General features: G+C 42.6%; 1 protein-coding gene and 1 long non-coding RNA gene across 3 annotated transcripts; both read right to left on the bottom strand.

Moving 5' to 3' along the window:
• Positions 1-21257: 21257 nt before the first annotated feature.
• LOC135508037 (sodium/potassium/calcium exchanger 4-like) lies at positions 21258-93530 on the bottom strand. 2 transcript variants are annotated; one of them, XM_064927936.1, is made up of 17 exons: positions 92759-93530; positions 87361-87474; positions 33974-34050; positions 33212-33286; positions 32968-33052; positions 32574-32677; positions 30178-30252; positions 29285-29310; positions 29092-29145; positions 28700-28851; positions 26973-27142; positions 26217-26373; positions 25880-26046; positions 25472-25586; positions 25172-25284; positions 24972-25037; positions 21258-24822 (listed from the first exon to the last, which is right to left on the bottom strand). In XM_064927936.1, exons 1-17 carry the CDS (start codon positions 92919-92921, stop codon positions 24670-24672), a joined length of 1866 nt encoding a protein of 621 aa, XP_064784008.1. In that variant the 5' UTR covers positions 92922-93530; the 3' UTR covers positions 21258-24669. The 2 variants fall into 2 exon arrangements, with proteins under 2 accessions (XP_064784008.1, XP_064784009.1); XM_064927937.1 differs by having other exon boundaries at positions 28760-28851.
• Positions 41374-43029, bottom strand: LOC135508038 (uncharacterized). The gene is made up of 2 exons (XR_010450744.1): positions 41958-43029; positions 41374-41710 (listed from the first exon to the last, which is right to left on the bottom strand). It is a non-coding gene; the product is annotated as an uncharacterized LOC135508038 (long non-coding RNA).
• Positions 93531-104425: the final 10895 nt, after the last annotated feature.

Below are 104425 nucleotides of genomic sequence, written 5' to 3'. Positions count from 1 at the left end.
GAAGGATGCTTTGTTGCGAAATAGGAAGCCAATTCTAGTATTCTAAGTCAGAGCCGTCCAGAGTAGTGATGTTGGACAGGCGGGCAGGTGCAGGCAGCGATCAGTTGAAGAGCATGCATTTAGTTTTACTTGTATTTAAGAGCAATTGGAGGCCACGGAAGGAGAGTTGTATGGCATTGAAGCTTGCCTGGATGGTTGTTAACACAGTGTCCAAAGAAGGGCCAGAAGTATACAGAATGTTGTCATCTGTGTAGAGGTGGATCAGAGACTCACCAGCAGCAAGAGCGACATCAGTGATGTATACAGAGAAGAGAGTCGTCCAAGAATTGAACCCTGTGTCACCCCCATAGAGACTGCCAGAGGTCCGAACAGCAGACCCTCTCGATTTGACACACTGAACTCTATCAGAGAAGTAGTTGGTGAACCAGGCGAGGCAATCACTTGAGAAACCAAGGTTGTCGAGTCTGCCGATGAGGATGTGGTGACTGACAGAGTCGAAAGCCTTGGCCAGATCAATGAATACGGCTGCACAGTAATGTTTCTTATCGATGGCGGTTAAGATATCGTTTAGGACCTTGAGCGTGGCTGAGGTGCACCCATGACCAGCTCTGAAACCAGATTGCATAGCAGAGAAGGTATGGTGAGATTCGAAATGGTCGGTAATCTGTTTGTTGACTTGGCTTTCGAAGACCTTTGAAAGGCAGGGTAGGATAGATATAGGTCTGTAGCAGTTTGGGTCAAGAGTGTCCCCCCCTTTGAAGAGGGGGATGACCGCAGCTGCTTTCCAATCTTTGGGAATCTCAGACGACATGAAAGAGAGGTTGAACAGGCTAGTAATAGGGGTGGCAACAATTTCGGCAGATAATTTTAGAAAGAAAGGGTCCAAATTGTCTAGCCCGGCTGATTTGTAGGGGTCCAGATTTTGCAGCTCTTTCAGAACATCAGCTGACTGGATTTGGGAGAAGGAGAAATGGGGAAGGCTTGGGCGAGTTGCTGTGGGGGGTGCATTGCTGTTGACCGGGGTAGGAGTAGCCAGGTGGAAAGCATGGCCAGCCGTAGAAAAAATGCTTATTGAAATTCTCAATTATAGTGGATGTATCAGTGGTGACAGTGTTGCCTATCTTCAGTGCAGTGGGCAGCTGGGAGGAGGTGTTCTTATTCTCCATGGACTTTACAGTGTCCCAGAACTTTTTTGAGTTAGTGTTGCAGGAAGCAAATTTCTGCTTGAAAAAGCTAGCCTTGGCTTTTCTAACTGCCTGTGTATAATGGTTTCTAGCTTCCCTGAACAGCTGCATATCACAGGGGCTGTTCGATGCTAATGCAGAACGCCATAGGATGTTTTTGTGTTGGTTAAGGGCAGTCAGGTCTGGGGAGAACCAAGGGCTATATCTGTTCCTGGTTCTAAATTTCTTGAATGGGGCATGCTTATTTAAGATGGTTAGGAAGGCATTTAAAAAAAATAACCAGGCATCCTCTACTGACGGGATGAGATCAATATCCTTCCAGGATACCCCGGCCAGGTCGATTAGAAAGGCCTGCTCGCTGAAGTGTTTCAGGGAGCGTTTGACAGTGATGAGTGGAGGTCGTTTGACCGCTGACCCATTACGGATGCAGGCAATGAGGCAGTGATCGCTGAGATCTTGGTTGAAGACAGCAGAGGTGTATTTAGAGGGCAAGTTGGTTAGGTTGATATCTATGAGGGTGCCTGTGTTTAAGGCTTTGGGGAGGTACCTGGTAGGTTCATTGATAATTTGTGTGAGATTGAGGGCATCAAGCTTAGATTGTAGGATGGCTGGGGTGTTAAGCATGTTCCAGTTTAGGTCGCCTAGCAGCACGAGCTCTGAAGATAGATGGGGGGCAATCAGTTCATATACAGTGCCTTGCGAAAGTATTCGGCCCCCTTGAACTTTGCGACCTTTTGCCACATTTCAGGCTTCAAACATAAAGATATAAAACTGTATTTTTTTGTGAAGAATCAACAACAAGTGGGACACAATCATGAAGTGGAACGACATTTATTGGATATTTCAAACTTTTTTAACAAATCAAAAACTGAAAAATTGGGTGTGCAAAATTATTCAGCCCCTTTACTTTCAGTGCAGCAAACTCTCTCCAGAAGTTCAGTGAGGATCTCTCTGTGTGTAATCAATCCACCTGTGTGTAATCAAGTCTCCGTATAAATGCACCTGCACTGTGATAGTCTCAGAGGTCCGTTAAAAGCGCAGAGAGCATCATGAAGAACAAGGAACACACCAGGCAGGTCCGAGATACTGTTGTGAAGAAGTTTAAAGCCGGATTTGGATACAAAAAGATTTCCCAAGCTTTAAACATCCCAAGGAGCACTGTGCACGCGATAACATTGAAATGGAAGGAGTATCAGACCACTGCAAATCTACCAAGACCTGGCCGTCCCTCTAAACTTTCAGCTCATACAAGAAGAAGACTGATCAGAGATGCAGCCAATAGGCCCATGATCACTCTGGATGAACTGCAGAGATCTACAGCTGAGGTGGGAGACTCTGTCCATAGGACAACAATCAGTCGTATATTGCACAAATCTGGCCTTTATGGAAGAGTGGCAAGAAGAAAGCCATTTCTTAAAGATATCCATAAAAAGTGTTGTTTAAAGTTTGCCACAAGCCACCTGGGAGACACACCAAACATGTGGAAGAAGGTGCTCTGGTAAGATGAAACCAAAATCGAACTTTTTGGCAACTATGCAAAACGTTATGTTTGGCGTAAAAACAACACAGCTCATCACCCTGAACACACCATACCCACTGTCAAACATGGTGGTGGCAGCATCATGGTTTGGGCCTGCTTTTCTTCAGCAGGGACAGGGAAGATGGTTAAAATTGATGGGAAGATGGATGGAGCCAAATACAGGACCATTCTGGAAGAAAACCTGATGGAGTCTGCAAAAGACCTGAGACTGGGATGGAGATTTGTCTTCCAACAAGACAATGATCCAAAACATAAAGCAAAATCTACAATGGAATGGTTCAAAAATAAACATATCCAGGTGTTAGAATGGCCAAGTCAAAGTCCAGACCTGAATCCAATCGAGAATCTGTGGAAAGAACTGAAAACTGCTGTTCACAAATGCTCTCCATCCAACCTCACTAAGCTCGAGCTGTTTTGCAAGGAGGAGTGGGAAAAAATGTCAGTCTCTCGATGTGCAAAACTGATAGACATACCCCAAGCGACTTACAGCTGTAAGTAAGCGCAGCAAAAGGTGGCGCTACAAAGTATTAACTTAAGGGGGCTGAATAATTTTGCACGCCCAATTTTTCAGTTTTTGATTTGTTAAAAAAGTTTGAAATATCCAATAAATGTCGTTCCACTTCATGATTGTGTCCCACTTGTTGTTGATTCTTCACAAAAAAATACAGTTTTATATATTTATGTTTGAAGCCTGAAATGTGGCAAAAGGTCGCAAAGTTCAAGGGGGCCGAATACTTTCTCAAGGCACTGTATGGTGTCCAGAGCACAGCTGGGGGCAATGGTAAGAGACTTGTTTTTAGAGAGGTGGATTTTTAAAAGTAGAAGTTCAAATTGTTTGGGTACAGACCTGGATATTAAGGACAGAACTCTGCAGGCTATCTTTGCAGTAGATTGCAACACCGCCCCCTTTGGCAGTTCTATCTTGTCTGAAAATGTTGTAGTTTGGGATGAAAATTTCTGAATTTTTGGTGGTCTTCCTAAGCCAGGATTCAGACACAGCTAGAACATCCGGGTTGGCAGAGTGTGCTAAGCAGTGAATAAAACAAACTTAGGGAGGAGGCTTCTCATGTTAACATGCATGAAACCAAGGCTATTACGGTTACAGAAGTCATCAAAAGAGAGTGCCTGGGGAATAGGAGTGGAGCTAGTCACTGCAGGGCCTGGATTCACCTCTACATCACCAGAGGAACAGAGGAGGAGTAGGATAAGGGTATGGCTAAAAGCAATAAGAATTGGTCGTCTAGAACGTCTGGAACAGAGAGTAAAAGGAGGTTTCTGGGGGAAATAAAATAGCTTCAAGGTATAATGTACAGACAAAGGTATGGTAGGATGTGAATACAGTGGAGGTAAACCTAGGTATTGAGTGATGAAGAGAGAGATATTGTCTCTAGAAACATCTTTGAAACCAGGAGATGTCATTGCATGTGTGGGTGGTGGAACTAATAGGTTGGATAAGGTATAGTGAGCAGGACTAGAGGCTCTACAGTGAAATAAGCCAATAAACACTAACCAAAACAGCAATGGACAAGGCATATTGACATTAAGGAGAGGCATGCTTAGTCGAGTGATCAAAAGGGTCCAGTGAGTAGTGAGGTTGGTTGGGGCCACGGCGATTCAGACAGCTAGCCGGGCCATCGGCAGCAAGCTAGCATAGGATGGAGGTCTGTTTTTAGCCACCTCGTGCGCCTCCGTTGGCAGGATTAGTGGGGTTCCGTGTGGTAGAGGGGATCAATCCAATTTGCAAAAAAAACCCCAATAGATATAGTTATAGAGGCCCAAGAAGAAAAACAAATTGTCCGATAGCTGTCTTATCGGCTGCTATCTGAATAGACCTAACGATTAGCGGACCGCAGATGGGCGTTCAGGTAACGTTGCGACGGAGGAGCCAGCCGGATAACTCCCTCGAGTAGACAACGTCGGTAGTCCAGTTGTGAAGGCCCGGTGGGGCTCCGCGTTGCAAGCAAAACGGGTCCGGATAGGTGATTGTAGCCCAGGAGTGACCAATGGAACTCTTCAGCTGGCTAGCTCCGGAACAATTGATGTTTGCTCCGGAATCGACGTAAGCTGATAGTCACACGGATAGCAGCTAGCTAGCTGTGAGATCCAGGTATAAATGTCAAGAGCTAGCGGTTGAAATCCGGGGACATGGAGAGAAAAATAGGTCCGGTATGTTCCGATCCGAGCCGCGCCATACAAAACTGGCGATAGATTTTCGAGCTAAAGGATAGCTGATGACCACAAACTGTGGTTAGCTGAATACTAACAATTAGCCAGTAAAGAAGCTAACTAGCTTCTGATTAGCTTCCTGTTAGCTTCTGATTAGCTTCTGGTTAGCTTCAGGCTAGCTTCTATGGAGGATTACAGATTTGAGGTAAATAATACTTTCTTTTTAAAAAAATATAAATTGGTGAGGCGGGTTGCAGGAGAGTGTTTTGAAGATGAGTTTATGGAAAATAAAAATATATATATATAAAAATGTATGCGAGGAAAGTTGTAAATATATATATACGGGACACGACAAGACGAGGACAAAGACGTCTGACTGCTATGCCATCTTGGAGCAAAAAATTGACAAGCCTCCCCCTTTTTCCTCCAAGCATAACGATGGTCATTATGGCCAAACAGTTCTATTTTGTTTCATCAGACCAGAGGACATTTCTCCAAAAAGTATGTTCTTTGTCCACATGTGCATTTGCAAACCATAGTCTGTCTTTTTGGTTTTGGATATCTTTTGATTTTCCCATGATGTCAAGCAAAGAGGCACTGAGTTTGATTGTAGGCCTTGAAATACATACACAAGTACACCTCCAATTGACTCAAATTATGTAAATTAGCCTATCAGAAGCTTCTAAAGCCATGGAATAATTTTCTGGAATTTTCCAAGCTGTTTAAAGGCACAGTCAACTTAGTGTATGTAATCTTCTGACCCACTGGAATTGTGATACAGTGAATTATAAGTGAATTAATCCCTCTGTAAACAATTGTTGTAAAAATGACTTGTGTCATGCACAAAGTAGATGTCCTATCCAACTTGCCAAAACTATAGTTTGTTAAAACAATACATTTGTGGAGTTGTTGAAAAATGAGTCTTAATAACTCCAACCTAAGTGTTTGTAAACTTCCGACTTCAACTGTATATGATGAATTACAGAAGAGGGTTTTAGGACAAGTGTTTTGCACACTGACTCATAGCTAAGAAATATTACCAAGGCAGCGTTTCTGGTTTGAAACGCATGTACACATTCACATACACACACTCCCCTTTCTGTTGTTTTTTTTTTATCTATAAGAAGAGTGGTAGTGGCAGGAGCAGAGCTCAGTCGGCAGCTTGCCACAAAGGCAGTTAACTGTCCCTCAGAGCACTCTGCCTTCTATGTGTCTGCTCTGTGTGTGTGTGTGTGTGTGTGTGTGTGTGTGTGTGTGTGTGTGTGTGTGTGTGTGTGTGTGTGTGTGTGTCCTTGTGTGTTTGTCTGCCAATTGTGCATGCCTGATTCTTTATTTGGTCCTACTAACTGAAGATGAGACATGAAATGTCCGTTGGGAGTTCTTAAGATTTGGAGAATTTGATTCGCTTTTCGAATGTAAGAAAACATATTGAGGCAGGTCTTCGCTCTAACCCCCCCCCCCCTTCGTACCACACTTCAGTCTGTGGTTAGAAACTGAATCTACCAGGAGGCTGATGCAACAGTGTTCTCTGACCTCAAGTCTCAATATTACCATAGTACAAGTAAAACCAAAATCGGGATTGGGATGTTAAATGTCTATCACAAACTAAAACCAGTTTGTATTTTGTTATATTCACGTGCCTTGTTTATTCTAGATTAGATCACAGAGCTACATAAACAACTTGATTTATGGCATTTTCCATATCAGGCTTTAGCTTCAATCATGGGATAATGGTTTATAATCTATTACATTTCTAATAAACACGCATTCGGGAGGAAAATTGAGAGCAATCAAATGCATAGCTGCAGCCAACTGCACCTTCTCACAACATGTACATCAACCACATATCTCAGTTCTTGGTTTGATCCAAGCATGACAGTCTACAGTGCATTCTAAAAGTATTCAGACCCCTTCACTTTTTCCACATTTTGTTACGTTACAGCCTTATTCTAAAATTAATTCAATTTTTTTCCTCTCATCAATCTGCACACAATACCCTGTAATGACAAAGCAAAAACATCCTCTCAAGCTCTTTCAGGTGGGATGGGGAGCATCACTGCACAGGTGTTTTCAGGTCTCTCCAGAGATGTTCAATCGTGTTCAAGTTCGGGCTCTGGCTAGGCCACTCAAGGACATTCAACGACTTGTCTCGAAGCCAGTCCCTACGTTGTCCTGGATGTGTGCTTAGGGTCGTTGTCCTGCTGGAAGGTGAACTTTTGCCCCAGTCTGAGGTCCTGAGTGCTCTGGAGCAGGTTTTCATCAAGGATGTCTCGAAGCTCTACTGACAATTCCTTCGACCTCATGGCTTGGTTTTTGCTCTGACATGCATTGTCAACTGTGGGACCTTATATAGACAGGTGTGTGCCTTTCCAAATCATGACCAATCAATTGATCGATGGAAACAGGATGGAAACAGGATGCACCTGAGCTCAATTTTGAGTCTCATATCAAAGGGTCTGAATACTTATGTAAATATGGTATTTCTGTTTATTTTTAATACATTTGCAGAAATAAGAAAAAAACTTTTTTTGCTTTGTCATTATGGGGTATCGTGTGTAGATGTGATGAGGATTGTTTAATTTATTTAATACATTTTAGAATTTTGTTCTGCTTTAATGTAACAAAATGTGGAAAAAGTGAAGTGGTCTGAATACTTTCCTAATGCACTGTATATAGAGCTCAATCCTTAAAGAGCGACTGCCACTAAAAAGCAACTTCTGGTTTTGAAAATGGCCTATGTGGCATCGATATGAGCCAGAAGCATTTATTCTAGTGTCAAAATTGACTACAAAGTGTAAAAAGTATAATTTTGGTCATAAAGTCAGTCTCATCCAAAACCTGAGATTTGCAAGATGATAGGACAATGAAAGGCACCGTAGCAGTTTTCAATGGGTTGGGTTTCAAATGTTTAATCGTGCTCACATCCTGTCTGTGCCTCCCTATAGTATCCTGTCTTACTGTAACAGTGGAGGGCCTCAGCTCTGGCCCCATGCCTAAGATCTGCATGTGGTGAAGCATAGACATACACATAAAACTAGTGTAGTCTAGGGCTGGGGCCTAGACATTCTTACCTTTGCTACATTCCTGGCCCAGGCCTTTGTGGAGGTACCTACAGTAGCGCTAGTGGATGGGACCGAGACTGAGGATGTACAGTGCACAGGCCACACTGCAGCCTCCCCAGTTAGACACTTCTACAACACAGAGAGAGACCGGGGTAAAGAGGATGAGTAGGATGAGATTCAAAACACAATTTACTACAATGTTTCTCACAGTCTCCCTCATACACTCTTTTAGTAATGCGATCTCATGATCAAATTCGATTTTCGAAGATGACAAAACACAAATGGTAATAGGCTGGGACCATGAGGTAATTAAACCTGCTTCTGTCTTTGCTGTGAGAGTAAACCAATATCCAGCTCAAGTTTCAGGAACCAGCTTTGAGATCTCTTTCTGTTATGAAAAGCGCTATACAAGTAAAATTATTATTATTATTATTATTAAGTGTCATGTGTAATGAATTCATTGGAAATCTCACTGTGTGTACGGAGGACAGGGTGTCAGGACAGCGGCAGTGTGGGGTCACAGATATGGTCAGGGGTCACATAATGATCAAACAGTGTAGAGGACACAACACACATATGGAAACTACTTCTGCTCTGGTCTCAATTAATCATGGTGAGAGGATGTCTGACTCACTGCTTCAGCGAGCAACACACTTCCTGGCTATATGGAATGCAGTTAGTAATACACAACCCTTGCGTAAAACCTGAGTCAACCACCCTTCTGCCTGTAAGGGGCACTGGAGAATGTGAGCGCTCCAATCTGCTCATAGGAAATCTAAAAGCGGTATCTAATAATATAATATAGTAATCATGTAAGAATGGATCGCTAAAGGCGACTTCACATGTAAATACATGTTTAAATGAATACATTCATCCCCAACCTGCTGTGAAGGTGAAGTCAGCAGCCATGTTATCAGGCTCCCGTTGGGCATGTGTTCCCTCACTGCCTCCTTCAACTTGCCCACGTCCACCTCGTTCCCTCCATCGTTCCCCTCGTTCCCTCCATCGCCTATCCCTGTTCTCTCTCTCTCACACACACACACACACACACACACACTTAAGTCTATATATTGAGACAGGCATATTCTCGTAAAGATCTGTGTGCATACTTGGTGGACCTGTCGGTAACTGAATACCGGACTCCGTAACTGTAACGGTTCTCGTCTGTCGAAGGAGAAGCGGACCAAAATGCAGCGTGGTGGTTATTCATGTTCTTTAATGAAATGAACTAGACATGAAATAACTAACAATACAAAAACGACAAACGGAATGTGGAAACCTCTACAGCCTATCTGGTGACAACAAACACAGAGACAGGAACAATCACCCACGAAATACTCAAAGAATATGGCTGCCTAAATATGGTTCCCAATCAGAGACAACGATAAACACCTGCCTCTGATTGAGAACCACTCCAGACAGCCATAGACTATGCTAGATACCCCCACTAAGCCACACACCCAATACCGAACAAAACCCCAAGACAAAACACACCACAATAAACCCATGTCACACCCTTGCCTGACCAAATAAATAAAGACAAACACAATATACTTCAACCAGGGCGTGACAGACCCCCCACCCCCCCACCCCTAAGGTGCGGACTCCCGGACGCACACCAAAACCATAGGGGAGGGTCTGGGTGGGCGTCTGTCCATGGTGGCGGCTCCGGCGCAGGACGTGGACCCCACTCTATCAATGTCCGTGGACCCCACTCTATCAATGTCTTAGTCCCTCCTCCTCGCGTCCTTGGATAGTCCACCCTCGTCGCCGACCATGGCCTAGTAGTCCTCACCCAGAACCCCTCTGGACTGAGGGGCAGCTCGGGACTGAGGGGCAGCTCGGGACTGAGGGGCAGCTCGGGACTGAGGGGAAGCTCGGGACTGAGGGGAAGCTCGGGACTGAGGGGAAGCTCAGTACTGATGGGAAGCTCAGCACTGAGGGGAAGCTCAGTACTGATGGGAAGCTCAGCACTGAAGGGAAGCTCAGCACTGAGAGGAAGCCCAGCACTGAGAGGAAGCCCAGCACTGAGAGGAAGCTCAGGCAGGTAGTTGGATCCGGCAGATCCTGGCTGGCTGGCGGTTCTGGCAGATCCTGGCTGACTGGCGGATCTGGAAGATCCTGGCTAACTGGCAGATCTGGAAGAGTCTGGCTGACTGGCGGATCTGGAAGAGTCTGGTTGAGTGGCAGATCTGGAAGAGTCTGGCTGACTGGCGGATCCTGGCTGACTGGCAGATCTGGAAGAGTCTGGCTGACTGGCGGATCTGGAAGAGTCTGGCTGACTGGTAGATCTGGAAGAGTCTGGCTGACTGGCGGATCTGGAAGAGTCTGGCTGACTGGCGGATCCTGGCAGACTGACAGCTCTGGCTGCTCCATGCTGACTGGCAGCTCTAGCTGCTCCATGCTGACTGGCGGCTCTGGCTGCTCCATGCTGACTGGCGGCTCTGGCTGCTCCATGCTGACTGGCGGCTCTGGCTGCTCCATGCTGACTGGCGGCTCTGGCTGCTCCATGCAGACTGGCAGCTCTGGCGGCTTCTTGCAGACTGGCAGCTCTGGCGGCTTTTTGCAGACTGGCAGCTCTGGCTGCTCCATGCAGACTGGCAGCTCTGGCAGCTCCTTGCAGACTGGCAGCTCCTTGCAGACTGGCAGCTCTGGCTGCTCCATGCAGACTGACAGCTCTGGCTGCTCCATGCAGACTGGCAGCTCTGGTTGTTCCATGAAGACTGACAGCCCTGGCTGCTCCATGCAGACTGACAGCTCTGGCTGCTCCATGCAGGCTGGCAGCTCTGGCTGCTCCATGCAGGCTGGCAGCTCTGGCTGCTCCATGCAGGCTGGCAGTTCTGGCTGCGCTAAACAGGCAGGAGAATCTGGCAGCGCTGTAGAGGCGGAAGGCTCTGGCAGCGCTAAATAGGCGGGAGACTCCAGCAGCGCAGGAGAGGAGGAGGGCTCTGGCTGCGCTGAACAGGCGGGAGACTCCGGCAGTGCAGGAGAGGAGGAAGGTTCCGGCAACGCTGGAGAGGCGAGGCGGACTGTAGGCCTGATGCGTGGTGTTGGCACTGGTGGTACTGGGCCGAGGACACGCACAGGAAGCCTGGTGCGGGGAGCTGCCACCGGAGGGCTGGTGTGTCGAGGTGGTACAGGGTAGACCGGACCATGCAGGCGCACTGGAGCTCTTGAGCACCGAGCCTGCCCAACCTTACCTGGTTGAATACTCCCGGTCGCTCTGCCAGTGCGGCGAGGTGGAATAGCCTGCACTGGGCTATGTAGGCGAACCGGGGACACCATGCGCAAGGCTGGTGCCATGTAAGCCGGCCCAAGGAGACGCACTGGGGACCAGATGCGTAGAGCCGGCTTCATGACATTTGTCTCAACGCTAAATCTAGCCCGGCCGATACGCGGAGCTGGAATATACCGCACCGGGCTATGCACCCGCACTGGAGACACTGTGCGCACCACAGCATAACATGGTGCCTTCCCGGTCTCTCTAGCCCCCCGGTAACCACAGGAAGTTGGCGTAGGTCTCCTACCTAGCGTCGCCATACTCCCTGTGAGCCGCCCCCAAGACATTTTTGGGGCTGACTCCCGGGCTTCCTTGCCAACCATGTTCCCTCATAACGCCGGCTCCTCTCTCCGGCTGCCTCTGCTCTCCTAAGTGCCTCCACCTGTTCCCATGGGAGGCGATCTCTTCCAGCCAGTATTTCCTCCCATGTGTAGCAACCCTTGCCATCCAAAACATCCTCCCATGTCCATTCCTCATTTTGTTGCTCCTGCTGCCGCTGTTGCTGTTGCCTGTTACCACGCCACTTGGTCCTGTTGTGGTGGGTGATTCTGTAACGGTTCTCGTCTGTCGAAGGAGAAGCGGACCAAAATGCAGCGTGGTGGTTATTCATGTTCTTTAATGAAATGAACTAGACATGAAATAACTAACAATACAAAAACGACAAACGGAACGTGGAAACCTATACAGCCTATCTGGTGACAACAAACACAGAGACAGGAACAATCACCCACGAAATACTCAAAGAATATGGCTGCCTAAATATGGTTCCCAATCAGAGACAACGATAAACACCTGCCTCTGATTGAGAACCGCTCCAGACAGCCATAGACTATGCTAGATACCCCCACAAAGCCACACACCCAATACCTAACAAAACCCCAAGACAAAACACACCACAATAAACCCATGTCACACCCTGGCCTGACCAAATAAATAAAGACAAACACAATATACTTCGACCAGGGCATGACAATAACATCTGTGCTGATGCCCTGGATGGTGCTGGTTGTGGTGAATAGGTCATATAGGCTCCACCAGGTGCTTGATGTTCACTCCTTTCATGCAGAATTTCCCATTGATGCTCTGCCACTGCGTTCTATCGCCACCAAGTGGACAAACCTGAGCATAAAAGACTAAATTGACCCTCATGAATAGGACAGCGTGAGAGGTTGGCTGATATGGGTTTGGGTTTATTAAGAATGTGTGTGTGTGTGTTGAAAGCTGAGCTTCTTAGGGTCTCCATCATGACACAGGCAGTGCTGTGTCTGGGCTGTTGCCTTGGTAACTGAGCAGTGGTACGACTGTCTTTATCTTACCTTGTAACACACAGGTCAGACTTTAGAGGTCAGCCAAACATACTGTTTCCATTGTTTCTACAACTTGATTGGAGTCCACCTGTGGTAAATTCAATTGATTGGACATGATTCTGGAAAGGCACACACCTGTTTATATAAGGTCCCACAGTTGACTGTGCATGTCAGAGCAAAAACCAAGCCATGAGGTCGAAGGAATTGTCAGTAGAGATTCGAGACAGGATTGTGTCGAGGCACAGATCTGGAGAAGGGTACCAAAACGTTTCTGCAGCATTAAAGGTCCCCAAGAACACAGTGGCCTCCATCATTCATTAATAGAAGAAGTTTGGAACCACCAAGACTATTTCATAGAAATGGCCGCCCAGACAAACTGAGCAGTCGGGGAGAAAGGCCTTGGTCAGGGAAGTGACCAAGAACCCGATAGTCACTCTGACAGAACTAGAGTTCCTCTTTGGAGATGGGAGAACCTTCCAGAAGGACAACCATCTCAGCAGCACTCCAACAATCAGGCCTTTATGGTAGAGGGACCAGACAGAAGCCACTCCTCAGTAAAAGGTACATGACAGCCTGCTTGGAGTTTGCCAAAAGGCACCTAAAGATTCTCAGACCATGAGAAACAAAGTTCTCTGGTCAGATGAAACCAAGATTTAACTCTTTGGCCTGAATGCCAAGCGTCACATCTGGAGGAAACCTGGCACCATCAGCATCATGCTGTGGGGATGTTATTCAGCGGCAGGGACTGGCAGACTAGACAGGATTGAGGGAAAGATGAACGGAGCAAAGTACAGAGTGATCCTTGTTGAAATCCTGCTCCAGAGTGCTCAGCACCTCAGACTGGGGTGAAGGTTCACCTTCCAACGGGACAATAACCCTAAGCACACAGCCAAGACAACGCAGGAGTGACTTCTGGACAAGTCTCTGAATGTCCTTGAGTGGCCCAGCCAGAGCCCGGACTTGAACCTGATCGAACATCTCTGGAGAAACCTGAAAGTTGCTTTGCAGCGATGCTCCCCATCCAACCTGACAGAGCTTGAGAGGATCTGCAGAGAAGAATGGGAGAATCTCCCAATTACAGGTGTGCCAAGCTTGTAGCATCATAACCAATAAGACTCAAGGCTGTAATCACAGCCAAAGGTGCTTCAACAAAGGGTGAAGGGTCTGAATGCTTTTGTAAATGTGATATTTCCTTTTTTATTATTATTTGTAATACATTTGCAAAAATGTCCAAACCTGTTTTGCTTTGTCATTATGGGGTATTGTGTATAGATTGATGAGGGAAAAAAAATATTTCATCCATTGTAGAATAAGGCAGTAACAAAATGTGGAAAAAGTCAAAGGGTCTGAATACTTTCCAAATGCACTGGAAATATATATATACAGTGCCTTGCGAAAGTATTCAGCCCCCTTGAACTTTGCGACCTTTTGCCACATTTCAGGCTTTAAACATAAAGATATAAAACTGTATTTTTTTGTGAAGAATCAACAACAAGTGGGACACAATCATGAAGTGGAACGACATTTATTGGATATTTCAAACTTTTTTAAGAAATCAAAAACTTAAAAATTGGGCGTGCAAAATTATTCAGCCCACTTAAGTTAATACTTTGTAGCGCCACCTTTTGCTGCGATTACAGCTGTAAGTCGCTTGGGGTATGTCTCTATCAGTTTTGCACATTGAGAGACTGAATTTTTTTCCCATTCCTCCTTGCAAAACAGCTCGAGCTCAGTGAGGTTGGATGGAGAGCATTTGTGAACAGCAGTTTTCAGTTCTTTCCACAGATTCTCGATTGGATTCAGGTCTGGACTTTGACTTGGCCATTCTAACACCCGGATATGTTTATTTTTGAACCATTCCATTGTAGATTTTGCTTTATGTTTTGGATCATTGTCTTGTTGGAAGACAAATCTCCGTCCCAGTCTCAGGTCTTTTGCAGACTCCATCAGGTTTTCTTCCAGAATGGTCCTGTATTTGGCTCCATCCATCTTCCCATCAATTTTAACCATCTTCCCTGTCCCTGCTGAAGAAAAGCAGGCCCAAACCATGATGCTGCCACCACCATGTTTGACAGTGGATCAGTGATCATGGGCCTCTTGGCTGCATCTCTGATCAGTCTTCTCCTTGTATGAGCTGAAAGTTTAGAGGGACGGCCAGGTCTTGGTAGATTTCCAGTGGTCTGATACTCCTTCCATTTCAATATTATCGCTTGCACAGTGCTCCTTGGGATGTTTAAAGCTTGGGAAATCTTTTTGTATCCCAAATCCGGCTTTAAACCTCTTCACAACAGTATCTCGGACCTGCCTGGTGTGTTCTTTGTTAGGGTTAGGGTTAGTTCTTCATGATGCTCTCTGCGCTTTTAACGGACCTCTGAGACTATCACAGTGCAGGTGCATTTATACGGAGACTTGATTACACACAGGTGGATTGTATTTATCATCATTAGTCATTTAGGTCAACATTGGATCGTTCAGAGATCCTCACTGAACTTCTGGAGAGAGTTTGCTGCACTGAAAGTAAAGGGGCTAAATAATTTTGCACACCCAATTTTTCAGTTTTTGATTTGTTAAATTTTTTAGAAATATCCAATAAATGTCGTTCCACTTCATGATTGTGTCCCACTTGTTGTTGATTCTTCACAAAAAAATACAGTTTTATATCTTTATGTTTGAAGCCTGAAATGTGGCAAAAGGTCGCAAAGTTCAAGGGGGCCGAATACTTTCGCAAGGCACTGTATATATCTACACACAAAAGTATGTGGACACCCCTTCTTAGTGGATTGGGCTATTTAAGCCATATCCATTGCTGACAGGTATATACAATTTAGCACACAGCCATGCAATCTCCATAGACAAACATTGTGAAGTGGAAATGTCTATGAGCAACAACGGCTCAGCCGCGAAGTGGTACGTCACACAAGCTCACAGAACGGGACTGCCGAGTGCTGAAGTGTGTATCGTGTATAAATTGTCGGCCCTAGGTTGCAACACTCACTACCGAGTTCCAAACTGCCTCTGGAACCAATGTCAGTAAAGAAACTGTTCCTCAGGAGCACGCAGGCCTAAGTTCACCATGTGCAATGCCAGGTGATGGCTGGAGTGGTGTAAAGCCCGCCGCATTGGACTCTGGAGCAGCGGAAACAGCAACAATTCACCCTGGACAAGCAGTGTACGGATGGATACCCCTCTACCCTTGAAGCTACAGCCCAAGCTGACCATGTCCTGTAGCTGACCGCTGTAGGACATCAGGCTGGACACGCTGGATACCAGCAGGCTGTCCTCAAACACACACAGTACTGGGGACATAGAAATGCTTTTGATATTGTACTCGTTTTGTAAAGCAACTTTCGGGTCCCTGGAAGACAGACAGACAGACAGACAGAGTGCTCGGAATACTCTGGAGAGGCTGTTTGAATGCTATTACCGTTGATCAAACAGAAACAGCTCTCTCCTTGCCTACTGAATATCAATTGGAAACTCAGTGGAAAATACCCTTACCTAGTTTCCTTTCCTGAGAACATGGACTGGAGCCTAAATTCCCACAATGCAGCCTTGATTTATTTAAAGTCTCTGCACACAGTGAAACAACAACAGTACTTTTATTCCAGTGTGAAATGTCGGAAAACAAAGGGGGAGGAGGGTAGAGTTAGTGATTACAAAACATATTTTAAACGCAGGGTCATGTCCTGGAAATCACTACATGAATACAAGACAGATTATCCTCATGTTAAATCTGCATGGTCACTCAGAGCATTTATTTTGTCTGGCCTGAAACTGCTACAGTATATTCTAAGCAAAGGCTGTTGTTCAATAATTGACCATGTTACATACTCCAACCAGGGAATATTTTAAGGGATGCACATTTAAGTAAATGTCTGCACATACAAGAACCCTACATGGGTAGTCAAGTGATTGTTTCAATACATAAAAATCACCATCCAAGTTACATAACACTGTCTGGAGTTATCACATGACTTTGATTGTTTTTTAGTCTCAAAACTACATTTGACTCGTCTATATTGTGTATTTATTTTTTTATCTGTTTTTTACGTTGTTGTATCATTGTGTAGTGACACATAAATACATTTTCCTAACTATAACTCTGTTTGCTCTTTGTACGGTGCATGTTATTGTGGTATTTCTATTGTGATGCTTGTCGGATTAGGTGTTTCAGGCAGTACCTGATGTCTTCTTCTGTAGCGAGAGGTGGACAGCCCCACTCCCCAGGGTGACTCCTGTACAGCAGGAGCAGAGGGCTTGAGTTGGCATTTCAGAACGCCTCAGACATCCGATAGGCCCTTATGGAGCATCACCACATTGGCCTGCTGGTAGCCTGTCAACCAGACGCATGGAAACAGACGAGTCAGATTAGTCACTGAATTGTATTGTTTTTATTCAATAAAGTTGATTTTTAACATGTGCCTCTATAAAGATAGAGAAAAAGTGATTCATTAAATGTTTGAGCTCCTAACATGCACCAGGTTGCATTCAATAATTAACCATTGTATTAAAACACTAACTGCACGTAATCCATTATACTGCACAGTAGGTCTAGTGAACAACTTGTTACTTTCTTATCCTTTGTTGCCATGCTAAATGTAAAATTTCACTCTGACAATACAGCTGGTTGAAAATAGAGGAGAACTGTCATTGGCTGAAAATACCATTGTCTTTTGCCTGTTTTGTCATTGATTGGATTAGACAGATTTACAGTACCAGTCAAAAGTTTGGACACCTACCCATTCAAGAGTTTTTCTTTATTTTTTTTTACTATTTTCTACATTGTAGAATAATAGTGAAGACATCAAAAATATGAAATAACACATGAAATCATGTAGTAACCAAAAAGTGTTCAACAAATTTTATATTTTATATTCTTCAAAATAGCCACCCTTTGCCTTGATGACAGATTTTTCAACTCTTGGCATTCTCTCAACCAGCTTCACCTGGAATGCTTTTACAACAGTCTTGAGTTCCCACATATGCTGAGCACTTGCTGCTTTTCCTTCACACTGTGGTCCAACTCATCCCAAACCATCTCAATTCGGTTGAGGTTAGGTGATTGTGGAGGGCAGGTCATCTGATGCAGCACTCCATCACTCTCCTTCTTGGTCAAATAGCCCTTACATTGCCTGGAGGTGTGTTGAAACATTGTCCTGTTGAAAAACAAATGATAGTCCCACTAAGCGTAAACCAGATGGCATGGAGTATTGCTGCAGAATGCTTTGGTAGCCATGCTGGTTAAGTGTGCCTTGAATTCTAAATAAAACATTGAAAGTGTCACCAGCAAAGAACCCCCACACCATCACACCTCCTTATCCATGCTTCACGGTAGAAATCACACATGCAGAGATCACCCATTCACCTACTCTGTGTCTCACAAAGACACGGCGGTTGGAACCAAAAATCTCAAATTTGGACTCATCAGACCAAATGGACAGATTTCCACCGGTCTAATGTCCATTGCAAGTCTCTTCTTATTATTGGTGTCGTTTAGTAGTGGTTTCTTTGCAGTAATTCGACCATGAAGACCTGATTCATGCAGTCTCCTCTGAACAGTTGAGATGTTTCTGTTACTTGAACTCTGTGAAGCATTTATTTGGGCTGCAATATCTTAGGTTGCTAACTCTAATGAACATATCCTCTGCAGCAGAGGTAACTCTGGGTCTCCCTTTCCTGTGGTCAGCCAGTTTCATCATAATGCTTGATGGTTTTTGCGGCTGCACTTGAAGAAACTTTCAAAGTTCTTGAAATGTTCCGTATTGACTGACCTTCATGTCATAAAGTAATGATGGACTGTCGTTTCTCTTTGCTTTTTTGAGCTGTTCTTTCCAAAATATGAACTTGGTCTTTTACGAAAAAGGGCTGTCTACCACGTCTACCTTGTCACAACACAACTGATTGGCTCAAATGCATTAAGAAGGAAAGAAATTCCACAATTAACTTTTAGCAATTGCATTCCAGGTGACTACCTCATGAAGCTGGTTAAGAGAATGCCAAGAGTGTGCAAAGCTGTCATCAAGGCAAAGGGTGGCTACTCTGAAGAACCTCAAGTATAAAATATATTTTGATTCGTTTTTTTTGGTTACTAGATTATTTCATATGTGTTATTTCATAATTATTCTACAATGTAGAAAATAGTAAAAATAAAGAAAACCCCTGTAATGATTAGGTGTGTCCAAACCTTTGACTGGTACTGTAGGTGATCATCATATGAAGCTCTATGTCTCTGTTGTGTAACTAAGATGAAAGTGGAAGTGGTGTTACCTGGATGTCTTACCTGAGCACATTCTAGTGGTGGTGGCATAACACAAACTTGTCTTTGCACTGAATACAGTCTGAGTTGGTGAGTGACCTTGTTATTTCAGGTGTGAAACATGCTCACACCTGAAATGAGAGGTAGACAACAATCATATACACTGAGTAACTCTACCTACTGTGCATGTACAGTTCAAGTCGGAAGTTTACATACACCTTAGCCAAATACATTTAAACTCAGGTTTTCACAATTCCTGACATTTAATCCTAGTAACAATTCCATGTCTTAGGTCAGTTAGGATCACCAATTTATTTTAGAATGTGAAATGTCAGAATAATAGTAGAGCGAATGATTTATTTCAGCTTTAATTTCTTTCATCACATTCCCAGTGGGTCAGAAGTTTACATACACTCAATTAGTATTTGATAGCATTGCCTTTAAATTGTTTAACTTGGGTCAAACGTTTCGGGTAGCCTTCCACAAGCTTCCCACAATAACTTGGGTGTATTTTGGCCCATTCCTCCTGGCAGAGCTGATGTAACTGAGTCAGGTTTGTAGGCCTCCTTGCTCGCACACACTTTTTCATTTCTGCCCACAAATCTTCTATGTGTTTGAGGTCAGGGCTTTGTGATGGCCACTCCAATACCTTGACTTTGTTGTCCTAAAGCCATTTTGCCATAACTTTGAAAGTATGCTTGGGGTCATTGTCCATTTGGAAGAACCATTTGCGATCAAGCTTTAATTTTCTGACTGATGTCCTGAGATGTTGTTTCAATATATTTACATAATTGCCCTCCTCATGACGCCATCTATTTTGGGAAGTGCACCAGACCCTCCAGCAGCAAAGCACCCCCCCCCCCCCCCGCCACAGAACATGATGCTGCCAACCCTGTGCTTCACGGTTGGGATGGTGTTCTTCGGCTTGCAAGCCTCCTCCTTTTTCCTCCAAACATAACGATGGTCATTATGGCCAAACAGTTCTATTTTTGTTTCATCAGACCAGAGGACATTTCTCCAAAAAGTACGATCTTTGTCCCCATGTGCAGTTGCAAACCGTAGTCTGGCTTTTTTTATAGAGGTTTTGGAGCAGTGTCTTCTTCCTTGCTGAGAGGCCTTTCATGTTATGTTGATATAGGACTCGTTTTACTGTGGATATAGATTATTTTGTACCTGTTTCCTACAGCATCTTCACAAGGTCCTTTGCTGTTGTTCTGGGATTGATTTGCACTTTTCTCACCAAAGTGCGTTCTTCTCTAGGAGACAGAATGCGTCTCCTTCCTGAGTGGTATGACGGCTATGTGGTCCTATGGTGTTTGTAATTGCACACTATTGTTTGTACAGATGAACGTGGTACCTTCAGGCGTTTGGAAATTGCCCCCAAGGATGAACCAGACTTGTGGAGGTCCACAATTTCTTTCCTGAGGTCTTGGCTGACTTCTTTTGATTTTCCCATGACTTCAAGCAAAGAGGCACTGGAAAATACATCCACAGGTACACCTCCAATTGACTCAAATGATGTCAATTAGCCTATCAGAAGCTTCTAACACCATGACATCATTTTCTGGAATTTTCCAAGCTGTTTAAAGGCACAGTCAACTTAGTGTATGTAAACTTCTGACCCACTGGAATTTTGATACAGTGAATTATAAGTGAAATAATCTGTCTGTAAACAATTGTTGGAAAAATTACTTGTCATGCATAAAGTAGACATCCTAACCGACTTGCTAAAACTAGTTTCTTAACAAGACATTTGTGGAGTTGTTGAAACACTTTAATGACTTGGAGTCATTAAAACTTGTTTATCTAAACTACAGACTTCAGCTGTTATTACCCTGGATTTCTGATGCTATGTATTGGCCAATGAGAGGCTTTGAAGCCACCGGTCGGCCATATTGGCCCTCAGAAGAAGCAGTCCTCCGCAGGAATGAATGGAATTCTACAGTATTTCAATTAAATGTTTCAAGGACAGAAGGACATGCATGTATTTAAGTATGTTTTTGTTGTATTGGGAATAGCATACTTCCTAAAAAAATATACTTTAAGGAAAACATTTAAAAAACGTATTTGCATATTTAGCTCGCATAATATAATTGAAAAGTATGCATAAAGGTGTCTGTTATAGAATAAACGTGGCAAAAAAATGTAGACATTAATTTATTTATTATTGACAATGGTTGGGGAGTGCAAAGATGGAGGCGCAGTGGCTTCAAAACAGTGCCCCATCAGTCATCTAATCTGCGAATGAATCATTGTCACTTACCTTTGATGTTTTATATTTGGGTTTTCTTTTTGTGAGAATAAAGACAATTACTGGATCAGAAATCTCACCACAGATTTTCTAAACCATCTTTGACCTCACAGTGGAGTCAGTTCCATAACAATACAATACCATTCAAGCCGTCAACCATAAAATAAGTGTGCATTACGGGATCAAAGAAATACATTTAGAGAGAACCATAGGCATTTATGAACAGTATTATTTAATGTGTCCACCATATGATTCTTTAGATAATCATGATTCATATAACAATATACAGAATTATTTTAAAATATTTTGATGATTATTGCTTTACAGTAAAATGCATTGGTTGGATACATCCACTTATAGCAAGACAAATACATTCAAGTTACACACCAATGTCTTAAATTTAAGTTGTTTTCTTAATAACTCCATACCAAAAGGTCTTTATCGATTTGGATGAATGACCTTATGACCCTTCGCTCACAGTGAACCAGGTCACATTTACTCAAGAGGTTGTACATAATTGTGTATGTAACAACAGAAACAAAGAGTGTGTGTGTGAGTGTGTGTGAGTGCAATGAACAAGTGAATGTATGTGTGTGTTGTGTTCATGCATGCTCTGCAGTGCAGTCAAGTTTGTGGTCACTTCCACTCAAGTTCTCTTTGACAAAGGTAAACAACAGCAGTGGGTATCTAGTGAGATATGACACTGTATGCATACAGAGCTATAATCAACATCAGTATAGTGCAGTGCAGTGTTTACTGACAACATGGATCTGACCATACAGGAGAGCCTCATCCCCACCTAGTGATAATACATTTTGAAACTTAAAAGATATCGACTATTCCATTCATTTCAAAATGTATTGTTAAAATTACACAATACACATCCCTTAGTTAATATGTAATAACAACAACTAAAACCCATGGCAAAAACAAAATGATTTTGCCATGACATGAATAGAATAACGTTTTAGGAATGGAATAAATGAAGTGAGATTTAAAAGTGAAAGATATGGCCACTTTCTCCAAGACTACTTTTCAAAATGTCCTTGGAGTTCAGAAGAGTTGCACAAGACAAATACAGGTGTAGAGCTCCCATCCCGGCATGGCGCTTGCAACGCCAGGATAGTGGGTCCGATTCCCGGGACCACCCATATGTAAAGTGTATGCATGCATGACTAAGTCGCTTTGAATAAAAGCATCTGCTAAATAGCATATTTTATTATATATTACATAACACAACAGGGTTGAGTTCATTTGTTATTGCACCAGAAACTACCACAGAGAGTGTGTGTGTGTGGGCGTGCGTGCGTGCGTGCGTGCGTGCGTAAGCATTTGTGAGTATGGAGTAAACATTTGACAAGTGCATGTGTGTTTGTGTGTGCATAAGTGTTTGCTTGTACTTGTATCGTATGAATGCCTTCAGCATCTTCAATAAAACAATTTTTAATGCATAATATGCTGTATCATCCTTGCCTGGTCCTCTTTTTATTGAGATTGCATACATGTGTTTATATTATATATACCACACACTGCATCCAATGTCTGCTTTTCAACACAGAAAACAGTGACAACACTTTTCAACACCGATACACCACCAACACCCTACACACTCACGACTGACACCGATACAGACTCCACCCTCTGTTCCCACAGCAACCTCTGAACTGGGTCGTGTTCGTTAGGCACCAAACAGAAGAAAACGGACTGAAACAGGGAGCAACTACTTAAGACTTGTCCTATAAGAAATGTTCCTTTTAGTTTCAAAACGTTTTCCTTTGTGTGCCCTGATGAACACAACCCATAACGAGGTCAAGAAGTCAGTCAAATGGGCAGAGGGCGACTCGACTCGTAGCTGCCAATATTTGGAGGTCGACGGATGGACGAACAGGGTGATGATCCTATCCCATCCCACTAAGCTTCTGCTCTGGGGAGCAATAAATAAACACTGCCTCGCGTCCCATCATGCATTTAGAGAAGACATAATCACAGAGAAAGAGAGGCAGGAGGAGGCGAAGGAGGAGAAGGATGATTTGGGGCAGGGTAAGGGGGAGAGAAGGAAGCAGTTTAAAATATCTACGCAGGAACTGCATCCCACCTTGCCCGACTGGCAGAAGAAAAGAAGCACTGGGATCACAACGAGAGGACCTCAGCTTGTGCATGTCGGGTCATATTTACATAAACACACACACACACACAACATAAATACGTTTGCCATTGTGCAGCACAGATCCCCATCCATGGTCCCGGTCATGGTCGTATCCTTCCTGGTTTGTGTCACAATAATACTCCCTCCCATAGCAACCACAGCCAGTGGCATAGGGATCCACTCTGTTTAGACCACTGGGGGGCAGCAGCAGCTCTTCAGCCCTCTGAGACAGACAGACTGGTGCACAGGGAGGAGAGGGAACTGAACAGAGTACAAGACTTGGCCTTGTTAGGAGCTGAAGATATCAAATACACAATGCATTTTTTTCTTTTTAAACAAATCAACACGACTCAGGCGTACGAGCCTGGCACTGGATCCTCCAACAGTATGCCAAAATAAATCCATGCTTTTCCTCAGCCAAAGGGCCCAAGTCCTGTTCCCCGTACACTCAAGCCATCTGTAAAATCCTCATCCACCAAGCATCAAGGGGGACACAGTCTCCCAAGAGGTTTTCTCCTCTCCACAGTGGAGCTGAATACTAATAGACACTCCCCCTCCCTTTCTTGCAATCTCTCACCTACTTCCACTCACACTCAAATACGGAACATGGCGTGTCAGTCTTGTCTTGGTCAGCAGTTTCTTGCAGTTGGAGAGAGTCCAGAAACAGAAGAAGCACAGGTTCTCCCCTGGACTCTCCACTCACTGCCAGAGAGAAAGAGGATGCTGCCTTCTCCCTTTCTCTCCTTACTGCACCACACAAAGGAGGAACTAGAACGTTGAACCGTAAAAATATAATATATTATATGCCATATATATATATACTCTAATTATTTTCACACGAAACATCTAAAGTGCAATATGTTCATGAAATGTATGTTCGTTTTCCTTCCAAAGAAAGACGATAATAGAATAAATCAAAATGGCAATAAATGAAGAATTCATAAATATACAGAGAGGGCTGCTTGGGTCCTCCCAGACCGGATGAGATACAAACAGACGAGGAAGGTAGTGTCATGGTGGTCCAGGGATATATTGTAGAGAGGTTAGGAGGGTTTCAAGCAGGTGGGTTCTGTTTAGAGGTGAGCTGTGTTTCTTTCCTTCTGATGGTGATATGCGCTCTGCAGGGAAAGACAGAATAGCCATCTGTTCCTCTGAGTTAGTAAGGAGAATCCATACGGTTCTGTTCGTATCTCCTCCTCTAATTGACAGCACAAAAGCATGTGTAGGTAGTGTTGTTTGGGGGGACAGAGGATATTGTGAATGAATGTAAAGATCTAGGGAACTGTACATTATGGATAGATAGTGAAGGAATGTAAAAGGGGTATAGTCTGGAATGGGGAAGGAGTGTGTAAAATAAGTGTATGTGGAAATGTAAAATTATAGAAATGATTGTGTTCGTTAGGGATTAAGTTTAGATCCAGAGGGCTGTTTGAGTCTATAACTCAGCAGGGACTTCCGTACTGGTCCAGTGGCCGTCCTACAGCTGCTCCAGACACATGGGCAGATTGACGAAGGTGAAGACGTTGTACTCGATCATGATGGAGAAACACAGGAATATGACGTACATCACCAGCACGTACACACCCAGCTTCAGGTCCAACTTCCAATGATTCACATGGATCCCCAGAACCTGCAGGGCACAGAGGGAGAGAGTAAACAGTGTCAGAGACAGAGATCATGGGAGAGGGAGAAGAAGGGACAGAGAGAGACACACACAGAGAGAGAGAGAGTGGGAGAGAGTACAAAGTTCAAAACGGAGAAACATCTAATTTAACTCACTGTCAGAAACACAGAGCCAAGAAGCAGCACCACAGAGTAGAGCAGCCCCCTGCTGTTGATCGTCACCTATATATATATATATATATATAGAGAGAGAGAGAGTGAGAGAGAGGGAGAGATAAATAGAGATAAATCATCTGAGGTCTAGATCGGGATCAAGAGGCATGAGGGCAAACAGTTCCTGGATGTGCTTCCTTTACCTCAGAGCCATAGTCCACAGCCATGGTCTGTATCGCCCAGGGGAGCCCCAGGCCCACCAAGATATCAAAGACATTACTACCAATGGTGTTGGAAACCGCCATATCCCCAAGACCTAGAGAGAGATCGAGATTAAGATATTAAGGTATGGAAAATCCTGTACAGGCCATAAAGTATACTGTACACTGGTACTGTACTCAACAATGTGAAGGAGAGAGAGAGAGAGAGAGAGAGAGAGAGAGAGAGAGAGAGAGAGAGAGAGAGAGAGAGAGAGAGAGAGGGAGGGGTGAGTGGTACTGTACCTTGACGAGCAACAATAAGGCTGGCGATACAGTCAGGGACACTGGTGCCAGCTGCCAGGAAGGTGATGCCCATAATCACATCAGGGATGCCCAGAGTGTAGCCAATTATGGTGACCTGCGCACACAGTCACACATTTAACAGATTATACAGAAATATTCCAAATAGCATGCAAAACGCATGGTAGCATAGTTCGTAGTATATCCAGCACAGCTTGCTACTAGAGGAGACTAGAGGAGAGAGCTTCCCTACCAGATTGGTTATCGTGGAGTCTCGTCACTGACCATTTCTATAAAGTTGGGACTTTTCAACTCCGATTGCGAAAACAATCAAATTGCTCAGTGTTTCTTTGCGTCTCCCACAAAACGACAGTGACACGTAAGCTCTAAAGAATCTCCAACGTGTCTCACCATCCAGACCATGAAGTAGGAGAAGACAGCAATCCACACGGTGGAGAGGAAGAAGGAGAGCATGAAGAAGCGTTCCCAGCGAGGCTTGGCACAGTTTGGCACAGTGAAGTAGAGCAGCAACAAGATGGGCCAGGAGATCAGCCACTTCACCTTCTCCATGCAGCCCCCTAGTGGAGGGAATAAGAAATAGCAGCTCATGTTCCTTGCAAACATTGAAGTACGGTTAAGGGGCTTAGCGTTCAGTTTGAGTAGGGTGTGAAAGTAGTTTATTGGTGTACCAGCCAATGTAATGGAACCCATTACACCCATACATGCATGCATGCACGCATACACCTACCAGGGATGGTGAAGGGTGAGTTCAGGGCTTCTCCCTCCTCTTCCTCTGCAGTCTTGTCCTCTGGTACGGTGCCGTTCTCCAAGGTCTCAGGTTTACCATCAGTGATCACCATGGTTTCGTTGTCCACACCGTTAGACGCCTGCACCAGCCTCTGTTGCTACTCACGCACGCAAACACACGCACACACACGCACACACACACTCAGTGGTAATAGCAACATCACATATCTGATTTAGTGATTTAGTGGCCCACATGCTATTTAATGGGCTATCTCTTGTAACGTTTGATGAATATCCCCCAGGATATTTTGACCAATAGAGACACATACAGTGATCATATGATGTGGCAAGTATGACTGAAGCATGCAGGCCACCTATCAAAACTTAAGTGGGCTAGTTATCACTCTAAACTGTACTTCTCTCTAGTAGGCCTAGCTTTCTACAACAGTAAATCATTCTAAACTGTACTTCTCTCTAGTAGGCCTAGCATTTCCACAAAAGCATATCGTCTTACACTGTAATTTCTCTCTAATCTCCGATTGGCCAAACATTCTACACTTCTAAGCAAATCACTTTAACTGAGCTCCTCTCCAATTGGCCTGGCTTCTATATAATGTAAAAAGTCACTTAAAATAACTTTAACCCCTTCTGTAACAACTACATGTTTGGGTTCTGTGTCAAAGCTCCTCAGCCTGACCCACCTGACTGACCCTGTACCCTCTGACCCCTAACCCTTGACCCCAGTGACCTCTCCCACCTCATTGATGATGAGGCGGCTGGCCATGCGGAGGCGTGTCTTGGGGCCAAAATGGTTGGTGATCATGATGCGCAGGCCGGCGTCTGGGAAACTGTAGTTAGGAGGGCTGGAGTTGATCATCTCATCCACCATCACCACAGAGCCACGACTGTACATCTTAGTGGGCTTCACTGGAGACACAGAGATGGTGAGACAGCATAGAAGGATGCATAATGTACCTTTGGACTAACTCTACACACCAAGCACCAGAAGAAGAAACTGCAGCAGAAGAAAAAAAAGAAGAAGAAGAAGCTGCAGAAGAAGAAAAATAAGAAGAAGCTGCAGAAGAAGAAAAAGAAGAAGAAGATGCTGCAGAAGAAGAAAATGAAGAAAAAGAAGAAGCTGTAGAAGAAGAAAAAGAAGAAGCAGCAGAAGAAGCATTACACAACCACAAGGTAGGTACCCACATTGGCACACATGCCTAATACACCCACATGCCAAACCAGCAAACTCCCTCTCTCTCATTCACACCCACACATGAAAACACACAAATGCACGGACGCGCATACACACACAAACACAGACACACTCACATACCAGCCCGAAGGATACCGTATGTCAGGAGGTACAAATAAAGTGGTGGCGTGACAGCAGCCGAGTGAGCCCCAATGGGCCCAGTTCAAGGCCCATTGAAGACGTTGTCAGATGGGATCACACCTTCAGTGTGTGTGTGTGTGTGTGTGTGTGTGTGTGTGTGTGCGTGACAAACAATAAAACCTCACAAATCACCACCCCCAAGGTGCAGGGGAGTGAGCCAACTGCCAGGACACAGTTTTTCTTTCAATATACACACACACTTGTATAGTAGAGACGCACACTCACACAGACGCAAGCACACACAGGGACACACACACATCATACACACAGGCACGCAGACATACAAATGCCTGCGTAGCTACGCACCAACACCAACTCGCACACGCTTACACATACACGTACATCAGTGTAGGCTGGTGGGAAGAGCTATAGGAGGACGGGCTCATTGTAATGGCTGGAATGGAATGAATGGAACGGTAACAAACACTTGACAGGTATGGAAACCACATGTTTGACTCATTTCCATTGATTCCATTCCAGCCATTACAATGAGCCCGTCCTCCTATAGCTCCTCCCACCAGCCTCCACTGATGTACATGTTGTGACTGGAATAATTGACTGTACTTGACACAGTAGAAGAGGGCGAGACACAGAACTGCAGAGCACACCACGTCACTACACAGCACAGCAGCATATGTCACCAGCTCACAGACCAGGTCACAGCAGGCAGGTAGGTTTAGTAAGGCTAAACAGACAGGCTTTGCTACAGTAGCGACAGGGTTGCCACACGGCAGCACCACTTCAGCTTGAGTCTACTAGACAGGAGAGGAGAACTCTGAAATATAGCACAGCCTCTATCACTGAGAGAAGATCAGCCACGTGGACAAAGACACAAAGTCTAAACTGGAGTAAAAGAGAAGATATCAGAGCTGTGAGTTTACAAAGAGGAATGAAGATAGTGGAGGAGATAGTGGACAGGACTGTTGACAATGTTAAACCAGATTGGAAGAGCCAGGAGTAGAAGCTCAGAGTAGTTTCTAGGTTTGCCAGGGCAGCCAGATACAGTAGAGTAGTTGTTCTGCTAGAAGGCCAGTCAGAGTGGCAGAGGGTTGGCTGAGAGGTGACCATAAAGCCTGTCTGGTTACCTTTACCTGGAGAGAGTAACGGCTTGGACGGATCATCCCATATGTAACTGTCATAACAAGCATTACCATCCTCCAGCTCGCTGCTGATCACTGTGTTACCATTGGCCAAGCTCTTGTCTTCCTTCCTTGTGAAAAAGTTCTGGATGCTGGTGTTAAATCTGATGCGAGAAAAGGTTTACATCGTCAGTTGAGAGTTGAGAGTTTATACACAGTACATTATACTCAACTTATGCTATATACTATGTATGTGGATTGTTCTATTTGTAGTGTGTGCACAGGTGTGTGTGTGTGTGTTTGTGTTTGTGTTTGTGTGTGTGTGTGTGTGTGTGTGTGTGTGTGTGTGTGTGTGTGTGTGTGTGTGTGTGAGGCGGGAAGGAACAGGTCCCAGTGGAACTCACTTCATGATCAGAATGTACCCAAAGTACATCAGTACTAGCACTAAGCTCTCCCACCTGCAGAAACAGACAGAGAAGAGTCAGAATGTCTGCAGGCGCGCACACACACACACACACACACACCCACCTACCCACCCACACATACACACACAAACCTTCTGCTGAGACACAAGGAAACACACATCAGGGTACTCACCACACTATCTTCTCATCGTAAATGACCTAAGAAAATGAAACAGGGAAAAAATTCTTACACTAACATCCATACTTTCAAGGGGAAAGAGCATCAACTTTACTTTTCTTCGAAAGAAACTCAAACTTAGAAAAACTTGTCGTTGAAATGCATCAAGGGTGCAGTTACTGTCACAGACAGATGGCTATGAGATAGTAGCACAAAGAACAGTTCCTATACTGTTCACATTAAAAGCAATGACAGTATGAAGTGCTGTTTAGAGTTTCTAAAGAGTCTCTCTCTCTCTCTCTCTCTCTCTCTCTCTCTCTCTCTCTCTCTCTCTCTCTCTCTCTCTCTCTCTCTCTCTCTCTCTCTCTCAGAGCAGAGGAATGTTCTGTCTATCGGCCCGCTGGGTCTCTGTCTCTCAGTGAGCCCAGTGGGCTAGGCAGTAAATGAAGGTTAAAAGGCCACCAGAGGCTCTCTGAATGGCCTCATTTGGTAAAGTATGATAGTGTGAAAGGGTATGCCGTGTATTCAATACAGAGGTCGTATTTATGAAGTGTCTCAGAGTAGGAGCTCTGACGTAGGATCAGTTATGCCAATTAGATCACAATGAATAGGATTACATGGGTATATGGGACCTGATCCTTGATCAGCACTCCAAACTGAGATGCTCCCCAGTTCCCATTATTACAGAGAACCCCAGGCACACACACACACACACACACACACACACACACACACACACACACACACACACACACACACACACACACACACACACACACACACACACACACAAAAGCAGCTGCCGGAACAATCTCCTCCCCACAACCCTCCATGAGCTCAGTGGCGTAGACAGTCTGAATGGTCTCATTATGTAAAGTAGACTGGGGGTGAGATGATCAGTTACTCACTGCAATCAATGCCAACACAGACAGGGTGTAGTAGAGCGAGTCACGGAACACTGCAAACTTAGTCAGGTATACTACCTGGAGGAGAGAGAGAACGAGACAAAGGGAACAGAGAAGGAAAGAGAGTGAGAGCGAAAGAAAGAGCGAGAGAGAGGGAAGAGTGTCACGGATCCCTCCGGAACTTTCATTACACACACCTGTCCCATATTCCCACTGATTAGTATTTGTATAAGTGTGCCCTTTGGTTTCCATTGGGCTTTCGATTATTGTTACATTATCCGTTGGTGCATGTGAGTACCTGTGCTGTGTGTTTTGGCTTTCGTGCTGTTGTGGATTGCGCAGATGATTACAGGTCTCGTCCCGTGTGATAATCATTGTGCGAGTGAGTTCTTTATTCGAAGTACTACTCGCTCTTTTGTTTTGGCTTTCTACCCTGTTTTGTTACATGTTTGTTTGATCATTTACACACCACGCCGTAATTTGGGCTTAATCCCTCATACCAACGTGACACAGGGTTGTGTTCCTCGCCAGAAACTTGTGAAGAACAAAGTAAAGGAAGATATTTTGTTTGACGGAATTTTATAATTTGATTAATTATTGTGCAAATTCTTCTTAGGGACACATTTTTTCATTCCATTTAAAAAAATAATATTTGCATACAATGATGACAGCCTGGCAAGCGGTGTTGTTAATTTGTTTGGCACAAATAGGCCTTGAGGCCTTGTATATTTTTTTATTTTAATAAAGAAAATTCAATTAAGAATTATGACTTGGCCAACTTTTAATTTCCTTAATAAGAGAAAAACTAGAAAAATCAAGATATATATATCGTGAATCGTCCAAACCTCTGTATGTAGATATTACTTTTAGGCCATATCGCCCAGCCCTAGTTAGAACTCATGTATATTAGTTAATATACCTCACCAAACTACATAAATATATGTTAGGGTCCATTATCGGCTACCTGGACTTTGAATTGAGGCCAAAAAGCAATGTTTAAAAAAAAATACATTTTTGTAACATAGCTAATTTTGAATTTGTGGCTGTGGAAACTAGTGACAAGTAGTGACAACTAGTGACAGGGTTGTGCTCGCTTGTCCCTTTTCAAAAGCAGTTGAGAGTCTTTTAGGCTGCAGGCAGCACTTTAAATGCAACCAGACCTGTAAAGGCTTTTTGCTGCACAGCAGTTATCAGACAAAACACAGCTTAAAAACATGATGATATAATCCTGGCAGTTGATGTTGTTTTTGGCAACAACAAAAAAAGATCATGTGGGCATCTGCTGGTGCACAAAAGGAAGCTAAACTAAATGTGTGTAATACAGTAGGTGGGTCATTCCACTAAAAGAGGGCCTTTTGCATCCCTTTGATATTTTAAGTGGAAAATGTGCACCAATATTGCATTTTAAAAGTCTGATATATTAAATGAAGTGCCCTTTAATATAGACCACATGGATTACTCAATAAATCTTTCATTTTAAAAATAAAAATATATATGAATAAAGGCTGGCTAAAGTGCCGACATTTTGACATGTCCCTCCGTCAACCCTGTGTCACTTCCAGAAGATTTTAACCCACTTAATCCCCAAATTTCACTATCATTGTAAAGCCTTAGTTATGTTGTTGATTTGATGCGATTAGTGATTCATTTACATTTGAACGGAACTCTTGTTTCACGATGGTAAAACTATTCCTTTTAAAATATATTTTTTTTAAAGAAACATTCAACATCCAATAGTAAAATCGTAGAGTAAAAGCAGATATATTGGTTCTACTCCTTTTGGCCACTTTCTGGTGTTTTGTGGCAGAAAACTGAGTGGGTCGAGTAAAACACATCAACACTGTTACCCATAGATACAAAGGCTAGAAATGTTTTAACAATAAAATAATTGTGAAGCAAGCATTCAATTCCCCATCCCTTTTGTACACAACAAGCTTCCATTCCACTTATCAAAAGTGGATTCATTGCTGATTTAAGAAGAAATTGTCAACCCTGTTACTGTCAACCTTCTTGTTACCTTATTTGGCACTTGACAGGTAATAACTATAGTCAATTTGTTATTTAACCTCTTGAGATGTGAAAACATGTTTTTTTAATGAAGTTGAACATGTGCTCTTTATGACAGTGTTACAATTAGGTGAAATCCCAAACAAATTTGACCAAGTTACACTTTCCAAAATGCACCTAATTAGTGGAACAACCCATGCCTGTATACATCTAATACTGAATGAGTTATTTGAGGCATAAAATAGCCCCATTGACACAATGGTCCCATTCTGGCAGTGTGCAACAATAGACTGAGGCACATGGGGGTCACACACGCACGCACACGCGCACACACACACACGCACACACCTGTCCAGCGAAGATTCCACACACACACACGCACACGCACACACCTGTCCAGCGAAGATTCCGCACACACCGATGATGCATAGAATGTTGAACACCGCTGAGCCCACTATGGTTCCAACACCCACGTCTCCATGAGTGATGAAGACACCTTCAGGAAAGAAGGAGAAAGAGAGAAGGGGAGGAGGGAGAGAGAGAGGGAGAGAGAGGGAAAGACAGAGAAGGAGAGATTAAGAGAGTGGTGAAGAGAGAGGCAGTTATCTCCCAAATGTGATCACCTCTTAACAACATTGATCTGAAACCTATATACCAACATAGTGCATTGAACATACAGTCTACATACTACTGACTGTATTTCACCTACTTGTAGGTGGGCATGTTTGCACTTGTACAGTATGTACTGTAAGTGTGCTAGTGTGAGAGAGTATGAGCCCATCTCACCTATAATTGAAGCGAACAGCTCTGGTGCTGAACTGCCAGCAGCCATGAAAGTAGCTCCTGCCACATCTTCACTTAGGTCCAGTTTCTGACAGACACACCGAGAGAGGAAGCACAATCTCACACTGAAGCCTCATGCATCAAATATTGACACACAAACACATCACATCGACACGTCAATAACGTAGGGAGAGGATGGAGGTTGATGGCCTAGAGGAGATTGCTATTGGGAGCTCAATTCACCCACCTCACAGATCTTCTCCAATGACGTCACAAAATAGTCATCACAGACGATGGCCAAGGCCAGAAACATGTAGAGGGCCTGAGAGAGCGAGAGAGAAAGAGAGATAGATAGGGGGGTAGACAGAGGTAGTACAAGAAAAAATAGAGATGAGAGAGAGAGAAGAGTGGAGAGGGTTAAAGAGGAAATTGTGCTGTGCACAGTGAACACTCTACTATACAACATCACAGAGTTAGAATAGACACAATTAAATCAGCAACTGTACACACATCCTGCTTTCTCTATCCTGCCCTCAGAAAGTTGTCTTTCCCCCTCCCAAAGAAAAAGAAGAGTCAACTGAGGCTGCATGTTTGATGTGTCTTTTGTTGTGTAAGGAAGCGACGACAGGCTCTGCCCAGAGGGCGCTGGGGCTGGGTACAAACCAACCATGTTGTTCACAGCACTTCCCAGGACATCACCGGACAGGAAGATAACAGGTCACAAACAATGACACAGACCATTAAAAAAAAAGGTCCATCACAGAGCCGCACCACTTCTATCCCAGATGAAGACGACAGGACTGAAGATAACATAATGCCTAGTAGTGCCTACGGACCAGTACATCCCAGCAGGGTCATCTTTTTGTAAAGATATGTGCGCACGGATGGACACATATGTAAGCTAGAAACATGCACGCATATATGCACATACACACACAGTCAACAACACATGCCTGATTTACTGAACCACATGGTGTTAAACACACACACACACACATCAATCTCCTACCGCAAATATGTGCAGCAGGACAGCTCCTCTGGTGCGCTGGTAGGTGGTGAAGACATCCTCAGGGAACTCATTGATGGCTGAAAGAAAACAAAGACATCTCCGAAGTCATGGGTTGGTCTTACGACACCACAAATAGCGAAACAATAAATAAATACTGAATAAATAACTTGGGCATAAAATGGATCTGAAAAACAACAACAACAAGCAATCAACTTAATGTAAAAAAATGTAGGGCTATTTTGTCTGCAACAGTTCTGAATCAGGCATTTTGAGACTTTATAGAGTTATCCAACAATATTTGTGCTTTGATCACACTCAATGTCCTGCCTCAAAGAGCGAGAAGAGTCTGAAGGTCCTGCCTCTTTGAATCACACATTAGGAATGTGACCAAAATAGCTTTTTCCCACCTGAGGAACAATGCCAAGGTACGGCCATTTCTCTCTCAGGCTGATACAGAGAGACTCATCAATGCTTTTATTACAAGCAGGCTTGACTACTGTAATGCTCTCCTGTCTGGTCCACCCAAGAAAGCCATTGGTCAAACATACAGAATGCTGCAGCACGGGTATTGACCAAGACCAGACGGAGAGAACACATTACACCGGTTTTAAGTGTCTGCACTGGCTTGCCTGTGAGTTTTAGAATACATTTTAAGATTATTTTACAATCCATGTTTATGCACCCCAATACATGTCAGACATGCTTTTTAGTTACGTAACCAGTAGGTCCCTCAGGTCCTCTGGCACAGGCCTTTTAACTATCCCAACGTTTAGGACCAAGGAGAGAGACAGCCTTTAGTTACTATGCCCCCATCCTCTGGAATAGCCTACCAGAGAACCCAACGGGCATGATACGCTAGCACATGATGCCGTTTTATGAAAATTGTGATTTAGCAAGCTAGCTTTATGCTTTATGGGTGTTGTGGCATGAGTATGAAATTGTAATTCTGGTTGTTTAATGTTTTAGGGACTCCTGAAACAACCAGCAAACCAGGCTGTCGTCTTGTAAAACAGTGGAGGTAAAGAATCTAGCTAAAACATTTACTGCATATTGAATGCACAATTTTGTAAGCTTGCCTTGCTGATATTTGCCATGCAATGGTGATAGATGAAATAACGTACCTAGCTATGTTCTTGCTTATTGTGCAGTGGATGATAAAAATACCTGTATGCCCATGGATGTGTAGCTATCGAGCCGGTCTGTGTATCGACCCAAACGTTTAGTATACATATTAGTTCACAACATAGCTATCATAGCCAGTTGTATCAACTTCAAAACAGTCTGAATGACATTAATGTCCATGGATTGAGTAGAATATAATATAACTTTGTGCCAAGGATGCAAGTCGTAACCATGTAGTTATTACCATGCATGAGATCCCCACATTGTAGCATGTACATTTAATATATTCACTGATCACGTACTCTACCTTGGCAAATAAAGGTGCAGTTCAGGTGTGAATTTCTTGGACATATCCAGTACCAGGAGTATCACATTCCAGTCTTTGTATGATGCTGTGTCTGCACGTGAACTCAGCAAAAAAAGAAACGTCCTCTCACTGTCAACTGCGTTTATTTTCAGCAAACTTAACATGTGTAAATATTTGTATGAACATAACCAATTCAACAACTGAGACATAAACTGAACAAGTTCGACAGACATGTATCCCTGAACAAAGGGGGGGGGGGTCAAAAATCAAAAGTAACAGTCAGTATCCGGTGTGGCCACCAGCTGCATCAAGTTTTGCAGTGCATCTCCTCCTCATGGACTGCACCAGATTTGCCAGTTCTTGCTGTGAGATGTTACCCCACTCTTCCACCAAGGCACCGGCAAGTTCTCTGAAATTTCCTCCGATCCAACAGGTCCCAGACGTGCTCAATGGGTTTCAGATCCGGGCTCTGTGCTGGCCATGGCAGAACACCTACATTCTTGTCCTGCATGAAATCACACACAGAATGAGCAGTATGGCTGGTGGCATTGTCATTAGAGGTCGACCGATTAATCGGAATGGCCAATTATTTAGGGCCGATTTCAAGTTTCCATAACAATCGGAAATCGGTGTTACACTGGCAATACTAAAGTGCCTATAAGAACATCCAATAGTCAAAGGTATATGAAATACAAATCGTATAGAGAGAAATTGTCCTATAATTCCTACAACCTAAAACTTCTTACCTGGGAATATTGAAGACTCATGTTAAAAGGAGCCACCAGCTTTCATATGTTCTCATGTTCTGAGCAAGGAACTTAAACGTTAGCTTTTTTACATGGCACATATTGCATTTTTACTTTCTTCTCCAACACTTTGTTTTTGCATTATTTAAACCAAATTGAACATGTTTCATTTTATTTGAGGCTAAATTGATATTATTGAGTTTGAGTTTATTTTTATTTTTACAGGGACAGTGCACATTAATCAACTTTTCAGTAAAAGTGCCGGTTTTATCCAGCCGGCTAATTTTCAACCGCAGTCCCTGTGCAGGTTATTAAAAACAATTACAATATAGACAATAGCAACATAGAACAAGCAAGACATAGCAACATAGGACAAGCAAGACATAGCATACAGACAGAGCAACATAGGACACGCAAGACGTAGCATACAGACAGAGCAACATAGAACAAAAAGCAGCAAGACAAAATTCTTAAAAGCAACAAAGTGTTTCCACACCTCACAAGCTACAGACAACAGACAACATGGAAAGCGGCAACACACAGCTAGGGACCATGTTCACAAATCTGATTGACCTTTAGCCATGTCTTCAAGCATTTTGTGAATGTGTGATATGTGGTGCAGTTATGTGTGTCTGATGGCAGTGTATTCCAGACATGGGAAGCTCTCACAGAGAATGCAGATTTACTAAAGGTGCTTTTCCTTAGGGGAACTATACAGTCACCTCTCATGGCAGACCTTGTGGATCTGCTGCCATATGTCTGGGTTTTCTGTTTAACAAAAATATTGAGTGGAGGGGGAGCCAGGCCATTAAAGATCTTGAATACAAGACATGCGTCGGTGTATTGCACAAGATTTTCCCAACTCAAGAGCTCATGCTTTCTAAGGATGTGACAATGATGATGGCTATTGGGCTTCCTATCAAGCACTTTGAGAGCCTGTTTGTAGACAGACTGAATAGGTTTTAATGTTGTACAGCAAGCTTGGGCCCAACTAATCAAGCAGTATGTTAAGTGGGGGAGTATCATAGAGTTGAAGTACAGTTTTGCTACCTCTGTAGTCAAACAATTTCGTATATATCGGAAATTAGCTAGGTTGAATTTAGTTATTTGAATTACCTTTTTCACATGCTTTTTAAAAGAGAGGTTGGAATCAAGTATGATGCCAAGGTACTTAAAATCGGATACCATCTGGAGCTTCTCCCCTGACACATAGACATCTGGCTCAGTAGCATCTGTTGCCCTCTTTGTGAAGAACATGCAAACAGTTTTTTTTCACATTGAGATGCAAACACGAGTCACTGAGCCACTTTGTAACCTGGACCATTACAGTAGTAAGTTCTTGTGCAGCTTGTTGTTTGCTCTTTGCATGCACATATATCACTGTATCATCTGCATACATTTGAACTTCAGACCCAGTACAGACAGAAGGCAGATCATTAATGTACAGGCTGAACAGGAGGGGCCCCAGTATTGACCCTTGGGGCACGCCCACATCATAGCTACGAGTGGGCGACAGCTCATTGCTCACTCTGACACACTGAGTTCTGCCTTCAAGGTATGATTTCATCCATCTCAAGGCATCAGGGGAAAAGTTGAACTTGGACAATTTTGTGATGAGAATCTCATGGTTAACAGTATCAAAAGCCTTCCTTAGGTCCAGAAACCTAAGATGTATTCTATTAAGTTAAAATACGTGTTCATTCAGTATTGTTGTAATTGTCATTATTACAAATAAAAAATTTAAAAAACGGCCGATTAATCGGTATCAGCTCTTTTTGGTCCTCCAATAATCGGTATCTGTATCGGCGTTGAAAAATCAGAATCGGTCGACCTCTAATTGTCATGCTGGACGGTCATGTCAGGATGAGCCTGCAGAAAGGGTACCACATGAGGGAGGAGGATGTCTTCCCTGTAATGCACAGCGTTGAGATTGCCTGCAATGACAACAAGCTCAGTCTGATGATGCGGTGACACACCACCCCAGACCATGACGGACCCTCCACCTCCAAATCGATCCCGCTTCAGAGTACAGGCTTCGGTGTAACGCTCATTGCTTCGACGATAAACGTGAATCCTGCCATCACCCCTGGTGAGACAAAACCCCAACTCGTCAGTGAAGAGCACTTTTTGCCGGTCCTGTCTGGTCCAGTGACGGTGGGTTTGTGCCGATAGGCAATGTTGTTGCTGGTGATGTCTGGTGAGGACCTGCCTTTACAACATGGCCTACAAGCCCTCAGTCCAGCCTCTCTCAGCCTATTGCGGACAGTCTGAGCACTGATGGAGGGATTATGCATTCCTGGTGTAACTCGGGCAGTTGTTGTTGCCATCCTGTACCTGTCCGCAAGGTGTGATGGTCGGATGTACCGAACTTGTGCAGGTGTTGTTACACGTGGTCTGCCACTGCGAGGATGATCAGCTGTCCGTCCTGACTCCCTGTAGTGCTGTATTAGGCGTCTCACAGTACAGACATTGCAATTTATTGCCCTGGCCACATCTGCAGTCCTCATGCCTCCTTGCAGCATGCCTAAGGCACGTTCACGCAGATGAGCAGGGCCCTGGGCATCTGTTTTTTGGTGTTTTTCAGAGTCAGTAGAAAGGCCTCTTTAGTGCCCTAACTTTTCATAACTGTGACCTTAATTGCCTACTGTCTGTAAGCTGTTAGTGTCTTAACGACAGGTGAATGTTCACTGATTGTTTATGGTTCATTGAAGAAGCATGGGAAACAGTGTTTAAACCCTTTACAATGAAGATCTGTGAGGTTATTTGGATTTTTACGAATTATCTTTGAAAGACGGGGTCCTGAAAAAGGGACGTTTCTTTTTTGCTGAGTTTATGTAATACAATTATACACTTCAACAGTGTTTACCAATCTTGGTCCTGGGACATCAATGGTTAAACATTGAAACTAATAGACTAGAAACAGGATTTAACTAGTTAAAGGCTGATTTGTAATTCATATATACAGAAATATAATTTAAAAAAACAGTACACTACACTTCCTACGCATCTGTCACATCCTGACCTTAGTTCCTTTTGTATGTTTCTATTTTAGGTTGGTCAGGGCGTGAGTTGGGGTGGGCATTCTATGTTTTTGTTCTATGTTTGGTATTTCTATGTGTTTAGCCTGGTATGGTTCCCAATCAGAGGCAGCTGTCAATTGTTGTCTCTGATTGAGAACCATACTTAGGTAGCCTGTTTTCCCACTCTTGTTTGTGGGTGGTTAATTTCTGTTTAGTGTCTGTTCACCTGGCAGAACCTTTTCGTTTTCTCTTCGTTGTTATTTTGTGTAGTGTTCAGTTTTTCAATTAAAATATGATGAACACTTACCAAAGTGCATATTGGTCAGATCCTTCTTACTCTTCCTCAGATGAAGAGGAGATTCGTTACAGCGTCATGCAAAAACTCTAAAACCGGTTCATCTCAAGGACTGCTTCGATAACGTGGATTCCGCATTGCGTCCAACAACAACATTGAAAAAATACGCTGATTTGGTGAGTGAGTTCATTAGAAAGTGCATCGGCGATGTCGTACCCACAGCAACTATTAAAACATTCCCAAACCAGAAACCGTGGATTGATGGCAGCATTCGCGTGAAACTGAAGGCGCGAACCACTGCTTTTAACCAGGGCAAGGTGACCGGAAACATGACCGAATACAAACAGTGTAGCTATTCCCTCCGCAAGGCAATTAAACAAGCTAAGCGTCAGTCTAGAGACAAAGTAGAGTTGCAATTCAACGGCTCAGACACACGAGGTATGTGGCAGGGTCTACAGTCAATCACGGATTACAAAAAGAAAACCAGCCCCGTCGCGGACCAGCATGTGTTCTTCCCAGACAGACTAAATAACGTCTTTGCTCGCTTTGAGGACAATACAGTGCCACTGACATGGCCCGCTACCAAAACCTGCGGACTCTTCTTCACTGCAGCCAACGTGAGTAAAACATTTAAACGTGTTAACCCTCACAAGGCTGCAGGCCCAGACGGCATCCCCAGCCGCGTCCTCAGAGCATGCGCAGACCAGCTGGCTGGTGTGTTTACGGACATATTCAATCAATCCTTATCCCAGTCTACTGTTCCTACATGGTGGTAGGCTTGATTACCAACAACGACGAGACGGCCTACAGGGAGGAGGTGAGGCCCCTCGGAGTGTGGTGTCAGGAAAATAACCTCACACTCAACATCAACAAAACAAAGGAGATGATCGTGGACTTCAGGACACAGTAGAGGGAGCACCCCCCTATCCACATCGACGGGACAGTAGTGGAGCGGGTAGTAAGCTAAGTTCCTCGGCGTACACATCACGGACAAACTGAATTGGTCCACCCACACAAACAGCATTGTGAAGAAGGCGCAGCAGCGCCTCTTCAACCTCAGGAGGCTGAAGAAATTTGGCTTGTCACCAAAAGCCCTCACAAACTTCTACAGATGCACAATCGAGAGCATCCTGTCGGGCTGTACCACCGCCTGGTACGGCAACTGCTCCGCCCACAACCGTAAGGCTCTCCAGAGGGTAGTGAGGTCTGCACAACGCATCACCGGGGGCAAACTACCTGCCCTCCAGGACACCTACACCACCCGATGTCACAGGAAGGCCATAAAGATCAAAGGACAACAACCACCTGATCCACTGCCTGTTCACCCCGCTATCATCCAGAAGGCGAGGTCAGTACAGGTGCATCAAAGCAGGGACCGAGAGACTGAAAAACAGCTTCTATCTCAAGGCCATCATACAGTTAAACAGCCACCACTAACATTGAGTGGCTGCTGCCAACATACTGACTCAACTCCAGCTCACTTTAATAATAGAAATTGATGGGAAAAAATGTATCACTTTGAACACTGCCACTTAATATAATATTTACATACCCTACATTACTCATCTCATATGTCTATACTGTACTCGATACCATCTACTGCATCTTGCATATGCCGTTCTGTACCATCACTCATTCATATATCTTTATGTACATATTCTTTATCCCTTTACACTTGTCTGTATAAGGTAGTAGTTGTGGAATTGTTAGGTTAGATTACTCGTTGGTTATTCCTGCATTGTCGGAACTAGAAGCACAAGCATTTCACTACACTCGCATTAACATCTGTTAACCATGTGCATGTGACAAATACAATTTGATTTGATATCTAATGCCCTTCATCTGCATTGATCTGATAAACAGGATAGGTGTAGTATTTTATCAAATGAGAGACTTCATTTCATCCAGTAGAGAATGTGAAACACTTTATTGAAAGCAGTTCATTATCCAAGTGTTATAAAATACAAGCATTATAAATACTATAATTGTAATACTATAAATACAAGTTCAATCTGTACTTCAATGCACATCTGTTGTGCATTATAAAAACAGAGGAAGAAAGAGGAGGTGGCGAGAGGTGTAAAAGACAAAGGGAAAGAGGTAAGAATATAGGAGCAGGGAAGGCAGCATATGATTAATGAATCACAGTGCAACCCAAATATTCTCTCACTTCATCACAATTACATAATAGTGTCTCTAGTCGGCCCGAAGGTTATCTTAAAAGTGGGTGAGGTGGCAATGATGGAACTGGGGGTTGGCATCCACATCAAAACATATCCGCAGACGAGAGACAGATGGAGAGAGATATAGCATGTTTATGCCTTGTGTTAGAATGTTTTATTCTAACATTGTTAGTCAGCATAATAATCAGGAGGTGAAATGCAAAACTGACCTTGGATCATTAACTCTGGGACTACTGCATCTCTATCTGTATTTCAATGTAAAGCTTCTCTTTAATAATACTTTGTGTTGACCTGACCAAGTGCCATCTCACCTCTGATCATCCTGTGGCCTCTATGTAGCCAGTTCAGATGCGGGATAGGTTCACCGACACTGCTGATATGACCTAGAGGATTTATAGAGAAGAGGAGAAGGGGATGTAGTGAAGGAGATAGACTTATTGAGAAAATAAGGTAGTTAACGGGACAGTGTTCAAAAGGAAACTGTGTGTGTGGCCTCATCTGGTGTCCATGCCACACTAAGTGGCTGCAGAGCACTTTATGCTGAAAAACATCAACGGACACACAAGGACAAACAATATAGCGTAGTTATAGAAATAATGAAGTGTCTTACTATTCTCCATGGGTGGCCCTCTTGCCTAAGGTGGAAGGAGCCACAGTTATACACCTGAGCCTGCTTACTGCACAGCACAGCACAATCAATCAATCAGATTGATACATGAGTGTGTAGGTGTGGGTTATAGGGTGTCTAATTGTTCTACATGTTTTCAATATGGGTGATTTAAAATAGCCAGTTTTTTTTTTACAGACATCACACCCTTACCCAAGAAGCAGAAATAAAAGGGAGAGAAACTGGGAATTGAATAACTGCAGTTGACATAGCTAAGTAAATGGAAGAATACTCTTATTGCAATGTGAATGGCTCTTAAAATAGCCTTTGGTTGTGCATAGTGTAGTCTATGGTGTTGCCAGGGAACAGCACCCTCTTTGAAGAAGTAGGAGGTGAAGATCACCAGCACACAGATTGCCTCTTGCTGCGTTGTTGGACCCCATCCTTGAAACATCCTGCAGAGCAGCAGACTTCTCCTCGTGGCGGCGAGCTGCAGATCCACTCCTGGTCCTCGTGTCCATCCTCATGAAGTTATGCAGGACACAGGTAGCCTTCACACACCTGAATTCCTCCAGGAGGCAGTCCCAGATAGCCCTGGTCACCCAACCTTGCAATGCTCTACATGCTAAATGACTTAAATGTAATGTAATGTTAATTGTAGGCAATCGCTTTGAAGGAATCTCCAGTTACAAGGTATCTGTAGGAATATGGAAGATAAAATTGGATTGATAGATGCATGGGCACACACGTGCATGTGTAGGATCATATCAACAGCGGGATCATATCAAGGATAGCATAACAAATGAATACATAAACAACGCTTGAAGCTTGATGACGAGTCCCCAGGACCAGGACTGAGAACCACTGCTCTTCATTGGGATCTCTTCATATGTAGACAGGCTTTCAGAGCTCTCTTTATCTGTGGACAGAAAGCCCCAAGAAACAGACTTCATTATAGTCTAATTACACCGCAGTGAATATTATGTTACTATTACCTCCATCCTCACCTCTAGGGACAGGAACTACACAAAAGTACCTGCCCTATCCAGAATAGCCTAATCTCTCACTGACAGTTGGGGCTGCTATCCTTTCACCCTCCTCCATGGCTGTTAGCTAGCTAGCTAGCTAGCTACCTACAAATGCATTTGGAGTTCGTTTTTTAGTGATAAATACACCAAGATAGCTAGCTAATATGAAGTTAGGTAGATGGTTATATTTCATTCACTTAGCTAGCTATCTATACAGTATGTGAAGTTGGCTAGATAGCTAGCTGGCCAACTAGTTAGCTCATTTAGCAGCTCATTTGAGTTAGCCTGCACTGTAGCTAGTTAGCTAATAATACATAGGTTATTTTACATTTTCAAAATGTATCTACTTACTTGAATAGGTTCTCCCAGCCATGTGGACAATTGGAAACAGGGCATCAAAGTTTGTTTGTCACCAGAACGTTTTAGAGGATATTACTATTGAACTATGTACCCATTTAATAACCAGACCTTCATACAAACTTGCTATGCTGAATTCTTGACGAACAATCGAACATGCTGCCATATGCTGCCAGCACGCCCACACCAACAAGCGAGTCACAATGGGCAGCCTAAGTGGCACGTGGAAATTTCCTGCATCTAGTGTACATTCACCATAAAGGGGGCCGAAACTGTGGACATATTTAAAAGGGATCTTAAAACACACCTTTTTAGCTCTGCTATTCCTTTTTAGTATTTAAGTTTTTATTGTTATTCTTTTGTTTTTTATCCTCTGTTTGTTGTGTAGTAAATATTTCAGTTTTTATTTGTATTGTTTTTTATGCATGTTTATTTTCCTGTGAAATACATTGTGTTTCAGCAATGGCTGAAATGTGCTATATCAATAAAGCTTGATTGTATTTGATTTGACAGGGTGAACTTGAGTCTTAACCTGCATCAAAGAGTTTAGGTAAGTCTCAGTCTCAGTATTCCAGCTCCCAGAGAAGGCTGGAATAGCTCGAGCTTTGTGGGTGAGTCCGACTCCTGCCTCTCGAGCTGTGTGGGTGAGTCTGACTCCTGCCTTTACAGCTGTGTGGGTGAGACTGACTCCTGCCTCTAGAGCTGTGTGGGTGGGTCTCAGTCCTGCCTCTCGAGCTGTGTGAGTGACTCTGACTCGTGCCTCTAGAGCTGTGTGGGCGAGTCAGACTCCTGCCTGTAAATCTGTGTGGGTGAGTCTGACTCCTGCCTGTAGATCTGTGTGGGTGAGAGCCATGCTACACCACAGGGTGATCTCCCTCAGGAGCGGTGAGCTGTACTAGGTTAGGCTCTGTTGCCCAAACGGCCCATCTGTTCCTTGATCGGATCAGTGGCCTCTTCGGCCCCCAGTCTCCTGAGACACAGAGACCCAGCGAGTTCCATGTGTGTCTCTGCAACCTCTCCAACCAATGACGTCATTACCTTTGTCACCATTCTCTCTCTCTCTCTCTCTCTCTCTCTCTCTCTCTCTCTCTCCACATCATCCATAACTGGCATCTCTCTCTCTTCATCTCTCTCTCCCTCTCCATATCATTCATAACTGGCATCTCTTTCTGGTGGGTTGGACAGAAGCCCACTAGACACAAGATGCCCACCAGGGATACAGAAGGGATACATACAGTATGTGTGTACTCCCAACTCCAATCAAACCACACACACAATGTACAAATACACAGCTAATGGACAGACCTCATCTTCAAAATAATCTAGGCCGATCAAAATAGTAGCAAATGAATATATCTGTAATTAGCAAGTCATACATAACACTTCAAATCGAATGCTGCAATTCAAAATATTATACTGTACTGACTGAAAATACACTACAGTATATGTATTACAGTATATTAATTGTTCATTCTTGACTAATGTACATTATTATCAACAGTACAGTAGTATACTCTAGCATCAGATTCCATTGCAGCCGTAGCGGCAGCAGTAGCAGCCTCCCTCACAGAGGCATATATCAAATGGTGGGGACACTGTCACCTTGATCACATTTCCAGCAGGCCCTCAGCAGCCGATACCTTTCCACACCCTCCACCATAACAGAGGACAGGCCTCAAGGTCACAGAGAGGAAGGGAAGAGAAGATGGGAAGAGAGGAAGGGAAGGAGAGCATCTCTGTGAGCTAGAAGCTAGCTATCGTACAGCGTAGCGTCATCAGCAGCACACTGCTCCAGTCCACAGAGCGCTCACACAGCATTTTACTGTCACACCACTAGCACTGTCTGATAGCCTCACTGTGATTCAACCTGACAACTTATGCCATTTGGAGTCTTCTTTTTGATAGAGTGTGTTCTGAATTGTTATATAAACTAGAGAGAGTTCAGCTGTTTGGATTTCCCATATCGACTACAGCGTATAAATAAACAGATTCAGGTTGATAAATGTATTGAGAGTAGTTAGTAAATTAAGCGTTTGTATCATAGCCTAATGCTTTGCGATCTGCCTTGTTTTTTAAAAAGTTGTAAAAACATTTTTTTTTAATTCTCACCAATTTCGTAGTATCCAATTGTTAGTAGTTACTATTTTGTCTCATCGCTACAACTCCCGTACGGGCTCGGGAGAGACGAAGGTCGAAAGACATGCGTCCTCCGAAACACAACCCAACCAAGCCCAGCGCGCATCCAACCCGGAAGCCAGCTGCACCAATGTGTCGGAGGAAACACTGTGCACCTGGCAACCTGGTTGGCGTGCACTGCGCCCGGCCCGCCACAGGTGTCGCTAGTACGTCATGAGACAAGGATATCCCCACCGGCCAAAACCTCCCTAACCCGGACGATGCTAGGCCAATTGTGAGTCGCTCCATGGACCTCCCGGTCGCGGCCGGCTGCGACAGAGCCTGGGCGGTAACCCAGAGTCTCTGGTGGCACAGCTAGCACTGCGATGCAGTGCCCTCGACCACTGCGCTACCCGGGGGCCCCTGCCTTGTTTTTTTAACCTAAACATAGAGTAGCAGTCAAAAGTTTGGACAATGTCACGGATCCCCGCGGTACTGCTGCTCATTCCGTTCACCCGCTCCGGAGGTCTACATCACCGGCCTTCTAGGTGTCACTGAACTGGATCATCACCACCAAACCACCAAATTTTAAAAACCTCTTAGGTATTCCTGCGCCGGTCTCCCATCCTTATGCAATGTGACAAACACACCTGCTCATTAAAGGGTTTTTCTTTATTCTTACTATTTTCTACATTGTAGAATAATAGTGAAGACATCAAAACTATGAAATAACACATGGAATCATGTAGTAACCAAAAAAGTGTTAAACATATCAAAATATATTTTATACTTTAGATTCTTCAAAGTAGCCACCCTTTGCCTTGCTTTGCACACTCTTTTCATTCTCTCAACCAGCTTCATGAGGTAGTCACCTCCCAGCTGAAAAAATGTGAAAACCACTGCCCTAATTATGGAAGTGCCTACCTGTGTGCTTTGTGGGACAACTATGCTACCAGCTACTGTTTCTGTGTGTGTGAGACTCTTCCGAAGGAGGCCTTGGGAATGCATCTCCCACACGTCCATTGGCCTGCTGTGTGCGTACAGAACGAAAATATGGACTCGGGGTTCTGTGACTTTAACAACGCTGTCACCAAGCAGTTCACCCTGAAGGACAGATGAATGGACTAAGGTAGGCCTAAATGCATGTTCCTTTGCAATTTGCAGGTTAGGCTTATGTTGAATGAAATGAGAATAAACATCCCTTTGATGCATTTGATTTATCAAGCTGGAATACATTTTTTTTTTACATTTTGAACTGCATTTTTCAGTCATTTCAATTGTTGATATCAACATTTTGTTAGAAGCTTTTTTATCATATACTGTATGTGTGTGTAATAATGTCACATAATAATATTATTATGTGTGTGTTTGCGTGTGCCACGTACGGTGCATTGGAAGAATTCTAAATCCATTGTGAAAGACTATGGAGTTTTCTTTGCAAACTATTTGGATCAAATAATGCCCATATTGGTATTTTAGTGCCACCTATTGGTTGTTACTGTGGATGCTACATCGGTCTAAGCTGAGCTGAGTTGAGTCGTGTGTCATTTTGTCAGATGATATGAAATATGCCACCATTGTAGGCTATCGCTTGTGTATCTTGGCTACATTGGTATTTACATTTGGTGAAAATTAGTTTTCAATTTCAGTTAATAGCCTATGCCACTCTCGTTGTTGAAGCTATCTGTTGTATGGTGAACTTAGGCTTTATCAAGGTTTATTTGTGAGTAAATCTGGCTTCGATAATTGCCAGTGCCTACCCAGCCACTGAGCTCACAGCACGTCAATGGCCCTGACCTCCAGGGTGACCCCATTGATTTTGTTAGTCACTCTAATTCAGATATCATATGAACATGACATAAGTCATAGCAAAATGTGTAGAACGGTAGGAAATTAGCTTTAAAACTGCACATTTTTCTCTTCACACCACTGGCAAGAAGGGGCGCACTAACATATTTTGTCTGTGAGGTGGGGGTGCCCCCAAACCAAATCTTGCTTAAAGCCCCAAAAGGCTAGAGGCTCTTCTGCCTCTCTTTAGCACTCCCATTACCAGGATCCTCCAGGATGCTCCTGCCTCCATCTGACAGGTGCTCCATTAAAAGAAACCCAACCAGCAGTGATCAATAATTGAAAACAACACCATTACTCTCTCTGTTGTACACAACAGCCAGCCAGCACATTCAGCTAGTTAGTGTCTTACAACAACAAATGTAAAAAGACAAACATACAATCAAGAAGTTAGGTTAGGACACAGTCGTGTGTGTGTGTGTGTGTGTGTGTGTGTGTGTGTGTGTGTGTGTGTGTGTGTGTGTGTGTGTGTGTGTGTGTGTGTGTGTGTGTGTGTGTGTGTGTGTGTGTGTGTGTGTGTGAGCACATGTGCAGATACAGTCACATCCAAAAGTATTGGCACCCTTGATAAAGGTTAGCAAAAAATACTTCATAAAATAAATAAGATCATAGCACCCGGTTCCAATCCAAGTATCAATGCCTTTTAGCAAACTCCAGACATTTACATTTGTTGGTTACTCTCAATCAAGGCTTTTTTATAGCAACATTTACAAACAACCTATTGGCATGGAGGTGGCGTCTAATTGTGGATATGGACCCTTGGTGACCCCAATATACGACCAAGTTCTGTAATTCTCCAACTGTGGCCCTTGGACTTTTCTTGGCCTTTCAAACCACCTTTCTGACTGTAGGTGTTGACAAAATACATTTGCATCCTTTACCAGGCAAGTTTGTCACTGTTCCAGTGGGTTTAACCCCTTTAGGTGACCGAGCTAGAGCGGTGTTTGTCACTGTTCCAGTGGGTTTAACCCCTTTAGGTGACCGAGCTAGAGCGGTGTTTGTCAGACCATAACACATCCCTAAATCGGTCTTCTCACAAAATCATCTGTAGCATCCGAACAGTTTATTATGACCCCTCTATTGAAGGATGAGCCTCTCAGAAACAGTGGTGTTTTCCGTTTTGATCTACAACCCCAACAAGTGTCTTGAGACTTGTCTGAAGTCTGTACAGCCAATCTGCCAACTTCTGTCTGTAGCGTCCGAACAGTTTGGGCTACACACTAATATGAAGTGAGACTCTCACGAACATGTACAGAACCAGTCAAAAGTTTGGACACACCTACACGTTCAAGGGTTTTTCTTCCCCTTATGTATTTGAGCCAATCAATTATGTTGTGACAAGGTAGGGGTGGTATACAGAAGATAGCCCTATTTGGTAAACATCCAAGTCCATATTATGGCAAGAGCAGCACAAATAAGCGAAGCGATATGACAGTCAATCATTACTTTAAGACATGAAAGTCAGTCAATCTGGAAAATTTCAAGAACTTTCAAAGTTTCTTCAACTGCAGTCACAAAAAACATGAAGCGCTATGATGAAACTGGCTCTCATGAGGACCGCCACAGGAATGGAAGCACCAGAGTTACCTCTGCTGCAAAGGATAAGTTCATTCGAGTTAACTGCACCTCAGATTGCACCCCAAATAAATGCTTCACAGAGTTAAAGTAACAGCCACTTCTCAACATCAACTGTTCAGAGGAGACTGCGTGAATCAGGCCTTCATGGTTGAATTGCTGCAAAGAAACCACTACTAAAAAGGACACCAATAATAAGAAGAGACTTGATTGGGCCAAGAAACACGAGCGGTGGACCAGTGGAAATCTGTCCTTTGGTCTGGTGAGTCCAAATGTGACATTTTCGTGTTACAACTGCTTTCTTTGTGAGATGCAGAGTAGGTGAACGGATGATCTCCGCAATCTTATCCTTTGACTGGTTCTGTACATGTTCGTGAGAGTCTCACACATATTAGTGTGTAGCCCAAACCTGTGATCTTTACACCAGCAAAAACAAAATAGTTTGCACAACACAACAAGGAAATTACTCAACCATAAATAAATAGGTTATTAGTAGGTTAAAATGTACTTGTCACAGACAAACGACTTGACATGCTGCCATCTTGGATTGATTCACTTTGAAGAATCTAAAATCTAAAATATATTTGAATTTGTTTAACACCTTTTTGTTTTGTTCTATGCCCACAGGCCTCACAAGACCAGTCTGAGGGTTCCCTGGTACCAGTTGAAAAAAAATCATGCAAGTATATAAGGAGACTGTTTAGTTCCAAAAATATTATTGCCTTAATAGTGGTAAGTGGTGTATATACAGTGCCTTGCGAAAGTATTCGGCCCCCTTGAACTTTGCGACCTTTTGCCACATTTCAGGCTTCAAACATATAAAACTGTATTTTTTTGTGAAGAATCAACAACAAGTGGGACACAATCATGAAGTGGAACGACATTTATTGGATATTTCAAACTTTTTTAACAAATCAAAAACTGAAAAATTGGGCGTGCAAAATTATTCAGCCCCCTTAAGTTAATACTTTGTAGCGCCACCTTTTGCTGCGATTACAGCTGTAAGTCGCTTGGGGTCTCTATCAGTTTTGCACATCGAGAGACTGAAATTTTTCCCCATTCCTCCTTGCAAAACAGCTCGAGTTTAGTGAGGTTGGATGGAGAGCATTTGTGAACAGCAGTTTTCAGTTCTTTCCACAGATTCTCGATTGGAATCAGGTCTGGACTTTGACTTGGCCATTCTAACACTGGATATGTTTATTTTTGAACCATACCATTGTAGATTTTGCTTTATGTTTTGGATCATTGTCTTGTTGGAAGACAAATCTCTGTCGCAGTCTCAGGTCTTTTGCAGACTCCATCAGGTTTTCTTCCAGAATGGTCGTGTATTTGGCTCCATCCATCTTCCCATCAATTTTAACCATCTTCCCTGTCCCTGCTGAAGAAAAGCAGGCCCAAACCATGATGCTGCCACCAGCATGTTTGACAGTGGGGATGGTGTGGTCAGGGTGATGAGCTGTGTTGCTTTTACGCCAAACATAACGTTTTGCATTGTTGCCAAAAAGTTCAATTTTGGTTTCATCTGACCAAAGCACCTTCTTCCACATGTTTGGTGTGTCTCCCAGGTGGCTTGTGGCAAACTTTAAACGACACTTTTTATGGATATCTTTAAGAAATGGCTTTCTTCTTGCCACTCTTCCATAAAGGCCAGATTTGTGCAATATATGACTGATTGTTGTCCTATGGACAGAGTCTCCCACCTCAGCTGTAGATCTCTGCAGTTCATCCAGAGTGATCATGGGCCTCTTGGCTGCATCTCTGATCAGTCTTCTCCTTGTATGAGCTGAAAGTTTAGACGGACGGCCAGGTCTTGGTAGATTTGCAGTGGTCTGATACTCCTTCCATTTCAATATTATCGCTTGCACAGTGCTCCTTGGGATGTTTAAAGCTTGGGAAATCTTTTTGTATCCAAATCCGGCTTTAAACTTCTTCACAACAGTATCTCGGACCTGCATGGTGTGTTCCTTGTTCTTCATGATGCTCTCTGCGCTTTTAACGGACCTCTGAGACTATCACAGTGCAGGTGCATTTATACGGAGACTTGATTACACACAGGTGGATTGTATTTATCATCATTAGTCATTTAGGTCAACATTGGATCATTCAGAGATCCTCACTGAACTTCTGGAGAGAGTTTGCTGCACTGAAAGTAAAGGGGCTGAATAATTTTGCACGCCCAATTTTTCAGTTTTTGATTTGTTAAAAAAGTTTGAAATATCCAATAAATGTCGTTCCACTTCATGATTGTGTTCCACTTGTTGTTGATTCTTCACAAAAAAATACAGTTTTATATCTTTATGTTTGAAGCCTGAAATGTGGCAAAAGGTCGCAAAGTTCAAGGGGGCCAAATACTTTCGCAAGGCACTGTATATTTACAGCTACTGTAGCTACTGTATGTTTTTCCACCCATTGGCTGATTTATGAAGGTCAAAGGACATTTATCTCTTTTTATTTGTGAGTTCTGAATGACAATGGATTTTACATGTTGGCCTCATTTTTATACCCCAAGTGAAACAGGAAGCCATGGAAAGTCACAATACAGTTCCTTAAGCTGAGCGGGATAGTCGAATTGTAATGTAGATTTAACATTTTTTTTATTAGTCATCTTTATGGGTGGCAATCATTTTGGAGGTTACTGTACGTGTGTGTCTCTGAGTGCTATGTGTCTGTGTGTTTGGAAGATGAGTAATCAGACTCAGACATCTCTGAGTGTACTGAATCAACTTCCCCCAATAGCCCTGGACATAATAATTTTTTCATTTAAGCAAACAGCTGTCGCTAGCCACCAGCAGAGTCATGGAAATGACCCTTTGGGTAAAGTTGATTGTAGCTAAATGTCCCTCTCATTTCTATAACAAATAACTAGGCAGAGAGAGGGGGAGAGAGAGAGGACTGAAGCCTGACAGCAAGCAAGCGTAATTACTGTCCCGATTCAGCATGCACACCCAAAATTATGAGCATATCACACGATAATATCATGGCCGCACTGACTGTGAAATCATGAGTCAGTGAGCGACACCCAGTGAGCGACAGCCATGGCTGGCACACATGCACACAGGCAGGCATGCAAACACACACGCAAATATCTTTGTATTTACATTTTACTCATTGCTGTACATATTTTAGTCTATTTGTTATTGTATTGTTGGCATTTATCTTTATTGTTCAGGTTGTTTGTTACATTCCAATTGTAGGTTTTTGTATTCAAGTTATAGACGTTTCTAATAGAATTTTCTATTAGTTAATGACGTTAGCTAGCTAACGTTATAGTTAGCAAGCTTGCATTTTTTGGGTCACACCTCATTTGGATAGTCCGATAGTCCATCTGTAGATCAACTATCTGTTGATAAGCAACTGCTTGCTAAGGTTATGGTTAGGGTTAGGTTTAGAGTTAGGGTAAGGGTTTAGGCTAGGGCTGGAGTCAGGTTTAGAGTTAGGAAAAGGGTTAAGGGTAGGGTTTTTAGCTAAACAAGTTAATCAGCTTTCTGCTTACCAGCTCGAGGGATGGTATATTGTTTTGCTCCAGGCTACAACTATATCTCTTCAGCGGGAAGGTGCTTGTTTTATTGGTTCCCAAACTATGTTGTCCATGAGGAGTCTTTAGGTCCGTCTGATAAGGTGAGCTATGTTAGTTCAGTTTGCTAGATAGCTAGCTAGCATGGCATCTCCCTCCTCTTTGTCCCCTTTACAACTAACCAAACAATTTGGGGAAGCCAAAGATATAACTTACTAACTCACTGGTAGATCATCTCAGCCAGTCCCTGGCTGTCAATTTCCCGTAGCTTTGGTTATGTCAAAGCCATGTGACCTGAGGTGCAGTTTTATTTTCTACATGTCAGAACATCGTTAGCGTTTTACTTATTTTGATTACATAAATGCTTCAAAATTTACAAAAAGTGATGTTAACTAAGATGAGCTCATAGAACAAAACTTGTTAGATCTCCTAAGCCTGTGTTTACCACATACCCCCTCCACAACCCCCATTCATTTCCCCATAGGCTTTGGCCAACAAGCCATGGTGGAGTTTGGCTTGGTTAGTGCCTACAAAAATACTCCATTACTATTGCTCTCTAAAGGACTGCTAATACTTTGTGTATAGGCCTAGTAGGTAGAGTACAGTGGTAGATTTAGGACAACAACCAAATGGCTTACAACCATTTCCTCCTTATCCCCCTATTGTAATGTTTTTTGGTTTTGTAGTGTTCTCAGGTAGCACTCACTAACTCTTTCAGCTGTTCACTCACAAGGGTTTCAAGTATTTTCACCAGGGGTGACAGCTTTGAGATTGGCCTATAATTATTTAAAATAGTTGGATCTCCGCCTTTTAAAAGTGGTAGAACAAATGCTGATTTCCAGATCTTTGGAATTTCATTACATTCCAGGGTTAGATTGAACAAATATGTAAGTGGTTCAGCTATCAAATCAGCTGCCAGATTTAAAAAGCAGGGATCCAGAAGATCAGGACCTGCAGGCGTTTTCTGATCTAAGGATTTCAGGGCTTTATGTACCACCTGCACTGAGAATGGCAAAAAGCTAAAAGTTTGACCAGCTCTCACTGATTCAACCACACAGGGTTGGTTAACCCTGGTTAACCCTACCAGATTATACAAAGTGCTCATAGAAACAATTCAGCATTTCAGTTTTGTCATATACAGCAACAAAGTCCTTCAATACACATGGCGGTAATTCGTTAACATCACTGTTTCCAGACATAGACTTAATAGCCTTCCACAACTTTCTAGGGTCATTCAGGTTATCAGTGGTAACAGACATAAAATATTCAGACTTGGCCTTCCTGAGAAGAAAAGAACATTTGTTTTGTAAATGCCTAAAAAGAAGCCAATCAGCATCAGAACATGACTTCCTTGCTTTAGCCCAGGCTAGATTACGTTCTTGAATAATACAAGACAGCTCAGAAGAAAACCATGGATTATCTTGCCCTTTAACCCTGAACCTGCGCAATGGGGCATGTTTGTTTACTATTTGGAAAAAAACATCACTAAAGAATTTCCAGGCAATTTCCACATCAGGGATAAGATCAATCTTGCTCCAGTCAAAATAAAACAAATCTTGAAAGAAAGAAAGAAAGCCTGCTCATTAAAACACTTCAAATTTATCTTACGAATATAACGTGGGTTTGTCTTAGGAACCTTAGTATTTCTAACAGCATCAAAAGCACAATGGTTACTTAAATCGTTACAAAAAACATCAACCGCAGAATATTTATGTGGAACATTTGTCAATATCAAATCAATCAGGATGGATTTATCTGGTCATTTGAGATTTGGGCGAGCGGGTGAGTTAATCAACTGGGTAAGATTCATAGAATTACAAAACATTTTTAAATCATCAAACACCGGCTTTAACCAACACCAGTTGAGATCACCAATCAAGATCCACAACCCCCATTCATTTCCCCATAGGCTTTGGCCAACAAGCCTTGGTGGAGTTAGGCTTGGTTAGTGCCTACAAAAATACTCCATTACTATTGCTCTCTAAAGGACTGCTACTACTTTGTGTATAGGCCTAGTAGGTCAAGTACAGTGGTAGATTTAGGACAACAACCAAATGGCTTACAACCATTTCCTCCTTGTCCCCCTACTGTCATGTTTGTTGGTTTTGTAGTGTTCTCAGGTAGCACTCCCTCATCTCAGCTAGATAAGCTCAACATCCTAAAAATAACTCCCTGGCTGACTCTGCTCGGGCACCTGACTGCAATGCTTATGCAAGAAACTACTACTAACAACGTGTCTTGTTTTTCTCGTCCTTCCTCCCCTCTCTCTCTCCCCTCCATCCATTTTTCTTTCGCATTCTCTCACTCACTCACTCCCTCCCCCCTTCCTCGCTCTCCCTCTAAATCAGAGTAATAATGACTGAATCCAGAGCGCTCTCTTCCTTAAGGAAGCTAGAGGTATTTCAGAGGCGTATTCTACTCTGTCTGAACACTACAAACACAAAGAGGAGAAGAAAGGAAAGTGGATTGTTATGATTGCACTATGAGCGACAGTGTCTCTCTGAACTAAACAATTCTAATGAGAGAACCATATTTTGCTACATAATTTCATTTTGAAGACCAAGATAAACGTTTGTTTGGAATATCAAAGCCTGTTGAAATACATTACATTTATTATTTCCCAAAATTTAAATTGGTCTAAATATGACTCCTGGTGCGTAATGATGGTTGGAAATTCAAGCTGAAGGATGAAAGTGATGTTGGTGCTTTACTGAAAAGGATGATGCTGTTTTTGTATTGAGAATGCATCGTAATTATATAACTGCTTTGTATCTTTTTAATGGCATAGTAAATCATTAATGAAAATACATCTAATTATCTCAGATGAGAAGCTCATAATTAACTCAAAGCTCATAATTAGTTGCGTTGTACCTCGGATATGGCTTTGTCTTGAAGATAGCTGTAGTGTAGGCTACTAACGTGGAGATAGTGTATATTGTTGACAGTCTAAGGACACTAGTACTTTGTTCGGTTCTCCACCCTCCTTTCATATTGTTTGGGTTTATTGAAAGGAAATTAAATGAAGGCAAGACAGATTGAGTGGATATCGGGTGTAGAGTGGGGTGGTGGGAATGAGACCAATCACAGACACACAGCACATTTAACATTTTAACCAACAACCATGCAACATCTCCTTTTGGCCTTTTGCTCCAGACAGACCAGCTTTGCACAGTACCACTGGGCACTTCTCAACACCACTCCAGAAGTGACATCACAGTGATAATTAATTACCAGTGTTATTTCTAACAGGGTCAAAGTCCATTACATTCACCTTTGAACTCACACACCAAGAACAGCCGGTAAGTACATTATGGCACAGCTACTGTACTTTATGAGGTTTATTTGACATTTCATGTGCAATCCCTGGGTCATCTTAAGCCACTCTAATCAAAACAACAAAAAACTGGCCATGGTAAAACCCAGAGCCATAGGTGACTCGTTTCAGGAAACTAGGCGTATGTCGTGCGTCAATACTTCACAGGAGCACCGTTTGAACTTGCATATTTGGGCAGAAATGCCTTTTGGAACATATGAACTTTCATGTGCCTTAATAACAAACTTGTATGCCATCCATCTGTAAATACTAGTAAAATTGTTAAATTATGAGCCTAGTTGGTTTAGGCATGGAAAAATACAGGAATCTTCCCGCTAGCCATGATTGGCTGAGATAATGTGTGGGCTGGACATGCCGAGAGATGAGTTCAGATTTGTCTGATTTGTCTGTTCAGATTTGTCAGATTTGTCTGTTCAGATTTGTCTGCCATGTTTGTCATGCCATGCTTCTGTCTATAATATGAGCTGGTCAGTATGCGTAATCCTTTATAACTCTGCTTTTTTGAAAGATATCACGTAGTAGAACTGCATAAGTGTTGCTCTCAACTTTCTGGAGGACCGAGTTTTGAAATCAGTGGAATTAGAGTTTGATAGCTAAGGAGATTCTGGTGTTTGATTGAAAATATCCAGACTGAGTCGAGAAGAGAACACACAGAAGTCTGTGGTATAAAACACCTGTCTCCAGATTACATCTTCAAACTAAGGGCAACCATGGCATCCGTGACAGAGAAGGAGAAGCGTCCATCAATGTATATGGGTAAGAGAGTCTAGCTAGCTACATTTTCAGATATTAGACGTCTCTAATTTTGTCAGAAAGTTGTTTTCATTTCAAGTTAAAGTTTACTGTTAGCTAGCTAGCTAACATAACATGTATGATCTGTGAGGTAATATTATTCATATTTGGATTGCTTGTTATTGAACCAGTTTGGTTAGCTACCTACAGATACATTCAGGGTAGTAACATTATGGATTGGGATTATGGTTCATTGGTTAGCTAGCTAACATTACATGTCTAAACAACTATTTCAATAGAATGTTTATGATGTCACTGCGACAACTGTTGATAGACGTAGTTGGTAAATTCACTCTGGCTATCTACTCCGTTTTCAGAGCACTCTCGTCTGTGCCAGAGTGCAGAATATCTGACGAATCTACGAACACTCAATACCCATTGAATATGGCCGGTGTCAGTAAACATTGGCAAAAGAAATGTAACTAAATTGTTGCTAGCAGCATAGTTGCAGTCACCAACGCTCTGGATAACATAAAAACAGCCTAACCAGCGCTGCTAGGGCGAGTAAAATGGTCAGATTGAGCTGTTCTCTCATTTGTGTCTGGAAGAAGCTAGCAGGCTAGGTAAAATTAGCCAGTTGGCTTGGGTGCTTGACTGCTGTTAGGTCAGAATGCTCGGATCAACCCTACTATTCGGCCAGAGCGTCCAGTGTGCTCTCCGAACTCTCCGAGAGCGAAACGCTTTGAATTTACAAACACTCTGGCACTCCAGATTCAATTCGTAGTTTAAACCAGCCTTTAGTCTTGAAATCTTTGGTTGTTTAGTACATATCCTCACATGTGAATCCTTAAAGAGATGGGTGGGGCTAAAGTTTAAAAGGGTGTGAACGATGCTGAATGGGTGTAGACAAAGAGCTCTCCAGTAGGCACCAAAACATTGAAGGGCCATTTTCTCAAAAGTGAGGTTACAAGTTTATCAACTTTCAAAGCAGAATTACTTTCCCATTGTTCTTCAACTGTAGTGAATAATACACCATTTTTTAAGTTCTGAGTCTCTACTTTTATTCAATGTAAAAAAACACAAAAACAATTGCAACATAGGACCAGATCGAGTCGGTCGGTCTCATATACTGTATTCATGCCCAGTGCCATCACGAGTTGTGGCAGCGAAAGATTCAGTAGGTTACTGGCACTACACGACAGGCTACGAGTCTACTGTAGCTCTGTTGGAGTAACTTTTTTGGATAACTTTGACATGTTCTGGAAACAGAAGATGCTGTAGAGAGAGGATGGGGTCCATCCAAATAATGTTGGTGCATGGACCCTGTCCGAATATTTCAAGGCTGAGACTAGGCTGAGACTAGGGCTGGGCGATATGATCAAAATCTCATATCCCGATATAGGTTATTTCATATCCCGCTAACGATACATATCACAATATAGCACAATTTCTGTAAATTCAATGAATAAATAGTCTATATACAATGACCACATGTAAAGGTCTATTTCTTACATTTTGAATTATAAAAAAAAATAGAAAGGTACTTACTCATATTTGATTATTTCTCCTTTTATTTAGAACCTTGGTGCAAATTATCAATTAACAAAATATTAATATATAAATCTAAAAAGGTAAATAGAAAACACTTCAACTAGAGTTGCAAACAAAATAAATATAGGCCTAATATATATATATACAGTGGGGCAAAAAAGTATTTAGTCAGCCACCAATTGTGCAAGTTCTCCCACTTAAAAAGATGAGAGAGGCCTATCATTTTCATCATATGCACACTTCTCCTATGACAGACAAAACTAGAAAAAAAATCCAGAAAATCACATTGTAGGATTTTTAATGAACTTATTTGCAAATTATGGTGTAAAATAAGTATTTGGTCACCTACAAACAAGCAAGATTCCTGGCTCTCACAGACCTGTAACTTCTTCTTTAAGAGGCTCCTCTGTCCTCCACTCGTTACCTGTAATAATGGCACTGGTTTGAACTTGTTATCAGTATAAAAGACACCTGTCCACAACCTCAAACAGTCATACTCCAAACTTTGGCCAAGACCAAAGAGCTGTCAAAGGACACCAGAAACAAAATTGTAGACCTGCACCAGGCTGGGAAGACTGAATCTGCAATAGGTAAGCAGCTTGGTTTGAAGAAATCAACTGTGGGAGCAAATATTAGGAAATGGAAGACATACAAGACCACTGATAATCTTCCTCAATCTGGGACTCCACGCAAGATCTCACCCCGTGGGGTCAAAATGATCACAAGAACGGTGAGCAAAAATCTCAGAACCACACGGAGAGACCTAGTGAATGACCTGCAGAGAGCTGGGACCAAAGTAACAAAGCCTACCATCAGTAACACACCACGCCGCCAGGGACTCAAATCCTGCAGTGCCAGACGTGTCCCCCTGCTTAAGCCAGTACATGTCCAGGCCTGTCTGAAGTTTGTTAGAGAGTATTTGGATGATCCAGAAGAAGATTGGGAGAATGGCATATGGTCAGATGAAACCAAAATATAACTTTTTGGTAAAAACTCAACTCGTCGTGTTTGGAGGACAAAAAATTCTGAGTTGCATCCAATGAACACCATACCTACTGTGACGCATGGGGGTGGACACATCATGCTTTGGGGCTGTTTTTCTGCAAAGAGACCAGGACGACTGATCCGTGTAAAGGAAAGAATGAATGGGGCCATGTATCGTGAGATTTTGAGTGAAAACCTCCTTCTATCAGCAAGGGCATTGAAGATGAAACGTGGCTGGGTCTTTCAGCATGACAATGATCCCAAACACACCACCAGGGCAACGAAGGAGTGGCTTCGTAAGAAGCATTTCAAGGTCCTGGAGTGGCCTAGCCATCTCCAGATCTCAACCCCATAGAAAATCTTTGGAGGGAGTTGAAAGTCCGTGTTGCCCAGCAACAGCCCCAAAACATCACTGCTCTAGAGGAGATCTGCATGGGGAAATGTGCCAAAATACCAGCAACAGTGTGTGAAAACCTTGTGAAGACTTACAGAAAACGTTTAACCTCTGTCATTGCCAACAAAGGGTATATAACAAAGTACTGAGATAAACTTTTGTTATTGACCAAATACTTATTTTCCACCATAATTTGCAAATACATTCATTAAAAATCCTACAATGTGATTTTCTGGATTTTTTTCTCTCTCATTTTCTCTGTCATAGTTGAGGTGTACCTATGATGAAAATTACAGGCCTCTCATCTTTTTAAGTGGGAGAACTTGCACAATTGGTGGCTGACTAAATACTTTTTTCCCCACTGTATATATTTATTCATTTTTTCAGGGCTTGCCTGTTTTGCATTTTATTTTGGCATTAATACGTGTCACATATCAATTTGCATTTGGTACCATGGGTCGAGTGTTAGTACCAACTCATGAAACCCTAATTTCTGGACCGTGTAAATTGGGGCCATGTCTTTGCAGATGTAAGTTGTAATGGCAGCTGTTATCTCCCTCCATCTTCGTGATTCTGCACCATATGGTGTGCCACGGGCAAAAGCCTCTTGCAACGTCTGAGTCGGGTTTGTTTTGAGCACTCGACTGTACTTTCTTGGGTCTCATCCATAGACTCTCTCCGTACTGTTTCACATGACTCTTGCGTAGGTGGTAAAAGAGGTTAGTGGTGATTGAGCCTGTTGTCGGGACCAGCCTGTGGCATATTTTGCAGAGGATGTTTTTCTGGTCCGTGTCAGACTTTTCATACCGAAACCCCGTCCATGCGACCGAAGTAGCCCCTCTTTTAGGTACGTGCTTCATGTCTCTATGCTCTGTGTCACGTTCACTCTACTCCATGTTTGTTTGTGTTGCAAATTTCCTTCCACACGGAACGCAAAGCGTCGTCCAATTGACCAAAAAATATTGCCGTAAAGAGTGATTTGCGACAACGAAATAAACAATAGAGCATAATATGAAGCGATAGACGTTTTCTATCTTCACATGATACATATCGTCATATCGCCCAGCCCTAGCTGAGACATTGATTTATCAGTACCCCAAGTCCCGCTCATGTAATCCCAACCATACATTATCAGCATTATCATCATACTGCAGCCCCGCAACAAGTAACCATCATTGACTCTTGTTTTAACCCACTTCCTCGCTCGAGGCACTGGCCCAATGGTACAGTTGTAGACAATCTTGTATCTATATCAATTCAGGCCATCCCTATGGTATTTCCAAGTAAGGGGTTACCAACTGAGCATAGTATGCTTGTATTAGAGACTCAGTCTAATCTGAAATCCATCAGCTGCGGCACTGGACTGATTGATGTTAATGCCAGATTTTTGATTTAGAAAATGTATATTATTGAAATTGTTCTCAAACCTATTAACATTCTAGCAATATCTGAAACTTGGTTAAATAAGACTGTGACGATACTGATGTGCCTCTGTCTGGGTATAATGTTTATAAATCTGATAGAGATGACAGAGGTAGGGGTGTCACCTTCCCCATGTGCTCTTGATAAGGTGTCTGACTTGCTATCTAAGTATGCTAAATCTGAAGTATTAATAATGGCCGATTTTAATCTGAATTAGATGACACCAGTGTCAGACAGGCTGAAAGATATTTGTACTGAGCTAAATTTGACCCAGCTGATAACCAAGCCCACATGGCCAAATCCAAAAGATCCAGTGAAATCAACCCTAATTGATATTATTCTGATACACCAGACAAAATAATGCTGCCAGTAGTTTTCACTCTGGATATTAGTGACCATTGCCCAATTTTCTGTATTAGAGATGTGAACTTGCATAAATCTAATCCCTGTGTCTTCACTAAGAGGAATGATCTTCATTTGAGTGACCATGAACATATCTTAGCTATTCCAGAAACCAAATTACATTTCAGCTATTTTGCAAATGTCTTCAATACTATCACAGATAAACATGCCCCCCCTTCAAAAAAACAGAGTTAAAAATAGATCTAACGCTTGGTTCACTCCTGATTTATCTGAAGTTATACACACGAGCGATGTTGCTTGGGCAAAGGCCAGAAAAACAGACTTTTAGGCAATACTGATTAGAAAGGCCATGGCTCAGTACTATGTAAACACTGTCTGATTATAAGGGGAATCCAGCTATGTTCTGGAAAACTGTCAAATCTCTGATTGGTAGTACCTCCCCTTCTCTGCCCCAACAAATTGACTTAGCATTGTTGTCCGTAATGAGGCCAGAGTCTATCATTGGTGCATTTAATTGCCATTTTATTTCAGCTGGCTATATCTTTGAAATAATGAATATGCCTACTCTCTATGAGATTGGGATTAATGAGCATAGGGAAAATTTGCATAATGATTTGGAAAATGGTAGTTGAGGATTTTCTTTTCTGCATTTTACAGAAAAATAAGTCCTTGATGCCTTGCTACTGTAGCTATAGACATTAGAAGTCCACAGGGGCCGGAAAGCTGGATCTGGCTCTGCTTAAATGCGCAGCGCACCTCATCGCTGGCTCAATATTCCAAAAGTACAGTATGGAAGGCTGCTTATGTGCTGTGCTCCATATGGGTGGGGACACTAGTGTTCTTGATAATTATCTTGTCGAGCTAAGATTCTTGAATCTTTGGTAAATGTATAACTTTGTTCCTTTTTATCTGAGAATTGTATTTTGAATGTATTCGGTGTTTAGACCAGGACACAGTAATATTACTGCAACAACATTATTTCTAAATAATATTGTGAATGCTTTTGATGCTAAAATAAATTGTGCTGCCTTGCTTGTAGACTTGTCAATGGCTTTTGACAAAGTTGGACATTCTATTTTATTGAGTAAGTTGTCCTCAAAAGGCCTGGTCACGGACGCCTGTATGTGGTTTCAGAACTATCGCAATAATAGAACTCAGGCTACTGTGTGTCACGTCTACTCCCGCTCCCCATCACTACCATGATTACTTCCCCTTTATCTAGCACTCCCTAGCATCACTCTTCAGGCAGTATTGGTTCCGTTTTCATCTCCAGACGCTTCTCGTTTTGTAACGCACCATGTTTGTAATTATTAAACTCAAACACCTGCTTCCTGACTCCCTGGTTCTTAGTTACAGACTACTGTTTCAGAAATTATGGAAGCAGCAGATGATTACACTAACTTCCAGACGGTCGAGGAACAGGGTCATCTACTCCAAAAACACCACAACCAGCTAACAGAGGGCCTCCTACCATGGGTTGTGAGCCAGTCCCCCAGCCAGTCCCCCATGAGCCAGTCCCCCATGGGTCGTGAGCCAGTCACAGTGAGCCAGTCCCCCAGCCGTCCGCCCAGGTCAGCGATGCCCGACTTTCCCTTCCGGAGAAGTATGACAGGACTCCATTGAAATGCCATGGCTTTCTACTCCAGTGCTGCCTCTATTTCACCTATCAGAAGGGAGACCCCCCCCCCCACCGAGAGGTTCAAGGTTGCCACAGTCATTTTCCTGCTGACCGGACGGGCGTTGGAGTTGGCTACGGCCATCTGGGAGAGAGGAGAGGATCTGTTGGGTTCCTATGAGAGGTTTATGGCTCTGTTCAGCGCCGGCTTCTACCATCCTCCAGAGGACAGAGAGGGAGGTGAGTGACTTTTTCAACTCCAGCAGGGTGGCCAGACCGCTGCAGTGTACGCCCTCACCTTTTGGGCTGTGGCAGCCTCCAGCGGATGGAATGAGCTGGCGCTCCGCACTCTATTCCGCAGTGGACTGCGCAATGCGGTCTAGACGAAGTTGGCATGTTGAAATGACAACCTATTCATGGACGCTCTCATCTCGATGGCCATCAATCTGGATTACCTTATCCGGGAGAGTCGGTGTCCACCTCGCCACTCGCCTCCCTCCTTTGGCTGTCCTGAGGCAGAGCCTGAACCCATGGAGGTGGGGGCCACGCACCTCTCCGTGGCTTAGCGCCGTCGCTGGAGACAGCCGGGGCTTTGTCCCTAGTGCGGTCAGGAGGGCACCAGCTTCAGCGGTGCACGATGCCGCCTAACCCGGGGTCCATTAGAACAGAGGAGCGGCTCCGTGAACTTCCGTCTCCTAGGGTAGGCGTGAGTATTCCATAATCACTTTCCGCAAAACCCTTTCTAGTGTAGTGTCAATTTCACTGGCTGGCTGTTCCTCATCTGTTGCCTCTACAGCTCTAGTGGACTCCAGTGCCACTGGGAACTTCATCGACCAGGCCCTTGCCTCCTCCCTGAACATAACTTCATAGCCACTCTCCTTTTCCTGTCCAAGCACTGGCAATGCGACCATTGGGATCTCACGTCACAGCACCCCTCACCGTGGGACCCAAGCATCAAGAAAGCCTTCTCTTCATCAACACCCCACCCATACACACAGTCATCCTCAGCCACTTGTGGCTCTAACTCCATAACCCCATCATTTCATGGTCAAAGGTGAGATTCACCGCCTGGGGAACAGGATGCCGGACGACCTGCTTTCCCAAACCCTGTGGTTCCACATCAATGGAGGGTCCTGTGAGTGTCCTCTAGCCCATCAAGTGGTCCTCCCGTATCGTTGGCCCCGTGTTTTAGGATGTAGATGTGGACATCAGCCAGGCTTTGGAGAGGGAACCCGCTTCTGCCACCTGCCCTCCAGAGCGCGTCTTCATCCCCAAGAGGGTAAGACATTGGCTGTTGACCTGGGCACACACATCCCTTGCTGCTGGACACCCAGGTATCTCCCGCACCATCCAATCCCTCTCCGATAAATACCGGTGGCCCACCTTGGCGCAGGACGTCGCCCACTATGTCAACTCATGTTCGGTGTATATATTCAATTCAAATCTCCCCTGCACGCTCCAGCAGGTAAACTACTTCCCCTTCCCGTGCCTCAGTATCATTGGTCACATCTGCCCATAGACTTTGTAATGGATCTCCCCCTTTCTGATGGTTTTACCACCATTCTGGTTGTTGACAGATTCTCAAAATCTTGCCGTTTTATCCCTCTCTCTGGTCTCCCTACTGCTCTCCTGGTCGCTGAGGCACTACTCCAGCAGGTCTTCCAGCACTATGGCCTTCCGGAGGACATCGTTTATGACTGTGGTCCCCAATTCTTGTCACGGGTCTGGAAAGCCTTTATGGAGAAGCTGGAGGCCAAGGTCGGCCTCACATCCGGGTACCGGCCTCAGTCTAACAGGCGGGTGGATGGGACCAACCAGGAGCTGAGGAGGTTCCTAAAGAGTCACTGCCAGGACCCGCCTGGGGAGTGGGCCCGGTTCCTTCCCTCAGTGAATATACCCAGAACTTACTTTGTCAGTCTATCCACCGGGCTGATTCCCATCCAGTGCATCCTGGGATATCAGCCGGCCCTGGCTCTGTGGACTCTGAGCCAGACTGAGGCCCCTGCAGTTGATCAATGGTTCCGAAGTGTGGAATGCCACACACGTGGGGCTCCTGTGCGCCACCCGCCATCAAAGGATCAGGCGGACCACCACCATCCTGGTGACCACATCTGGCTTTCCACCAGGAACCTCTCGCTCTGTCTGCCCTGCAGGAAGCTGAGCCCCGCAGCTGGAGCCGAGAGTTGGGGGGAGGGGTTACTGTCACCTCAACTCCCGCTAAGACACTCGGCGTTGCCGGTTTACTAACCACAGGTCCTGGCAACCAATCATGACGCACACCCTCGTTATGCAAACATGCGCCTCATCATGAGGCACACTTGGACCTCATGACTACCCTGATTACTTCACCTTTATCTAGCACCCCCTAGCATCACTCTTTAGGCAGTATTGGCTGTTTTCATGTCCAGACACTTCTCTTGTTTTGTAACACTCCATGTTCATTATTATTTTTTATTTTTTATAATATGTTTATTATTTTACAATTTAAAAAACAAATAAAAAAGACAGCAATACTAACAATGACATTCATTGTACTGTTGAATGGGATGGCCAATTTAGAGGACAAAACAAAACTTAACTCACACATACACAAAAAAAAAAATCCTATTAGGTGGTACATGTATATGAAGACAGAATATAGTCATTACAAGCAGTGTAGTTAAGTCAAAAATAAATATTGAGTGGAGTACAGCACAGAGTAGCAGCAGATTGTCAACCCAGTTATGAAGCGGGACTAGACCATTTATCCAGTATTGGCTGCCATATTTTGTAAAACATTGGACTTCTATTGGAGGTATTGTATCGAATCATTTCCATATGTATTACATTCCCTAAATCCCGTAACCACATTTCAAAGGTAGGTAGTCTCCAGTTTCCAAAATTGCAATATGAGCCTTTTGGCTAAGAGAGTACAAAGAGAGACAGCTTTCCCTTCGTGTTATTCCTATCAACTGTACCAAACAGAGCGGTCAATGGGTCTGGGTCTAGAACTCTATCAAAGGCTCTAGATAAGTAATCAAAAATGAGAGCCCAGTAAACATGTCCAGAATAAGTGGGTCAACGTCCCCTCATCCTGCTTGCACCTCTCACACAGTGGTGAGGTGTCCGGGAATATTTTATATTATATATATATAATATTTTATTACTTTTGAGTAATGTAACCTGTGTATCACCTTAAATGGGGGCGGCAGGGTAGCCTAGTGGTTAGAGCATTGGACTCGTAACCAAAAGGTTGCAAGTTCAAATCCCCCAGCTGACAAGGTACAAATCTGCCGTTTTACTAGGCAAGTCAGTTAAGAACAAATTCTTATTTTCAATGACGGCCTAGGAACAGTGGGTTAACTGCCTGTTCAGGGGCAGAACGACAGATTTGTAAATGGGAACAGTGGGTTAACTGCCTGTTCAGGGGCAGAACGACAGGTACAAATCTGTCGTTCTGCCCCTGAACAGGCAGTTAACCCACTGTTCCTAGGCCGTCATTGAAAATAAGAATTTGTTCTTAACTGACTTGCCTAGCAAAATAAAGGTAAAAAACTGTACAAGGTTGTGTCTGGCATTCACTGAACTGTGGTTTATATTCCTGAGAGCTTCTACCCAGTCCTCATCTGAGATTTCTGACCCAAGTTCTTGCTCCCAAGCCCTTTTAATGGTGTCTGTGGATACCTCTATGTGGGTCTGTAGCACATCATACAGTCTAGAGACCGACCCTTTTGAATGGGGTTTGACAAGGATCAAGCTATCTAATGTAGGACTATTTGGCTTCATGCCATACTGTGGGATATGTGTCCTTACGAAATTCCTGATTTGGAGGTATCTGAAAAAAATGTGTTGTTGGCATGTTGAACTTTCCCTGTAATTGTTGAAATGAAGCTAACTGACCATCTATGTATAGATTACCAATTGTTGTGAGCCCCTTCTCCCTCCACTGTGAAAACACCACATCATCCAATGCGGGGTGGAAAGCATGATTCAGGCAAATCGGGCTGTCAATGTATACAGTGGGTATGTTAAGAAAATACCTCATCTGTTTCCAGATCCTAAGCGTATGACAAATGACTGGGTTAGAGTCATAAGTGGATTTTTTCACATATGATGGGCTATTAACAAGTGCAGGGAGTGAGGAACGTTGACAGGAGGCCTGCTCAATCAAAAGCCATGCAGGCATATCCTTCTGTCTCATCGCAGGTAAGCTTTCCCTCCAGAAAGACACAATGTTCAGATTAGCAGCCCAATAATACAGTTTAAAGTGAGGAAGGACAAAGCCCCCCTCTATTTTGTACTTGCATAAATGCTTCTTTGAAATTCTGGCTGCCTTGTTATCCCATAAAAATGGAGTTACTATTGAATCCAGTTTCTTAAAATAGCTTTGTGGTATGAAATTGGGTAGACATTGGAAGAGGTAAAGAAACCTGGGTAGGACAACCATCTTAATAGTGTTTATACAAACAACTTAAGGAGGGGAGGTAGAGTTTTCCAAAAATCTCTATTTTGTTTAAGCTGATATATTTTCATGTCCCAATTCGCTTTCAATAGCTGATCAAGGTCTCTTGTCACTACAATGCCAAGGCTTGTGAACTTGTCCATCACTGTTCTAAACAGGGTAGATTGCAGAAATTGCATATCCACAGGCTGTGATATTGGCATCAACTCACTTTTTTGCCAGTTTATCTTGTAGCCAGAGAAGGAGCCAAATGTATTTATCAAGTTAAGTAAGGGTGGAATAGAAGTTTTAGGCTTGGACAAAAACAAAAGAACATCGTCTGCATATAGGGAAATTTTGTGCTGTGTGTCCTTTATTTTAACATAAGCTATATCGGCACATAACCGAATGCGAGTAGCAAGGGGTTCCATGGCTATAGCGAAGAGAGCAGGTGAAATAGGGCACCCCTGTCGGCACCCCTTGAACAAGCGGAATGACTGCGACATTTCTTGATTGGTTACCACGGACGCCATTGGGTGTGCATAAATAATTCTTATCCAATTAATAAATTTCTTTCCGAACCCGAAGTGCTTCAGAACCGACATCATATACTTCCACTCAATCCGATCAAACACCTTCTCTGCATCAAGAGCTATTACCACTGCCTCAACCTTATGATCGTGATACATTACGTTGAAAAGTCGTCTCAAATTGTAGTGTATATGTCGGCCCGGGATAAAACCTGTCTGGTCAGGGTGTATGATGTCGGAAATTTATGTTTTCAATCGGTTTGCCAATATCTTTGTCAACACCTTGTTTTCTATGGGGAGTAACGACACGGGGCGATAAGATGACATCTCCATGGAATCTCTATCTTTTTTCAAGATCAGTGCTATTGTAGCCTCATACAGTGTTTGCGGGAGTTTGGTATTTTCTTTGGGTTGTTTAAACATTCGCAACATAAGTGGAGATAGACTGGCGCAGTACTTCTTATAGAATTCTAATTACATATCCATCGGGCCCAGGGGCCTTGCTGTTTGGAAATTGTGCTATCACTGTGTTAATTTCCTCTAAAGTTATCCCTGCATCGAGTGCAGAAGCTGCCCCCATGTCTAGTTTAGGAAGTTCACATTCAGCGAGAAAGCGTTCCATAGTTTGTGGATCAGTAGCATCACATTTTGATTGGTATAGCTCTGAGTAAAACTGCGCAAACATTTATTAATATCCTGCGGATCTGTTACTATTTTACCCTTCTTGTCTTTTATTTTGTGAATAGCTCTAGATGCCTGTACATGCCTTAGCTGTCTTGCTAATAATTTATGTGGTTTGTCACCCAGTTCAAAATAACTTTCTTTGCGTTCTAGCAAGTAAAGAGCCCACCCGTTTCGAAAGGATGGTATTGTATTCATATTTTAACTTTGTGATCTTCTCAAGAACTGTATACAAGGAATTCGTCCTAAAAACATTCTCCTGTTCCCCGAACTCTCTTTCAATTTCTCTTAGCCTAGTATTGGCGCGTTTCTTCCTCTCTGATGTATAAGAAATAATGTAACCTCTTATAGCAGCCTTTAGATATTCCCAAAGGGTGGAGTCGTCAACATCCCCCGTGTCGTTAGTTCCGAGGAAAAAGGCAATCTGCTCCTTCAAATACTGACAAAAAGCCTCATCTTTCAGCAGGTATGCGTCTAAGCGCCACGGTCGCCGACCTGTCAACATATTGTCGAGTTTCAGCACCATGGACACAGGAGAGTGGTCCGTAATTAGAATAGGGTGATAGGTAACCGACTCATCTGCTGAAATTAGTTTGGAGTCCAACAAAAAATAGTCAATTCTGGAATATGATTTATGAACTGACGAAAAGAAAGAGTAATCCCTGTCTGTTGGGTGCGTCAGTCTCCAAATATCGACAATGTTAAGGTTTGTCATCAATGTATTTAGACAGACACTGGCATTTGATTGTTGAAGTGACCTTGATAGCTGTTTATCTAAAAGAGGATCTAACGTACAGTTAAAGTCCCCTCCAACAATAACACTTATATCCGAGATATTTGGTATGTCCTTAAATACCCTTTGAAAAAATAATGGATCATCGAAGTTGGGTCCATATAAATTGACCAAGGTTACTGGTTTCGAATTCAGTGTACCAGCCACAATAATATGCCATTATAATATACCATTAGGATCTGAAATCGAGGATGAGTAAACAAACTAAATGTTTTTCCTTATCAGGATTGCTACCCCTCTCGCTTTTACATCAAAGTTAGACTGGTATATCTGACCGATCCAGCCGACTCATAGCTTGGCCTGAGCGGAGCGTTTAATATGATTTTCTTGAAGAAACACTATGTCAGCACCCAGTGATTTAAGATGAGAAAAAACCTTAGCTCGTTTCACCACATGCCCTAAGCCATTACAGTTCCTGCTGACTATCTTTATTCCACCTGGTCTACTCTGTGCTCTGTCACTATGTGGCATTTCTTATTTTAGAGCAAATTGTTGCTGTCATACAAAACTCAGAAGAAAACGTCCCGCCGTGCGGGAGCTTGTCTTGCCACCTGTACTAATAATAAACGTGAACATAAAACACATACACCATCCCCCCTCCCGTCCCTTAACTGAGTGACTTCCCCAAACGAAGCACTCCTTGGCTAACACACAAACCTTAGGGTGTCTAGACATACAGCTTGAACTAAATCGTTGTCTATAAATGCTCCGCATATACGCTAATATTAAATAACACTTAACACTTAACTCTCACATTAGGGGGTGAGTGGTGCTAAAACATGATATGCCAAACAATGCTATATTAGCCACAACATCTCACCAATCATAAGTCCCAAATTCTGATCTTCTAACTAAAAAGACATAGGCCGGAAATCCAAACACATTCCTGGCCTGTATTTGGTCATTTAGCCGGCTGACACAGCCGTTCTGTATCCTCAGCCAGGGAGCTTGCTTGTCAAGAACCGATCGGCCTCTTTTGGGTTGTCAAACGTACGTGTTGATCCTTCGACTGTCACCTTCAACCGGGCTGGGAAGAGGAATCCATATCGGATGTTGGCCGCCCTGCATTTGTTGCGTACCTCATCATACTCTTTCCGTTGGTTCCTCACCTCCAAGGTAAGATCTGGGTAGAAAGACACCCTGGCTCCGTTGAAGTTAAGGGGGAACTTTTGACTAGCCAGCTTGAGGATGAGGCCCCTGGTCTGGGGATAGTGCAGCCGTACAGTGAATGGCCTTGGTAGCCCGCACTTGGCCGGCTTCGTTGCCTGAGATCTGTGTGCACGGTCGATCAGGATGGCCGTTTTGAAGTGTTCACTCCCCAGCAATGCCTGTATCAGCTCCGAGACAAATTCAGTGGGTTTCCCTTTCTCAGTGTCCTCCTGGATGCCACATATTCGGATGTTCTGGCGTCTTGAATGCGACTCGAGCATTTCCAGTCGGGCATTCAGGGTTTTGTTGTCATTTTTGAATGTTGCACACTGTTTCTCTATGTCCTGTAGCCTGGCCTCGTGATCGACTGTCGTCTGCTCAACCTCATGCACCCTTCTCTGAGTTGCCTTCACAGTTTCAGCCAAAGTCCCAATACTCTTTGAGATATCAACCAACCTTGTGTCCACCTTCTTGCTTAGTGAGTTTATGGCAGCCAATATGTCACTTTGCGTAGGCTCTGTGGGGAACTCTTGGAAGCTAGCCTCTTCAGCTAACTCCTCGTGGGTTGGCGACGTTGAAATTGGTTTGTTGTCTATCTCATTCAAATGATCTTGTTTAGCGCTCCCTTTTTTGGTGCCTTTTCCTTTTGTCATATTTGTTTGAAGATATAGGTCGTGAGAGGTTAAGATAAATACTAATTTGTTTCAAAATGGAGCGGAGCTCTAGCAAAGCACGTCTACTGAATAGCACGCTCTCTAGCGCCCCATGTTCATTATTATTAAACTCACAATATGCACCTGCTTCCTGACTCCCTGCATCTTCGTTACATTGTGACAGAGGGGGTACCCCAGGGTTAGAGGTGAAATTGTAATATACAGAAAATGTGTATGCGGATGATACAGTATTGTACTCTGTTGCACCACCTGTAAACCAAGCCTTTTCACATTTGCAGTCTGATTTCCAAGTATGACTGAAGTCCCTCCTGGATCTTAAGTTAGTACTTAATGCAAACAAAACAAAATACATGCTTTTTTAAGGTCCCATAACTTAGATTTAAGTGGCCTTGAAATTACTAGCCTGAACGGAACACAAATTGAACGAGTTGCCTCTTGGTAACTATCTTGGTATCTGGCTAGATGATAAATTGGCATTTAAAACACACGTTACTGAGCTGGTTAAGAAATTGAAGATCAAAATGTGATTAGTTACAGAAATAGAGCATATCTTTTGACAATAGAAAATAAATTGTCCAGGCTACTTTTAGGTCTTTTTCAGATCATGGGGATATAATCTACATGCATGCAGCAGCTTCCACACTTAAACCTCTAGATCATTTTTGAACTCACCATTGTATCAAAAGGTGAGTTTGGCCTCTCCATACGTAAGAGTGTAGTATTCCCTTTTGTTTATTTACAAAGCACTCCTGCAGAAACTTCAGATGTATTTACTATATATGTATAGTCACTTTAACTCTATCTACATGTACATACTACCTCAATTAAAAACCTCAAAGTACCTCATACTACCTCCCTCACTAGCTTTAAGCACCAGCTGTCAGAGCAGCTCACAGATTACTGCACCTGTACATAGCCCATCTATAATTTAGCCCAAACAACTACCTCTCCCCCTACTGTATTTATTTATTTTGCTCGTTTGTACCCCATTATTTCTATCTCTACTTTGCACTTTCTTACCTTGCACTTTCTTCCATTGTAAATCTACCATTCCAGTGTTTTACTTGCTACATTTGATTCACTTCGCCACCAAGGCCATTTTTTTTGTTGCCTTTACCTCCCTTATCTCACCTCATTTGCTCACATTGTATATAGACTTATTTTTCTACCGTATTATTGACTGTATGTTTGTTTTACTCCATGTGTAACTCTGTGTTGTTGTATGTGTCGAACTGCTTTGCTTTATCTTGGCCAGGTCACAATTGTAAATGAGAACTTATTCTCAACTTGCCTACCTGGTTAAATAAAGGTGAAATAAATAAATAACATTTTAAAAATTACCTTGACTAACCGGTGCCCCTGCACATTGACTCTGTACCGGCACCCCCTGTACATAGCCTCGCTATTGTTATTTTACTGCTGCTATTTAATTATTTGTTACTTTTATTTTAGATTTTTTACTTAACACGTATTTTTCTTAAAGCTGAATTGTTGGTTAAGGGCTTGTAAGTAAGCATTTCACTGTAAGGTCTACACCAAATTTTGAAATTAGTATTTTTCCATATATTGACACGTGTTTTAATCAAATCAGCTATATTCACTGAGCTTGTCTGATGCTTTAAGGACACGGCTTGACTAGATAATTAGGAAACACAAATGACTAGAGGGAGTCCTACCATAATTGATTTGATTGTTCTAGGCCGGGCTCAGACTTGCCGCTCTATGTTAAAAAAAAGAAAGACAGCGAGTGACTGTGACTAGCACCCGTTGTCTGTCTCTCCTCCCTGCTGCATCGACACCACAGAACATCAAACATCATTTCTGCCTGGATTTCTGCCTGAAATCCCTCATTTGTTTAGGAAAAACATTCACTATTCCCTCAACCCTTGCTCTCTTTACGTGACACGTGTATGCATTGCATAAACGTGACCAAAGACCTATTTGCACGGGACTAGTTTTATTACAGAACGTTGGTTATGTAATTATTACTCCAGAATGGCCATTATTCCAGAGGACGATTCGGAGGGGATTAGTTTTTTCAAACGGCACCCTGTAATTCTCTCCTTTTTCCCAATAAATTGACAGTTATGACAAAAGCCTGAAGTTTTCTATTCTATGTGTGAAGACACAGTATTTCAACATGTCCACATGATAGGGCCACACTGATAACTCAAGCTTGGTTCCAAACTTTCTAAACCATACCAAACCATATTTCCTATAGTGTCGCCATAATATTTGAACTGAGGAAGTGTGATCATAAATCATTAGGATATTTTTGCGATCCGCATTACGTCCTAAATGCCACCCAGCCTTCAGATATGACCTAAACAGTGCAATTGCAGTTGATATGCATTTTAAGGCTACGGATGAGAAAGTTAACTTAGAATTTCCAAACGTTTAGATAAGTTGTATGCTGCTGCTGTCGCTCTGTACTTTGCTCCGTCCATCTTTGCCTCGATCCTAACTAGTCTCCAAGAGAACCTTGTTTCTCATGTTCTGAGAGTCTTTATGTGCCTTTTGACAAACTCAAAGCGGGCTGTCATGTGCCTTTTACTGAGGAGTGGCTTCCGTCTGGTCACTCTACCATTAAGACCTAATTGGTGGAGTGCTTGCTGCGGAGATGGTTGACCTTCTGGAAGGTTCTCCCATCTAGAGAGGTACTCTAGAGCTCCGTCAGTGACCATTGGTTTCTTAGTCCCCTCTCTGACCAAGGCCTTCTCCCCCGATTGCTTAGTTTGGCTGGGAGGCCATCTCGAGGAAGAGTCTTGGTGGTTCCAAACTTCTTCCACTTAAGAATGATGGAGGCCACTGTGTTCTTGGGGACCTTCAATGATACAGACATTTTTTGGTACCCTTCCCCAGATCTGTGCCTCGACACAATACTGTCTCAGAGGTCTACGGACAATTCCTTCAACCTCATGACTTGGTTTTTTCTCTGACATGCACCGTCAACTGTGGGACCTTATATAGACAGGTGTGTGCCTTTCCAAATCATGTCCAATCAATTGAAATGACCACAGGTGGACTCCAATCAAGTTGTAGAAATATCTCAAGGATGATCAATGGAATGCATCTGAGCTCAATTTCGAGTCTCATAGTAAAGGGTCTGAATACTTATGTAAATTTGGAAAACCTGTTTTCACTTTGTCATTATTGTATGATTTTAAAAAACAAACATTTCATCCATTTTAGAATAAGGCTGTAACGTCAAGGGATCTGAATACTTTCCGAAGGCACTGTACATATGAGACGAGTAAAGCAGTATGTAAACATTATTAAAGTGACTAGTGCTCCATTAATAAAGTGGCCAGTGATTCCATGTCTATGTATATAGGGCAGCAGCCTCTAAGGTGCAGGTTTGAGTCACCGAGTGGTAGCCGGCTAGTGATGCTGTTTACCAGTCTGATGGCCTTGAGATAGAAGTTGTTTCAGTCTCTTGGTCCCAGCTTTGATGCACTTGTACTGACCTCGCTTTCTGCATGATAGCGGGGTGAACAGACCGTGGCTTGGGTGGTTGATGTCTTTGATAATATTTTAGGCCTTACTGTGACATTTGGGTGCTGTAGATGTCCGGGAGGGCAGGCAGTGTGTCCCCGGTGATGCTTGGGGAGCCCTGCGGTTGCGGATGGTGCAGTTACCGTACCAGGCGGTGATACAGCCCGACAGGATGCTCTCATTAGTGCATCTGTAAAAGTTTGTAAGGGTCTAGGGGCAAAGCGGAATTTCTTCAGCCTCCTGAGGTTGAAGAAGCACTGTTGCGCCTTCTTCACCACATTGTCTGTGTGGGTGGATCATTTTCAGATTGTTAGTGATGTGTATGCCGAGGAACTTGAAGCTTTCACCTTCTCCACTTTGGTCCCATAGACGTGGATAGGGGCATGCTCCCTCTGCTGTTTCCTGAAGTCCACAATCAGCTCCTTTAGTTTGTTGAGGGAGAGGCTCTGGCTCTAACCAGAATAGAAAGAGGAGTGGGAGACCCTGGTGCACAACTGAGCAAGAGGACAAGTACATTAGTGTCTAGTTTGAGAAACGGACGTCTCACAAGTCCTCAACTGGCAGCTTCATTAAATAGTACCTGCAAAACACCCGTCTCAACATCAACAGTGGAAAGGCGGCTCCGGGATGCTGGCCTTCCAGGCAGAGTTGCAAAGAAAAAGCCATATCTCAGACTGGCCAATAAAAATAAAAGATTAAGATGGGCAAAAGAACACAGACAATGGACAGAGGAACTCTGCCTAGAAGGCCAGAATCCCGGTGTCGCCTCTTCACTGTTGACATTGAGACTGGTGTTTTGCGGGTACTATTTAATGAAGCTGTCAGTTGAGGACTTGTGAGGTCATTTGCAACATTAACAATGTCTACACTGCATTTCTGATCAAATCGATGTTATTTTAATGGACAAAAAATGTGCGTTTCTTTCAAAAACAAGGAAATGACCCCAAACTTTTGAACGGTAGTGTATGTCTGAGCCTTTGAATTGGGACTCCACTTTGTCTTTGTACTGATGTTTTGCCTGTGTGATTGCCATACGGAAGGCATAGCTGGACTGTTTGTACTCGTCCATGTTCCCAATCACCTCGCCGTAGATAACTGCAGTGGTTTGCGCTTTCAGCTTTGCGTGAACGTCTGGCGCCCGCTTCGCAGTCATTGTTGTTTTCATTACTAATAATAACTTTGGAAATGTGTGAGTTTCTATCAATGTGCTTTATTACGTTAGTATGTCGTGTTATGTTGTTTCTACTGTAGCTCACTGTATGTATGGAGCATAATATATTTGTGTTTATTCCTTATAACCGCGGACACGTGAGGTAAAGTTACTAATTTCATAACCTTTATGGTGTTGTATTCAATCGTGCTTCTGTAGCTAGCTACATTCTTGAATTTGACCACCAGAGGGGATCTTTGAGAAGCATTTGATAGTATTCCGTATTGGCATTACCAGAGAATTTAAAACCTTTTTTGTAATAACATAGTATATTTTTTATTTTAGCTTTATTTTACTAGGCAAGTCAGTTAAGAACAAATACTTATTTTCAATGACAGCCTAGGAACAGTGGGTTAACTGCCTGTTCAGGGGCAGAACAACATATTTGTACCTTGCAACCTTTCGGTTACTAGTCCAACGCTCTAACCACTAGGCTACCATGCCGCCCCACCAATATGGGATTGATTTTAAGAAATTTGGCTTAATTAATTTTAGTATTTTTTATCATTATTTTCTTAACAAAATGTGTTCAGTTGTTTATTGGGCTACTGTGCAGTCTACAATACATACTGTTGTAAACATGGGAAAGTGCCTAATTCCTTACATAAGGGAGAGCAGGCCATGTCTGCTCCTTGTAAATAGGAATTTGTTCTTAACTGATTCCATGTGTTATTTCATAATTGTGAAGTCTTCGCTATTATCCTACAATGTAGAAAATAGTACAAATATAGAAAAATCCTGGAATGAGTAGGTGTGTTCAAACTTTTGACTGGTTCTTGCTGGAACGAAAAATGACGGTCGGCAGTACAGTACTGGGCTATTTACGAGGAAGGAGTAGGCTGTCCTTGTAAATAAGAATTTGTTCTTAACTGACTTGCCTAGTTAAATAAAGGTTACACTAAGAGCATAACATTTCTGCACCCTAATTTTCGAATTCTTGTCTAACCAATACCCAAATGGAGATGAAGTGAAATATAAACTTGTGCATTTGAATGTCCTTTTTTCTCATTATTTTATTTTATTAACCTCACTAGGGTAGGGGGCATTCTTTTCACCTCCGGATGAAAAGCGTTCCCAAAGTAAACTGCCTGTTACTCAGGCCCAGAAGCTAGGATATGCATTTAGATAACATAGATAGATAACACTCTAAAGTTACCAAAACTGTTAAAATAATGTATGTGGCTATAACAGAACTGATATGGCAGGCGAAAACCTGAGAAAAATCCATCCAGGAAGTGGGATTTATTTATGTTTGTAGTTTTCCATTGACTGCCTTTACAGTATCCAATGACTTAGGACTCAGATTGCACTTCCTATGGCTTCCACTAGATGTCAACAGTCATTAGAAATTGTTTCAGGCTTTTATTCTGAAAAATGAGAGAGTAAGACCACCCTGAATGAGTGGACCCTGCAGTGTCCCAGAGCTATTTGCTGCGCACGACCGAGAGCGCGCCTTTCTTGTTTTTCTTTTATATTGATGAAGCTATTGTCCAGTTTAAATATGATTGATTATTGTGAATAAAAACAACCCGAGGATTGATTATAAACATTGTTTGACATGTTTCTACGAACTTTACTGATACTTTTGGGATTTCTTTGCTTTGTTTAAAAAGTAACGATATTTGGAGATTTCGTTTTCATTTAACCTAGAGTGAGTGAGAAAAAGGCCATTCTTGAACATGGGGTGAGACATTGTAAATAAAGCCAGTCATTTAGAATTATTTAGCAGACATTACTTGCTTATATTCAGTCAACACATATCTTAAGAATATCAAGGAATATTTAAACATTTTGTTTCTCCATGCTTGTCTCAGAGCAGCGCTTAATGGTGCTGAAATAGACAGCCACAGCAGGAAGCCTATGTATTCTGTGCCCACTTGTGGAATCTCTCTTCGGTTACACATCCTTGGAATAGCAGAACAGCATAACGGTCCGGGCGGCCCTTGCTGTGCCTGGTGAGCAGTTGGTCAAGTTCTGTTGTCAGAAGAGGAATGGAAATGTCAGGGTGAACCCGAAAACCTGACGAACCCGCCACATATGTTGACTCTGCCTGTCAGAGGTGGAGTTCTAGAGCTCACAGGTGTGGCTGGAATGGATATATATATATATATTTTTTTTTTTTACATTCTCAGAACATTAACCATGTGTGTTCGCTTGTTTTGTACTGTTCTGTAGTTTCGACCCAAAGATTCGTCTGACAAACAAAAAACTTTGCATCCTGCAGGCCCAGGCGAGTCAACCTTGCCCCTTGAGCAATTTAATCAAAATTGCTATGGAAAAAAAGGAAGAAGATCAAGAAGATTAAGGAAAGCATAAAGAAGTTGATGAAGAAATACTGTTTTGAGTTAGAAATGTAACACTTGAGAGTACTTAAGCATCGAATACATTGCAAGTTGAGGGATTTTCACAACAGTAGCCGGGCTATAAAAAGTCTATTGTCCTGCTAATAGGAAACATTTGCATGACGGGCTACATTCTTTATTGTAACCACAATGTCACACATAATTTGTATCTACCTTTCCAAGAGGAGCGAGGAGTACCTTGAATAAATAACACACGCGCACAATGATCATCACATGGGACGAGACCCGTAATAATCTGTGCAATCCACAAGGGCACGGAAGCCCAAAACACACAGCACAGGTACTCACACACAACTGACAATGTAACAATAATCGACAAGACCATGGAAACCAAAGGGCACATAAATTCTATCAGTGAGAATAAGGGACAGGTGTGCTTGATGAAAGTTCCGGAGGGATCCGTGACACTCGCACATCTGAGCTATCTTTTTTGCAGGTGCATGGCAACACCTGGGTAAGATGAGAAAAAAGAAGAAGGAATCCGCACACTGCTCTTGATTGTATCACTGATCTTTAATAAGCTTTACGTATCGGCCTCCCTCAGAGCTTTTGGGAGTTTTGCTAACCCTTATGTAGACCTCTCCACACCCACATCTGTTCCACGCATCGAAAAGGGTTGGAGGCGAAGGAAAAACAAATAAGTGCTACCAAATGTAACAATATGCATTAATGCATAAATATTCAAATAGTGAGTACATAAAACAACAATGGGGACATCGACCTACCAAGCAAGTTTTCATAAATCATTGGGTCCAGTGTAAGAAAAACTTCAGAGTAATCTGAAATAGGAGCATAATTCATGTTCAAATTTACAACATAACATACATAGGAATTTCATCATTAAAGCCTTTAGGAAATCATGTCTGGAGGGTGAAAATCCCAAAACATTGTCTTTTACTCAAGAGTATTATTAATATCACCTCCCCTGTCTGATATCTTACTTTTCTCTATTCCACAAAATCTAAAGGTAGAAATGTCATGTTTTAGATCATTAAAATGTACTGCGACTGGATAATCCCTGTCCTTTCTCCTAATTGAACGTTATGTTCACTGATTCTCTGTTTGAGATAATGAGAGGTTTTACCCACATAGCACAGCCCACATGGACATTTAATAATGTAGATAACATGGGTAGTGGAGCACGTAATAATGTCATTTATTTGGAACCGTTTTCCTGCATGTGGCAGAAATATTCAAACACATCATATTGTTGCATTGTGCGCAGCCTCTGCATTTATAGCTACCATTTGGAATAGGGCGTAAAAGAGCCTGGCTGATTTTCTTTTGTGGCTGGCAGTTGCCATGGACAAATTTGTTGTGTAAATAAAACATGCCAGTGTTTCTTGACCACATCTCCCACTTTCCGCAAGTTCAAAGTATATGTGGTTGTGAACATCACAGAATGTTCTTTAGCTTTAGTGGGTCTTTTTTGTAGCAGTTTGTCTCGTGTTTCCCCCAATGCCAAATGAAGAGCTTCATCCACACATTGTGGAGAATAGCCTCTCCCTAGAAACCTATTGCGCATCTCCACTGCTTTTACTAGATAGTCCTGAAAGGATTTGTTGCAAGTTGGGGGGGGAGGTTCACACCTAGCTCAAGTTGGGTAGGGGAGGGGGAGTCACACCTAGCGCGGCAATGCGACAATTCTTTAGTAAAGGTTGAATAGTTTATTGTTCAGCTAATAGCCCATCCTGCTATGCTTGTGAAAACGAATAATAATACTTTTTCCCCTTTCCACGTTCAAGATTCCAATTGATAAAGGGTTTTTAGCCACAATCGGCCCCAACTCCAATTTGGGCACAGTCAATAGCGTGATGGACTTTGGGCAAGAATGTTGAGGGTTTGAAACCTGCTCCCTGCTTGCTATAATGTATGAGTTTGATACACCTGCTATTGGATATGGCTGGAAAAAAACTTGCTAAATAGCGATTTTCGTAAATTAACTTTATGACCAAAAAATGTGCACAATCTTTTGTCTCTACATTAACTAAGATATTCCTCTCAATTATAATTTTTTTGCTTGACTCGTTATGACGTTATAACTACATACATATGCTTCCTTGTAATGCTTCCCTGAAGTCACCAGGGACGGGTGGCCCGCGTCAAATTTGTCATTGGAACCACTCGATATGATTGGTCATATAAAAACCTTGGGACCAAAATGTATAATGAGTGCTCTAGCTCCCCCTTGTGGTGGTCTGAAGCAATGAAGCCGTGACGCTGGGTACCTCTAAGTCCCGCGATGAAGCTTGCAACTTTTAAAGGAGGAACCACTGTAGCTCTGTAAAACAATGCTTATCGCCTCAGAGAAGTATTAGCTTGTGTTGTCTTTTGAAGCTACCCTGGCCTTATGACAACCTAAGGCATTGCCATAGGCACAGAGGTCTAAGGGAATGCATCTCAGTGCTAGAGGCGTCACTACAGACACCTTGGTTCCAATCCAGGCTGTATCACAACTGGCTGTGATTGGGAGTCCCATAGGGCGGCACACAATTGGCCTGCCTTTTTGTGTAGGCCGTCATTGTAAATAATAATAGTGCTTAAGCATATGATACTCCCCAAAGCATGGTGAAATACATAGAGGTGTATCACAAGCTAAACACATCTATTTTGTCAACTTCCTCTGCTTACTTCTCCTGGTGCCAGACAGGCAGAGTTTACAGTGCCCCCGTGTGTGACTACCTTGAGCAGTAGATTGAGGGACTTTGCAGAGAAAATGCCGTGCAGTGAGGCGTAAGGGACTGTCTGCAGCAGGACGACACCCAGTGGATGGGCGCAGAGGGGTGTGGTGCTCCTCCAGCAGCTCTCTAATGAGGTTCTCTCTGTACTTTTGGTAGGTCATTACTTTACCTATGAGGGAGTGGGGAGGATGAGGGAAGGGAGAGGATGATGAGGCAGTGGGTCGAAGGGTGAGATATCGTCACTATAATTGTATAATGGAACTGTATGTGATTTGTATGTGAACTGTACGTCCAGTTACAAAAATAACTTGTTCAGTAATCATCTCACCTGTTAGTTGGCGGTGAACTATGTGGCCATCGAGGGCAACAGTGTCGATCAGATGTACATATTGTCAGGATTTGGCCAGGGTTGTTCCGGTTTTTGGTCACTAGATGCCCCCATTGTGCTTTTTGACCTTTTGCTTTCCCTTGATCCCCATTATTATTTGCACCTGTGCCTCGTTTTCCCTGATTGTATTTAAACCCTTAGTTTCCCTCAGTTCTTTGCTCTGTGTTTGTATGTTAGCACCCAGCCCTAGTATTCTGTGAACTCTTGTTGATCCCGGTGGACGCTCTTGTGGAATTCTGTTTTTTTGTTCTTGTTTATTTATTTTTGAGTATCTTTTGAGGCTTTTTATGCTATACCTACCACCTTGTGGATTTATCTTTTTGTCTTGGAGGATTACCTTGTGGATTACCTTGTTCTTGTGGAATTCCTTTTGAGGTTGTGGAGTTACATGTTTTCCTGAAGGACTTCACTTTTTACTTTATTAAATACACCGTCTCAAGTACTGCTGTGTCTGCCTCATCTTCTGGCTTCTGCCGACTATTCGTGGCTCAGTTGGTTAAGTGACTGTTTCTCACTCCGGAGACCCGGGTTCGTAACCGGGTCCTGACACATATATCTTCTTATACCACTTGGTCGTTTTCCGAGTACATTCTACAAAGCTGTTTATCATGTCTGCCTTATCCACTGCCCCCATTTTGAGGTTATAGTCAAGCACACAGTCTGGTTTGATCTTTCTCTCTCCCGTCAGGTGGTCCACCTACCCTGTGGCCGACCTGGTTACTCTATGGACAGGACATGGACGTCTCGTTTGTCATGCCACTTTACTGCCAACCGTTACCTGTTCTCCTGGAACTCCACCTCCCCCCTCTGCATCTTCCTGCCTCTGAATGCCGGCATCCCCTTCCTGTTCGACCTGACTGTGCCACAGGCCCCTGTGCTGTTGGAGAGCAGATGCTGGAAGAGTGTGGGACTGCTGTACGAATTGTCCACGTACAAGGCGTGTCCCTTGCCGAGATGAGGAGCCAGCATGGTCATCACCCAGACCTGGACACCCCAAGCCCCTCATAATGTTGGATGTCAGTGGTGGACCCTGTGTAAACTATAATGTCCTGGACAAATCCTGTCTTCACGTCGCACATGACAAAGAACCAACCTTTCCATAACATCAACGCATAGTTCCTTGTATGGCACAAAGACCCGACCAAATACTGATGTAAGGCTGGTAAGAACATTTCTTATTTTGTATAACGGGTTATTTAGGTTGCAGTTGCATTGTTGACAAAATGCATCACAGCAGAACTAGGAAGCGGTCTTAGGAAAAGAGGTTGGCAAAGAAGGGAGTTGCAAACATAGGATCTGTGCTCCAGTATTCTCTTTGGGAGGTCTTCTTTACTATTCCCATAAGAAGGACATTCACCAGGAAGGTATACATTTCACTAATTGTGGTTGTCACCCATTTAGCGAGTTCCCCCCCCCCCCCCCCCCCACTCCTGGCTCTCTCTTCTCCTGTAGCTCCAAGGCATAGTGATTGATCTCCTACTATGTCTCCCACCAGCTCCTCTGTCAGAAACAACTTGAAGCACTCTGCCTCAGATGGAAATGGCAAGGGGATTTGCACTCCAGACTGGGACTTATCAAAGCAAACAGCAGGGCCAGGAGGGGTGGTGGCCTTCCACTGTCGGTCTGCCTCATTCACCACCAGCATCTTCAAAGGGACCTCCAGTGGACAAGGGATCCTCAGATTCAGGGTTCTCAATGGCTACAAGGTTAGGGGGCAGCTCCTCACTGTCACTGTCAGAATCCGATTCCTGACTTTCATACTCAGACTCATAGTCAGAATGTAAAAGAAATCTCCAGAATTTCCGCATTTGTGAGTTGTCTCCTTCTGAAAGACATTGCTATTGCTACAGCTTATCTCACTAGCTACATACATAAACAACAACACTGAATGGCTCAGAGTGTGAGTGAGAGGTTACGTAATTGACTGCCGGCACGCGCCTCATAGAAAATGTTTTGTGTGGTAATTATTTATATATTTACTGCTTTGTTCACATGTTTTTAAGTACTGGTGACAAAACATGCATTCCGATTCTTGCATAGATTTTAATGGGCACATATTATGTGTGTAAAATACTTTTTAGAAGGTTGTACTGATTATGATGCGCTAAGCTAATTCCAGCTATGTGTGGAGTCGTGTTTGCTGACATACAATGTATACCGGGTTTCATGTAATCGTCTGTCGGACCAAAGATGTTATATCAAAATGAGGTGAGTAAGGGTTCACCCATTTTTCAGGAACTTCCAGAAGTGAATGGTGGGATGTGAACGATTTGTAGGCGACACACCCCCTTCAACATGCATACTATAAACTAGAGGTCGACCGATTATGATTTTTCTATACCAATACCGATTATTGGAGGACCAAAAAAAGCCGATTCCGATTAATCAGCCAATTTTTACATATATATTTGTAATAATGACAATTACAACAATACTGAATGAACATTTTAACTTAATATATAATACATCAATAAAATCTATTTAGTCTCAAATAAATAATGAAACATGTTCAATTTGGTTTAAATAATGCAAAAACAAAGTGTTGGAGAAGAAAGTAAAAGTGCAATATGTGCCATGTAAAAAAGCTAACGTTTAAGTTAGAACATATGAATGCTGGTGGTTCCTTTTAACATGAGTCTTCAATATTCTCAGGTAAGAAGTTTTAGGTTGTAGTTATTATAGGACTATTTCTCTCTATACCATTTGTATTTCATATACCTTTTGACTATTGGATGTTCTAACAGGTACATTAGTATTGTCAACCTAATCTCGGGAGTTGATAGGCTTGAAGTTATAACAGCGCAATGCTTGAAGCACATTGAAGAGCTACTGGCAAAAGCACGAAAGTGCTGTTTGAATGAATGCTTACGAGCCTACAGCTGCCTACCACCGCTCAGTCAGACTGCTCTATCAAATCATAGGCTTAATTATAATGTAATAACACACAAATACGAGACTAAGGTCATTAATATGGTCAAATCCGGAAACTATCATGTGATAGTGATAGTACGCTACAGGGACCACTGTAGAACTGTAGAATGATCACACCGATGTGTTGGTATGTGTGAAAACGTTAAAGTCCCAAGCTACAATAAATGCTCCATCAGGATATGCTGTTTCTAGATTGCACAAAGTCCAGTGTAGTTCCTTGAGAGCCGTCGGCTTGAGGGGGAAAATACACGGCCATGACAATAACATGACCTGACGATAACCGATGACCGAAGATAATTATTTATCTTATTTGGGTTTACAGTATATGATAGTCTGTGATGCTTCCCCTCCTTCTTACTGTAGCAAGGGAATTATTTGATGTTGATTCGAAATTAGGACAATTAATGTTTAGCAGTTCCCTCAAGACTCATACTGCACATTATGACCACCTAGTTATTGTAATTAAATATTTACTAAGTGTGGCATTTGAATTACATTAAGAAGGTTGAAGAAGATATTTTTCATATCTACTAGAGTCATCACAGTATATACAGTAGACTACAGTAGTAGAAGAATAACGTATTGGACGGAGACGCTATCAGTCAAAACCACTCAAAAACCCAAGAGGGATTTCACACACTTCTAACAGTCTCCAAACTAGCACTGTGATAGCTACAATGACCTCTAGTTGACCTTCAGCTCAGTCAGCTGCCTTCAGCTCCATCTCTCTTTCTCCCTCTATCTGTCTCTCCCTTCATCTTTCTCCCTTCCACACTCGCTATCTCCCCCTTTCTCTCTCTCTCTCCATCTCTCCCTTTATTCTTTCATTCTCCTCTCTCTTTGCCTCCCCGCCCTCATGCTGTACGGTACACTACAGATCTCACCACCACACTGGCACATACCATAGACATACACACCAGTCCATGTGTCACACACACTCAGATTTGCTGAGAGCTATCAGTGGAGAAGCTCTTTGCTGGGTCCTGACAAGGCCACACAGTTCACTGCTGATCCAGACTGTCTGACAGCTGCGTGTGTGTGCGTGTGAGCGTGCGCGTGTGCGTGCGTTACTCTCACAAAGACTCTGCTTGTCAGCACTAAAGTCGAGAGGAGTTGGGGCCAACTATGAGTGAGGCAAGGTTGAACTATGGGATGGGGGAAAACTGTGGACATAAGAGGGAAAGCTAGGAGGGAGGGCACACTGTGACAGCAGTGCAAACTACTGCAGTATGGGGCATTCTGAATGTATCTGCTTCATCAACTGAACTGGCCAGATGTGTTTTACTCTATTCTGAATCCATCCACTATTTCCAGGAGTTCACTCAGCAGTCAGGGCTTAGGTGCTCTGCCTTGATGTTTTCAATTCCTCTGCTGCGTAACCATATGGGCGGCGGGTAGCCTAGTGGTTAGAGCGTTGGGCAAGTAACCAAAAGGTTGCTAGATCAAATCCTCAAGCAGGTAAAAATCTTGTCATTCTTCTCCTGAACAAGGTAGTTAACCCACTGTTCCTAGGCTGTCATTGTAAATAACAATTTGTTCTTAATTAACTGACTTGCCTAGTTAAATAAAGGTAAAGTAAAAAAAAATGTGTTCCCTGCTGTTCAAAACACAATGTGTATGTCAACAGGCTAAGCAGTGGGAACAGATTTGAGCAGCTAAAATACAACTTGCTTTTTCGGTTAATGATGACTGGAAGGATTAAGAAGCATGTTATCCCATTTGAACATCAGCCTTCCAAATAAACAGAGAAATACAATGTATGTGTTGTCTGTGGGTTTTGGGATCCTCTAAGGTGTGTGGTTGTCCCTGCTATTGTGAGAAGCAGTCGGTCAGTCGATACTGTACATCAGTTCACCACTGTATCAAGGTGTAAAAATAGCACATCCACTTCTATTAATAGACAGCACATCCAAGGTACTATCAGGAAGCTGACTATCAGCACCATTCTGGGGGCTGTACTGATGCTGAAGGTTGTGTATAGAATCAATATCAACACATAAGTGTGTCAACAACAAAAAACTATGATAAATCAATACCACCCCCCCCAAAGAAACCATCAGTAGAACCCTCTTCACTCAGTAGAACCCTCTTCACTCAGTAGAACCCTCTTCACTTCAAAATAGGAAAGATTTCATGATGCCACAGTCAGTGCTGCCATGATATTATTATTTGTTATGCTCATAATTTTGGGTTTGCATGCTGTCAGGTTTCAGTTCTCTGTTCTCTTTCTCTCTCTCTCTCTCTCTCTCTCTCTCTCTCTCTCTCTCTCTCTCTCTCGCTCTCTCTCTCTCTCGCTCTCTCTCGCCCACATAGTGGACCTTTACAGTTCGTTCCTGTGCCTCCAACACCAACTCATCTCATTCGTCATCCAGCTGGAGGCTGCACCCACCCACCTGGACACCAAGGTTGCCCTCATTTGCAAATCTCATCTGCAGAAATTACAGTAGGAAAAACTGCTGCTCTTACGAAGAACAAATATAATAACGAGAGAGCTAGTAGATATAGTGAAACATCCAAGGCAACCAATCCCTTCCCATCTCACCCCAGCTGTTCTGTCTCTGACTGACTCAGAGCATGTGTAGGCTGTAGGAAGCATGTAGGCTGTGCCATTGTATAACACACTGTGAACAGCTTTCCTATTACGTCTTCCCAAGCTTCAGGAGCTGGCTGGCTGGACAGGTTCAGGGAAAAGTGCTGCACATAGGTTTAGGGTACATGTTTAGGATTCACTACCTACATAGCTCTGTGCAGGTACTGTATAATGGGTACAACATGTCTCTAGGCCTGATTAGGGTACAATACAACCCTACCTGGCTCTGTGCAGGTTTAGGGTGGAGGGTTAGGTTACAGGTATAAGGTACCGGTTATAGGGTACACTACCTACAGTACCTAGCTATGTGTAGGTTTAAGGTGGGGTTAGGGTACAGGTTTAGGGTACATGTTTAGGATTCACTACCTACCTGGCTCTGTGCAGTTCTTATCCAGTGTGTCATTGTCTCCGTCCACAGCCATCAGCCTGCGTCCCAGATGGTTTGTTGTGTCAACCAGCCCCTGCTCCAGGACCAAACCATGTCCTATGTTCGAGTTAGAAAAGAGTTAGGAACATTTATTTAAGTGTCACTCCACAATGATACAATAATACAAAATACAGATTTTCTTTCAACCACATTGTGGACGGCTCAAATTGAGTTTTAAGGCACTAAAAACAATAATGGTCAAACACGGAGTAGCCCCCCCCCCAACGTGGCATGGACTCCGCAAGGTGTCAAAAGCGTTCCACAGGGACACTTGCGTCTGTAGTCTTGCCCATTTACTCTCTGAATGGCACGCATACACAATCCATGTTTCAATTGTCTCAAGGCGAAAAAACATCCTTCTTTAACCTGTCTCCTCTGCTTCATCTTCACTGATTTGAAGTGGATTTAACAAGTGACATCAGTAAGGGTTCATAGCTTTCACCTGGATTCACCTGGTCAACCTATGTCACGGAAAGAGCAGGTGTTCTTGATGTTTTGTACACTCAGTGTATAACACATTACGTCATCTGTACACATGTACGTATAAACAAAAACGTTAAAAAAGTACAGTGGATAAAAGGACAATTAGACACTTAAATAGAAACGTCTCAGTTGGAGGATAAGATGGCAGGCTTTGGCGGAGGCATTTACATTTTTGTTACCTGATAGAATTCCACATAATTTATTATTTTCATCAGACCATTAACATTTTGATTTTGGTTGGACAGCTGACAAAAAAGATCATCCCTGATTTAGTTGTAGAACCCACATGTAAAGCACTGCATGAGCTTCAGTTTCAACGGAACCATCTTTACAAAATGTACATACACATTTATCTAGGGGAATATTTGTGTATCGTCTCAATAGCAAGAGGGACCACTCCTAGGGCTGTTGCTGTGAATGTATTGCCGCCACTCCGGCATTCACTCCACATCAAATTGTATATTGCTTGGATAAAACAGTACATCAGGAAAGAAACAGGCAGTGAACATACATTGAAACACTGGGCTTTGCATCTCAAATCCTTATATAGCGAACTACTTTTGACCAGGGCCGATAGTGCACTACTTTTGACCAGGGCCGATAGTGCACTACTTTTGACCAGGGCTGATAGTGCACTACTTTTGACCAGGGCCGATAGTGCACTACTTTTGACCAGGGCCATATCGGATATAGCTGCCATTTGTCTTTGCATGTGGTGACTCTGTCACAGAAATACAAGGTCCAATGTTGATTAAACCAACAAGCTGTAAAAGCGGCGGCCGGATATTCAGCACCATTGAAGCAAGACAGTGATGGAATCGAAATTTGGAAGTTCAGCACCACATGAGAGTGGACAGCGACCGTCTCAGGTGCAGCCACTCTCCACTGGGAGAAGCCTTGGAAATGAATCTCGGTCTGACCAGGAAGTCAAAAGCCTGGAATGTAGTTAGGACTAACCAATGCTATATGGGTGGCAGTCTATAATATTTATTTTATTGTGGTGTATCAGACCTATCAACATGTATATAGATGGATGTGACTGAATATAATGCGACTCATTTGCAAGTCAAAAAAAAGCCTGATTATAACAGACCAGACAGTGCTATCTCCAGCCCTAACAGTTGCTCGTCTGTGGTGACGTATTTCACATCCTTTTACGTGTGATATCATGTTTGTTATAACCCCTTAAGCTCCTTGTTATTCTAATACAATTAGGGAACTCTGCGACATGTTTTATCCAAAGAGATGATGTTCAAATTGATAATGCCATGTTAAAAGTTTTTTTCAAAAGCTTTGGTGCCATTTTCACAAGTATATGGTGAATTTTCACAAGGCAGTTGTTTCAAACCTCTTAAGTACATTTTCAATTGACTAAGTATAACACACAATTCACTTTTTCACCACACTTAGTGTTTTATCTAAAAAGACATGTTTCACATTGCAATACATGTTCATATAAAGTAATTGCTTTTCACAATCCAATACTCACATGACTTTTGATATGATTGTCTTCTCATTTGTTAAAATACATTTTACTATTACGTAATCCGACTGCAGTTATTCGATAATCACTTAACCGTTTGGTAAACCTGTAGATTTGAAACGGGTTTGTCTACAACAGATTTTGAGAACTAGGCCCTAATGTATGTTTGTAAAGTATAAACTTATAAAGTATGACATATACTGTAATGTACTATTATGATGATAACTATTTAGATTTACTTCACAGTATTTTTGAAAGATTTGGATCAGATATGTACTGTGTGAAACAAATGCGTCCCCTACACAGTAAACATGTATCCAAAATGATGTTCCTTTTTGATGGGGGAGGTTCACACTGCTTTACGAACATTACATTTGCCAATGCAGTACTGTAATATATCCAAAGTGACAGTGTGTGTATGGACAGTGTGTCCATTCATCTTGGTATGTGACCCCAGTGCGAATCAAACCCTCAACTCTGGTGTTGCTTGTGCCAGCTCTTACTACCTGAGCTACACAGGACCACGGCAATACAATACTGTCGAATACAATACATGACTACAATACAGGTCGAAGGTGTACCATTGCCATCTCCATGAGCATGCCACCTTCCTTCAGGCCATGAATGAGGCATGTAATGACATCAATCCAGATCTACTTTACGTCAGGCTTGAATTCACCGTTCCAAAAGGTTTTTCACTAGGTGCATGAACAATGAGGATATTTACTACGATGTCAATGAGAACCAATAGTCAAATGTTCAAGACAGGCTTGATGCAAACTTGTGCCTGCTAAACATCATTTTTCTTGAATGAATTGAATGTTTCATTTGATTACAGTACACCTATGTTGTAATGATATCTCGTTAATACATTTTTGTTTTTGCATCAATGATTGTGAAAGATGACTTCAATGATTACAGCTTTGATCACACATGGGATAGAAATGATGGAAATGACATTTTCTGTAAATGTTGCTGAGAATTGTAAGGGTATTGCCTCATGTGAAAACAGTGTAATGTGCTGTAATTTACAGTAATGTAACATATTACATTCAAAGGACAATTTTGAAACATGTATCTTGCATTGCTATTGGATTAACTGGTTGTTAAAATATCATTCTGTTAAAAAAAACTATGTTCTCATGGTATTTCACAGTAAACGTATATTTGTGATCAATGATTGTGTGGTGAAAGATGTCTCCAAACAACACGAATGCACAACAAAAGGTTTTGAATGTCAGCCTTGTTGCATTACAAGTGTTACCAGTTTGGAGTTTTGAGAATTCATCAGATACTTGTGAAAATAGCACCAAAGCGATTGAAAAAAAAAGAGTGGTATGTTCAAACAGACAACAGACTACATAGGCATCTTTAATGCCATGATATAAACAGGTCTTATGATACAGAGAGCTGAGCCCTAAGGCAAGGGGGTAAACTGAAATGGTAGCCTAGGGGAGAATTTACCAAACAGCCCTGGGACTTATTGTGTGTGTGTGTGTGTGTGTGTGTGTGTGTGTGTGTGTGTGTGTGTGTGTGTGTGTGTGTGTGTGTGTGTGTGTGTGTGTGTGTGTGTGTGTGTGTGTGTGTGTGGAGAAAGTTACAGAGATTAACATATTTCAGGACTCAGAAGTCCAGTGTATGTGTGTGTAGAGAAAGTTACAGAGATTAACATATTTCAGGACTCAGAAGTCCAGTGTATGTGTGTGTAGAGAAAGTTACAGAGATTAACATATTTCAGGACTCAGAAGTCCAGTGTATGTGTGTGTAGAGAAAGTTACAGAGATTAACATATTTCAGGACTCAGAAGTCCAGTGTATGTGTGTAGAGAAAATGACAGAGATTAATATATTTCAGTCGACTGTATGTGTGTGGTTCATTAAAGCTCCACATACCAGTTGTGAACTAATCTGGTCTGGAGAAGTGAGGGATAATTCATATCAAAGGCAAGCCAGCATCAAATATGAACAGTTTCACAAATACATGCCCTCATACTTTTTGTGCAGTCTGGAGTTGCCAGGTGCTAATTGCCAGTTTATATTGGGAGGTAGAAAACTATTTATTTGGCTTGTCCTGTAATAAATTGCTGATTCAAACCCCAGTCTTGACCGTTCCCCTCTCCCCCTATCTTTCAATTGTGTACGTAATTTTGTAACATTGATGTAACAACTTCCTCAGGGATCAAGACCAACAGAGTATCAACAGTGTAACACTTTGACAGCTGAGTGACCTCTCCTGAAACAGTAATTCAATGACTGGTCATAGTTCATATATGTTGTGTCCTGATGCATAAATGTATAGATTTAGGTTTAATGGGTCATTTTTGTTCAGCTCTTACACGTAATTTATGGCAACAAATTGGTAAACGTACAGTCCTGTTCTGTACAAAAAATGAACGGGTTTTGTGATAATAACGTATGCTGTTGTTCTCTGTCTCTCCAGTCTTCAGAGAGAGATGTAGTACAGTTCAATTAATACAGCGAGGTCATTTTTTTGGGCTGTACTGGTTGAAACCGACGTGGTTGTCCACAAATCCACGCAGCCGGCGCGCAACACTCTCTACCTCCAGCGCCCCCCAACAACTCCCCTAGGCCACCGCGACAGAGACAGCAACATGTCCAAGAAATCAATAGAAAACGAAAACAAACATGTTTTGGGCGTCTTAAAGAAGTGGATATTTGGTGTAAATCATGAGTGATTGAAAATGACCTGTGACTCATATTATATTCCAGAACATATTGCCTACGTTTTGCATAGGCCTATACTGCGGCACATACCGTAAACTTCATGCACGAACATACGAAACACCAACACACACACGCGCATACACGCACACATACCCTGCGATTACCTATCCACGTGAGTCAGCCAGGCCATATATACGCTAGAGCCTATACGTCCCTTATTTGTCTGCCTATATCTGAGTTTTCCAGATGCAGGTGGAGTAAACAAATTCTCCAAACAGAATATACATGTGTGCTGCCTGCCTGCCTGGCCAGTTGAAATCCTGAGCGCTGTAATCTCGTTCCGCCTACATCTTTTTTATTTTTTTGAGAATGTAAGAAAACACGCACGCCACAAATACCAATCTCTATCCCGAACCATGTGTATTATTACAGCGTCCCACTATGCCGAGTTTCTAGTGGATTGATCAGAGGCGGGCAAGAAGACCTTCACATACATAATTTTAAACAGCAGTGTCATATATTTATTAGTTACGAGATATTTGTTGTACACCAACGAGGTGAATGTCAAATGTGCACAATCACAGCATTGAATTCATTTTTAGTTCCACATAATCCCGTAATTATATACGCGTTACTCCCCGGGCAACCCTGGGATGCCTCGGCTCTCCGTCTCTTCTCGTAGCCTACTCACCTGTTTTTGTGAGCAGGGCGGACATGCACCACGTCAAAGATAAAATACTGCAGATAAAACAGACTTGAACGAAAAGCATCTGTCTCCTCTTGCGAACTTTGAAGATTTGAGCTATGACGCTCTTTTTCGACATGGTGCAGTTCTGCTCAGGTAACGGCTCCATGGCTGTACAGTATGCGGGGACAGCGGGCAACGTGCTCGTCCTCCTCCCTCTCCCTGCAGATAGTGACCCACTCAGCGCCGTGCCGCAGATTGTTCGGACAGCAGGAATCGCCCGAGTATCGTTTCACACAACGAAGGGTCAGGATGCCGTCCCTGTTTCAAATGACGGCAGGGCAGATCCTCGACAGAGGCAGCAGAACGAACAGCTCGCATGTGTCTCTGAAAGCCGCTTGTGAGAATTGTGTCCTGGCGAAAATGCTGTTGTAGTTTAATTTTAAAAAATGAGGCTACACAATCTGCAAATGTTCTATTATTATAGAATGTAGGCCTAAGAAGGCTAAAACATATGTGTTTATTATGAAAAAAAAACAATTTGTCAAGCAGCCTAAAGCTCTGTGCCAGTTGGCATCTTCAAAAGCCACCGAAAGCACCTTTATGTGTCCAGTGTGTCACAATAAGGTAGATTTAGTGGCGTTGAAAATAGGTCATTCTCCGAAATTGTTCCATTTGCTTGATATTTTCTCCCACTCCCAAAAATACTCGGGGGCGAAAACATTTTCTGCAAAAAATATTAGCTAATCTCACACTTTCATCCCACCACAGAGCGCACTCCCCCACATGCAGCTGCAACTTCTACATGTGAGTGATGCTTGACACGTGACACACGGCAGCGAACGACCTCTCTCCCCCATGGTACCACCATGCTGGCTGCCTGCCTGTACGGTGCTTTCGGGAAGTATTCAGACCCCTTCCCCATTTCCACATTTTGTTACGTTACAGCCTTATTCTAAAAACGATTTAAAAAAATGTATTTCATGAGTCTACACACAATACTCCATGACAAAGCGAAAACAGGTTTTTGTAAATGTATTATAAAAAATAACAATAATACCTTATTTACATAAGCATTCAGACCCTTTGCTATGAGAATCCAAATTGAGCTCAGGTGCATCCTGTTTCCATTGATCATCCTTGAGATGTTTCTACAACTTGATTGGAGTCCACCTGTGGTAAATTCAATTGATTGGACATGATTTGGAAAGGCACACACCTGTCTATACAATGTTCCACAGTGGACAGTGCATGTCAGAGCAAAAACCAAGCCTTGAGGTCAAAGGAATTGTCTGTAGAGCTCCGAGACAGGATTGTGTCGAGGCACAGATCTGGGGAAGGGTACCAAAGCATTTCTGCAGCATTGAAGGTCCCCAAGATCACGGTGGCCTCCATTATTTTAAAATGGAAGAAGTTTGAAACCACCAAGACTCTTCATAGAGCTGGATACCCGGCCAAACTGACCAATCAGGGGAGAAGGGCCTTGGTCAGAGGGGTGACCAGGAACCTGATGATCACTCTGACAGAGCTTCCAGAAGGACAACCATCTCTGCAGCACTTCACCAATCAGGCCTTTATGGTAGAGTGGCCAGATGGAAGCCACTCCTCAGTAAAAGGCGCATGACAGCCTGCTTGGAGTTTCCCAAAAGGCAAACAAGAACAAGAAACAAGATTCTCTGGTCTGATGAAACCAAAATTTAACTCTTGACCTGAATGCCAAGCGTCATGTCTGGAGGAAACCTGGCACCATCCCTACAGGGAAGCATGGTGGTGGCAGCATCATGCTGTGGGGATGTTTTTTCAGGGACTGGGAGAATAGTCAGGATCGAGGGAAAGAGGAACGGAGCAAAGTACAGAGAGATCCCTGATGAAAATCTGCTCCATAGCGCTCAGGACCTCAGACTGATGCGAAGGTTCACCTTCCAACAGGGCAACAACCCTAAGCACACAGCTAAGGCAACGCAGGAGTGGCTTACGGACAAGTCTCTGAATATCCTTGAGTGGCCTAGCCAGAGCCCGGACTTGAACCTGATCCAACATCTCTGGAGAGACCTGAAAATAGTTGTGCAGCAATGCTCCCCATCCAACCTGCTAGAGCTTGAGAGGATCTGCAGAAAATAATGGGAGAAACTCCCCAAATACAGGTGTGCCAAGCTTGTAGCGTCATACCCAAGATGTCTGGAAAGCTGTAATCGATGCCAAAGGTGCTTCAAGAGTACTGAGGAAAAGTTCTGACTACTTTTGTAAATGTGATATTGAAGTATTTTTAATTGGACAAAAATTATTTAAAAAACAGTTTTTGCTTTGTCATTATGAGGTATTGTGTGTAGATTGATGAGTGGAAAAAATAATTTAATACATTTTAGAATATGGCTGTAAGGCTAATAAAAGTAGTTTCCGAATGCACGGTATCTACTAGTCTACTCTATCCATCCATTCTACCTGGTGCGGAACATAAGTGCCGAGAGGCGCGTAAATTAGTAGGCTGACAAATTAGTAGGCCGACATGTAAGTTAGTAGGCCAACATTAATTCATGTTCAATGAATCACGTTTGTGTTTCCTAGTGTTACAGTGCCTTGCGAAAGTATTCGGCCCCCTTGAACTTTGCAACCTTTTGCCACATTTCAGGCTTCAAACATAAAGATATAAAACTGTATTTTTTGTGAAGAATCAACAACAAGTGGGACACAATCATGAAGTGGAACGACATTCATTGGATATTTCAAACTTTTTTAACAAATCAAAAACTGAAAAATTGGGCGTGCAAAATTATTCAGCCCCTTTACTTTCAGTGCAGCAAACTCTCTCCAGAAGTTCAGTGAGGATCTCTGAATGATCCAATGTTGACCTAAATGACTAATGATGATAAATACAATCCACCTGTGTGTAATCAAGTCTCCGTATAAATGCACCTGCACTGTGATAGTCTCAGAGGTCCGTTAAAAGCGCAGAGAGCATCATGAAGAACAAGGAACACACCAGGCAGGTCCGAGATACTGTTGTGAAGAAGTTTAAAGCCGGATTTGGATACAAAAATATTTCTCAAGCTTTAAACATCCCAAGGAGCACTGTGCAAGTGATAATATTGAAATGGAAGGAGTATCAGACCACTGCAAATCTACCAAGACCTGGCCGTCCCTCTAAACTTTCAGCTCATACAAGGAGAAGACTGATCAGAGATGCAGCCAAGAGGCCCATGATCACTCTGGATGAACTGCAGCGATCTACAGCTGAGGTGGGAGACTCTGTCCATAGGACAACAATCAGTCGTATATTGCACAAATCTGGCCTTTATGGAAGAGTGGCAAGAAGAAAGCCATTTCTTAAAGATATCCATAAAAAGTGTCGTTTAAAGTTTGCCACAAGCCACCTGGGAGACACACCAAACATGTGGAAGAAGGTGCTCTGGTCAGATGAAACCAAAATTGAACTTTTTGGCAACAATGCAAAATGTTATGTTTGGCGTAAAAGCAACACCCTGACCACACCATCCCCACTGTCAAACATGGTGGTGGCAGCATCATGGTTTGGGCCTGCTTTTCTTCAGCAGGGACAGGGAAGATGGTTAAAATTGATGGGAAGATGGATGGAGCCAAATACAGGACCATTCTGGAAGAACCTGATGGAGTCTGCAAAAGACCTGAGACTGGGACAGAGATTTGTCTTCCAACAAGACAATGATCCAAAACATAAAGCAAAATCTACAATGGTATTGTTCAAAAATAAACATATCCAGTGTTAGAATGGCCAAGTCAAAGTCCAGACTTGAATCCAATCGAGAATCTGTGGAAAGAACTGAAAACTGCTGTTCACAAATGCTCTCCATCCAACCTCACTGAGCTCGAGCTGTTTTGCAAGGAGGAATGGGAAAAAAATTCAGTCTCTCGGTGTGCAAAACTGATAGAGACATACCCCAAGCGACTTACAGCTGTAATCGCAGCAAAAGGTGGCGCTACAAAGTATTAACTTAAGGGGGCTGAATAATTTTGCACACCCAATTTTTCAGTTTTTGATTTGTTAAAAAAGTTTGAAATATCCAATAAATGTCGTTCCACTTCATGTTTGTGTCCCACTTGTTGTTGATGATTTAAAAAAAATACAGTTTTATATCTTTATGTTTGAAGCCTGAAATGTGGCAAAAGGTCGCAAAGTTCAAGGGGGCCGAATACTTTCGCAAGGCACTGTATATCTTAATTGAGTCACATTATTTTGGGCTATTGTAACATGGGTTAAGCAACTTTTTCCTTTGTTTGTGACAATTGCAAATATTTGAACAACATTGTTTAAAAATAATATTTCACCTTTATTTAACCAGGTAGGCCAGTTGAGAACCAGTTCTCATCTACAACTGCGACCTGGTCAAGATAAAGCAAAGCAGTGTGACAAAAACAACAACACAGAGCTACACATGGGATAAACAAACATACAGTCAATAACACAATAGAAAAATCTATGTACAGTGTGTGCAAATGTAGTAAGATTCAGTAGGTAAGGCAATAAAAAGGCCATAGTGGCGAAATAATTACAATTTAGCATTAACACTGGAGTGATAGATTTGCAGATGATGATGTGCAAGTAGAGATACTGGGGTGCAATAGAGCAAAGAAAATGAATAACAATAAGGGGATGAGGTAGTTGGGTGGGCTATTTACAAATGGGCTGTGTACAGGTACAGTGATCGGTAAGCTGCTCTGACAGCTGATGCTTGAAGTTAGTGAGGGAGATATGTCTCCAGCTTCAGTGGTTTACTGTATCACAATATAGTAATGTATGTATTATGATTACAGAAATGATTTACACTTTACATTATTTGTGGTCCTCAATAAACATTTACAGAATCCTGTAACAAATATCAATAACCATCGACATTATCAATAACCATAGACAGAAGAAACCCTAACAATGAGTACTAAATAAAATACTTGATACACTGTAGGCTACATAATAAATACAATAAAATAGGCTACACAATAATAACAAAACTCTGGTCTAAATGTAAACATGGCGGCATTAACTCTTGCTTATCAAGAGTACTATCATGCCAGATGCCTTACCTAAATACATCTCACCTACACCCAAGGCTAGCCTTGTTTTAAAGATATTACAAAGATATTTAAATTATTTATTTTTTATTTTAACTCCCCAAGCACCCCAGCAAGCATTCTACTATGCATCCTTTATAAGTAATTTCTGTTCTGTGTTCCATGTTTTATGAAGGAGTGGGCTGCTAATGAGGCACATGAGTGCTCTAAAATGGTAATATAGGCCAATATTCCACCTAGCCGGCACATAAAATACAGTGAGCAAGTCAATTTAAGTATATGTAAGAGATCCCCACAGGAATTAAACCCACAACCTTGGTGCTACTCTTATACCAACTGAGCCACACAGACTGGCGCAGTAGGGTGGGTCAGTTCTACACTGCCAGCCAGTGTTGCTACTGCCAGACACAAAGGAGTAAGTGTGTGTTTTTTTCTCTCTCTCGCTCTCTCTCTCTGGGTAGCACATCACATGATGTCAGAGAGCTAGGGCTTTGTCTGGCCAGACCCGGATGACTGGCCTCCTGATTGTGGTTACCACTGAGAGGCACATGTGCGTACCGATAGGACACATGGGGAGTGAGTACCTCCGTTTTGTACAGACAGAAATGTGGTCGAATGCAGAAACCAGACAACAAAGTTTAAATCAAGCCTCTGAACTTCAACATATCAACATATCCCCAAGCAACTGGGAGAGTGTGAATGATTAGAACCAATCCGGGTATATCACCAGAGGATCTGGAACGATGCCATAAGGTCGGAGTGGAACAGAAGAACGCTAAATACCCACGCATAGTAATCTTCAAATTATGGAACGATTAGGCCACAGTCAACATTCTGAAGGTAGAAGGGGGAAAGAAGATACAAATTCAAGGCCAGACCATTTGATTCATCCAGGACCTGTCTGCTAAGCTGAGAAAGAAACATAAGGAATCAGACATTCACTGGATGAAAATGGGATCAAATCTCAACTCCGCTTCCCGGCAGTGTTGTGGGTCTGGAAGGGAATGCAAAGGATGGAATTCACAAGTGCCGATGAAGCCTTAATCAAGCTGCAAGAAACCTTTCCAGTCGAAGGCCTACGAACATTATGCATAATGGAGACCTCCGCGGACAGAGGGAAGTCCCCTGCTCTGAGAAGAGGACAGAATGGGAAAAACCAATGAATGCACTGTATGCTAAATGCGCACTGTAAGCTACATGCCTTATCTAAGTTGTGACAATATTATTTTCCCTCCCCCCCAATACAATCAATATTCTACTTTCCCCAAGTAACTGTTGTTTTCTATGAAGTAACCATAGAAGTAGCCGATGCCAATGGGCTACGTGGACACTGACAAGACAATACAAAGGGGGAAATATGGCATATGTCAATAACGATTCTACGGATTGGTATGTGTGTAAGAGTGTGTATGTGTGGGTGTGGGGATGTGTGTTTAAATGGATGGATATGTGAGGGAGGGTGAATATGAATATGGGTAGGAGGGCGGGCGGGCGGGAGACAATGGGTGTGTGGAGGCATAAGGTATTTGTCGTATGTGAATCAATGCAAATCGACGAGCAAGTCATTGTATGGATGCGTGTAAATGAGTCTAAGAAGAGGGGAATGTGGGACAAGAGAGGAGATTGGGACAAGCCGGAGGGTTTCAGACACTTCCCTGAAGGGTGTTGGCTCCACTCGTCTCACTTCGGTCTTTCGGTGGACCCACTTTCCCCAAGTAGAGCCCCACACGCCACTACAATTTAATTCACAATATATTGCAAACTGACCACAGTATTTAAGCGGCAGTCCTTCTCCAATGTATTGACAATGACATAACCCACAGACCTTTGGTACATTAGGAGAGGAGTTGGAGCTTAAAAGCCCTAAGAAGGCATAGCGCCTCAAATTACAAAGAAGAACTTGCATTATGTTGTTTGTGTGCTCTCTGTTAAATGTTTGCTCAGCCTACATGTTCACAAGTTCTATATATGTAATGTATACAGTAGCTATGTATTCATATGACGACATCCATATCCATGGAATGTCCCCCACCCTCATATGACATGTCGGCTAACAATGTTTTATCTGGTTATTCAATGAAAGACGCAAGTAAAGGCTAACAAAATCTAACTTATTATATGGAATGTGCACAAACATCATGATTGCAAAAAAAGCATAAGGTTCTTGAACATTTGAATAGATTGTTAGTAGATTTCTGTTTTCCTGCAAGAGTTTTACACTTCAAAAAAGGAGAAACTGAATATTTGAAGAGGAGCTGGGTTGGAGAGGCCTTTGCTGCCAACTACTGTAGTAACAGCAGAGGTGTAGGCATCCTGATAAATAAGAATACACCCTTTTCCCCTATATCCAAGCACACAGACCAAGAAAGAAGTTGTCAAATTTTGAAATGTACATTACATGGTGAAACATACACATTTAGTTAATTGTATATACCCGGGGGCAAATCTGATGTTTTAGATACAATTCAAGCTATATTAGATTAAACATAGACAGGAACTATTATTATAGCAGGGGACCTAAATCACACATTCGGCAAGTTAGACAGACATAGCAATCAAAAAGTTTCCAGAGAGGCTGAAAAATGTTATCTCTAGAAATATTCTGCATACTACTGCTTTTTTAGTAAGAAAATCTATTCAAGAATTGACAAAAAATGTATTTCCCAAAATGCACTCAACAATACACTGGGTTCTAAAATAGTTATTCTGTATCATGCTTAATTACACCTACAGAACCTTCATTTAGCTACAGAATATGGAGAATGAACAGAGTGAATCTTCAAGAACCAAAATTGATTAAATACGTAAACCAAAAAATTAATACCTTTACCATTACAAATGTAGACAGAGAAGGACAGAGAAAAGCCGACGCCGACATAGTTTGGAATGCTTTTAATGCATAGATTAGGGGAATTATAATCTCATACTCAACGAAAGTTACATCTGAGTTTAAATGAAATAAAAATAAATCACTCTCTTAGAAAAAGCTCATAAAAAAATCTTTACAATGTAAAGACCAAAATATATTTTCTGAATTTAACCAGGAATATAAATATTGTCTTTTACTCTTAAAGAGAGCCAGCATCTGCAGGTTAAACTCAAATAAAGCATACTATTTAATGGCAAATAAACCTGGAAAACACCTCAGAGCCCTCACAAAACCAATACACACCCATTTTAAAAGCTTCTATGAAAATCTATTTTAATCAAAATTAAATAACAGCTGGACTGATCCTACAGCCTTCCTAGACTCAATAACCCCGAAGCAACTATCAGCAGGCAAAGTATAGTCACTAAAAATAGAAATCACCCAATTCGCATGGAGAAAAATATGGATGGCTTTCCCATCGAATTTGATTAGATATTCTTGGAAAAGGTAGTGCTCCTATTTACTCAAATGACAACACACGTCACTCAATTCAGTGCTTCCACTTTCCATGTATCAAACAGTTATTCAGTTATATTAAGTTTAATAAATTGTGACAATAAAATAATAATGAAACTCATAAGCAACAGAATGGCAAAGGTCTTACCAGACTTGATACATATGAAATAAACCGGGTTTATTAAAAATAGACACTTACAAACAAATACAAGAACATAGTTCAGCATAATACAATATGTAAAAAATGAGTAGATTTATCAATAATGGCTGTTGATGCTGAAAAGGCTTTTCAAAACAGCTAAAATAATACATTTCATAGTAAAATAATACATTTAAAGATCCTTGTACAAAAATATACACACATAATACATTAACTAATAAGATTGTTTTAGAAAGGTTCACAAGACAGGGATATCCTCGCTCCCCTCTCCTGTTTGTGCTGGCAATTGAACCGCTCACAGAAATAATTAGACAGTACCCCAACATAACAGATATCATTATTGGTAAACATGAATATAAACTAAACTTATTTGGCAATGGTCTCTTGATATACCTGACTAATATTGAAAACGTAATGCCAAAGTCAACATTCTGAAGGTACAAGGAGGAAAGGAGATCAAAATTGTTAAGACATTGGATTTATCAAACGCATTATTATCGAAATATTGAAAAAATGTGGGATACAGAGTGAAACAAAATAGTACCAATTGAAGCCATATGGCATAAAGTATTACAAGCACTGGAAACATCCAAAGGATGAGAAATGAGAGAAAATGTTATTGTGAGACAGGCAGGATGGGTGTGAACAAGATATGGAACATGTGGTTCTGAGCAAATGTATGTATGTAAATAATAAGTTGTCTATTGTTTTTTGTCTATGTATGTTTTTGGGTTGTCAAATAAGTTAAATAAAATACTAACACAAATGAGTCTCTCTCTCTCTCTCTCTCTCTCTCTCTCTCTCTGTCTCTCTCTCTCTCTCTCTCTCTCTGGGTAGCACATCATGTGATGTCAGAGAGCAGGGCTTTGTCTGGCCCATGCCTGACCTGGACTCGGATGACTGGTCTCCTGATTGTATTCACCACTGATTCTTTCAACTGAATAAAATGCCACCACTGGTACTGCTATTATAAAGCAGATAGAATCAGTCAGTGTGTTGTGTGAATGTCTGCATAACCCTCCAAACCCCAGCAGAGTAACATTGTTTTTAGGTTCTTAACTGGTTTACAGGTTGTGGAAACATCATATATACACTACCATTCAAAAGTTTGGGGTCACGTAGAAATGAAAAGAAAAGCACATTTTTTGTCCATTAAAAAAACATCAAATTGATCAGAAATACAGTGTAGATATTGTTAATGTTGTAAATTACTATTGTACCTGGAAACGGCTGATTCTTTATGGAATATCTACATAGGCGTACAGAGGCCCATTATCAGCAACCATCATTCCTGGTTTCCAATGGCACATTGTGTTAGCTAATCCAAGTTTATCATTTTAAAAGGCTAAATGATCATTAGAAAACCCTTTGCAATTATGTTAGCATAGCTGAAAACTCTTGTTCTGATTAAAGAAGCAATAAAACCTTCTTTAGACTAGTTGTGTATCTGGAGCATCAGCATTTGTGGGTTCGGTTACAGGCTCAAAATGGCCAGAAACAAAGACCTTTCTTCTGAAACTATTCAGTCTATTCTGGTTCTGACAAATGAAGGCTATTCCATGTGACAAATTGCCAAGAAACTGAAGATCTCATACAATGTTGTGTACTACTCCCTTCACAGTACAGCGCAACCCAGAATAGAAAGAGGAGTGTGAGGCCCCGGTGCACAACTGAGCAAGAGGACAAGTACATTAGAGTGTCTAGTTTGAGAAAAAGACTCCTCACAAGTCCTCAACTGGCAGCTTCATTAAATAGTTTCCGCAAAACACCAGTCTCAATGTCAACAGTGGAGAGGCGACTCCGGAATGCTGGCTTTCTAGGCAGAGTTCCTCTGTCCAGTGTCTGTGTTCTTTTGCCCATCTTAATATATTTATTTTTATTGGCCAGTCTGAGATATGTTTTTTTCTTTGCAACTTGTGAGGCGTCTGTTTCTCAAACGAGACACTCTAATGTACTTGTCCTCTTGCTCAGTTGTCCTCTTACTTACTTAAAACATTTTTTTTTTAGTAAGGGTAATGTTGGGACGCAAACTCAAAATGGAATACATTTCAACTGTATATCTGACATGGTACAAGTGTCTTTTTTTTAAACCATGTGTGTGAGGTGTACACCTTTCTTTCAAAGTAGATTCCCTTGGTTTCGATTACCCTGTAGGGAGCAATGCAGTGGGATCAACAAATATAACCATCCCCCTCTTTTGTCTTGTCCAGCTCATTTAGCTATCTATGAGGCAAGGATAATGTGTTAATATATTTCTCTTATCTAAAGACAAGATGTCTAGAAAAATAAGAGTTGAGAAAAGGTCAGGATACAACCTTAGAAGGACATTGCCACAAGATAGGGAGAATGACATGATGCAGTATACTCTCTATCAAACACATTTACCATTGTTGGTTATCTGAAAGATTCCGTGATTAGCTACAGACTGTACAAACAACCACATTGAAATGGTTTGATTAAACTTCAGATTTGGTTAATTGTAGTATTTCAATCACACATGATCATCTATAAATGTTTTCCCATTGTCAAATATACATTTCTGAATGGTTATTTCAGGTTCTGTAAAATAATCTGATTCATGCTAGTCTTCTCAAAGTAGACACTTTTAAAATAAGACAAGGCACAACATAATCAGACATAGGAGTGGGCAGTTACTGTATAGTTGTGTAAATAGAAACGCTGCCTAAACTTTTCTACGCCAGGTTAGACTGAATTCGACCTTTTAGGCTTGACAGGCATCCTGATCACATATCATACCGTATTCAATCATCTCTGTGCACCTCCATGCCTAAGTGACTAGTAAGTCAGGCAGTCCAATGCTTTCCAGGGACCATCATTGAATGTGCGATCTGCAATATTTACTGTGGCTCATTGGTTTATTTCAATTAAAGTGATCACGTTGACCTCACTGTCAGTCCTTGTAACCATAGTTCCATCTATGAATTTGAGAGTGAGTGCATTTTCTCCAATCCCCGTCCCTCAGCTTGATGGTTTCTTGCATAATAAGGATTCTACGAATGCAGGATTGGTGCTTTCAAGGGGACTTCAGGTAACCAATGTCTTTTTTATTTATTTGATTTGATTT

Source organism: Oncorhynchus masou, chromosome 21, assembly GCF_036934945.1.
Source record: "Oncorhynchus masou masou isolate Uvic2021 chromosome 21, UVic_Omas_1.1, whole genome shotgun sequence".
Lineage (NCBI taxonomy): Eukaryota > Metazoa > Chordata > Actinopteri > Salmoniformes > Salmonidae > Oncorhynchus > Oncorhynchus masou.
The sequence above is the reverse complement of the archived record's forward strand: the minus strand, read 5'-3'. Positions and strand labels throughout refer to the sequence as shown.

Bases quoted from the DNA above. Each gene is read 5' to 3' on its own strand.
- LOC135508037 (XM_064927936.1), bottom strand. From the start codon at position 92,921: ATGGAGCCGTTACCTGAGCAGAACTGCACCATGTCGAAAAAGAGCGTC. The intron at 28,852-29,091 runs GTGAGTTCCACT...TTCTCGCATCAG, and splicing joins GGGTACATTCTGATCATGAA to ATTTAACACCAGCATCCAGA. The intron at 27,143-28,699 runs GTAAAGGTAACC...CTGTGTCTCCAG, and splicing joins CAAGCCGTTACTCTCTCCAG to TGAAGCCCACTAAGATGTAC.